The sequence below is a fragment of the Siphateles boraxobius genome, unplaced genomic scaffold (assembly GCF_051911475.1).
Source record: "Siphateles boraxobius isolate OS27281-9 unplaced genomic scaffold, OSU_SipBor_1 13, whole genome shotgun sequence".
Classification (NCBI taxonomy): domain Eukaryota; kingdom Metazoa; phylum Chordata; class Actinopteri; order Cypriniformes; family Leuciscidae; genus Siphateles; species Siphateles boraxobius.
The window spans coordinates 5,449,410-5,590,448 of NW_027508733.1; the positions used below are offsets into that span (position 1 = coordinate 5,449,410).

Consider the following 141,039-nt stretch of genomic DNA (forward strand, 5'->3'; position numbering starts at 1 on the left):
AAGCCTATCGCGTCGAGTCCTTCTAGCGAGCCCACGAAAAGGACCGGAGTGGCGACGGGCAGGGTCAACTCGTCTTTGGGCGGGAGAGGGCCCACCAGCGGCCGCTGGCGGCAGTGGGCCTCATCCCTGCTGATGCCTGGGTTTATTCCCCTGAGGGCGTGCACTGGTAGACCGGCACATGCCTGCCGTCCGTGAGTGCGGCCTCGGTAGATCCTTGTTTGGGTAGAGCGAGTCAATAGGACCCGCACATATCTGGCATGTAGCAGCCATCGGATGCGGGGAGGAAAACATGGTGAGTAACCTCTATTGCAACTTCCACGATGACTTCAGATAAGACTTCTAGCGTGAAGAAAGAGATTCTGACGTAATTGTCGCGCCCATGCTATTTATACTGCCCGCGGACCGGTCAACATTTGCATGTTTTGCGTCAATTGGCCAGCTGTCTCCAGCTGGCGTTAGCCTATAAGATTTCAGTGAAAATGGAGAAGGGAGGAGTTCCCATATAAGTCAGTATGACGTAATGTCGAAGTGACCGCCTTGAAAGGGAACTATGATATTGCTCGGGTCCATCATTCGTTCCAAGTCTGTGGGAATTTTCCATGTGTTTTTAGTAAATGTGATCACTTTGTAGCCTACTTGCAAATTACATATGCTTTTCATTTTTTTAGAGTTAATGTTAATTTGCCCAACTCACAAAGTGATACTTTTCAACTTCTGCTAAGACACGTGTAATATAATGGCACTTAAGTTATTTACAATCATGCGGAAGCCCGTACCTTTTGTTGTTGCAGAGATGCGAGTGACGTCCCGCAAACAAGAATCACCAGGAAGGCATTATTTAAATTTCTTAAAGACACTGGGTTGGTGAACAGAATATGAGAGCACCTTAATATGATATTTACACACTCCTGAGCAGTAGGTGGCGGTATGCACTTTAAGTTGTTTGCAATCCGCCATGAACTAAGAGAAGAAGAAGAAGACGTCACGCAAACATGGCGGCACGCAGGGAGATTTGATTTTACATTACTGTCTATGGATTTTACTGTCTATGATTTGATGTCTATGATGACCACATGATAAACATTCGCATTTAAATAAATTAAATTGATCGAAAATCACACTGCATTATATCAAAACCTCTCAGTAACCGTTTTCGGAATCTGGTGTGTGAAACACTTACGGATCCTCTGAACGGTAGGATACACAGACAACACTAGTATTCGGTTGCTAGTAGGAGAATTTTGTATTTGACAATGAACAACTGCAAAGCTTCTATTTTTAGGCTTTTTTGTGTTGATTTAAAGTTATCCTATGACTTTCTTTGTTTATCAGCTAACAAGAAAGCCACTAAAATGGCTCTGTTGTTTAAAAAAAAAGTTTCAATGTTACCTCCTGATTTCCTGATGATGTCGATTTTTTATTATTTTAATATTATTTAATTTCATGTTATTTCTATTTATTTGTTTTCACGTATTGTATGTTTAATTTCTATCGCTTTAAATGTTTTATGATTTTTTTTATTAGACTATCTCGTACTGTATATACTTGTATGTACACAACTACCTTGCATTACCTTGAGTTTATTATCCTATTTTTTTGTGTGTGATACATGTATCCCCTGTGATTGTTCAATAAAAAATAATTTTTAAAAAACTGCAAAACTGCTACGCTATCCTATAGGCCTACGTCATCGGGAAATGGATCGCCTTATTGGTCGGTAAGGCGGAAGTATCAAAGCTTGAACCCAAACACAGCGGATGTAAACATCCGCAGAAATTAAACTATAACATAACTAGGGAAGAATCATATTCTCACAGAATAAACGACGCATGTAATGTGCTATTTACACAGGGAAGATTAAAGTAGATAAAGACATTAAAGTAGGCTACACCACCTTTTTAAAAGTAAATTAGCATAAACAAACAAATAATGTACCATGATATTCAGTTTTAATATGACCTCTCCTATGTTAGACGGTTCAGAAACTTTGTCTGATAAAACATTACCATACTTGTACAGAGGTAAAAATTACTGTAATAACGGTGTTCGCATTCCCCATTGTAAATTGCACTACAGTCAAACAGCCCTTGTTTGAAATGGCTTGACATGAATATTGAGTTCGAAAAGCTTTAAACGTGAAGAAATGTACGAATAAAGTGAAGAGACACAACTTTGGATGCGCATGCGCGTGCGGTTTGTGTTTGTGTTTGGAGCTCCGTCGAATTGATTCATTAATCCTTGCTTTTCTTCTTTTCAAATAATTTATAAACAAGCACTTTCTATTTTTATATCATGGGAACTTATCCTCGCTACTATTCCTTATAAAAAACAATCGGATTACTTTGATATCGCTACTTAGATCCAACTTTGCGAATCTCGGCTACTAGCCTTTAGTCCGCTAGCATTTCACGCGTGGCCTCGCGCCTACCGACCCTCTTATTTTACACCCGTTTGACTGAAAGGATACGGGTTATATCCAGCATTTCACTCCTAAATTAGTAGTGATATTGATAGTATCACTACTAATTTACTGTTCATCTGTTATAATGGCGAACATATCGGATGTGTGTCTAACGTTACCTCTGAGTGCAGGTGAGGACACATTCGAGCTGATTTCGGTACGATTGGAGCTGGAGTCGGTGGAGAAACAGATCCGTGGTCTGCTGGAGAAACAAGCCGAGCTGCGGGATCGGCGATCAGCGCTTGAAACGTCACGCGCCGATGCTCATAAGTCAGTGGTTAGTAACTTTTTGACTCCGACTTCGTCTACTCCGTGCGTTTCTCTGCCCAGGAGGACGCGATCATCTCTGGCATCATTCACTCCGGCACCGACACAACACCATGGACCCTGGGTGATCCCACAGCGAAAGACACGAGCCAGGACCAGAGCAAGAACCTCACCGCCCCTCCCGGTCTTCGAGATCTCCACCCGGAACCGCTTCTCCCCCCTTCGCGAGTCGGAACGCGACGACGCCGTGATCATCGGCAGTTCCATGGTCCGTCATGTCCGCGCTACCTCAGGTAAGGGTACGGTGCGCACTCACTGCTTTCCTGGTGCTCGTGTTCTTGATGTCGCCGCACAGGTTCCCGAGATCCTGAACGGTGACGAGCGCGTCGGAGCTGTTGTGCTGCATACGGGAGTGAATGACATCAGGCTGCGGCAGACGGAGGTTCTGAAGAAGGACTACAAGAGCCTGATCGAGACGGTACGCAGCACAGCGCCTGAGGCAACGATCATCGTGTCTGGACCGCTTCCCACGTACCGACAAGGACAGGAAAGGTTCAGTAGATTATTTGCACTAAATGAATGGTTAATGTCATGGTGTAATGAACAGAAACTGCTCTTTGTAAATAATTGGAATCTGTTCTGGGAGCGACCTAGGCTCTACCGTGCTGATGGCCTGCACCCCAGCAGAATCGGAGCGGCTGTGCTGTCAGACAACATCTCCAAGACGTTACACACCATATGACTAGAAAATCAAAGTCCAAATCACAGTCTTTGCTGTCCCAACTTAATTGAAATAAGTAGTGTAGAACATTATATAGAAACTGTGTCTATTCCTCGTTTAGTGAGGCCATATAATAAATCTACTGTAGGATCTAGGGAAAATCTTATTGTAATTAAACCTGAAAATCTAAATATCAGTGAACAAAAACAATTTCTAAAACTAGGTCTTCTAAACATTAGATCGCTCACACCTAAGGCGGTTATTGTAAATGAAATGGTCACAGATAATAGCTTCGATGTACTTTACCTTACTGAAACCTGGCTTAAACCAAATGATTATTTCGGTCTAAATGAGTCTACTCCACCAGGATACTGTTATAAGCATGAGCCCCGTCTGATCGGTCGTGGCGGCGGTGTTGCAACAATCTATAGAGATATTCTTAATGTTATTCAGGAAACAGGTCACAGGTTTAATTCATTTGAAGTACTTGTACTAAATATTAAGCTCTTAGATGTAAGAAAGAAATCGCTATTATCTCTAGCCTTGGCTACTGTATATAGACCTCCAGGGCCCTATGCTGATTTCCTAAAAGAGTTTGCAGAGTTTCTCTCAGATCTATTGGTCAATACCGATAAAGCAATAATTGTTGGAGATTTTAACATACACGTAGATAACACAAATGATGCGTTAGGGACTGCGTTTACAGATTTATTAAACTCTTTTGGGGTCAAGCAAAACGTCAGTGGTCCCACTCATCGTCTAAATCATACACTAGATTTATTCATGGAACCAATCCAACTGATATAGATATTATACCGCAAAGTGACGATCTCACTGATCATCACATGGTAACTTGTATAATACGTACTGCTGAAATTTGTCATGTTGCGCCACGTTATCGACCAGGCAGAACAATCGTTCCAACCACTATAGATAGATTCTTAAATAGCTTACCTGATCTATCTCAGCTTCTCAGTGAACCCAAACAAACAGATGAACTAGAGGAAATGACTAGCAGTTTGAGCACCATGTTCTCTAGTACACTAGAGATTGTTGCACCAATTAGATTAAAAAAGGTTAGAGAGAAAACTAAAGCACCTTGGTACAACAGTGCTACGCATGTTATCAAGAGAGAAACTCGTAACTTAGAGCGTAAATGGAAACAAACTAATTTAGAGGTCTTTAGAATCGCGTGGAAAGACAGTATGTCACGTTATAAAAAGGCTCTAAAAGTAGCCAGGGCTGAGCATCTCCACAAACTAATAGAAAATAACCAAAATAATCCAAGGTTTTTATTTAACACCGTGGCTAGACTAACAAATATACAGACATCACCAGAGCAAAATATTCCGTTACAGTATAGTAGTAATGATTTTATGAACTACTTTAATGAGAAAATAGAAAGCATCCGTAACACAATTGTAAATGTACACTCTTTTATGGTGTCTTATGATTCAGCCTCAATTATATCCCCTCTGGAACAACTACACTGCTTTACAACTATAGGACAGGAAGAGCTAAATAAACTTATCATTGCATCTAAACCAACAACATGTTTATTAGATCCAATACCCACTAAACTACTGTAAGAAGTGTAACCTGTAGTGGAAGAGCCTCTTCTCAATATTATTAACTCGTCTTTATTTTTAGGTCATGTTCCAAGAATATTCAAGCTGGCAGTAATAAAACCTCTCATTAAGAAACCGCAATTAGACCCAAATAACTTAGCAAATTACAGACCCATTTCAAATCTTCCATTTATGTCTAAAATACTAGAAAAAATTGTGTCCGCTCAATTGTGCTCTTTCTTGCAAGAAAATGATATCTATGAAAAATTCCAGTCGGGATTCAGACCGCATCATAGCACAGAAACTGCGCTAGTTAAAATTACAAATGATTTACTTTTAGCTTCTGACCAAGGCTGTATCTCAATACTAGTTCTACTCGATCTAAGCGCTGCGTTCGACACTATCGATCATAAAATACTCCTGGATCGACTACAAAACTACACTGGTGTTCAGGGACAGGCATTAGGCTGGTTTAGATCGCACTTATCAGACCGTTATCATTTTGTCTGTTTAAATGGGGAAAAATCAAAGATAACGTCAGTAGACTATGGAGTGCCGCAAGGATCGGTGTTAGGCCCTCTGCTATTCTCAATATATATGCTCCCACTTGGTAATATTATAAGAAAACATGCAATTAATTTCCACTGTTATGCTGATGACACTCAATTATATATTTCATCACGGCCAGATGAAAACACTAACTTATCAAATTTGACAGTGTCTCAAAGATATAAAATGCTGGATGACGCGTAATTTCCTGCTACTAAATTCAGATAAAACGGAGGTATTACTTATTGGTCCAAAAAACTACCCACAAACTCACTTACATACAACTTTAATATAGAAGGATGTCCAGTTACTTTATCCACTACAGTAAAAGACCTGGGTGTTATACTAGACCGCAACTTGTCTTTCGAAAATCATATTTCATATGTTACAAGAACAGCCTTTTTCCACCTTAGAAACATTACAAAGCTACGTAACATGCTATCTGTTTCTGATGCAGAAAAGTTAGTTCATGCATTCATGACCTCGAGACTAGATTATTGTAATGCTATATTAGCTGGCTGTCCTGCATCCTCAATAAACAAGCTACAGTTAGTGCAAAATGCAGCTGCTAGAGTTCTTACTAGGTCAAGAAAATATGATCATATAACACCAATTTTATCATCTCTACACTGGTTACCTATCAAGTTCCGTATCAATTACAAAGTACTATTACTGACCTATAAAGCCCTAAATGGTTTAGCTCCTGTGTATTTAATGGACCTTCTATCGCCCTACAATCCATCACGTTCTTTAAGATCACTAAATTCGAGGCTTCTGGTCATTCCTAGGATATCTAAGTCCACTAAAGGAGGAAGGGCGTTCTCACATTTAGCTCCAAAACTCTGGAATAGCCTTCCTGATATTGTTCGAAGCTCTGACTCGCTGTCCCAGTTTAAAACTAGATTAAAGACGCATCTCTTTAGCCAAGCATTTACATAATGCTTACCTTTTATACCACTGCTGAATCAGATCAAATGCATTTAATATTATAAAACTTGAAGAGTCTGTAGGTTATTTGTATAAGTTGCATAGTATTTACAGTCATTACGTTCCTGTGTATATTGCGTGAATGACGGGTGGTTGGGCAGATATTGTGTTTTGCGGTAGTTGGTATGCCATACGGAACCGTTGCCACTGAACCTGCTTTAACGACGACAGTGGGGCTCGACAGCCTTAGTCAAACGGGTCGGCGCGTATGGTTGGGTTGCGGAGAGATTGTGAGATTGTGGTTGGGTCTCAGCAGCAGGAGGGATGTAGAGGTCAGTAAGCAGGGCTGAGTTGAGTGGGGGACGGAGGGGGGTGACTCTGGGACGCAAGAATCACTGTCTTCATGTTTTTTATCATTTACGCGCCGTGTTATGGAAATCATTATGAACAGCAGCTACGCTAATTATTTTCCCTTTTTGCTTTTCTGCTGTTATCTCGGGACGCGAGTCCCGAGAAAAACGGCGTTCGTCAGCTCCAGCTTGTATCCAGCCTTTCACAGAGACTTCAGATACGCCAATCACAAAGCCTGTGAAGAGACGACTCAACACCGGCGATATGGACCCTCTATGGTGGACGGCACTGATCCTCAACAACTCGTCTCAACACCGGCGTGATTACTTGGACTTCCAAAAGATGGAAATGGATAAATATTCTAAATGTTCCGATCCAATCTGACTTGTAATGCTGCCCGAATCATAAATCATGCACTGTTCCTTCGTTGGCCAGAGGAGAACTGGCCCTCCGACTGAGTCTGGTTTCTCCCAAGGTTTTTTTCTCCATTCTGTCACCTGATGGAGTTTTGGTTCCTTGCCACTGTTGCCTTGGCTTTTGGCTTGCTTAGTTGGGGACATTTAATATCCAATAATATTATTGATCTGCCTTACTTAAGGTGGACGTTGACTCAATTTTCTTTTAGAAACAAACTCTGTTATATTATTTTCATGTTATCACTGTGAAGCTGCTTTGATACAATCTGTATTGTAAAAAGTGCTATATAAATAAAGGTGACTTGACTTGACTTGACACTTTGCCTGACTTATCAGCGTCATCTAGTGTTCTTAACCTGAAATTCACCTTTCCAAGATTAGCTCCACCATTCAATATAAATAGGCCTACATGAAACATAAAGCTTTTAAATGACAGTCGATTAGACACCATCTTCAGGATTGAGTTTAACAGCTGGTCAACGCGAGTAAAGCTCAAATGTTGAACAACATTTTAAAGGTGAAAGTTTACTGCATCAATGTTGATTGTTGAATTAAAGACACCGATTCACAAAAGGTAAAAAAGAAATGAACAGGATTGATGATACAGTTAGGCCTACACAAACTACTATAAACATATAGTAATACTACTATACTTAGTAATACTACTAATACTACTTAAGTAAATACTACTTAGGTTAATACTAGAGACAAACTAAAAATGTAATGTACTGATATTTACATCTTTCTTCTATGATCGTCAGTGGTGTGATATTGATTTAACTGATAAATTACTCCATCTGGTGTTTTTTTTAAACAGCAGCTAAAACAGCATTATAGCAGTGTGAGCTCCACACCTACTAATGTTCCATTAACTGCATCTCAACTCTTGGTAAAATGTGTTGGTCATTATGGAATTTATAAATTAATTTTAGCAGTATTCTTTAATTTTAGCATGACTAGAGCTTTTCACTTCCATCAGCGCTTTAATGAAACTGAGCTCTCATGATAATCTGTCCTGTTTAGTAAATGTGTCTCTAAAAAGCAAGAGTTGAATAGCAGTGCATTGGACATTGATCTGTTTGTCAGAAGTCCACATCCATTACTTCATATTACTGAAGCTCTCGGACGATTCTGCTCGTCTCATTTTTACAGACTGAACAAACCAGACAATAGCAACAAACAAATATAGTTTTGGTTAATTTATTATGTTTTTATTCAGTGAAGTGAAGCAAAGGTTTTGGATTAAGCTTAAAGCAGCAATACAAAAAATCCAAAGGTGAAACTTCATTAATAAAATCATTAAAAAAAAATTAATCGCATTAAAAAAATTAAATTAAATTCACACAACAAAGAAATATCACCCGTTTCAGATTATTTAAATTTGCATTCACAATCAGAGAGTAAGATGGGCAGATTTACTTTAGATAACACAAAACAGAGATGAAATTAAGGGAAATTAAGTGTAAAGAATAAAAATAAGGCACAGTGTATATTATGAGCAAATAGAAATAAATGTGGAGATTATTCCTGCAATAAAAGCGTCACATCAAATTTCGTACACAGAGCAGAACTGTCAGTGTGGTACAAACACATGTTTCTAGAAACTTTTAGAAAGTGTTCAAACTAAAGTGTCACATGTCATTCCTATATAATCCATACATGACATTTCTCATCAGATATTTAGTCTAATAATTGCAGAAACAGTAAGTGCTTTATCCAGTATTCATTATATGCACTGAGTGACAGGTATGAAATGTGAGGTTTAGATCAGATGTATCGGCACACAGAGGATTTCAGAGGCTCACATGAGGAGAAATATGATTTATTTTGAATAATGAAAATGTCACATTGGTTTCGTCCTGAAGCTTTCGGGAGAGTTTTACTTTATCAAAGGCTCTGCTTCCTCTGGTGTATACTGGTTATTGGTGGAATCTGACAAAAGCAAGATATGAAGAGACAGACAAAATAAAAAAAGACATATGACACAAAACGGCAGTGTTTTGGATTGTGTGTCACACAAAAGTGTTTGTTCATAACAGTGACGAATCCACTCAAATGGGAAGATCAGTGGATATATTAGACATCAATACCATATCAATTTAATATTACTTATGTTAAGAACACCTTCTAAATATCTCAAGTTAGTGTATTTTTTAGGAAACAGATTTTGATCTTCATGATCAAATAATTTCATGTAGATTATTTAAAACATTTTTAAATGAGCAGATGATTTAAAATACATCAAATCTCTTCAAATGAAGGCTGTTCATGAAAACTTCACCGATGTGTGATTTCACAGCATCATGAGGATTGAGACTGATATGATAAAAGAGCAAAATTCAAAGGATTTCTGGCATCTTTGTCACACAAGACACTTTCTCATGTTCATAAACAGCTCATTACAGTGAAATGAGTTTTTTTATACAGAACTCAAAATCCTTAATCAAAACAATTCATGCATTGCTAATAATGATAATTGAATGTATTACATTAAAATATTTGAGTTACTTACCAGCGATAGTCAATATCTGTCACAGAAGCTCACACTGTAGACAGAGAAATATGGAACATAAATTATAACAAGAACATTAAAAAAAATAACTGAAATGAACAAAAGAAACACTAATCATATGCTCCATATCAGCCTCCTGCTTTCTGTTCATTAAATCTTCATAATCGGTCATATCACTGTCATCTTTAATATTTGAGTATTAAAGGTTGTATCAGCGATTTCAGGCCCAAACAAAAATTATCACATTCATCTAATCTTTCCTAACGATCCGCTAGCTGCCCGCCCCATAAGCATGCCGTCCAAAAACTGCGTCTCTGTAGGCAGCCTAGGCTCTGAGATCTCCACACAAAAACAAATGGGTACAACCACCACTCAAAATCAAAATAAACAGTGTTCTAACCAATCACCGACAGGGGCGGGTGTTGTTTGTTTTTGCGCTCGTGCACGGCGCCTGCACGCGAAGTCGGAGCTGAAGAATAAGCCAGCGTCTATCAACCTTCGTCAAAGAAACAAATAATAATCGGGAAGGCTTTTGAACGGTGGAGAGAACTCAAAGAATTGAACATTTTTAAATCGGACGCCGAGGTTGCACTGTTTCTTCTGGAGGTGAGTAGTTTCTAGTGCTGACTTTTTCGTATGTGAACTGTGTGTGAAAATATAATTCTTTAAAAAATATGAGTGAAGCTCGACTAAACTTGGATAGCTCTAGCGAATATCAGATTGTAGGAATTTAGTGTGTGAGTTGCGTTTGTTATATGTGTCTACTTTGATGTGTAGCCATAACATTGTACTATTAGCAATAACACTAGCCTACGTTCAGGACTAACGATAGCCGAATAATAATAATAATAAGCTGTTATAATATTATTCCAGATAGCTGTTGTTATCCTGAGTTTTCCCCATAACGTCAGATCTGTAGCTATATGACTGATTCTGGTACGTTTTATCATACTGCTGCTTCCAGTGAAGCACCAGCAAAACTAGCTGTATGATATGACATGGCTCGACTGCAGATTTTATATAAATGCGCGTGCATGATCGTTTTTTTCATAATGCACGAAACGGGAGGGAGGGGCGAGCTAACTTGGTTTGTTTGGGATCTCGCTTCAAACACAAACAGAAGTGACGTCACCCACAATCGCTGATACAACCTTTAATGATATTTATTTATAATGCTGCTGGATAAAGAACAACCTGATCAAAAACACATACAATCACAAACACAAAGGCACAGAAAGGTTTAAACCTGCTACAGATTTACAATCTCCAGCACAGTATTTATCTCACGCTGCATCAGCTGTAATACTTACACATTTGTCCCTTTTTCCAATAGCCATAGGCAATGCCACCAACAGCTGCAGCCGCCGCCGCAATAACAGCAATAACTATCCCTGCTGTCGCACCTGGAGACAGACCTGATTCTGGAACAGCTGAAGAGACACAGACATTAATGTAACACCACAATAACTATCCCTGCTATCCCACCTGGAGACATACCTGATTCTGGAACTGGTTCTGGAACTGGTTTTGGAACTGGTTTTGGATCCACTGAAGAGAGACAGACATTAATGTAACACCACAATAACTATCCCCGCTATCGCTCCTGAAGACAGACCTGAATCAACTAAAGACAGAGTCATTACTGTAAAGCCACAGTGAAGGAGATCACAGAGCTGTTGATTTCTAGCAGACGCTTCTACACTGTAAAAAATGATTTTTCAAATAGTATGTTTTACAAGAAAATACAATTTCAGACACTTCAAACTTTCACACTTAATTCAATGTGTTACTTGCCGTTTCATTGTTAGCAATTTCTAAGTGAAAACAGTTTTTACACCAATTTTTTTCCGTGTGGTTCGGCATCAGTGTGTATCAGGTGATGGATCACATTCTGCGTTCTCATTTGCTATCACCACATCTCTTCGCAGCTCATTTGCATAACATTCAACTCTAAACCGTTGCTGGAAATCACCAGCTTACATTTGCTCAGTTTGAACCCTTAAAATTAATAAATCCAATCTATAACAAACACTATGAACTGTCAGAAAAGACATCTTGATAAATATACTATTGACTTGTCAGTGATCACATGACCTCTGTTTTGTGAGGACATGCATAGTATATATATATATATATATAAAAATAAATAAATAAATAGTAAATTCATGTCCCAGTCAGAAGTTGCAGAGATGCTTTTCGGGATTTGTGTAGTTTTAATTTTGTAATATGGATTATTTTCTCATCCATTTTTATAAGGAGTCACGGCCTCCCCTCGTCGGAGGAAACGCCACTGACTAAAACAATTAAAACTACATCCAGTTAATTTCCTATTACTCAGAATTCTGCTTTACAAATTTCTAGATTCTTTAAGACACATGGACTCCTTGTACATCTGTCATGTTTAATAATTCATTTTCAGAGCAATTAAGTACAGAGAAATTATGTAAATACGCGAATAATAACACTGAAATGAATTAGATACTAGGGCTGGGCGGTATATCGAGTTTGTACAATATATTGATTTTTTTTTAAACGATATGGAATGAGGCAATACCGTTTATATCGATACAGTAGTTTGATACGAGCACATCTGGAAAAACAGCGGAGGACGCAGTGTGAGCTCCTGCAGTGAAAGAACATACTACAACTTGTCTTAAACATGATCAAAATAACTGGTAAGACATAGTTAACAAGTTTAAAGTGTAACTAAACACTAAAACAACTTTTTTTAGTTAATGATCTGTAAGAATGGGGCTTTATTAGTGCTGTTCATTGATTCCAGTAAATTTTTTGACATTTGGGTTTAAAGTGTTTTAATTCTACAATATATGGTGTAAACGTCTGAGTGCTGCCCTCTTCAGCTTGAACGGTGGCTACTGCAGTTGAAATTTCCTATTGGAAGTTGTGCTAAACTCTGACCTCAGAGTACCAGTTAACCACACCCTTGCCTAAAGAAAGACGCGTCTCAGGTGCACGCCCCCCCTCCGCTGGGCTCTGCCCACTTTTACAGCATTTTTCAAATATTGCCAGTGGGTGGAGTCAGGCTCTGACCAGGGGTTTAGTTACCCTTTAAAGCAGCTTGGCCTATCAGATGCTCTGACAGATACTGTTGCTGACTGACAGATAAATACTTGCGCTGTTTAATGCGTTTGAGACGTGGTGCTTTTCTCAGTGCTTAACTTACATTTCACATGTATATTCTCCGTCTGTAAATGTTAGAAAGTCAAACAAATATGTCCATTTCACTGTCAGGAGAGGACGAGCTTCTGCAAGTGAATCTCCGCTAAAATTCAAGCTTCCGTTAATGAGCGCCAGCCACGCACGCGCGCCAAACAGACGGAGCACAATAGAATAGTAGCGCAATAATTCTGACTAAAATATACATATTGCTAAAATATTTGTTGTTTGAGACAATAAATGTGCCATATGTGGAATTTTAGACCTACAAGTATATTTTTTGAAAGTGACCATTATAATGGGGTAATCAAATGCAGGCTAATATAATTAGTTTGTGCTTTTGTTTTAATTTTAATTTTTAGTTTATCCTTCAGTCATTTTAAAAACAAAGGCATTATTTTTGTTTTTACAAATCTACATGTTAGAATGTAATGTGATTTTAACCAACTTTTTGCACATAATATATTGCATAGACTACATTACATTCCCATATTTGTTTCCATATCCTTGAATATCAACATTGTTTGGATATCATTGAGCAGGATGTGAAATAACATTTTTTTTAAATAAATACAGATTTTCTTTGTACTTTTCTACGTTTTTTTTTATTTGGATAGAGATATATATCGTATATCGCCATTTAACCAAAAAATACTGAGATTTTTTGGCCATATCGCCCAGCCCTATTAGATACTCACCACTGGCACTGACACTGACACTGATACTCTTCTTAAAGCTGTTGATGCTGTTGGAAACTTCATAATCTCCAGAGTCTGTGGTTTTCATGTTTGAGATTGTGAGATTTCCAGTCAGACCGTCCAGATTCAGTCTGCCTTTGAATTTCCCATTAAGTTCATCATTATATATTGTGGGGATATTATCTTTTCTTACTCTAGCTATGAGATTTTGTTCAGCTCCAAACGTCCAGTCCATCACCTCATCTTTCTGTATTTCAGTGAGACCAGTGTGTAGCGTGATAGACTCTCCCGCTTTCACTGACCGTGTTTCACTAAACACACCTGGAAAACACAGAGAAACAGTTCCACAGAGAAACAAATTAAATTAAAATCTCATTTGACTTCATTGGATGCATCTGAAAGCTGTAAAATGCTGCAATAGGCCACATTCTTCCTCTGATCACATTTTGAAGCCACGTTCAGAACGTCCCAGAGGGCGCCCCCTCCCTCTCCGCCTGCTTTTCTCTCTCGCCGCGACTGAATTGCAAGTGCACAAGTTAGTTTTGTATCTAATATATCGTGAAAAGAGAAGCAAAAGTCAAGGTGCGAAATTTGAAATTGCAGTGACAGATTTGAGAAGTTACAAGTGCCTGATTGTGGTTGTAATGCATTTGTACCTTGCATTTCAACACTCTCAGAAAAAAAGGTACAAAAGCTGTCACTGTGGCTGTACCCTTTCAAAAGGTACACCTTTGTACCTAAAGAGTGCATATTGGTCCCTCAAAGGTACATATCGGTACAAAAAGTGTACATATTAGTACCTAAATGGCACATATCAGAACTCTTTTAAAGGGTACTGTCCCAGTGACAGCTTTTGTACCTTTTTTTCTGAGAGTGAAGGTACACATTTTACATTCTTATCACTTCTTGTCCGCAGCTTCAAATTCAGGACACAGGTTTGTGACTATTGTCTGCGAGTGTTTTACAGGTTTTCACATCGGAGCTGTGAGTGTAAATTTTAGCGTAAAAGTATGAATATTTGTTGTACAAGTTGTCAAATTCATATCTACATGCTCTCGACTTTTGCTCCTCTTTTACCTTCATATATATCAGTCATTATCTGTGATATTCCACAACCCTGCTGTGACTGCAAATAGGACAACGAGGCAACAAGTCACTGCCTTTGATTTTTGGATGCAGTCATTAAATTTCACTGTTCCGTAAATGTTTAAATTAAATAATAATAATAATAATCTGAACCAGTGTAAAGGTCTGGGATTCTGAATCTAAGCTCATGAATTGTATAAAAAATAATTCATAACTAACCGTTTCAGCTGGACAAAGTAATGTAAATAAGATTATGAAGAAACCGCATAAAACAAATCGGTAACACTTTACAATAAGGTTCCATTAGCTAACATTAGTTAATGCATTATTTAACATGAACTAACCATGAAAAACGCCTCTGTTCAGCATTAGTTATCTTCGTTAACGTTAACTCACATATATACTAATGCATCAATTCACGTTAACAGCACAATTAGTTAATGCATTATTTAACATGAACTAACCATGAAAAACGCCTCTGTTCAGCATTAGTTATCTTCGTTAACGTTAACTCACATATATACTAATGCATCAATTCACGTTAACAGCACAATTAGTTAATGCATTAGTTAACATGAACTAACCATGAAAAACGCCTCTGTTAGTTAATCTTTGTTAATGTTAACTCAGACATATACTAATGCATCAATTCACGTTAACAGCACAATTAGTTAATGCATTAGTTAACATGAACTAACCATGAACAATGCCTGTGAATAGCTTTACTGTTTTGTAAGGTTAACTTACTGTACATATTTACATTAGTTTATGTAGCACTAAGGATGAACATTTCTAACTTACCATCTTACTAGGTAAAAATGCTGTTGTGTATCAACATTATTAAATAACAAGGCATTGATATTGGCTAATTCTTCAGCGGATTTCAAATCTCTCATTTCACACAATTTGCGACAAGAATATTTCCTATGGCACTGTAACAATAGATAAACATGTTGACAAACAATCAACATCTGCATTCCCAAAAATAAAACACTTAATCACCAGTAGAAAAAATTATAATTAATTATTAACAGCATGGCCGAAAATAGCGGGAATAAGAAGTTAAAAAGAAAATTGATCAATTCCCTATTTTACAAAAGTGAAACCAAAAATGTTTAAGAACGAAACATAAACCTTACCTTCCATACACACTAAGGACATAAAGAACAACGAAATATTTTTCATATTGCTGTAGATTTCAGTAAATTAGGGGGTTCCAAAGATGATCAGTGGATATTATTTGTAATGATCTTCAGTTTCTGGGCGTGTCAGAGTCGCACATGATCGACAGAAAGAATAACACACTGAAAAAGACTGCAGAGTAGACTGAGATCAACGAAGAGACTTTAAATCGACTGAGAATGTAGTGATGAAGTTTTTTGATTATATCTGTACTGCTGAAAGAATTTACGGGTCTTTAGCTTCTGTTATTCTGAAAGTAAAAAAGCGCTGAAGATCCCTGACACGGCCGAAGCTTCTTCTGTTGATATGATTGGACTTTGGCATCCAGCAAATGTGTCATATTACCGCCACCTACCGGACTGGAGTGTGGAACAGTTTATTGTAAACAGCAGAAGGGAGAGGAAGGGAGGGCCTTAAATCTCTATTAAGTCTCTATTAACCCAGATTCTTCAGATATGTCGTTAATGTTTGTCAATTCCCCACGAATTACCTTCTAAGAGGCTTCCTTTAGGTTCCTGCCGAGCCATTTAAGAGGCGTTTATAATCGACGCGCTCGCCTTCCAAACCAACAGGAAGTAGCATAGAAGAAGAAGTAGTGTTTGCCGGAACAACGTCAGAGCATAACCTCAAACTTTAATATAACTTTAGTTTTTGTCCAACATTTATTGGAAAGAGAAAGATGGTTTGTGAAGGTTGTTAATGTGACTATAGGCTACATATAGGCTACCAGTTTTTATTTTTGGACTGAATTAAAAAATGTTTTTTTAAAAAGATTTGGTTTTATTCAGCATCCAAAATATTCGTTCATGAACCAAGCCAACCAGCCACGAGGTAAATCACAATCTTAAAAACTATTATTTGAAGCAAAAAAGTATTTGAAAATCAGACTAAAATAAAAAGGTCCTAGACTGAGTATGGCTTTGGTGAGGGAAATATCTATACTATTTGAGAAATATAACACTATTCATTTAAAGTTGTTTATTATAGAAACATTTTAATTCTATTGCTAAATAGGAATATATACACAAATATTTAAGTAATTTGTGAGCCTATGGGAGTCTGACTCTATTATGTCTTTTGCAGTGGAAGTGGGCGGAGATAAAGACCTCTCTTTGCTCGCTGCAACTCTCTGATTGGTGGAATTTTCTGTACCGCATCATGGGTAGTGTAGTTTTCACCAAGAATTCCGCTATTAAATACAATTATTTTAAAAATAAGTTAAATTAACAAGATGGCTTACAAAAAAAAAGCAAATACAATCGATTAACAACCTTGGAGCTCACATCAGCTCTGTCTAAAGGTTTATCAGCTATTGTTAAAAGTCAGTTTCACTGTGGAGAAAATTAGTTTTTACTTCTGGAACCCGACTGCTGCACTCTATACTCTAAATGTTTTCTTAAATATATTCCTTTAGCAATGTATTAAAAATATTTGTGTATGATAAGTTCTTTTTGCATTTTTACAGAATATATTACAGAATACTTGTTGAATGCAGCACACCGTACTGTTTGCTCTAATAAAAGGCATGTACCGGTGCGTGAGTCTAGTGAAGTTAATGGCCCCCTGCCAATCAGAGGCTGCATCCTTCGAAGGCCGATTGCATCACTGCTGCGCGATGAAGGCTGTTCCAGGGCAAATTCCAACTAGAAGTGAGCATCTCTATGCCCTACTCACTGCCGTGTCAATATGTTTTTGAAATTGCCAGATTACACTTTTATATGTAGATAAGTATTGGGTTTCAACTTACTCTAATAATCTAATTTATGTAAAAATAAAAAATATATAAAGCAGTTCAAATGTTGACTTTGACTTTCTCAGTTTGTGTAAATCTGCTTAGGGTTTAGAGTCAGAGTATTTATTTTTTCCCCACATTAATTTCCCACATGTCAAGTACAATTATGTGGGTTTATTTTATTAATAGTGTATACTTTGTTCTTGAAATACCCCGAATGAATGGAAGTGAAATGTGACAACATGCCCCATTAGTGGAGCACATTGAAACATGACCATAATTAGAATGCTATCTGATCGAATCAAAAAAATATAAAAGACAAAACTAAAATATTTTCTAATAAAATACAATTATTAACTTTTTCATATAAAATAATTATATTTTTTAATAATTAAAAATAAAATAAATTTTGAGTTTGACAACGAACACACCGGAAAACGACTCGGTTACTAACGTAACCTCGGTTCCCTGAGAGGAGGGAACGAGTATTGCGTAAGTAGCTTACGCTATGGGAAAACTCCTTTTCTCGAGAATATTGAAGTCTTTATGTAATACGCATTGCAGCTGCACAGCTGACAGCAATGAACGAAGGCAGCTCGGTCATTGGCTGTGCTGCGGCAACTTGCTCGAACCAATGACGGGGCGACTCTGAATGCGCGACCAATGAGCGCGCTTCGCGCCCGCACGCGTCAGAGCCCGCCAAGATGGGCGTGGCCAAGAGCTATATATTGGGCGCCCCGTCATGAGAGTTCTTTAGGTTAAAACGACTGAAGCGAACTAACCAAGCACAAGCACGGCAGCTTACGCAATACTCGTTCCCTCCTCTCAGGGAACCGAGGTTACGTTAGTAACCGAGTCGTTCCCTTTCGAGAGGTCTCTCCTATTGCGTAAGTAGCTTACGCTATGGGAACACCATGCAAAACGCCGTGCGTGCTGAACTTCGCCTTATGATAGCCAGAGGCAGGTGCCTGAGCTAAAAAAGCAAAGTTATCATCCAACTAGCCGGCAGAGGCGAGCTTTATATGTGGGAAAGAATACAGAGCGGCTAGAAGGCGCTCAGTGTGACACAAGCACATACATAATCTAGATACGAACTCGTAGTTCAACTAGCATCATGCTGATAGTACATTGGAATGCAGTGTCGGGACCTGTAGGTTGTAGAACCTGATAAATGTGGACGGTGAGGCCCAGCCTGCCGCCGCACAAATATCCTCGATCGGTATCCCGCTCGACCATGCCCAGGAAGAAGCCACACACCTGGTGGAGTGTGCTTTGACTCCCCAGGGGCATTGAAGTCCCTTAGCTTCATAAGCCAGCGCTATAGCTTCAACTATCCAGTGAGAGATTCTCTGCTTTGAAACGGCGGAACCTTTCGTACGGCCGCCAAAGCATACAAACAGTTGTTCTGTCTGTCTGAATAGGGCAGAACGCTCCAAATACACTCTGAGAGCCCTAACGGGGCAGAGTAGATTAGCGTCGTGTTCGTCTGCTGGGGACGATAGCGCAGTTAGGGAGATAACCTGTGCTCTGAAGGGAGTGGTGAGCACTTTAGGAATATACCCATGTTTCGGTCTAAGGACGACCCTGCAGTCGTTAGGTCCGAATTCTAGGCAGGCAGCGCTTGTCGAAAGCGCGTGCAGGTCGCCCACTCTCTTGACCGAGGCGAGTGCCAGCAAGAGCGCAGTCTTGAGCGAGAGCTGTTTAAGGTGCACGGTTCGGAGTGGTTCGAACGGAGGCCCTTTAAGAGCGTCTAGGACAGTAGCTAGGTCCCAGATCGGCACTGAGGGGGGGCGTGAAGGGTTCATCCTCCTAGCGCCCCTTAGGAAACGAATAATTAGGTCGTTTCTTCCCAATGGACGTTCCATTACAGGGTCGTGTGATGCTGTGATGGCCGCCACATATACTTTGAGCGTGGAGGGGGCGCGGCCCGCCTCCAGAAGCCCTTGTAGAAAAGCGAGTACGTTCGTAATCTCGCATGTTTCAGGGTTCAGGCCCTTGGCATTACACCAGACACTGAACACTTTCCATTTCTGGGCATATAAGCGTCTCGTGGAGGGCGCCCGCGCCTCAGCGATGGTTTTTAGTGCTCCGCTCGTGAGGTTCCTGGGAACCCGTTGAGGGGCCATGCATGAAGGGCCCACAGATCGGGGCGGGGATGAAATATCATCCCGTTGGCCTGACTGAGGAGGTCTGGCCTCAGTGGAATCGGCCGTGGTGCAGATTGCATTTGCATCAGATCTGGAAACCATGTTTGGTTCTTCCAGAGTGGGGCTATCAGCAGCACTGCGTTTTTCTCCTCTCTGACCCGACTGATGACCTGCGGTAGCATCGCGATCGGGGGAAAGGCATATAAGGGACGGCTCGGCCAGCTCTGGGCGAGCGCATCCACGCTTTTCGTGAAGAAAAGAGGGCAGTGCGCGTTCTCCTTGGAGGCGAAGAGGTCGATCTCCGCTTTGCCAAAGGTTTTCCATAACCAGTGAATCGTCAGCGGGTTGAGAGCCCATTCTCCTGGGAGAATTTTGTCTCTGGATAGCATGTCCGCCCCCTGGTTCAGGGCACCTGGCACATGCGCTGCTCTCAGCGAGCGCAAGTTGTGCTGGGACCATAAAATGAGTCTCCTGGCCATTGAATGCATGGAGCTCGACCTGAGTCCACCCTGGCGATTTATGTACGATACTACCGTCATGTTGTCCGTTCGGACCAAGACGTGTTCGTTTCTCAGCTGTGGGAGCAGGGCTCTGAGAGCCAAAGCGACCGCTTTCATTTCCAGACAGTTTATGTGTAGGCGCTTCTCCGGGTTTGACCAAAAGCCGGAGACAGGCCTGCCCTCGTAAAGGGCCCCCCAACCTATTTTGGAGGCATCTGTCGTTATCATCTTTCTCCTTGTGTTCACACCCAGACTCACGCCTGACTGGTACCAGTAGGCGGCTTTCCAGTGCGTCAGGGCTTTTATACAGCCATGGTTCGCTCGGATTAAAAGGTGGCCCGAACGCCACGCGTGAGTAGGGACGCGGCTCTTGAGCCAGCGTTGGAGAGGGCGCATATGCAACAATCCTAGCTGGAGTACGGCCGATGCTGAGGCCATGAGACCGAGCATCCTCTGAAACCGCTTGACGGGGGCGAGCGCGCCCGCCCTGAATGATGTTGCAAGGCGCCGGATGGTGAGCGCGCGCTCTGATGAGAGACGCGCTGTCATTTGCATCGAGTCTAGAACTATTCCCAGGAAAGAAATCCTCTGGCTGGGAGATAGTATGCTTTTTGCAAAATTGATTCTTAGACCCAGGCATTCTAAATGGCTGATAATCCAAGATCTGTGTGTTATTAACTGACTCTCTGATTGTGCTAGAATCAGCCAATCGTCGAGATAATTCAGTATTCGCACTCCCCTTCGCCTTAGGGGGGAAAGTGCTGCATCCATACATTTCGTGAATGTACGGGGAGCCAGGGACAGGCCGAACGGAAGTACTGTGTACTGGTACGACTGTCCCTCGAAAGCGAATCTCAGAAACGGCCTGTGATGAGGCGCTATTGGAATGTGAAAGTAAGCATCTTTCAGATCCACTGAGAGAAACCAATCTCCTGGGCGTACTTGCGCGAGGATATGCTTGGTTGTTAACATTCTGAACGAGCGAATCATTAGTGCTTTGTTCAGGTGTCTGAGATCTAGGATGGGGCGGAGACCGCCATCCTTTTTCGGGACGAGAAAATAGCGGCTGTAAAAACCTGCCTCGCTCAGAGAGGGGGGAACAGTTTCCACAGCGCCCTTTTCTATTAGTTTGCGCACCTCGGTGCGTAGAACATGTGAGCACTCTTTTCTCACTTTCGTCTCGAATATAGTAAAGCAGTATCCGTGCTTTACTATATTCAATACCCATTTCGGCATATCTGGAATATTTTCCCATGCCGCTGCGTGTACAGATATGGGCTGAATACAGGCTAGGGGCGGGCCGCTGTGACGCAGGGACCCGGCCAGCGAATCGCCTGAGCTCATAGCTCTCAGAGGCGCGGGCGCGCGCTGAGCAGCTGAGTGAATGGGCGCGTGTGTGATTACAGCAGCGTGCGCTGTGTCTGTAAAACTCGCAGCCTGGGCTGGGGTTGTGTTTGACACTGTAAGGACAGTGTTTATAAGTGGGGGTGCATAAACAGTGGTAGGCACACGCGTCACTTTTATAATGTTTCCCGCTTTTACTGGGGATGAATTTATAACTGTGTGAACAGTGCTTGTGTGTAGTGGTGCGTACATGACCGTAGGCACGTGATCTACATTCATGGGGTGCGCAGCTTGAGCTGGGAATGAATTTGGCACTGTTTTGACAGTATCTGGGAATGCACACTTTGTGGACATGTGAACCCTTAGTGACACAGGCAGAAAAAGACTCTTTTTGTGTTTTCTGTGCGTCGCCGTAAAAACGGCGTTTGTTTGCAGGTGAGCGAGCTCTGTGACTGGCCCATTGACTGCTGTATGAACATATCCAGCCGCCTGTAAGGGGAATGGGTAATGCTTGAGCTTTTGCAGAGAGAGTGGTCCGGCTTTTGCGAGACACGCACTCTCTCTTTTCATTCTTGTGGCTAGGACGGCTTTCGAGGCTCGGGGTTCAGCACAATCTTGGGCCGAGGACCCCGTCGCTCAGAAGGCGGCTTGCGGTTGTGAGAGCGCGAGCGGCGTCGAGCGTCAGCCTGAGGCGCGGGCTGAGAGGCGGTGGGGGCTGTTCTAGCCCGCTGCGGCTGCGGCGGCCTCTGTCTGCTCTGCGATGAGCTGGAGCGCTTGGGCAGGAAATGCCGCATAGCTTGTGAAGCATTCTGGGCCTCAGTGAAGCGTTCGGCGAAACCCTTAACCGCCGGTCCAAACAGCCCGCTGGTGGAGATAGGCGCGTCGAGAAATGGCGCCTTATCCGCGTCCTTCATCTCAGTCAGAGTCAACCACAGATGGCGCTCGAGAACAGTCAAATTAGCCATGGCACGGCCGATAGACTGGGCGGTGGCCTTCGTGGCTCGCAGGGCTATGTCAGTCGCGCTGCGTAGGTCCTTAAAGGCTTCGGGTTCGGGGCCAGACTCGTCCATAGAGCGGAGAAGCTTGGCTTGGAACACTTGAAGTACCGCCATAGAGTGAAGCGCTGATGCAGCTTGGCCGGCGGCGGCGTAGGCGCGACCGGCGAGAGCTGAAGTAGTGCGGCAGGGCTTCGAGGGGTGGGAAGCTTTGGCTTTCCATCCGGTGGTGGAGGGCGGGCAGAGATGATTGGCCACGGCCTCCTCGAGGGGCGGTGTTCCCTCGTAGCCTCTTTCCTTCGCGCCGTCCACAGAGGAGAGCGAGGAAGAAAAAGAAGGCTTTAGGCGCGCAGAGTGGGGGGCTTTCCACGACTTGGTGAGTTTGTCGTGAACTTCCGGGAAGAAGGGAGAAGGCCTTTGCCGAGGGGCCTGCTGGCGCCCCTGCAGAAACCACTGATCCAGTCGGCTCCGGGTTGGTTCTTCGGGAGAAGACCAATCGAGCCCGAGGTCTTCCACGGCCTTAGAGAGAACGCGGATAATCTCGCTATCCATGGTGGAGCCCCCGCTCGCGCTAGCTAGCGTCGACGGGGCGGGGTCGAGAGTGGAGCCAGGCCAGTCGTCCGATGCAGCGTCGATTGACAAGCTGTCATCCATTCCCCCGTCGTCCTCGGACGCGCCGAAAGTCACAAGGCCCACCGCTCTGCTAGAGGGGTGTGGGTCCGGCTGGGTGAACTGAACCGGCGGTGGGGAAGGCAAGAGCGGCGGTGAAGCACGCGGAGACTGGCTCGGCGTGACGTCACTGAGCTCAGGTTCAGGAAGCCTCTGTGAGCGGCGCTTTTTCTTAGTGCGCGGCTCGAACAGAGGGATGGCGGCGATGGGCTCGTTCACGGCGAAAGCGGCGAGGCGAGCCCGCAGTGCGGAGAGACCCAGGTCGTCACATTCGGGGCATCCGCCCTTGGTCAAAGCAGCTTCTGCGTGGTCCCGGCCCAGGCAGCGAGCGCAGATGATGTGACGATCCCCGTCCGGGAGAAGGTCTCTGCACGACGCGCAGGAAGGCATTTGAAACAACGCCTTGGAAAATTTGCTCTTTTACAAGTGTCGCAGAGCGAACAGATGTAAATACTTGCGTGAGCAGTACGCCGGATGGCTCAGTAGGATCGCGTTAGAAGGCGGCTGAAGGTGCCGACGTCCTCGTAGCAAATCCCGCTGGTATGCTTTTCGACGGCGAAGCTTCAATAATCCGGAGGATCCAGCGAAGAAGGTGTTCGCTGAAGGAGATTAAATCTAAAGAACTCTCATGACGGGGCGCCCAATATATAGCTCTTGGCCACGCCCATCTTGGCGGGCTCTGACGCGCGCGGGCGCGAAGCGCGCTCATTGGTCGCGCATTCAGAGTCGCCCCGTCATTGGTTCGAGCAAGTTGCCGCAGCACAGCCAATGACCGAGCTGCCTTCGTTCATTGCTGTCAGCTGCAATGCGTTTTACATAAAGACTTCAATATTCTCGAGAAAAGGAGTTTGCCCATAGCGTAAGCTACTTACGCAATAGGAGAGACCTCTCGAAAGGGAACACAGATATACAACATAGTTCAAAACATAATAATAATTAATAATTTCTGAACATTGACTCCCACTCTTTATTCACCTTTTTCTCAATAGAATTCATAAAAGTATAGAAAAGAATAGCATAGTTCTAATAGTGGCTCATTGTGACGCAGTGTGACAACATGCCCCTCCTGTACAACTGGGATTGAAACCCGGCTATAGTGTCTTCTGCTAATTAGTGAAACATTAAAGAACCATATCAACTGTTAAATAACATATTGTAGATTAAAATAATATCAGATTTGTCTCATTTAAAATTTAGTTTTACACTATATATATAGCAGTACGCCCCTATATAGGTTATTGTGTAGCCTACATAAATAGACCAATGTGAACATATTTAGACAGTTTGTGAACCCTGTTTTGTTTTCAGACAGTTTAATATGAATTTTTTTTTTTTTTAAAAGTCCAAGACAAAAACGTTACTGCCACTAGCCTGGCATACCAGACCAACATCAAGATGTTAGGTCTGGGAACTCTCCATTGGCATGCCCCAATCCGAGGGGCGGGATAAACGGTTGTCTTTCAAATTCCCTCTGCACGCAATAGAGCATCACAGTCCCGCCCACAGCCGGTGCCGGAAGTAAGAATTCAATACAATTTCTCCATTGACAGTTGGGGTCATAAGCCATAAAAACGTAAACATACATGGTAGACTTAAAACCATCTACGGCTGTACTAAGCGATTGTATATGCTCATATAAACGCCAAAAGTTCATGGGGCACTAACCTTGTTTTGAGATAAATGCCTTTTATTCGCAATGTCTTGGATAAGTACTTCATTACCCACAATCCTGAACAATCCCACAATCCCACAGTGATGCATCTGATTGGTGGGAGTTGTGTAACTGTCTGGTTAAACTCCGCGAAAGTCTGTGAAGACTGAAGATCATTAATCATTTTTTTTTATAAAAAAACCCTGTGTTGCGTTTTTGCACGGTACACTTGTGCATCAGTGCATCATGATCTCCTTGGCTGAAATGATGGCTTTTTTCAAGGAGGAAAACAAAAGTGTTCAAAGGGGTGAAAACCACTTCAAATCGGGTCATGTAGTTGAGTGTAGCGTGTCCAAGGGTCAGCTTGTGGGTTTTGGAAGGGCCAGCATGAGGGACAAGACCTACAAAGTTGTGGTGAGTTTTGCAGGGAGGTTGGTAACGTTAGTTAGCATTATCGTTCACTTTAGCTAGACTACTGTAGCCTTCATATGGTATGAGTCATATCAAGCATTTTATGATGCCACTGTCAAAACAATATTTAGCCTAGGCATACCTCTTCATGCATTTACTGAACATTTGTGTAATAATTCATGGCAAGTTAATAAACTGAATATGATGGTGGTCCAAGAGCAGACCATGCACCGGTCCATGCATCAGTCCGGTGGTGTGGTGCACTTTCTGGTTTGCTGACCATCACTTTTTAATTTTCACTTCTTGTGGATATTAAGAAAATACATCAAATGTTATTAAAATTAAGGATGAACGAACTATAACTTCATGAATAAAATGAGCATGGACCTCAACCTCTCCTGTCAGCAGAGTGTCCTGTGTCATAAAGGGCTTTGAAATAAACACACAAACTACACACTGAATACACACGGAGGAATGGACGCTGGGGAGCAGCGACTCTCTCTCTCTCACACACACACACACACACACACACACACACACACACACACACACACACACACACACACACACACACACACACACACACACACACACACACACACAGGAATGAACGCTGGGGAGCAGCAACTCTCTATTATTTACACGATTACTACTGAAAGAACTGCTATTAAAGGGTTAGTTCACCCAAAAATGTAAATTCTGTCAGTATTTACTCACCCTCATGTTGTTCCAACCCCGTAAGACCTTTGTTCATCTTCGGAACACGAATTAAGATATTTTTGATGAAATCTGAGAGCTGGATCATTCCTCCATACTAGTCCATAGGCTTCTTCAGGGATTGAAACTTGCCGGCCTCGAAAAGTTATTAAAGACATCATTAAAATAGGCCAATTGACTACAGTGGCTCAATCTTAAGTTTATCAAGTGACGAGAATACTTTTTGTGCGCAAAAACAAACAAAAATAACGACTTTATTTCAACTATTAATGTCCTTCTCTTTGGGCCTCTAGTCAGTTAAACTAGTGTAATAGCGTAGAGCTACGTCACACGTAGGCTCACTGTTGGCCGACGCTGGTCATGTGTGTGATGCGTGTGACGTATATCAACAGAAGCTTACGCTGTTACACTAGTGAACTGACTCGAGGCCCACAGAGAAGGAAATGAATAGTTGAAATAAAGTCGTTTTTTTTTTGTTTTTTTTTGCACACAAAAAGTATTCTCGTCAATTGATAAACTTAAGATTGAGCCACTGTAGTCACTTGGACTATTTTAACGATGTCTTTAATAACTTTTCGGGGCTGGCAAGTTTCAATCCCTGAAGAAGCCTATGGACTAGTATGAAGGAGTGATCCAGATCTCAGATTTCATCAAAAATATCTTAATTCGTGTTCTGAAGATGAACGAAGGTCTTACGGGGTTGGAACAACATGAGGGTGAGTAAATACTGACAGAATTTACATTTTTGGGTGAACTATCCCTTTAACTGCACATTCACTATATCAAATTTACTGGAGGAAAAAGTTTGCGTGGCCGTCGTCAGATTTGGAAGTCGCTCAAAAGGCTCTTTTGCGGTTGTAGCTTCAGTCGACTTCAGTGAGGCGCAGTGGGGTGAGTAGTTTCTTCGCTCGGAAATGAAAATATGTACACAGTCTTGTACCTTTTTTTTTGATTTTCTCTTCGTTTTTTCACTCGAAATTATATGTTGTATGCTTTTGAGTTCAGCCGTTGCTGGGTATCCTCAGACATGCTCTTAAACTCTTTAGATACGGATTTTTCCAAAACGTCAATGGGAGAAATGAATGGGAAATTTACTTCCGGCACCTAAGCTCTCTCGGGCTGTGGGCGGGACTGTGATGCTCTTTAGGATAGCGCTACAACCAACCAGAGCAACGAAGAAGGTGACGTAGTCAGAGCGACGGAGTCAGAGTCAGAGCAAAGCCGTTCTTTGAAAAAGCTGAATCGAAAGACCGCTGTTCGCCAGCAGCAGCAGCCATTCTTTGTTTTCAAGTAGCAGTGAACCGTCGCAACTCTGTCGTCATTATGTTAAGCCCGCCCGCCAACGCTATACACGATCTGATTGGCCTGACCAGTTTTTGTTTTTTCCAGCTCGAAAGTCAATGGAGAGTTGCTATACCACATTGGCTGCAAAATAATTTTTGCTGCCGCTAGGGTGCGTCTAGTTCTCTTACGAGAGTATCTCTCGTACTGCGTAATATCTTACGCTATGGGGAAAACCTCTTTTCCACGAGATATTGAAGCCAAAAATTATCCTTTAATTTTGATTAATGTAAAACGCTGTGCGGCAGCGTGCAGACATAGGCAAGACGGCTCGCGCGCCTATTGGCTGCCCTGTGGCCACAGCAGCAAGCCTATCGAGAGAGGCCCTGCGTGACGTGACGTCCAATGGGGGTACTTCGCGCCCATTTCGTCGCGTCCCGCCAGAATAGGCGTGGCCTTGGCCTATAAATACGCTCGACAGGCTGATACAAACTGATTTTCAACTCTTCAGCGAAGCACTACTGCATCGCTGGATCCGGAGTGAGAAGCCGCGCCGTCTGATTGTAAGCCTTCTGCGGGACGAGCCTTCGAGCCTGAAGTCGCTGGCCTGCACCTCGCCGCCTTCAGCCGCCGTACCTGCTACGCTTTCCGGCGTTCATATCCTTTTCACTGCTGAGTGTGTGTTCGCCGCTGCGACTCACACTCTATCTCTGTTTTCTATCTGTTCTAAAAGAGCAAGAGTCTTTTTAAAGATGCAAAGATCCTGCGGCTCGTGCCGAGCCACACTCAGCGACGGGGACCGTCATGTCATCTGCGCTTCCTGCCTGGGTGAGGATCATGCGGCTCTCGCTCTCGTCGAAGGCGGATGCCCTCATTGCGAGCTAATGCCTATGGTGACTCTGAGGACTCGCCTGGCATCCTTCTCAGAGCCTGCACTTCAACCCGCTGTGACGCCGCGCCGTAAAAAGCGCCGCGCTCAGCGCGTTCCCGAGCCCTCTCCTGCCCGCCTAAGCTCGCCGGTTCGCCCGCTAGCTTCGCCGGCATCGCTCGAGTCACTCACCGATGGACAGCGGCCGCCGTCTGCCACCGCTTCCGCCATTGAGATCGACGAAACAGCCGAGGCTTGTTCTATCCTGGCGTCGGACAGCGAAGATTGGGCGAGCTCTGTGGACCTCCCCTCCGCTGTTTGCGAGCCTTCCGGGAAAAGAGCGGGCATTGAGTCTGAGTTGATGCGTCTGCTCTCTCAAGCCGTCGACAACCTCGGCCTCGACTGGGAGGCGCCCGCACAACCCCCGCGCAACCGACTGGATGGATGTTTCCTCAAGAAGGACCACGCCCCATCACAGTCCAGACCCGCGCCTTTTCTTCCTGAGCTTCACGAAGAAGTCGCGAGGTCTTGGAACGCCCCCTTCTCGGCCAGAATGCGTACATCTGTCTCTGCTGCATTCTCCACTGTAGACGGTGCGAAAGACAGAGGGTACCTTTCTCTTCCTCCTGTGGAAGCAGCGGTAGCATCACATCTCTGCCCGCCCTCTGCTGGACGGCGAGCACAGACGGTGTTGCCATCTAAAGCCTGCCGAGTGACGTCAGCCATGCACGGTCGCGCTTACACCGCCGCCGGGCAAGCTGTGTCGGCGTTACACACAATGGCCATCCTGCAGATCTTCCAGGCCGACCTTCTCCGAAAAATGGACGAGGAAGGCGTGGGATCGATCAGCGTTGCGGATTTAAGGAGCGCTACAGACCTGGCTCTTCGCGCCGCTAAATCTGCTGCACAGGCCGTTGGGCGGAACATGGCCTCTCTCACCGTGGCTGAGAGACACCTATGGCTAACGCTGTCTGAAATGACGGATTCGGAGCGCTCTGTGTTTCTCGACGCGCCCATTTCGCCAGTGGGCCTCTTCGGATCTGCCGTCAAAGATTTCGCGGACAGATTCCAGGAGGTTCAGAAGACATCGCAGGCTATGAAGCACTTCCTCCCGAAGCGCTCTAGCTCCGCAGCAGGTCGCTCGAAACAGCCGTCTGCCCGCAGCTCACAGCCACAGCCTGCACCACCCGCCGCCGCTTCTCAGCGCCGCCAGACCCGAGAACAGAGACCGCGCTCTCGCTCTGCTGGACGCCGCCCCCCTCAGCGCGGGCCCCGGCCGAGGATTGAGATCAAGCCCGAGGTCTCAAAGCCTTCCTAGCCATCCTAGGAAAGCGACGGTGTTCAAATCTCGCTGCGGCCGGATTTTCACCGAAACATTTCGCTCGTCCAGTTCCATGCGATGTGACTGTTCCAGTGTATTTAGCAGTCAACAAGTCGGTTCATTTGCCCGCTTGCCTGCACACAACAGCCGTTTTTACGGCTACCCAGATAAATCCAATAAAGAGTGTATTTTCTGGTGTCCCGGCCATAGCCGATGGTGTTATGAGTGTTGTAAGAATGCCCACGTCACAGTGCCCATTCCCACACACAGACACAGCCCGCCACAGTTCAGGGCTAGCACAAATAAAATCGACTCATGTCGATTGTGCAAACGTAGTGAATGTGCCCACGACACAGTGCCCACAAACACTACACAGTGCGTGTCCCACGGTTTCTGTAAAAACGAAACCAACACATATTCAGTCAGCGCAAGCTGACGGTGTTTTCAGTGCAGTAAATGTGCCCGCTGTCCCGCGCCCACATTCACTCACAGACACGCTGAACCCTACGGGGCTTGTCCCGCTCGTTCTCTCTCCACAATGTGTCATAGAGAAAGCGAGTGCGAACAGCCTGCCCGCCGTGATCGGCGCGCCCCCCGCCTCGCGCACTCTAAACGCAGTGTTCATGTCTCAGCACACCGAAGCTCTGCAGCCGCCGCTGTGCCGCGGCCAGAGCCCGGATATCATTCTGCCCCTAGCTATCCACGCGAATGCATGGGCAATGCTTCCCGGGGTATCAGAATGGGTGTTGAACACTATAAAGAGAGGCTATTCGCCTCAGTTCGCTCGACGTCCCCGCCGTTGCACGGCGCGTGTCGAAACCACGGTGGACAACGAAGTATCTCATCTACTTCGAACCGAAATAGCGAAACTACTGAGCAAAGGGGCCATAGAACCTTTATCTCAGGCTCAGAGCGAAGGGGGTGTATACAGCAGATATTTTCTGGTACCGAAAAAAGACGGGGGTCTCAGACCCATTCTAGATCTGCGACAATTGAACAAAGCGCTTCTGAAACGCAAGTTCAAAATGCTGACAACCAGCAAAATCCTCGCGCACGTGCGCCAGGGAGACTGGTTCATGTCAATAGATCTGAAAGACGCCTATTTCCAAATACAGATTGCGTCACGTCACAGGCGATTCTTGAGATTCGCCTTCGAGGGCCAGGCATATCAATACACAGTCCTACCGTTCGGCCTGTCTCCAGCGCCCCGTATATTCACGAAGTGCATGGACGCGGCTCTCGCACCCCTGAGACTTCAGGGCATGCGAGTTTTGAACTACTTGGACGACTGGTTGATTCTAGCTCGATCACGATCAGAGCTCATAGAACACAAGACCGCATTACTCGAGCATCTCGAGAATTTGGGTCTCACAGTCAATTGGGCGAAGAGTTCGCTGTCTCCCAGCCAGGAAATCTCCTTCCTGGGAACAGTGATGGACTCCCTGTCTATGACAGCACGTCTGTCGCCGGAGCGAGGACTGAACATTCAGCGCGCCGTGAAATCCTTCCGCCGCGGCTCTATAGTCCAGCTCAAACGGTTTCAGAAAATGCTGGGCCTTATGGCCTCAGCATCTTCAGTACTTCAGCTGGGCCTGCTTCGCATGCGCCCACTGCAGTTATGGCTGAAAGCACGAGTTCCGCCCGGGGCTTGGGCCGCTGGTCTGTTTCGCCTCAGGGTCGACAGGAAATGCGTCTCGGCTCTGAAACCTTGGAAAAAAGCCGACTGGTACCAGTCAGGCGTGAGTCTGGGGACTCCCTCGAGTGTGATGGTGGTGTCCACGGACGCCTCCACCTCGGGGTGGGGAGCACTGCTCGAGGGCAGACCGTTCTTTGGCCAGTGGTCAGAACGGGAGAAGCTCCTACACATAAACTGTCTAGAAATGCTGGCAGTAGACAACGCGCTAAGGCGTTTTTGTCCCCAGATAAAAGGCCGCCACGTCTTAGTCCGGTCGGACAACATGTCAGTGGTGGCATACATAAATCACCAGGGCGGCACCAGGTCCCGAAGCCTTTACAGGCTGACGAAACGCCTCCTGGGCTGGGCTCAGCACAACCTGCTTTCACTGAAAGCAGCGCATGTGCCTGGTCACCTGAATCTGGGACCAGACAGACTGTCCAGAAACAATGTCCCAGCAGGGGAATGGTCGCTGCACCCGCAGACGATCCAACTGCTGTGGGAGACATTCGGCAGAGCGCAGGTGGACCTGTTCGCGTCCCAGGAAAACGCTCACTGTCCGGACTTTTTCTCCAAGAGCAGGGACGCGCTGGCCCACGTATGGCCCCGACGCCCCCTCTATGCTTTTCCCCCCGTCTCGCTCCTGCCCCAAGTGCTGGAACGAATCAGGGAAAATGGATGCCCAGTGCTGCTCGTGGCTCCGCTATGGACGAACCAAACCTGGTTCCCAGTCCTGATGCAGCTGGCCAGCACTGCCCCGTGGCCGATACCGGTGAGGAGAGACCTCCTCTCTCAGGCAAAGGGCTCGATTTGGCATCCTCGCCCGGAGTTATGGTCCCTACATGTGTGGGCCATCAACGGGTACCCGCTAACCTCCCGGAGGGAGTGTTAAACACGATCACGCAGGCTAGGGCCCCGTCTACTAGACGGCTCTACTCCTCGAAATGGTCAGTGTTCTCTACCTGGTGTCAAGCTCAGGGCTTTACACCCGTAGACTGCGGGGTTACGGAAGTGCTCTCCTTCCTTCAGGAGCTGCTGGATAAGGGTAGAACCCCGTCCACGCTCAAAGTATACGTGGCGGCCATAGCGGCGTTTGCAAAACCGACGTCTGGCCAGTCACTGGGGAAGAACGACCTTGTCGTGCGATTCCTCAGGGGAGCGCGGAGGCTGAATCCTTCCAGACCTCCCTCAGTCCCTATGTGGGACCTTTCTACGGTTCTGGAAGCCCTGAAAGGTGCCCCATTCGAGCCAATCCATTTGTCAGACATGAAGCACCTGTCTTTCAAAACGGTATTTCTTGTGGCTCTTGCTTCAATGAAGCGCGTGGGGGACTTGCAAGCGCTTTCAGTAAGCGCGTCCTGTATTGAGTTTGGGCCTAATGACTCAAAAGTCATACTCAAACCAAGGCACGGGTACGTGCCAAAATCCCTCAACACACCGTTCAGGGCCCAGGTTATTTCCCTGAGCGCCCTCCCGGTGAACAATGAGGAAGCGGATGCTAATCTCCTTTGCCCCGTCAGGGTGCTGAGAGCTTATGTGTCCCGCTCGTCTGTCTTCAGGCAGACCGAGCAGCTCTTTGTTTTGTTTGGCGGATGCTCCAAGGGACTGGCCGCATCAAAACAGAGCCTATCCAGATGGATAGTCGATGCCATAGCGCTGGCTTACACCTCTAAGGGCCTGCAGTGTCCTTTGGGTGTCAGAGCGCACTCCACGAGAGGCGTGGCCTCTTCGTGGGCGTGGTCTAGTGGGATTTCCTTGCATGATATCTGTATGGCGGCAGGCTGGGCCTCGCCGTCTACATTTATAAGGTTCTATAACCTAGAAGTTCCCGCCTTACAGGCCAAGCTGCTGTCGGTCTAGAATTCAGTACTATCTGTCCCGCTGCGCCGGCGCAAAATGCTGAGTTTTGATTGAGTATCACTCACTGATCGATGGAACACCTCCATGGGTGTTGAATGGCCCGTATTTTTGCCCAGTTCAGGCTGAACGCGTTCACCCTGTCTGCGGGATATATTGTTGACATAACTAGCTCCTATGGGATGCTATTACGTGGGGAATGATGCTGGTAGCCTCTCTTCTCCGACTCTCTGTGAGTCTACGGTGATTATGCACTATATGAGCCCCGGGCTACTGCCCTTGGGACTTTGGTGTCGGATCCCAGTACGCACGGCGTCTTACATTGTGTTCCCCATAGCGTAAGATATTACGCAGTACGAGAGATACTCTCGTAAGAGAACGTACTCGGTTACTAACGTAACCTCGGTTCTCTCTAGAGAGGGAACGAGTACTGCGTATCTTGCCGTGCATACAACAGCGCTGGTTCGCTTCAACGTTGAAAACCAGTTTGTATCAGCCTGTCGAGCGTATTTATAGGCCAAGGCCACGCCTATTCTGGCGGGACGCGACGAAATGGGCGCGAAGTACCCCCATTGGACGTCACGTCACGCAGGGCCTCTCTCGATAGGCTTGCTGCTGTGGCCGCAGGGCAGCCAATAGGCGCGCGAGCCGTCTTGCCTATGTCTGCACGCTGCCGCACAGCGTTTTACATTAATCAAAATTAAAGGATAATTTTTGGCTTCAATATCTCGTGGAAAAGAGGTTTTCCCCATAGCGTAAGATATTACGCAGTACTCGTTCCCTCTCTAGAGAGAACCGAGGTTACGTTAGTAACCGAGTACGATTTCTAGGCTATACTGCCACGCATCAACGGGCAACGGCAGCTTTCACAGTTGCTAGGCGACAAGAACAGTCCTACGTACGCTAGACCGTCCCCTTTAAAAACACTCAGTCCAACCGTCACGGCCTACAGCCAATGTGCTCATCAGTGGTGATGTTACGTCTGACACCGACGCTCCGAAGCTTGCTTCAAACTCGAACGGTCCTTGCAATGAACCACTGCTTCGGAGCTTGTATCATTATGTCACTAGTGACGTGAAAATTATTTCTGAAGCAAACACATCGGTTCACTCCTGTAGTGAACCACCTGACTGCTTTGACAGCCCAATCCAGTGTTGACAGGTTTGAAACCTGGCGGCTGTATTTCTTATAAAAGTGAACCCAAACCATGGCAACACCGTGGGTTGTAGTAGTCGGTGTTTGGATTGGCGATATTGTTGAGGGGAGTGGATTGAGTTTATTTCAGTGTTGTGATGGAGCCAGCGAGAAAGAGAAGTCTTTAAACTTATTTCCCCGAATAAGGTTAGTTCTTTGACATTAATGCATACAAATATTTTTACATATGTAGTGAATGATATGGAGCACTACAGTACAATGAATTGCTTTTACGTCATATGTGCTAACATCTGCACACATCTGTTTAACTCTGCATTTACTGAATGAGCACTGTGCTGCTTCACACTGACTGCAATTTTCACCAAAGACTGTGGAGAAAATAATATTTCTGAATAAAAACCATACCATTTAATGAACACTTTGTCTAAGCCTTCTGCATGATGTACCCAAAGCACACCCTCTGCCAAATGTTTTTTTTTTAATTATTATTAATTGAGAACATATGAACATTGTTACATAAAAACATGCATCAAAGACAGACACTTCAAAAACCCTCTGCTACATTATACAAGTACAATCAGTTACACAAGCACATCCTTTTCAATATACAAAAATATCAGTCCCACTATAGTTAACAAGTTATAGAGTTCTGCTTCCCACAGCTAAACAAGATAAAGCTTTCACACATGATACTGCCCTGCTAAAAAAAAACTATAGAAACCATTACAGAAATTATATTGGATTTAATGGTTTTCATGGGAATTTTATTGGTTGTGTTTTATGGTGTGTGCTTTAACCTTACACCTTTAACCTTATTATTTATTATCCTCAGGTTAGGTAGAGTAAGTCAAATCTGACCTAAATCATAAGCATTACTTACAACTTGTTCAGAAGACTTCTCTGTGGTTAGTTCTTGCTCAAGGTTTATTAACAACAATACTGGTAGACAATTGCTTGCAATTAGTATAATAGTTATTTATTAATATTAATATTCCAAAAATAAAAGTCTAACCAAAAACTAATAGCAAAGTTACAATATAAAGCAGGGTCTAAATCAAAGGTACAATCAGCTGGTTTTCTGGCGTCGAGAGATACCGCTAAACCAGTATCTGCCTGTTCAGTCTTCTCATCAGTCTTTTATACTCAAACAGTTCACTGCTGAAGTCAAACTCTCTTCTGTTGTCATCAACTGGAGAGCTGCCAAGTCTTCCATGACCCTTTTAAGGTGTTTCCGACCCAGCCTGCCAGCTCTCTTCTTGGCTCTTTTTCTTCGTCTGTAAAATATACCTTATCTACAGCATTACATTTTTCTTAAAAGCAATTTTTATCTAATACATACATGCTCTCTACTCTAAGTTACTTAATATATTATTTTTTGTATATAATTTTCCAATACATTTTTATTCAGCATTACTACTTGGGTTACATAAAGGTACTACTAAGCAAAACAGACATTACACAAGACAGAGTAATTGCAAATAATCATCTTCATCAACAGTTGTAATGGGAATTATAGTGGTCTCTGTGGGTCTCTATTGTTGGGTTCTATTGGTGGGGGCATTAAATCCTAATGGAATATGTCCCAAACACACCACAAAAAATAATTCTGTTGTGGTTTAAATGGTAAAAGCCAATGGTTCCTATTGGTATTTTTATAGAAACCATTAGAGTTTCTGTGATGGTTTCCAACTTTTTTTAAGCTGGTCTGATCTTCTGTCCTTGTCTAAAGAAATAATTACACACACACATCATGCTTAATGTTTTATTATCAAGGTGAACACATGAAATTCATCAGTATCTGTAAAATTCACCTGCATAAATGAGTTTCACAGCACTAACACTGTTTCAGCTTTGATCGACTCGGTAAACACGTGATAAACGGGGCGTTAACATATAAGCCTACTTGCATTTTATGGTTGTCAGCTTTGTTGCATTACATTTACTTCACCAGGAGATGGTGCTGCAATTTTTATTTGAATGAAGCTTCGAGTAAAGAACCATTTTCGACACTGTAATGAACCATTTTTTGAAGGTGGACCCGTATGAAGGTAGTTTTGTTTCTTTATTATTCAATAAAAAAAAAAAATTCATTTAAAAAAACCTTCACTTCAATGAAAAAAAAACTTTTCAATCAAAGGAAAAAAGTATTTGAATCCAAAAATATATTTGAGACTCAAAAAATACATTTCAACACTGCTTTTCTTTGATTGAAAATGTTTTCTTTGATAGAAGTCCGTTTTTTTTTGTTTAAAGCAACCTTTTTAATTGAAGTAACATTGTTTTTTGATTGGACCATATAATGGGTAGGACATTTGTGTCTTTATCATTCAATCAAAAAAGAAGTTGCTTCAAACAAACAAACAACAGAATCAATAAAAAAGTCACTTCAATGAAAAGATAAACATTTTCAAATATAGAAAATCGTTTTTGAATGGAAATAAAATATTTGAGACTCCAAAAATTGCATTTGAACACTTTTTTTTTTTATTGAAAATGTTCTCTTTGATTGAAGTCTTTTTTGTGTTTGGGCCATACATGGGTAGGACATTTGTGTCTTAATCATTCAATTCCAAAAAAGTTGTTTCAATCAAAAAAAATATTTTCAATCAAAGAAAAAACTGTTCAAATGCCAAAAAAAATGACCCCGTGAATAAAAAAAAATATTGAAGAGAATGTGTTTTTTCGTTGTTGTTTTTTTTATTTGAAGTGAAAAAAAATGTAGAAGTTCAAATTGTTTTGATTGAATCTTTTTTTTTTTTTTTTTTTTTTTTTTGAGGTGCAAAAAGTTTTGAAGTTCAGATTTTTTCGTTTGAATCACTTTTTTTTTTAGGTGAAAAGTTTTGAAGTTCAATTTTTTTTGATTGAATCATTTTGACACAAACGTTCCGCAGTGGGCGAGTGCTTCTCTATTGGTCAGACATGTTTGATTGACAAGTGTCTACACCAACGACATCTTTCTGACAAAGAAGTCATGTTCGCCACTCGCCAGCAAGCTTTTTGTATGGGAAGCCAAACAAACCAAAAAGTGGGACGAGACAGCGGGGGTTTACAGAGCTCGCGCCGCGCTGACATGTCATCTGCGCGGTTCAATGGTCCGAGCCGCGCGGCCGATTCGTCAGCGCAGCGCGGACGTGTTTCGAAAGGACACCCAGTGGGCAGCGCGGCGCGAACAATCCTCACCAGCGCTGCGCTGACCAATTTACGTAAACAGCGCAGCGCAAACCATACATACATGCAAATAAATGTACAATAAAGAAACCCCTCCTTCCTTACAAAATATTGGTTCTCTGCTGAAGTTTAGGAGTTTTCCCCTATACAGAAGACAAAGAAGAAAAAAGACAAGATGAAATGCATACATTTCTTATGTTTATTATCTTTAATAGTGTTAGTAAAGAGTAGTGTGTGTGGGACCAACTGACAGATTCCCCTGTGTCACTGCACAGCAGATTTTGATTTACATGAACCTATAGAAAAAGCCTTGCAAAATTAATAATTGCAAAACTGCTGTGTCAAACTTAAAATTAACATTACCTTGGCCGTCCCCTGGTATGTAAAATTAGTAAAAATGGGGCGTTCACAGGAGGGTTGAAAGTATGGTCCACCAGACATAAGTCTTGTATAGCCTCTTGAAGTTCAATGATTGTGGTGATGTGGTCAAGGTCATTCTAAAACATTGCATTGCAAGAATTGCATTCAAATGAAATTTTTGGAGTCTCAAATATTTTATTTCCATTCAAAAACGATTTTCTTTATTTGAAAATGTTTATCTTTTCATTGAAGTGACTTTTTTATTGATTCTGTTGTTTGTTTGTTTGAAGCAACTTTTTTTTTGATTGAATGATAAAGACACAAATGTCCTACCCATTATATGGTCCAATCAAAAAACAATGTTACTTCAATTAAAAAGGTTGCTTTAAACAAAAAAACTGACTTCTATCAAAGAAAACATTTTCAATCAAAGAAAAGCAGTGTTGAAATGTATTTTTTTGAGTCTCAAATATATTTTTGGATTCAAATACTTTTTTTCTTTGATTGAAAAGTTTTTTTTCATTGAAGTGAAGGTTTTTTTCATTTAAAATATTTTTTTTTTTATTGAACAATAAAGAAACAAAACAACCTTCATAGTCCCGCCCTCCGCGCTTGCAAAACTCGGTGAGTGAGAGAATCGTGCCAAAACTGGAAGCGCAGGAAAAAGAAAGACGCAACTGTACAAATCGGGTTATTTCGGAAACGTTTTGCCTCATGCACACAACAAGTCATGTAGACATTTGCAACAGTTTATTTTTTTACACAAAGTTTGATTTTACGCAATTAATCTGTTTTGCAGTTCTGTTGTTTTCATTAAATTGCTGTTCACAGGCTTGCAGTGCTTTTGGCCTCATTTGTGCGCAAAAACCGTGCCAAAAGTAGCCTATAAACGCGGAAAAATGAAAGTCTGAAGAATACAGATCTTATTTATTTTGCGTTTGCATGAAGCTGCAGCTTCAAAATACATGAATTACACTTACGAATAAGAGTTAAATGCTGCAAATATTTTTTTTCTTTCACTTGAAGGGCGATTTACATCTTTACAAATCTTCTCTTGCACATGCAAATTTAATTTACGCTTGCAATCTTATGTACACTTTCACCAATCTTACCCTGTGCATGTGATTCTTTATGTCATCATTTTACCTTATGTCTTTTAAACGCTAAAGAGGTATTAGACTAATCTAAGAAATAACAGTCAATTGTCAAGCACAATAGATCTATACAAAAAGAAAGATTTTCTGAGCATGATTTTGTAAGTTTGCAGAGCAGTTTTTTCCTGCTCTGGCTGCAGTTACTTCCCCCAAATGTTTCCTGTATTTGCAACACAGTGGACAGGAGGAATGTTGCACCATTTCTCTTTGCAAAACTTCGGTTCAGTTCAGAAATTTTCTTATAATATGGGCAACTTCAGAATGTGTTTTTTTCTTCTGTTAAATGTAAAAGTTATGTCTTTCACTGACTCTTTAGCTGAAGAATCTTCTTAACATTGAGCATTTGCCGCTATTTCATCATAAGAGCTGCAGTGCTGAACTTTTTCTATTTATAGACATTACTGTGTGGACTGATCAACATCAGGGCATCTAGAGAACTTCTCTTTACAATTATTTCCAGCTTTATTCAAATCAACAAACTTCACTGTTGATACTGAGTTGAAACTGAACTCAGCTACTTCTCCCATCATTGTTTGAACTAAATGTGGGCCAAATCCGATTTTCCCCCTCACATGTGATCAGGGAAATCAAGCGTAGTTGTATCTCTTTCAATGAACAACAACAAAAATAAAATACAAAAATTAAAAATAAAAAATAAAAATATTTGCGTACATTCAAATATATCATTTCTCTGAAAAGAAAAGAAAAAAGAAAAAGAAAAGTAAAGCACAATAAGGTCAATAATTTAAACATATCTTTGAATAAGTAGTCACAATGCATAAAAAATTAGCATTTATTGTTTTTTATAAGTAAGTTTTTATTATGAAATAAAAGAGTTAAATTCAGAAAGAAAAAGAGGAAAGCGTAAATGAGACTTGAGCCATTTCTGAACAATCACATGGGAATTCATGCGACTCTTACGTCACTCTACAACAATCGTCACATTTCTACGCTCTTGGGAGTCACTTAAAATACTGTACATAGGCCCTACCTTAAAGGGTTAGTTCACCCAAAAATGAAAATTCTGTCAGTATTTACTCCCCCCAACCCTGTAAGACCTTCGTTCATCTTCGGAACACGATTTAAGACATTTTTGATGAAATCTGAGAGCTGGATCACTCCTCCATAGGCTTCTTGAGGGATTGAACTTGCAGGCCCCGAAAAGTTATTACAGACATCGTTAAAATAGTCCAAGTGACTACAGTGGCTCAATCTTAAGTTTATCAAACAACGAGAATACTTTTTCTGTGCAAAAACAAACAAAAATAATGACTTTATTTCAACTATTCATTTCCTTTTCTGTTGGCCTCTATCAGTTAACTTAGTGTAATAGCTCTACGCATCACATGGGTGATGCGTGTGACGTACAACACAGAAGCTTACGCTGTTACACTAGTGAACTGAGTCGAGGCCCACAGAGAAGGAAATGAATAGTTGAAATAAAGTCGTTATTTTTGTTTGTTTTTGCGCACAAAAAGTATTCTCGTCGTTTGATAAACTTAAGATTGAGCCACTGTATTCACTTGGAATATTTTAACGATGTCTGTAATAACTTTTCGGGGCCGGCAAGTTCAATCCCTGAAGAAGCCTATAGGAGTGATCCAGCTCTCAGATTTCATCAAAAATATCTTAATTCGTGTTCTGAAGATGAATTTTCATTTTTGGGTGAACTATCCCTTTAAGTTATCAAGACAGTTGCGAATGGTAGTCAGTGAAGGAAAGTGATGTGTCAGAACTCATAAGTATTACAGTGACAGCTCTATATACACGCAAAACATCATAAATGTTTAGAAACTCTGCTCTCTTTTTTCTCCTCTTTGTTTTTTTTTATATTGCATGCCTATGCGCATAAAATTCGCTGGCTTCTGCGGCAGATCACACTAAACGAGTAATCATTTAGGCTACTTTATGAGGATGTTGTGGAAATTTTAATATTCATTGATCCCAAACAGGTATCATAAGAGAAAGAACCTATTCAATGTATAAAAGTATATGTGTGTACGTGCTTGTGCGTGACTTTTCAGGAACATATGGGACAGGACCTCTGACCTTAGGGACGGTCAGTTTTGGCCAGTTTATTTCAGTACCAGTTTGTGTCTTTAAGTAGAAACTGAACAGCAGTAAGGACCTTATCTGAGTGGGTGAAAGGTACAGCGGGTGAGGAGGAACCTTGAAAACAGTATAAAGGCTGTCTCATATCTTCCTGTTGTGTGTAACTCTCTTGCACAGCGTAACTTCTGTGTACTAGACTGAACCTATTCTTGCAAGAATAAATACTTTTCTTTTTATTAATTTGACTCTGAGTGTCTCTTACGCAGTGATGATGTTTAACAGAATTTTTGCCACAACAAGGATTAGTTAGTTCGCTTCAGAATTTGTGGTTAAAAAGTATATAAATGTTTATTTTATTTAGAGAATGTCCGATGGTTTGTCTAGATAAGACTCTTATTCCTCGGCTGGGATTGTGTCGAGACTTTTGAGTTTGAAGCTGCACTGAAACTCACATTTGGACCTTCAACCCGTTGGACCCCATTGAAGTCACTATATGGAATGTTTTCCTCAAAAACCTTAATTTTTTTCAGCTGAAGAAAGAAAGACATGAACATATTGGATGACGTGGGGGAGAGTAAATTATCAGGAAAATTTAATTCTGAAGTGAACCAATCCTTTAATGTCCTCCGTGTTTGTTGCTTGACATATTTTTATCGTTCTTTTGCGCACGCGGGTCAGTTCTCATGATCTGTTCAAACTAGAATCTGATATTGGCCACATTTAAAACAACTTTGTGAACATACACACACACAAAAAAAAAATCGGATGTGAGTAATAAATTGGAATTGAGCACTAAGGCTTGCAGTGTGAAAATACTGTTTTTCACAGATTCCTGATCCAGTTAGCATTTAAGACATACTTTTACCACCATGTACTGTAAACATTTACATTTAGTCATTTAGCAGACGCTTTTATCCAAAGCGACTTACAACTGAGGACTAAAGACAAGTCAAGTCATTGTGAAGAGGCAAAAACAACGCAAGAAGTGCTCAAAATACAAAGTTCAGACATTACTCATTAGCATAAGCCAGACAAGGGAGGATTTAAAGGAAAAGTAATTTTTTTTTATGTTACACTGTTCAGTGTCATGAATAAAAATTGTTTGTTTTAATTTAAGCATTTAAGTTTTTGTTACTGCAGATCAGATAAAATTCTGTCACTGGTTTATGCAGAAATTTCGAAGTAAATGAGCTTCCCATTCAAAGTTCTGTTTCTTTGGCTTGAAATTGCCTTGCAATATGTTTTGGTTGGAAACAGACAAAAAGGATGCAGTATTTAAATGAAAAGGAAGGTTCTCTGCGCTTCTGCAATCCACAACAATCCGGTGCAACCAGGGCAGGACAAAACAAGGCAGAAAAAAAGAATCGCCGGTGCAGCACAGATGTCTTCTAAATAATACATTTATTTAAGGTGCATAACAATGACTAACGTTTCGATGTAAAGTTACATCTTCATCAGAGGATACAGTATTTGTTTCTGAAATAGATTACTAATCTTGTCCAAATAATAGTGTGAGTGGTCATAAATCAATATTTAATGCAATGAAACACAGCTCAACAAAAACATGACAGACTGTGGTTTAGGAGAAAAAACTGTAGAATTGAAGCACAACCCACAACACACACATACTGACACAGACTGAAGCAGTTTTTATCTCAGTGATTATAGACTTCTCTAAAGGACTTTTAAACAGTTCCTCTTTTATGAACTGATGAAGAAAATGTTTTGCTCATTTGTTTTTTGCTGTTTGTGCTTTTGGCATCTGGTTGGTAAGTTTGAAACATTTCTTTATAGTTTCAATTGTACCAAAATCATAAATCAAACTAAGATATCACTGTGTTTGGTCTCAGTGCATTCTATTGCCATCCTAAATGATGAAATCTGAAGTCTTAATCTAAATGTCTACTTTGAAACGAGTGTCTTACTATGTTTGCTATAGAAATAAGTGTATCTGCCAATCTGAAAGATCATTCTGTTGAAGAAATAGTTTGTTGTCATTTGAGAGTTTTGAAACGTTGGCCCTTGTGAAAATTCAGAGATCGGGATGTTTGGGTTCAGTTCATTGATTTTGGGTACCAAACACAAACGGTTTAATATATACTATATTAGATCACGAGTCACGACTGATGAAGATATAGTTTTGCAGTTTTTCACGATGCCCGGGTCTAATGGACAAAGGTTTTATTGTCAGTAATTCTACAGTCTAAAAATCATCATCACCAGAGATGCTGATGTCCAGTTAAATGTTCTCAAAACAGATCTGTCATGTGTCATGTTGTTCTTTGTAACGGCTGCCTGTGGCTTTATTTCACTCCTGATGTTTAAGTTCAACGAGTGGCGGTGTTAAAGATCCTTCACACACAGACTGGCCTGAGCTGAACTAAAATCAGTTCAAATACTCACCTTTTCTAAAAAAAGCATCTCACTTCACCACAGTGTTCAGAGTCTCACTTTAATGCCAAAGTCAAAATGAAAGTTTGTGATAATTTCACTACAAACTTATAAGTTAAAGATTGATTAAACCAATGTTAAAATATTTATTTTTACTTTAAGAACTTGAATGTGTGACTGAGAAACTCTCTGTTCTCCAGTGTTTGCTGATACAGATGCAGTGAAGTCAGTGATGGAGGGAGATTCAGTCACTCTAAACTCTAGTATTACTGAAATAAAGGATCGTGATCTGATAACATGGACGTTTGGAGATCCAGGGACTAAAATAGCTGAAATCAATAAAGAGGATGGAAAACTCGTTGAGGATCTTGATGGCAGATTCAGAGACAGACTGAAGCTGGACGAGAAGACTGGATCTCTGAACATCACAAACACCAGAACTGAAGACACTGGAGTTTATCAAGTAATCATCAAACGCACATCAAACCCGACCACATACAACTTCACTGTTACTGTCTATGGTGAGTCAACAATTACAGGTGTGCTTGTTCTGTCACTGTTTATTAGTAAAACTAATCTTAAGACAAGGTTCTTACCAGTAGTGTTACTATGATGATTTGGTCTTTAGTTCAAAAACACTTGACAGGTCTCCATCACTCCCACAACTTACTAGAGAAATGAAAATACAAGAAAATATCACAGTATTTTTGGGTTTACAATCCCAAGCTGGTGGTCTCAAGGCATCTTTTTACAAACTATGAAAAGTTTAGTGTGTTTAATAAAGCTAAATTTGAAATGAATTAATTATACCATTTCATATTTCTAATTTATTTGCATAGCGCTTGTCACAATATCGTTTCAAAGTGGCTTTACAGAAAGTCATAAGAGTGTGTACTATATGATGAATGTTTGCATTGTCTTGAGCAGTCAGATGTACTTTACTTGATTTACTTGGGAACCATGTCATAGCACTGAAACAGTTTTTATATGGTGAGATCTACAGACCTAGAGGTCAGCCTGCACTGCTATTAGTTACAATACTGCAGTCAAACTCCAAAAACATGCCTCATAGAAGGAGAACTGATCGCAGAGACTCAAATTACTGAACAAAATCAAATATTCATTTCCTCTTTATTCCAGCTCGTCTGCCTGTTCCAGTCATCAGTAATTCACACTGTTCTTCATCATCATCATCAAATTGTTCATTGGTGTGTTCATCAGTGTTGAAAGTGTGTGATGCGACTCTTTCTTGGTACAAAGGAATCAGTGTATTGTCCAGCATCAATGCGTCTGATCGCAACATCAGTCTCTCTCTACCTCTGGAGGTGGAATATCAGGATAAAAACACCTACAGCTGTGTGCTGAACAATCCCATCAGCAACCAGACCACACATCTGGACATCAACACACACTGTCACACATGTGCAGGTATGTGAAAGGTAAAATGTGCCACCTTTTGATTGCAAGTAACAAATACGTATACCACAAATAAAATATTACACAATTATTAATTGTGAGATTTATGCACTATAACCACAGCAACAACATTCAAGGTTACTCTGGTTCTGCATTTCATTCACAAAAACAAAACAAACAAAAAAACAAAGCAGCATCAAAACCTCAAAAAAGAGGTTAGCAAGCAGCGGCACAGTAAGTAAATATCTGAGTCACTCAGAGTTTTGGAGCAGGTGCAAGGCTGTTTAGACTTAACTCAGATGTGCTGCTGTTTAACAGTGTTTGTTATAGACAGACACACTCACTCATACTGATAACTGTTTAGCCGTTACAGCACCAGTCCAGACTTCTTTACATCCTACTCCATGCTCTGTAGATTTTCTGACACCACTGATCTCTGCTGCCGCCGCTGGATTTCTGTTGCTCATTGCTGCAGTCGTGATCTTCTGCATCTACAAGAAACACAGAAAAACAAACCAACAGGGCAAGTGTCACAAACTGCTGACACATCTGTAAAAACTTATTAAATAAGGACATACTTTAATTACTTGAAATAATTTAGTTTTGTTGTTTTAATGCTTCTATTATTACTGTTGTTTTTGAAATAGATCAGGCTCGTAATGAAGAGATCACTTACGCTGATCCGACATTCTACAAAAGAAAAGCACAGAAATCGGTAAGATCATTTATAACTGTGCCATTAATGCAAATTTAATATATTAGATGTTTTTGTCCCATAACCATTCACCCTTTCCTTTTTTTCTGTAATAATGATAAAATAATCAATAATAATACTAATTAATTATTATTAAAAAATAATGTATAGACATGTTACATACTATTACAATGTTACATAAAGACTTATTTTAGAATTTCTACAAATAAATCTGTGTGATTCTGAGGAACTTTAGGGGAACTTCACACACACAAAAAAATCTGTACTGTAAACTAGCAAAAAGATGAAGTTAGTTCTGAGAAAATATCGTGCCGCACAGGTGGTTAACATAAAAAGTCTGCTGGACCTCGAAGTGATAAAAAAAAAAAAAATGAGTGCAAGCCAAGATGCCAGTAATTCTTACAGTAAAGACCATGAACACAAAGTAAATGTGCAAGCCTGAGGGACAAGTTAGTCCAGTGCACTCAATTCAACTCCATGCTTGGTCATAATCACTAAAACATAAATTCATACGCACTAATGTAGCAAACAATAAATAGTTTACATTACAACTGTAGACTAGAACTGTAGAACAAAGTCAATTTTGAGTCTGTGTGAAGCTGTTAAGCACCGAAGACCATTTCCATCTACAAAAAAGCTGAGAAACTTAAAATAAAAAAGTTTTTTTTAAGGTTATTTTTACCATTAGGCAGAATTTGTACATATTTATCCGCATAGCAAACTATGGCTTAAAGTTATTGACACGTTCGAGCAACAAAGAAACTTGCATGTGAATAGGAAGGGCTTGACATTAAGAGCTGTTATTAAAGCATAATAATCGACTACTGCACAGTACATCACAACTGTGCGTACTGCCACCCAACATTCACCTTGTGCATGCACTGCTGTACACACACCGTTCCGTGAACCCTCTCGATGATGAAAATTATATTGAACCGTCGCGGATGAAATATACTGAAATATACCAGAGCTGATACTCACCAGTTAAGGCGTTACATTTCCGACACACACTCTAATCACAAAAGCCTGGGTCTGACTGACCAATCAGAGCAGACTGCGCAAGGCGGGTTTAAAAGTAGTCGAAAGTAAAGCAGAGCGTTCAGACAGAGGGGGAAAAAGGTGCTGCAACAATGTAAATTATAAGAAAAATTAAAAAAAATTAAATTAAATGATGGAAACGTTCTAGTAAACCCCATACACAAAATCATGTAAATGCATAGGGGCCCTTTCTGGAAGCCCATTTCTGCCACATGGGTATGTATGTCATAATTATGATTTACCAAAGCATGATTTTTTTCTTATGTGAAAGAGATTGGGTTTTCATATCCCTTTAATGTTAATCAAACAACAAAAGAAAAAGAAAATCACTCACTGCTCTTGACTGAATAATTTTGGTCGCTTTAAAGCGGCATTCGGCAACCCTAGCTATTTCTTCGCTGATTTTCACTTTTGTTGTCGCATGTTTTCTCAACGAGCTCCCCCTACAGCTGTGAGGTGTATATTTCACAACAAAGTCGTAAAAAAACTCACTTGCGGCACCCTTCTCCCCCTTTCTACCGCTGCTCATGTGCATTTGTTATTATTGGAGCCGGCCAACTTTATCGTGTGCAACTATGTCTACCGAGGTGGGTAATACATCATACACATTGAGGGCGGCGTGTGTGTTTATGTCGAGTTGCCATAAAGCAGTTTGTTTCTTGCTCGTTCTCGCTTCCCACGAGACTTCCTAATTCCAACTTACCGGGACGTAAATCCCCATGTTGCAAGGTTGGTTTTCCGCCTAGGAACACTGGGGGGAGCGGGGAAAGTCACCATTCTCACCAGAACAGGTTATTAAACCATCCAAATGATTTCTAAACGGTTTTATTAAGCTATTAGTTGACATGTAAATGCAATATTACTTATAGTCAACAGACTGTCTAAAGTGTAGCATCGAAATAAAGTGTAACAGACCAAAAGATTAACATCATGGTCATGCATTTTTACTAAATAGGCACTCTTAAACTGTCTAACTGGAAACTGAGGTCCTCAGAAAACCAGTGTGAGAAAAAATATGCAAATATTTCTGCTGTTATATGCATGGATGTGAGTGAGAAGGAAAATGTGACAGAAAATGTGACAGAAAAAGTATCTCAGGGAGCCGAGGTTACGTTAGTAACCAGTGTTGTGCAAGTTCCCTTTCGAGAGTTCTCTCGTATTGCGTAAGCTAGCTTATGCTATGGGAAAACTCCTTTTCTTGAGAATACTGAAGCAAAACTTTAAAACGCAGTGAAGCTGCACAGCAGACACAGATGAGCGTGAGTGTGGTCATTGGCTGTGCTGCGGCAAACTGCTCGAACCTATGGCTAAGCTCTGACGCTCGAACAAATCAGGGCATTTCGCGCCCTGACACGACAGAGTCTGCCAAAATGGGCGTGGTCCGAGTCTATAAAGGACCAGGTCTCGCCTAGGGAGTTCAGATTTATCTCTTTCAGCGAATCTCCACTTCGCTGACCTCCGGATACAAGCATTCACCGCCGTTGAAGAGCCTCCAGCGGGACGAGCAGCTGCATCGCAGTTCTGAGGACGTCGGCTTCCTTCGCCGCCTTCAGCCCGTCGTTCTGCTGTGCCATCCGGCGCACTAATATCCTTTAAACGCAAGTGTGTTCGCCACCACGTTCACACTATCTAAAAGAGAATTTTCCAAACGAGGCGTTGTTTCAAATGCCTCGCACCACCTGTGCCTCGTGTAGAGGCCCACTCGTCAGCGGAGATCTGCACATCCTGTGCGCTTCCTGCTTAGGCCACGACCACGCGGAGGCCACACTCACCAAGGGCGGCTGCCCTGAGTGTGACAGGATGGATCTTACCTCTCTTCGGGAGCGATTGGCTATCCTAACCAACGACGATCCTGCCCCTGCTACCTCTTTCCCTTTGCTTGAGCCGCGCAAGAAAAAGTGCCGCTCACAAAGGATGCCAGAGCGGACGGAGACAAGCGAGCCCACGCCGGCCCAGTCCCCACGTGCCTCGCTTTCTCCTCAGGAATTCCCCACGCCGGCCCTGTTCACGCAGGCAAACCGACGCTCCTCTCAGCGAGCAGCGGGTCTCTTCTCATTCGGGGCTTCAGACGACGAGGAGGGGAAGGATGATAGTTTTTCCATTACTACATCCGACTGTTAGGAGTGGATGGGCTTCGGTTGCGGCCCCACGCCATCTACGCAGGCCTGCACAGGCACGAGCATCGATGCTGAGCTTCTCCGCGTTCTCACCAGGGCAGTCGAAGACCTCGGGCTCGAGTGGTCTTCGCCTGAGGAGCCCACGCGCAGCAGGCTGGACGAGTGTTTCTTGCAGGGGCGCCGGCAGGCCCCTCAACAGAGACCCGCTCCATTCTTCCCAGAGGTACATGACGAGCTGACCAAGTCATGGAAGACTGCGCCGTATTCGGCGCGTCTGAAACCCTCCTTCTCCTCAGCGCTCTCCTCTGTCGACGGCGCAGGTGAAAAGGGCTATCAGTCAGCCCCCCCCCCCTCGAAGAGGCGGTGGCCGCTCACCTCTGCCCACCCACAGCCACAGGATGGAAAGCTAAGGCTGTTCATCCGTCGAAACCCTGCCACGCTACTTCAGCCCTGGCCAGTCGCGCTTATACCGCCGCTGGTCAGGCTGCATCAGCGCTACACAATGGCGGTACTTCAGGTATTTCAGGCCAAACTTCTCCGTTCAATGGACGAGTCTGGCCCTGATCCAGAGGCTTTCAGGGATCTACGCAGCGCCACCGACCTGGCCCTGCGAGCCACAAAGTCAACAGCCCAAGCGATCGGCCGTAACATGGCAAGTTTGACGGTACTCGAGCGCCACTTGTGGTTGAACCTGACTGACATGAAAGAGGCGGACAAGGCAGCATTCCTGGACTCCCCTATCTCCACCTCCGGTCTGTTTGGCCGGCTGTTAAAGGGTTTGCAGAGCGCTTCAAAGAGGCTCAGAAGGCGTCTCAAGCGATGCGCCACTTCCTTCCGAAGCGCTGCAGCTCTGCCACGAGCCACCACAAGAAGGCCACCTTGTGGCCACCTCCCCGTCAGGTAAAGCCAGCACCGCTGGTCTCTCAGCCCCGACCAGTGGCTGAAGTCCGTCACCGCTCTCGCTCAGCTAAGCACTGACAGTTCCCTGAGAGGCGTGGTCCCCGACCCAAGATTGTGTTGGACCCCGAGCCTCGCAAGTCTTGACGAAGGAAGAGACAGAGCTTAAGTCCCGCCGAGGGCGGACCAAGCTCCAAAAGGTTTCTAAAACATTTCCAAGTTCCCTCTTCTCAGGCGACTGGAAATGTAATTACTGCAGTAAATGGGTCTGCAACAAAACACGCACACCTGCAAACAAATGCCGTTTTTCGGCGACACAAATAAAGCACAAAAAGAGCTATTTTCTATCTGCGTCATATGTAGGTCACGTGCCCACTATGAAGTGCGCGCGCCCTCACACAAGCACCGGTTCCACAGTATCTGCTCCCCCAGCTCATGCTATAAATGTAGATCACGTGCCAGAATGGGTGTTGAACATAATAAAACAACGCTACTCACTACAGTTCGCTCGCAGACCCCCGCGCTTTTCAGCCGAGGTCATAACGACAGTAGAAGGGGGCGGGGCTCACGTTCTCCGCTCAGAGGTGTCGAAACTGTTAGAAAAGGGAGCTGTAGAGCCAGTTCCCCTTTCAAAAAGTGAGTCAGGCTTTTACAGTTGCTACTTCCTCGTCCCAAAGAAGGATGGCGGTCTCAGGCCCATCCTAGACCTCAGACACATGAACAAAGCGCTAATGACGCGCCCGTTCAGGATAATGAAAACCAAACAAATACTCGCGCATATCCGCCCGGGAGATTGGTTTTTCTCAGTGGATCTGATGGATGCGTACTTTCACATTCAGATCTCGCCCTTCACAGGCCATTTCTCAGATTCGCCTTCGAAGGGCAGGCTTACCAGTACACAGTACTGCCGTTCGGCCTATCTTTAGCACCCCGTACATTTACGAAGTGTATGGATGCGGCACTTACCCCCCTGAGACAGCGGGGAGTACGAGTGTTAAATTACCTCGGCGATTGGCTTATCATAGCTCAGTCGAAAACACAGTTAATAATGCACAGATCCTGGCTCCTCAGCCATCTAGAATGCCTGGGTCTCAGGATCAACATTTCCAAAAGCACACTGTTTCCCAGCCAAAAAATGTCTTTTCTGGGCATGGTGTTAGACTCTGTACAAATGAGAGCGCACCTCTCAGTAGAGCGCGCGCTCGTCATTCAGCGCCTAGCGGCATCTTTCAGAGCGGGTGCCTGCGCGCCCCTCAAAAGATTTCAGAGGATGTTAGGTCTGATGGCTGCAGCATCATCGGTACTCCAGCTAGGACTGCTAAACATGCGTCACCTTCAACGCTTGTTAAACCAACGTGTACCAGCTCACACGTGGCGATCTGGCCAACTATGAATCAGAGCGAACCACGGCTGCATCAAAGCCCTGGCTCCATGGAAGGTGACAGACTGGTATCAGTCTTGCGTGTGTTTGGGTGTGATTTCAAGGAGAAAGCCACAAGGGAAAAACAACCTCATTGTGCACTTCCTTAGAGGGGCAAGAAGGTTGAACCCCCCATGACCCCCTTCTGTGCCCATCTAGGACCTCTCTATGGTCCTGGAGGCAATGAAGGGTTCGCTCAGATCTGCTGACTTGAAGCATCTCTCTTTTCTGCTGGCGCTCGCGTCAGTCAAAAGAGTAAGTGATTTGCAAGCGCTGTCAGTAAACGGTTCCTGCCTTGAGTTTGGCCCAAATGACTCCAGAGTCGTCCTCAAACCAAGACATTGTTATGTTCCAAAAGTACTCTCGACTCCGTTCAGAACACAGATTATTTCGCTGGTTGCTCTTTCCTCGCCGGATGACGAAGGAGACGCGAATTTACTCTGCCCTGTCAGGGCTCTCAGAATTTATATGGAGCGTTCTGCCCCGTTCAGACAGTCAGAACAGCTCTTTGTTTGCTTTGGCGGCCGCACTAAGGGGCTTGCCGTTTCAAAGCAGAGATTATTGCGCTGGATAGTGGACGCTATCGCGCTGGCTTATGAGTCTAAGGGTTTTCATTGCCCCTTAGGCGTCAGAGCTCATTCCACAAGAAGCATGGCTTCGCTTGGGCTTGGTCGAGTGGAATACCTATTCAAGATATCTGTGCGGCGGCCGGCTGGGCCTCGCCGTCCACATTTATAAAATTTTATAATCTAGAAGTGCCAGCTTTGCAAGCAAAGGTTCTTTCAGTATAAATGTACACACATTCCCCAGCCATAAGGCTCGACATATGTCTGGTTGGCCATTGAACTAAGTTCTTACATTTACATTCCCTATATGAAGCTCGTCTTTGACTGGCTTATATTAGGCTCATATATTCACTCTGTTAAGTCTCAGGCAGTTGCCTCGGGCTATATTAGGGCGAAGTTAACACGCACAGCGTTTTGAATGGGGTTCCCATAGCGTAAGCTAGCTTACGCAATACGAGAGACCTCTCGAAAGGGAACTACTTTGGTTACTAACGTAACCTCAGTTCCGTGAGAGGAGGGAACGAAGTATTGCGTAACCCACCGTGCTACTGTACTGTGTTTGTGTACCGCTTCAGTTGATTAAAGCTGAGCTCCCTAAACGAGACCTGGTCCTTGGACTCGGACCACGGACCTCGGACTCTGACGTGTCAGGGCGCGAAATGCCCTGATTGGTTCGAGCGTCAGAGCTGCCTCGCCATAGGTTCGAGCAGTTTGCCGCAGCACAGCCAATGACCGCACTCGCGCTCATCTGTGTCTGCTGTGCAGCTTCACTGCGTTTTAAAGTTTTGCTTCAGTATTCTCGAGAAAAGGAGTTTTCCCACAGCGTAAACTAGCTTATGCAATACTTCGTTCCCTCCTCTCAGGGAACTGAGGTTACGTTAGTAACCAAAGTATTTACTTCCAAACTGTAATACATTATAGATTACTTGTTACTGTTATTTAAAAGTAATTCTTTACCTTACAATATTACTGTCTCAGAATTGTAATGCGTTACATTACTCATGTATTACTTTTGAATTACTTTCACCAAAATTACTACAGAAGTAGAACTTAACATCCTAAAATGACTAAATGTACCACAGAGCATTTTACATCCAGTAGAAGGCGATATGATGTAGCATAATAACTGTGGGCTATCCAGGCTACTAACAATATAGCATATAATTGGCAAAGTGAAGGCTCAATACAATGCAAGAAAGGATGACAGACAGAATCACAAACAATCCAAGTTTGTTAAAAGTATGGTACAGGTAAAGTGATTATTTGGCAAAATCTGGGAATAGCTTGTAGGGATGGGCATTTCAAGCAAAAATAATATTCGAAGATCGCTGAGTATAATTCGATTATTATTCGAAAATCGCACCCCTCCACCACATGCATGTATAGGCTACGTGAGAATGTGTATCTTCTTCTGTTGTCTGAGAGTTGATTGACAGCTTTTAGATGCATTATTGGCATCGCCACACTTTGTTTACATGAACGTGTCACCGCATCAAAACATGTGGCTTTTTTAAAGACAATAATCGCACAACCTATTCGATATTTTATAATGAAATCAACTAATCGAATATTCGAAAATCGTGACTCATCCCTAAGCGTGGGCCTATTCATATTAGACACAACAGAACTTTATGTAAACTCTAATGCCATGACAAGGTGCACATTTGTTATTTTCTTAATGTTGCCATTATTTTATTCTCTTTGAATTCAAGAGGTTCACAACACAAAACTGTCATGCACAAAGTGCACCTGATGAACATATAGCTGCTTTCTTGGGAAGTATAAAGTGCAATTGGAGGACCAACCCTCAGCCTCAGTCATATTGGCTAAACATAGCCTAAGAAAACACAGAACAAATAGAGACCCTTAGGCCAAACTTGAAGTAATGCGCATACGTCCATCTCGCGAATGTACAGTCTTCTTCTGCCATCTTCACCCATTAGCCGCTTTTCCACTGGCCAGCGTGAGCACAGAGGCCGAAATCATGCCTCGCGGCAATCCTGTTAAACCCGCCCTAATCACGCCTTCACTTTCACACAATACTAAGGTACACCAGCAAGAGGGAGATTAATGAAATAAATCTCTATACAAATATATCAGAAGCTGTCATAGTCTTTATTTACAAACTTGGACACCACGCGCGAATATTGACCAGTGGTGGGCCGTGCATTTCACACCTAGGCATTCAGTGGTGTCCTACCTTAATTAATAACTTTTAATAGTGTAGTAGCGCATAGACTCTCTATAATTGTTGTGAAATTGCTGTTTTAATTTGCACCAGCAGTTATTGGGTTAATACGGTGAGTTTGGAAAAGGCCGGGAGAGAGAAACGAGGCGAGTGAGTTTGGCGTGTGCGTTAGTGTAACGTTAGGCTACAGTGGTTCTTGCGTTCAGATTATAAATTCAGAAACTGAGCCTCCCTTGTCTTGTCCTTTAAGGGTTACAATAGTCCCTTTTCAGACGTTAAAATAATATGAATGTTTGAAAAAAAAAAAGGTTTTGATCATAAATTTAAAAGAAAAATTAAATAGAAAATCATATACACCATGGAAAAAACGGGGACAAAAAAGCATTATACTCACCAAAACTACTGATTTTTTTTTTTTACACAAAATCAATCCTTATTTCTCAGTTTGTATCCCTCAAGAAGACTTCAATTACTCTATTGTACAGGTTATCTGTGCGTTTCTGTTCCAACAATAAGTCTTTTCTATCGAGGCTAAAGCTGGAAGTCGAGTCCCGTCATATTTCTGGCATAAGTTTTAATTCGCTTTAGGGCTGAGAGTGTCTGCTCGACAGAAGCAGTGGACACAGGGACAGTCACCGCAACACATGACGATGTGTACAGCTGCCCCATGCTCTCTCATAGAGTTTTCAAGGAAATCAATGAGATCAGCGGGACTTTTGCTTTCAAAAGCATTCGTAGTATACATAGTCAGTTCTGTTTCTACCCGGACAGATCGAATAGAGTTCCGTGACTCTGCGTTAAGCTCAGGCTGAATAAGGGATTTTTTCCGGTAGGTTTAAACCTGCTGGGGGTCGAGGAGGTAAAAAAACATTAATTTGTGGGTTGAAAAACTATTAAATATACAGAAATATATTGTAGTTCACGCAGTTCGCTACAGATTTGCTAGCTTTGACTACCAGTAATAGTACGCGCTCTGAACATCCAATCAAAGGATGTGAAAATGGCGACGTTATTGTACGCCTGCTAGATGGCCCCGGTGCAGTCAAATTAAAATCTGATTGGCTGATTAAATCTGACTGATTATCTGATTGGTTAAAGCAACAGTTACATTGCCATTCATTTTAAGCAACAGGCGCCTGCACTGCCGATTCTGAAGGCCTCAAGGCAGATTTCTTTGACCCTGACAACACGATAGCTGAAATATGATTGGATAAAAGCTCTAACATAAACATACACTACTGGAAGCAGCCCAACCAAGAGAAAAGCTATGAAATTAAGAGAATGGACTATTGGGAATAATTTCATACTCATTCATGGAAAAAATATATTCAAGTGCAAGTCAGTGATTCTGATAGTGTTTAGGGCAGCAGAGAAGGCCTTGTTGGACCTGACGGCCCACCACTGCTCTTGACTGACCACAAGGTAATAACTTACTTGCATTTTTCATTCGTTAATGTTTCACGGTCTTGTGGTTTTGTTTCTTTTTTCCTTTGAACAAAAGGGCTAAAAGTGTGTTGTAACGCAAGCGTTACTGAACATGTACAGAGTAAAATATTACTGAAAATTGATTAGTAATGCCTTACACTACTGTGTTACAAGAAACAAGTATTACGTTACTGTAATGCATTACTTTTGTAATGCGTTACTCCCAACACTGTTAGTAACTTAGTCTTTCCCTTTCGAACGGTCAGTCGTTTTGTGTAGCTATATGGTATGGGGAACCAATCCAATCACGCCGTGCTATGATAAGCGCAACGACATGTTCTGATACCCAAGTTGGGACGCTTGCATTAGGGTCTGAAGCAAGGGCCATTTGAGATGATGTGTTGAACAGGGAAAGAGCCGTAAATATGATGGGCTGGGCTCACAGTGGCCGGCTCCAGACACAGAAAGGATATGTGCCTGCAGTGCAGGGACTTCCAAGCTATAAAACCTGGTGAAGGTAGACGGTGAGGACCAGCCGGCCGCCATACATACATCACTAATAGATACTCCACTGGACCATGCCCAGGAGGAGGCCATGCTCCTAGTGGAGTGAGCTCTGACGCCTTTAGGGGCATTGCAGGCCCAGGGCCAGGTCTGTGGCGCTACAGAGGTCACAAAAAGCTTCTTGACACTGTAAGAGGGGCGTCTGCGTGGGCCTTGCTCATATTCGAATGGGCATGGGCACATTTTCAAGCATGCGTGACTCTCATGGTGTCTTCAGCGTCTGAGGACATGAAAACATGAACTTAATCTCCAGAGCTGCTCTGAGAGTCACTTCACCAGCATTTCACCATTTCATTTCAGAAAAATATCGTCAGATACACACAGAAATGCCAACCTCTCCAAGATAACCCACCAAAATAAAAGTTCTGTTTAACTTGAATAAATAATGACAAATATATTACTATTGTACAGTAGAACGTACTTTTGAAAGTAATAACAATACATTATTTTTTAAAAGGATTTAAAAAAAAATCACACAATTTTTCTTTTTAAGTTTACGAATTTAAATGAAAACCTCTGCATCAAGCACACAAAATTACGTTAGTGCTTGTTTGCGCAAAAAAAACAACAACATAATTTACCACTTTACAAAAAAATATTTCTTTGCAACTGTTCCTAAAACCATGATATCTCACTATTTTACTGTCTGTATTCTGTTTTCTTTCAGGAAGTTAAAGTGGACGAAGAGGTGGTGTACGCAGACGTCGTCACCAAAAAATGATCAAAAAATCCTCATCAATGGTGATGTCTTCACAGTTACGGTTTACATGCATGCTGGGAAGACAAACAGCAACGACTATAGCAACAAAGAAGTGCTCTTGCAGGCTTTCTGCACAAAAAAGCAAAGCAAAAAAAAAAGCTATTTAAACAACATATTACATGAACAGACTTTAAACAGCCATGATGTTATATGTCCTAGCAACATATTCTCTTCACTGCATTCAGATCAAACATTATTTAACAAGATGATGGTCATTATTCTGCAGGTGCAAATTCAGATTAAAGCTACATATAAAACTTTAGCAATACAATCTGAAGAGATAGAGCAGACCTTTAATTTGGAACATATGTTATACAAATATTAGCAGATTTTGGAGTTTTTGACAGTATTTTATTCTATTGAATCAGTGTCATGAATGTGATTCACTGAATGCAAGCACTTGCACTTTGTGAGTGAAACTGAGACCGGCTGTGGTCTGTTCTTTAGATCTGGAAAAGAAATGTGGTTTCATCTGTTGGATGGACAAACTACTTCCGCATGAGAATGTCTATTACTGGACGTCTGTGGTTAGTGTGCGTGTGTGTGAATAGCATATGGTTAAAAAAAAAACCTTTCACAACTTAACTTCCTTTTTCTTATGTAAAATTAAATGCATAATCCATGAATGCTGATGCTAGAAAATAAAATTATCTCAAATAAAAGTGATATTACTGTAAAATATAAAAATAACATACTGTGTACTTGAATATTAAAATACCTACTCATACAGTGATCCTGCAGATAAACTGTGTTGGTTTCAACACTATCAAGAGTTCAAAAGTTCATTCTGGAGTTTCAACTATTCTTGATATCACAGACATCCTTTTTTATTATGAACATATCCTGTTTTTGTCTGTTAAAAACACACGACATCTGTCAACCTGCGTCCAAGTCAAAATGTCATGTGACTGATCCCATTTTTACATATTATAGAGTATAATATTATAGTTATTAATTATGTAACTTCTTCCAGCAGGAAAAAAAAAAACTATTTTAAGAGCCTCCAAAAAACTTCATTTTGACATCTATGTAATAGGCTACAGTTAATTCATGTTTGGATGACAGTGGTGTCTGATACCATATCACCACAGTTTTACCGTCGTAGCTCAGTGTTTTACATCTATGCATTATGATAAACACAGCCGTTATGAGTGAATCAGATCTGTTTAATGGCATTTATTATTACACGCACATTAAAGTATTTTTGGTGCAGCAAACCACTGATGCTTACCAATAATTTCCAAAGGTTACTCGGTCATTTTCAATAGGGTGTACGATGTGGCCATCTGGTGATCAAAATGCTTAATTTCTTCATTTTTCCTCCACTTTATTCTGTAGGCTACTGGTAACTATGGAAGCTTGTTTCCGCCACAGGATGAAAAATAAAAAAGGTAATTGCCAGTTTTTATCTCACAATTCCGACTTTTTTTCTCTCACAATTGCGAGTTTACATCACGCAATTCAGACTTTATTTCTCACAATTGCGAGATATAAAGTCATAATTGATTGATATAAAGTCGCAATTGCGTGTTATAAAGTCATAATTGTTTGATATAAAGACGCAATTGCGTGTTGTAAAGTCAGAATTATGAGATTTAAACTATTCTGAGGGAAAAAAGTCAGTCTATTTTTTCCATAGAATTGGACTTTATAACTCGCAATTGCGAGTTTATATCTCACAATTCTGAGAAAATATGTCAGAATTGCGAGATATAAACTCGACTTAATTAATAAAAGATGCTGAATAATTGAGCAGATAACATTGAATTTGTTCAGTTATTTTGAATCTGTTTTATTTTGTCTACTGTAAGTCTATTAGACTACTATAAGACTATTCTGGAAAGATTTAGAAATCAGTATTAATGATATTCATATTCATGATAGAAATGTGTGCATTTGATGTGCTTTATTTATTGTTTTCTCTTTCTGGCAGCTAATGTAAGTAATGTGATTGTTATCTTGGGGCATTGAATAAAAAAACCCCATCAGATTTCATAAATCTTGCTAGTTTTAATCTATAATAGTGATTTACATGTATGAATTTTAGATGTTTTGCTCCAAAGTGACTGTATTGTCTATGTTGTGTCCATCTGGTGGCCAAAACTAGAATTTATCAATATTTCATTTAATTGCAATTCATATTTCTTTGCCAATTACACAGTTTCTTACGATTCGCAATTCATAATGTAATAACTGCACATAATGTAATAAGTATTACATTAATATTGTAATAAAATGCTCATAATGTAATAATTGTCTTAAAACGTAATAAAATCTTGAGCTCATAATGTAATAACAATTATTACTTTATGAGAAATGTATTACATTATAAACTTAACCAAAAATAGTCATATTGTCATTATTGTAATAGTTTTTTTAAACATAAAAACATTGGTTTTCCCTTACAGTATATTTTTGGACTTATTCTTAAACTGCCTATGAAATGCACCAGATTTAAATATTCATGCAATTATTATTATTATTATTATTATTGCTATTGCTATTGCTATTGTTATTATAATCATTATTATTGATGTTGATAATATTATTATCATGGTACATTACTTCTTATATATATATTTTTTTAATTCAACAACAAAAGTGTACACTAACAACACTGTATACATAGTACTGTATAGCTCATGTTGTAAAACATAACTCACAGCATCAATATATAGTAAAAGAAAAAACAGTTCAAAACTTTAAAAAATAACTCTGGAACAGTTAAAGCAGCCACATCTATGGTTTAAGTACATAGACTACAAACATTTCTGGGAGTCCTGAAGAACAGCAAGAAAATGTTTTCAGAACTACATCTTCAGACAAACACTACAACAGCCCAACCTAATATTAAAAGTAAAAGAATGTTATATGTTGAAATGCAACATTGAATCGTTTGATGTTTATTTCAGGTAGATGTCCTTTATGGTAAACCATCCAAAGAACACATGTCTCATTACAATCCATGCTGACCAATCAGCTTCTTAAGTTTTTGAGCAAGGCCACTTGTGCATCCAGCTGCATCATGCTAATGCAACAGTCCTCGTCCATCTTGTAGGGTCTGGACCAATCAGACACACACTAATTATTCATATTCATTGTATTTAATGAATATAAAGGTCTATGAAACTCTCCCCCAAAACTAACCTCACAAATGAAGTTACTTTGTCAGCCGGGTGTCCGGTTACAGAACACTTTAAGACTGATAACAGACTTTTATGACCTCAAAGGAATGTGGCCACATGCGCCACATACTTAAGAGAGAGAGAGACAATCTTTAATTAAATAAACTTTGCGGTGTTACTCTGATCTATGAAGGAACATCTCTCACAGAAACTGTGATGATTTACTGTCTCGTGTACTATTAGGTATAACAACATGGTATGTTTGATTGGGGTGTATGTGGTTGCACAACCACCCAACGGTCAATATAACCTCACCTGTATCATGATTCCTACCTAATTAATCCTCATTTAATGACACACACTTTGATGTACATCACCTTCTCTTAGAATGCAATGTGAATTTGTTATGTCTATTTGAGCTTGAATGAACAGTCTAAGCACGCTGGGGACAAAGACCATAAATCAACTAAGAGCCGCTTCCCCTCTCGGACATGTCACCTTACTCATTGGCCCTTTTTCCGGTTTCCAATTTAATCCTATCACTATCCTATTTCTGTATTTTTGTATATATGTGTGTTTAGTTTATTTATGTTTATGATTTAGTTAATAAAGCGTATGCACTTTATGTATTTTGGTTCTGATTCGCTTGCAATACGAAGACCCTTTACGGTTTGTTCTTGCTACAGGCTCAAAACGCTGTACATGCTAAGACATAATTATTCTTCTGTGGCCAGGGAAGATACCCTTTTCTAAGAATAAATTAATAATCAAAAGAGTTCGTTGGACGAACTGATTAATTGATTGTAATATTAATTTAGCCATGTCAAGTTAATCCAATTAACTGACCCAAATATTCATAATTAATCATAACAAAATATTATTGATTATTAATATTTCATATAGCTAGGTTCCTTACAATCTCAAGTTGCAAAAGATCTACCAAAGCTTCTCTGATATATATTCTTGGCGAAAATGGCAGAGACTATTTAAAGTGTGAAGCACAGACATGTCCATGGACAGACAAATCTTAATAATCGATGAAAGTATGTTCAGAGGCAAATATGAGAGTCAAGACTAAGATTAGCATTGACACAAAGATAACTGTTAGTGTCATTGCTAGGATTACAACCAGGGTCCAAATCTGAATCAGCAAGGAACCAGGATGAAAAGCCATGGTACATGTTGGATGTTGGAGTCAGGACTAGGTCAGTGTTGGAGACAAGATCAGGGTGAGCATGAGGGTCTTTGTCTGAATCAGAAAAAGCCCCAGGATCAGTGTTTGAGAGTCAAAAAGTGAGTCAAAAAAGCGTCAAAAAGTGAAGCATGGTCAAGCTATGTCACAATGAAGATGCCAAAGGCGCCCCTTGGCGTCACTCTATGACGAATTAGGAACTTTATTGCTTTCAATGGGAAACCTGTGCCGTCAATAACAGACGCTAATTTTATCAGTAGGAAATAGCGCTGAAGAAGTCTCATTCCGAACACATCGCGATATTTGGCATCAGGTCACGTGTGCCAGATGTTGGTAAGTAGTCGTTAATACGCTGTCCAAATAATGTTTGTTATAATGTCTTTTCTGTTTGTCGATATTAATCAGATTAGCTCATGTTCAGTGACAGTCACTGCATTATATCTGTCCTCTCCACTGAGGCTTTGCGTTTCATTGCTTTCTAATTCTAATCCTTACTAAACTAGAGTGAATAAACACTGTCTGTCACGTGACGTGCTATAGAGGGTTTTCACTACACGTCATCAATCCGGAAGTCGGCCATTTTGAAGGCACTGAACGTAAACAATGCCACTGAACTGAACGGACTAGCATATTTGGCTGATTATTGCTGCTGAAAAATAGTCGTGTTTTGGTCTGTACTAATCGTTCGCACCGGGAAAAAACATTTAGAGTTCTACAGACTGCCAAAAGTTAAAGAGAAGAGTGCAAAAAACAGATGAGAGAAGGCGTTTGTGGTTGAGAGAGGCACAGCATTAGCCACATGTGTAAATGAAGCGTTGACTATGGCTAAAATGTTGACGTAGTTAACTATGGCTACATTCCCACTGTCAGTCCAAATCCGATTGTCTTTGTATCCGATTGGAATCTGATCTAAAATGATGTCCACACTGTGTATCGCAACTGTTCAGATCCGAGTTGTGTGTTCATGCAGCTCTTTGGCAATATGGCAATGATGTTGAATTGATGGAGGGGTTTGCATTTGCAGTAAAGATGTTGTCTTATTTAAATTTTACAACATGGGAATGTGTAGCCGGCCTGTGGACTCCTGCTGGATTTGAATAGGATTTCAAACCACATATGGATGTAGCTTGAAACGGATTTCATGTGCTTTTTTTGGACTGACAATCTGAACGTAGCCTATGTCGGGATAAGAAATAGAAGGAAGAATAGTGGTAAGGGCTAGAGAAGCTAGCTTGTTCGGATCTTAACCACATATTAACTTTAGTTCGTCAAAATTCTGCGCTCTTTCCTGCTAACTAAGTCCTTCTCTATATGATTTCGCAGCTTCCATGTGTTTTTTCCATAGTTTAGACATCATAAATTAGTGTAAGGATGTGCAGTGGTGGTAAGTAACGAAGTAAAAATACTTCGTTACTTTACTTAAGTATTTTTTTCGGGGATCTGTAGTTTACTTGAGTATGTTTTATTTGCATCTACTTTTACTCTTACTCCACTACAATATCAAAGACACAGTTTACTTTTTACTCCGTTACAAATATAGGTCGCACACCAGGCGAGAAGCGCAGCACCATGTCTTTAAAATTCGAACACATTATTCTCTATGAGTGTACACACACCGGCGGCGCCATTCGGCATCTGTCCGCGGTGCCCAGCTACGGCTCACGACCTTGTTCAAAACCCTGCCGCGCCACAGAGCGCCATTTACGTTTTATATTAAATTTACATTTATTTCTCTCATATTGTCGTTAATGTATACTGACTTCACCCTGTGCTGCAATATACATTTAGTTTTACATTCATTTACAGAAATCAGCTGCTTGAATGAAAATTGCTGATGTTATCGGATTTTCAGACGAGATTCTCAATTCATTCAGTTAACGGTAGGGTTGGGTATCGGTTGGGTTTTATCCGATACCACCAGTACTTACTCGGTATTTTTTAAACGGTTCCGGTGCTTAAACGATTCTTGAAACGGTACTTAAGAAAACGAAACCGCACACACTTTGTCAAAAAATAATACCATTTTATTTACAGGGCCAAACTGGACACAAATTTAACTTAAATCTTTAAACAATATAAATACAAGTAACATATGGTAATAATAAATAAACCAATATAAAATAAAAATTCACATTTACATAATATCAAATAAAACAATATTGTATCAAACAATGTAATACTACTGTAGATTAATAGAGATTACTACCAGGGTAATCTAATATCGACATGGCTCCAGGTTCCCATGTTTTGTCTGCTTGAACCAGTCATGTAAGTTATCTGGTCATTGTACTAGTTACGGCAGCGCTTAGCTTGGCGAGTTTGGTGTTTCGTTCCCACTGCGTCTTAGCTACGCAGCTTTGAGTAACCTACGAAAGAGAACGTCTCTGGTTACTGTATGTTCTCTGAATAGGGAACGAGACGCTGCGTTCGCTGCCAATCTCCTCGCGCTGCCGACAAGCTTTCTTTCTCCAGAGAAATTTGCAGTGGTGGTAAGTAACGAAGTAGAAATACTTCGTTACTTTACTTAAGTATTTTTTTCGGGGATCTGTAGCCTACTTTACTTGAGTATGTTTCATTTGCATCTACTTTTACTCTTACTCCACTACAATATTAAAGACAAAGTTTACTTTTTACTCCGTTACATTTCCCCATGCCTGCTCCAAGTATTTATTACACTGGCTTTCCAAACCAATGAAAAACTTGGTATTATTTTGAAAAAAAGAATGCGCAAGCTCTTTGCCAGCATAAGCTCACATAGCAGTCAGTTCGCCATTGTGGAAGATGACCGCAGAAACAGGTGAAGGTGCAGCTTTGCCCAGCAATGATCCCGAGATTTCCGCTAACCTTGAGTCTTGCACATCTTCTATTTGATTCAGCTAATGTTATGGAACATGTCTATTGCATGGCTGCCAACTCTCACTCATTCAGTGTGAGACTCACGCAATTGACACTTTCCACACACTCTAACGACACACATCCACTTTCTCACGCAGAGAAAAATCGCGAAGCAAAGAGGACATTGACAAGACAGATTAGGTTACTTTTGATATGAAACAAATTCTCAGCTCTCAGATTCTGTCAATTTAATTACGAAATTTAAACAATAAATACCGTTTTGGAGCTTTTAAATGTGACGTGACAGATAGCTAGCGCCTGCTATATGGGGTGCCGTTAATCTCTTTACTACTAGTTAATTGTAAATAAACACAAATGAACAATAATAGGTAGCCTATGTTGAAAGATACAGTACAACTTACCGAAATGTATATACCTTATACATAATATCAATAAATCAGTGTTTTTCAACCGCGGAAAGAGGTCAATAAAACAGCTGGAGAACAGTATGTCATATAACGTTACATTTACCTCAGGAAAAAAAACCAAAAACATTTAATGACCATAGCATGTTAGTTGGCTGGAAAAATTAGTATTTTATAATATATTTAATATTAGAATAAATTAGTATTTTGTTAAATTTGCACTATATATTTATAATATTTTTAATTATATCATTAAGATATTATAAAGTTGTTATTATAATAAAAATCACATGTATTTTTAACATGTAATAATACCAGCTGACATGGCTCTCTGTAGCCCATGTTTACAGAATTAGGTGAGATTTTCTTAATTTAAAAATTAAGCATAATATGCTGTCACTAAAGTTAATGAAATTGTTTAGAATTGATGCAAGGTGCTTCATTGTCTCTTATGATTGCAAATCTAACAAATTCTTAATTGCAGTATCTAATAATTTGTTCAATTAAAACATTGCATATCACTCCCAAAACAATTGATCTGTTTAATTATTTATATTTACAGTTTGAATATTTACTTTTTACTATCGGTACTTAAGTACGTTTTGAATCGGATACTTTTGTACTTTTACTCAAGTGATGTTTGAATGGAGGACTTTCTACTTTTACTGGAGTCATTTTTTATTTAGGTAGGCCTATATATACTTTTACTCGAGTATAATTTTTGACTACTTTTACCACCCCTGGAAATTTGAGGAGCAGATGATGCGCGTGCCAATATACAGTAATAAGGCGGCGCCCGCGCCATCAGCCAATGGATTGGCGTGATTCATGGCTTCAGACAATCGGCACACCCAGAGGGCGTTCTTACGCGTAATTTTACACGTGAAATGCAGCCAAACCTTGGAGCGTTTTGACTTTGGCATCTTTAATAATCCCCCCGCCATCAGCAGACGTTCCGGGAGTCTCCCGCATATTGATAACGGCCCTGATGCCCGCAAATTAGTTAAAATCTCCCGCAATCTAGATCGAGCGTGCAAGAGCGCGCATGCGAGACAGAACAGACTGTGCTCCAAACCGTAGTGCGCGCACGGCGGAGAAGGAGAGAGAGAGCGAGAGACCTTGCGTTTGTGCGCCTTATGACATAGAGAGTCAGGCACCGAAATCAGGCACCGAAATTTTCGTTCTTATTCGGTCTGGTTACTACCGTTTACGTCGGAACCGGTTCCCTATTGGCACCGCGTTTCGGTACCCAACCCTAGTTAACGGACGCTCTGAGATAAAGTGTGTTCAGACTGCAGACTTAGCAACGATTGTATTTAATTGTACCGTTCAATCATTACATAGAACAGACATTATCTTAATTCCATTATGTCCTTAAACATAACAATATTGCTGGCTATAAAGTAGGCTATACCTCGAGAGTTGTCCTAGACGCGACACGGAGCGGCGCTCCGCTTCTCGTCCGGTCTGCGACCCCCTTTATACTACACTAGAGCGTCATCTAGTGTTCTTAACCTGAAATTCACCTTTCCAAGATTAGCTCCACCATTCAATATAAATAGGCCAACATGAAACATAAAGCTTTTAAATGACAGTCGATTAGACACCATCTTCAGGATTGAGTTTAACAGCTGGTCAACGCGAGTAAAGCTCAAATGTTGAATAACATGTTAAAGGTGAAAGTTTACTGCATCAATGTTGATTGTTTAATTAAAGACACCGATTCACAAAAGGTAAAAAAAAGAAATGAACAGGATTATACAGTTAGGCCTACACAAAATAGTAACACTGTTATACTTAGTAATACTACTTAGGTTAATACTAGAGACTAAAAATTGATTTTGCTGATGTACTGATGCTTACATCTTTCTACTCTGATCGTCAGTGGTGTGATATTGATTTAAATGATAATTGACTCCATCTGGTGGATTTTTTTATTTTTTAAACAGCATTAGCTATAGCATTGTGAGCTCCACACCTATTAACATGTTTCATTAACTGCATCTCAACTCTTGGTAAAATATGTTGGTCATTATGAAAATTAGCAGTATTTTTTAATTTTGGCATTACTGGAACTTTTCACTTCCATCAGCGCTTTAATGAAACTGAGCTCTCATGATAATCTGTCCTGTTTAGTAAATGTGTCTCTAGAGAGCAAGAGTTGAATAGCAGTGCATTGGACATTGATCTGTTTGTCAGAAGTCCACATCCATTACTTCATATTACTGAAGCTCTCGGACGATTCTGCTCGTCTCATTTTTACAGACTGAACAAACCAGACAATAGCAACAAACGAATATAGTTTTGGTTAATTTATTATTATTTTATTCAGTGAAGTGAAAAGGTTTTTCATTAAGCTTAAAACAGCAATACAAAAAAAATCCAAAGCTGAAACTTCTCTAATAAAATCATTAAAAAAAATAAAAAAGGTAACAATCAAAATTTAAAATAAAATCAATAAATTCACACAACAATGATAAATCACCACCCGTAACAGATTATTTAAATTTGCATTCACAATCAGAGAGTAAGATGGGCAGATTTACTTCAGATAACACAAAACAGAGATGAAACTAAGGGAAATTAAGTGTATAGCATAAAAATAAGGCACAGTTTACATTATAATGTAAGAAATAGAAATAAATGTGTCCCTGCAATAAAAGCGTCATCAAATTTCGTACAGAGAGCAGAACTGTCAGTGTGGTACAAACACATGTTTCTAGAAACGTTTAGAAAGTGTTCAAACTAAAGCGTCACATGTCATTCCTATATAGTCCATACATGACATTTCTCATCAGATATTTAGTCTAATAATTGCAGAAACAGTAAGTGCTTTATCCAGTATTCATTATATGCACTGAGTGACAGGAATGAAATGTGAGGTTTAGATCAGATGTATCTGCACACAGAGGATTTCAGAGGCTCACATGAAGAGAAATATGTTTTATTTTGAATAATGAAAATGTCACATTGGTTTCGTCCTGAAGCTTTCGGGAGAGTTTTACTTTATCAAAGGCTCTGCGTCGTTTGGCATATTTCTTCTGTGTTTTGTGGAATCTGACAATAACAAGATATTAAGAGACAGACACAATAAAAAAACGACTAGACACAATCCAAAACACTGCCGTTTTGTGTCATATGTGTCACACAAAAGTGTTTGTTCATAACAGTGACGAATCCACTCAAATGGGAAGATCAGTGGATATATTAGACATCAATACCATATCAATTTAATATTACTTATGTTAAGAACACCTTCTAAATATCTCAAGTTAGTGTCTTTTTTAGGAAAAATATTTTGATTTTCATGATCAAATAATTTCATTTAGATTTAAAACAATTTAAAATACATCAGATCTCTTCAAATGAAGGCTGTTTATGAAAACTTCACCGATGTGTGATTTCACAGCATCATGAGGATTGAGACTGATATGATAAAAGAGCAAAATTCGAAGGATTTCTTTCTGTCACTTTCTCATGTTCATAAACAGCTCATTACAGTGAAACGTATATATTATATAACTCACATTCCTTCGTCAAAACAATTCACACATTGCTAAAATAAGCACATGTTAATAATGATAAGTGAATGTATTTAGAGAAATATTTGAGTTACTTACCAGCAACACAACTCATACTGTAGAAACAGAGAAATATGGAACAAAAATTATAAGAACAATCAAAAATAACAGAAATGAACAAAAGTAACACTAATAATTTGCTCCACATCTTCGTCCTGCTTTCAGTTCATTAAATCTTCATAATCTGCCATATCACTGTCATCTTTAATATGAGTATTAATGATAGTTATTAATAATGCTGCTGGATAAAGAACAACATAAAAACACATACAATCACAAACACAAAGGCACAAACTTAATCTCCAGCACAGTATTTATCTCATGCTATATCAGCTGTAATTACTTACACATTTGTCCCTTTTTCTTGTAGCCAAAGTAAATGCCAACAGCAGCTGCAGCCACCAACACTATAACACCAATAACAATCCCCGCTATCGCTCCTGGAGACAGACCTGAACGAACTAAAGACAGAGTCATTACTGTAAAGCCACAGTGAAGGAGATCACAGAGCTGTTGGTTTCTAGCAGACGCTTCTACACAGAAAAAAAAAAAGATTTTTCAAATAGTATGTTTTACAAGAAAATACAATTTCAGATACTTCAAACTTTCACACTTAAATTTCACACTTGTTTCTTTGTAACCATGTGTGAAATTACTAGCAATTTCTAAGTGAAAACTATTGTTACACCAAATTTTTTCAGTGTGGTCCACCATCAGTGTGTATCAGGTGACGGATCACATTCTGCTTTCTCATTGGCTATCATCACATCTCTTCGCAGCTCATTTGCATAAAGTTCAACTCTAAACCGTTGCTGGAAATCACCAGCTTACATTTGCTCAGTGTGAACCCTTAAAATGAATGAATCCAATCTATAACAAACACTATGAACTGTAGATAAACACACTGTTGACTTGTCAGTGATGATCACATGACTTCTGTTTTGTGAGGTCATGCAGATTTCATTTTTGAGGAATCATCCAGTCACCCATCCACATAGTTGTATTATATTATTACACTAAAACCAGTGGTGTGCGGTGGTGAAGTGAAAAAAAGAGGTAAGTTCCTCACAGTATATATAAATAAATGGTAAATTCATGTCCCAATCACAAGTCAGAAGTTGTAGGGATGCTTTTAGGGATTTGCGTTGTTTTAGTTTTGTAATACGGATTATTTTCTCATAAATTTTAATAAGGAGTCACTGCCTTCCATGCCTCCTCGAAGGAAACGCAACTGACTAAAACAATTAAAACTACATCCAGGTCATTTCCTATAACTGGAAATCTGCCTTACAAATGTCTAGATTCTTTAAGACACATGGACACTTTGTACATCTTATATGTTTAAGAGTTCAATTTGAGAGTAATTAAGTACAGAGAAACAATGTAAATAAGCGAATAATAACATTGAAATGAATTAGACACTCACCACTGACACTGATACTCTTCCTAAAGCTGTTGATGCTGTTGGAAACTTCATAAACTCCAGCGTCTGAGGATCTGGTGTTTAAAATGGTGAGATCTCCAGTCTGACCACTCAGTTCCAGTCTACCGTTGAATTTCCCATTAAGTTCTTCATTATATATTGTGGGGTTATTTTCTTTTCTTACTCTAGCTATGAGATTTTGTTCAGCTCCAAACGTCCAGTCCATCACCTCATCTTTCTGTATTTCAGTGAGACCAGTGTGTAGCGTGATAGACTCTCCCGCTTTCACTGACCGTGTTTCACTAAACACACCTGGAAAACACAGAGAAACAAATTAAATTAAAATCTCATTTGACTTCTTTGGATGCATCTGAAAGCTGTAAAATGCTGCAATAGGCCACATTCTTCCTCTGATCACATTTTGAAGGCACTGTAGTTATATCTATGAAGGTAAAAGAGCAGCAAAACTCAAGAGCATGTAATTTACACTTACAGCTCCAATGTGAAAACCTGTCACATAAAACTCCAGCAGCAGCATTAACATTAAGTGACACGGCATCTGACGCACAGAAGCCAATGGCATATGTCACTTTGCATACTGGCACATCCGGTGGCACATACGGTCTTCATTGGCATGTGCCAGTGGATAGTGGCATGTGTCACTGACATTATCGCGACACACTGACACTGACATGACACCTGACCGACACTGAGTCGCGGAACGTCACTGTATGTTGTGACACCTCCAGTGACTGACAAATACTGACGTAATTATGACACAAAATCCTAAATAAATAGCCTAATTTTGTGATATTTTTAAATATCAATTAAACGCATTAAAGTCGTTTTATTTATCGATATATTTTTTCAAACTTTGTGTCACGTCTTTAGCTATTTGATATTGGTTTGTGCCACTGAATGTTTTGTAATTCCAGTGCTACTTTGTTTATCTTGCAAAGTCACAAACTGCCCATTCTAGGAAAGACATAAAATAAATCTATCATGGGTCACTACGAATAATGTCGCGTCCGGCCAGTAGGTGTCAGTATAAGTGAGTAATGCTGGCCAGCGCAAGATTCTCATCTGTGGCTTTAATATTTAAAAAATAATTATTATCGAATTATGTATAATAATGTTGTACACATTAACTCAGCAATGTAATAAATCATTTGTTTGACAGCATAAAGCAAATTGTTATGTAAGTGGCACATGACGCAATTGGCACTAGGGATGCACCGATATGAACATTTTGGCCGATACCGATAACCGATAATTCTTTACATTTGAAAGCCGATAACTGATATATTGGCCGATAAATCTAAATTAAAAAAATGTATATACTTTGATAGCCTGTATACATAAACAAAAGGCTCACCATTAAAAGCCTCGTCTCAAACACTTTTAACATAAATCAAACATATACAATACAGTACAGCCTAGTTTGAACCAGTGTAAGATTCCTTAACTTTTAAAATAAATTTTACACTCCTATGGGCAACTTTCTTTATTAAAAAAATGGTAACACTTTATAATACGGTTTAATTTTGTTAGCATTAGTTAGCATGAACCAACAATTTTATAAGACATTTTTAAGAAAGTTGTATCTGTTAACATCTGTCAATGCATTGTGAACTAACATGAACACACATATTTTATTAACTACTATAACAAAGGCTATTGCTCTCTGTTAGTTAATGCATTAACAAATGAGACCTTATTGTAAAGTGTTATCAAAAAATCTATTGCCTAACAAAAAATTAAATACCTAAATAATGCAAACAAGTCATTGGATAACATTGGGCTGCATATAAAGAAACAAAATGGATCAATAAAATGGAATCGCCTCTGCACGGACAATAAGGAAATTATTTTTATCAAACCATATCGTTGATGAAAAAATACGAGAACAAAATAATGGTAGTTATTAATTATAACACAATGTTTTTGAAAAAAATTAAACATTTTTAATATTACAGTGATAGTAAAAAACTTTAATAGCTTACTGTTTCAAATGACATTGCTGTGTGAGCTGCGCGCGCTGAAGCTGAAGAGAACGAACGTTAAAACCGAATCGCTTTGCTAGAAGGTTAATCAACTCAACGGTTGCTGAAGAATGCAAACCCAAAGAATTTACAAATTTATTACAATAGTGAATACAATTATAATTATATGACAGTCCCAATCATAGCTTTTAATGTTTTGCATTGTTGTTCAATCTGCGCGTGCTTAAGCTGAAGAGAACGAGCACTGGGAAACTGAAGAACTTTTCTAGCTGGCTGTTTAAATCCACGAAACGCATCATATGTGAGATTAATCAGATATTTATTTTACATCAACTTTATATTATGACTTATTTGCACAAAATGACGTGAATGCACAATCGAACTTGTGCTGGTCACAATGTTGTAGTAATCCCTGTTCTGGACGCGCTATTCCCACAACAACGCGCTGAAACACGGCAACTAAACCCAGAGAATTCACAATGTTTTATTACAATAGTGTTCTCATTATAATGGCATGTATATGACAGTCCCAATTATAGTTAGGAATGTGCATTGCTGTTTGAGCTGCGCGCACGCTAAATAGGCTATAAAGATGATCACCGGTACAATGAAGCGCTACTGCATCGTTCATTAACTCAACCAAACGCATCCTATATTAGATTAATAATATAGGATAATATATATAATTATATATAATATATATAATAATACAGATATATATACACAAAATAAACATATTACAACTTACAATGGCACAGAATGCTGCGAATGCTCAAGAGAACTTGACTATGCTTGTCATGAAGGCTTAACTCCATAGATGCGCTCTTTCCAAAACAACGCGCTCGTCGCGCTGAAACACTGGCGAACAAGAATTCACAACATTCTTTTACAGGCGTTTTTATTATAGTGTTATGAAGCCTATGTGACAGATTTGTGCTGCACATGTTGCACTGAACTGTATCTTCCTTTTCGAAGTGAATCCAATCATTCAGAACCATCATGGCGAACAGCGCGCATCTCTCAACTGAAGTAAATAATCTATTATCTATCGGCTTTGATATATCGGCCAAATTTTCTTATCGGATCGATAACATCAAAAAAGACCATTTATCGGCCGATATCGATATATGGTCGATATATCGTGCATCACTAATTGGCACATCGCATGTTTTAGGGTTAGGTTAGGGTCCTGTGTCACTAAAACTGACATGTCTCTTTATGTTGTGGCACCTGCAGCTGTCTGCCTGAGTATAAAGTAGATTATGTAACATGCACATTGTTAATTTGTACAACAAAAATGGATTTTATTTATTGAATAATTCCATAAAATTATTTTTGAAATATTAAAGGTACCGAGGAAGGTCCTGCGTGACCAAAACGTTTGTTAAATTTTTAAAATGCACTGAGCACTTTTTTGCACTTGTATAAATAAAGAAGATTGCTAGTAGCTCAGTATGAAATCCTTTTCAGATACATAGTCTAACAGATGATTTTTAATAATTGTTTTGTTTACACTTTTTGGAAGGACTTATAAATATATTATCAAACTCGGTAAACACCATACTAATAATGCATACCTATGTACAGAAAAGCAGATGAGTCTAGAATATGAACACAACACGTTTAATTAGCCTACATGTTAAGCGTTTTCCTCCCATAGAAATTGCAAAATATTAGTAAGAAAATGCATTATTAGTATGGTGTTTAATGAGTTTGATAATATATTTCTTTTAATATCACTGTCTAATGCATTAAGCCAAGTTCAGAACGTCTCAGAGGAGGATGCGGGTTTCGCGACATCATCGCGTACAAAAGAAGTCCCATTTCATTGGCCAGGCGCCAACCAATAAAAAAAAAAAACTCCTTTGCGCCCTGCGGCTTCAAATTCAGAATACAGGTTTGTGACTATTGTCTGGAGTGCAAATCTCAACATTCAACCTCGGATTTTTATTTTACAGGTTTTCACATCGGAGCTGTGAGCGTAAATTTTAGCGTACAAGTACGAATATTTGTTGTACAAGTTCTCAAATTCACATCTACATGCTCTCGAGGTTATATAGGTTAATTTATAACGTAATTAAGTACCACCGTGCGCACTCGACAATCGACTACTGTGGACTTCGACCGAAAACAGGAAGTAAATACAGGTATGTGCGCTGGGTGAATTAACATCAATTTTATTCATATCATTCACATCTACTGCAGTCAGATTCACCGTGTTCACTCTGAAGGAATCACTCACAATGTAATGACACATCAAGGATGTTAAGAGGCTAAAATCAGGTTTAAAACTTGCCCCATTTAAGTCAACAGGGTGCAAATATTAAAAAGAGGATAACACAGTGTAGGCAACACCGATTTTTGTCGTTGTTCTCTGACAGCACTCCAAATTTAATTTTTTTTTAAATTGACCGGAGTTCTCCTTTAAGTCGAGTTAAGCCATAATATCCAAAATGCTTGTCATTCACTGCGTGTATGTTTTTCTATTTGTTCTGAGAAACTCTATCTTGTTCAAAAAAAAAAATCAAAATTTTTTTTTATAAGGGTTGTTGAGCACTTGAATGACATGACTGAATATGCTTACAAGACAACTTCTTTTACATCCTGTTAAATTATTTGCAATGTTCAATAGGCTAACATTTTATGTCTATTAATTGCTAATAACTGGTATGTGTAATTTGTCGACTGAAAACCTAGGTATCTCCTTAGTTTTCACTGTTTCACTAAGTTTCACTATGCACATTCTATTTAAGTGAATTGGTGCAGCTCCTTACAGTAAAGTTAAAGTCTAATTTCATCCAAACTTTATTTTTTACATTGTTCTATCCGTTGTTGTTAATACGTCTTTATCTATCACTACTCTCAATGCCAGGTGGTTAAGGAATATTGTTAAACGCAAGGCGTTATTTTTGTTTGTCAAGCAGCACAAATCTGATTTTTGTTTCATTCAAGAGTCACACTCAATTCCAGACGATGGTAGATTATGGAGATCCCAATGGGGAAAGGCTCATGGGTCTGAACATTCTGCTGGTGTTGCGACTCGAAAATATCATTTTCCAGGGACTATTCTTTTATCTGTCAGTGATACATCAGGTCATTTTATTTTTCAAGTTGATGGTTGATGTAGAATTTTATCAGGCTTTTACACTAGATTTAGCTCCCTTTCTACTTGAAGTAATATTAGAAAGTGTTGAAAAAGGTTCTCTACCCCCTAAGACCCTATTATTAATGAAGTCCAATCAGGATTAATGAGAAAAAGACATCTCAAACAATATTCGGCTTGTCTTAGATATAATTGATTATTCATTTTTATGTCCTGATGATAGTTTTATTTTTTTCTTGGACTTCTATAAAGCCTTTGACGCAATAGAACATAACTTTATATTTCAAACTATTGAGAAATTTGGTTTTGGTGATTTTCTTTCTGTAAAGCTGTTAGAACAATTTATTTCAAAGGCAATAGCTCTATCAGACTAAAAAATGGGACATCGCCAAGATTTGAGCTGCAAAGAGGCATCCGACAGGGCTGCACTGCCTCCCCCTACCTATTCATTTTATTTACTCAACTTCTTTCCACCCATATTAAAAATTGTGCTTTAAAAGGAATTTCAATTGCAGAAAGAGAAGTTATCCTCACCCAACTTGCAGATGATACTACATTATTTTAAAAAAATGCCAGCCAGTGCCAATTGCTATCAAAACAATAGAATTATTTTTCGCAGCTTCTGGACTCTGCTTAAATCTGAAGAAGTGTGAACTTTTTCCCCTTAAAGAAAGCGACATCTCCCAGATCTGTAGCATACCGATCAAAGATAAGATCACTTATCTAGGGATTACTATAAAAATGAGGAGGAAAGATGCTCTGTAAACTTTGACTTAATTAGTGATAAGACAAAGAAGAAGTTAAATCGATGGCTGCAGAGGGATTTATCTTTGAAATGACGAGTTTTGTTGACAAAGGCAGAAGGTTTATCCCGTCTTACGTATGCTGCTATCCCCTTGTTTGTCAACAAAAAGCTCTGTAATTCCATTGACAATTCACTTTCAATTTTATTTGGAAAAACAAGATGCATTTTGTGAAAAACTCTGTTACTATGAACACATTTGAACGTGGTGGTCTAAACTTTCTTGATTTTACAACCCTCAATAATACTTTTAAAATAAAGCATTTTCTAAAAAATTCAACACCTACATGGAATTTTATACCTAACTATATTTTCTCCAAGGTTGGTGGTCTAGAATTTTTACTTTTATGTGATCATAAACTAGAAAAAATTCCTTTAATTTTATCTAAATTCCACAAACAAATGCTCTTAGCATGGTCTTTAATCTACAAACATAATTTCTCCCCACATAGGTGCTTCATCTGGAATAATCGGCTTATTAAATTCAAGAATAAATCCTTATTTTATAAAACCTGATTCAATAATAACATAATTCTAGTATCCCAACTATTAAACGATAACGGTTCATTGATGAATTATTCCCTCACACTTTTGGCATTCCAATCACCCCAAGAGAGTTTGCAATTGTTATGGATGCCATCCCATCTGGTATTGTAACTCTATTAAAAGGGACTGGAAAACCTGATTGCCTACCTGTTTTAGACCCTAGGTTGACCTCAATTGGTAAATGTTTCGCAACCTTTATTCATTTATTCATTTAGCTGACGCTTTTATCCAAAGCGACTTACAATTGCTATATTTCAGAGGTTGCACATCTCTGGAGCAACTGGGGGTTAAGTGTCTTGCTCAGGGACACATTGGTGTCTCACAGTGGATTCGAACCCGGGTCTCTCACACCAAAGGCATGTGTCTTATCCACTGCGCCATCACCACCTTCTTACGAATAAAGTAAGAGAAGTCTCTTTCACAATTATAGGTATTATCCTGCTAAGCAATATCTCCTTAGGTTTAAACTTGACATATGTGTTAACTGTTCTTTATGTGGATCATGTCCAGAAACATTGGTACACCTGTTTTAGAAATGTCCCTACACCATCACTTTCTGGAAAGATCTTTCCCAATACATTAATGTTAAACTTATTGCTGATTTTTCTTTGTTATGGAGGGATGTGCTGTTTGGTCTCCATGTTAACAAGGGTAAAAAACTGAAAGAAATATACATAATTAATCTATTTATCATTTTAGGGAAATATATCATATTCACAAAGCCAAATTTAGTAATTTGGTAAGGAGGCGTAACTCCCCCTGGCTCTGTTCTTGTCTGATATTTTGTTTTCTGTATTAATGACTCTTTTTGTATGCTCTTACTATTTGTATAGTTAAGGTTTTAATAAAGATTAAAAAAGACAATTGATCAATTCCGTATTTTACAAAAGAGAAACCAAAAATGTTTAAGAACGAAACATAATCCTTACCTTCCATAAACACTACGGACATAAAGAACAACGAAATGTTTTCCATATTGATGTAGATTTCAGTAAATTAGGGGATTCCAAAGATGATCGGTGGATATTATTTGTAATGATCTTCAGTTTCTGGGCGTGTCAGAGTCGCACACGATCGACAGAAAGAATAACTGACTGAAAAAGACTGCAGACTGAAGATCAGCGAAGAGACTTTATATCGACTGAGAATGTATTGATGAAGTTTTTTTATTATATCTGTACTGCTGAGAGAATTTACGGGTGTTTACCTTCTGTTATTCTGAAAGTAAAAAAAGCGCTGAAGATCCCTGACACGGCCGCTTCTTCTTCTGTTGATATGATTGGCATACAGCAAATGTGTCACATTACCGCCACCTACCGGACTGGAGTGTGGAACAGTAGATTGTAAACAGTAAAGAAAGGGGAAACCTTAAATCGTCTCTATTAACCCAGATTCTTCAGATATTTAGTTAAATGTTTCTAAATTACCCACGAATTACCGTTTAAGAGGGTTCTTTTAGACTCCTGCCCAGCCATTTGAAAGCTGCTTATAATCGACGCGTTCGCCTTCTAAACCAACAGAAAGTAGCACAGAAGAAGTTGTTTGTGTAGTGTAGTGGTGAAGTGATGATGAGTCCCAGCGAAGGACCCAAGCAATCCGATTGGTTCAAAGCATGTTTTGGGTAATCGCTTTAGTGCCTGATTACAAATTTGAACAACGTTTTAACGACTATTAATGTCTTTTAACTTATATGTTTCATATACTAGTAGCCTATATAGCCGAAGCTATAAATTCTGAAACTAAACATTTCTCGTTCTCTCCGGAACAACTTTAATCTAGTTTTAGTTTTTGTCAAACATTTCTTGGAAAGAGATAGATGGTTTGTGATGGTTGTTAATGTGACTATAGGCAACATATACCAGATTTTGTTTTTGGGCTGAATTTAAAAAAAGTTTTTTAAAAAGATTTTGTTTTATTCAGCATCCAAAGTATTCGTTAAAGCGAATAATGATCCAAGCCAACCAGCCACGAGGTGAATCACAACCTTACATTATTATTATTATTAACTATTATTTTAAGCAAAACATTTTTTTTAAACCATAGATTGAGCAGGCCAATGTCTTTGGTGAGGGAAAGATCTACAATCATATATTTGAGAAATATAAAACTATTAATTTAAAGTTGTTTATTATAGAAACAACATTAATTCTATAAATATGCAAAATATGAATATATACCTCTTTTGCTGCTCGCTCGCTGCAACTCTCTGATTGGTGGAATTTTCTGTACCGCATCATGGAGTTTTCACCAAGAATTCAGCTATTAAATACAATTATTTTAAAAAATAAGTTCAATTAACAAGATGGCTTAAAAAAAATCGAATACAATTGATTAACAACCTTGGAGCTCACATCAGCTCTGTCTATAAAGGTTTATCAGCTATTGTTAAAAGTCAATTTCACTGTGGAGAAAATTAGTTTTTACTTCTGGAACCCGAAGGCTGCACTCTATATTCTAAATGTTTTCTTAAATATATTCCTTTAGGAATGTATTAAAAATATTTGTGTATGATAAGTTCTTTTTGCCTTTTTTACAGAATAGGTTGCCTTGAAGTTGTTAATTGTTGAATGCAGCACACCGCACTGTTCGCTCTAGTAAAAAAGGCAGGTGAGTCTAGTGAAGTCAATACCCCGTACCAATCAGAGGCAGATCCTCCGAGGGCTGATTGCATCACAGTTGAAGGGGGAGGATTGGAATCCACTGCTGCTTGTATTGAATGAGTGATTATTTCATTTCATTTATTATACAGGAAAATTCAACAGCAACAGTATAGTTACAGTAAAAAACGGGCCTGGCTCAGTTTAAAAACTGGTTTACAGCAGGTTCCTGTTCTGCAGCAACATAAAAACAATACACAGAAATTCAGAACATGTATACAAGACATTGTAATTGATTAGGTAGATACAAACAAGACATTAAATACAAAAAAAAACAAGCCAAAAAACTGTACATGAGCAGTCAGTGTGTACAAGTTTGACTACTAAGAAGAAACTGTTTATATGACTTTTTGAAATAAGTGAAGGACGATAATATTCGAATATGATAAGGAGTGTCATTCCAGATTTTAGTGTAAGTATAGAAAAACGATTTCTGACCATAGTTATTTTTGTACTGTGGAACTGGAATGAGTGCCTGCGAGACAGACCTAGTAAGGCGTAGAGGTCTCGAAGTTTGTGTCGGGAGAAGACCTATAAGTGCAGGTGAAGAGCTATTTTGAATACGAAAATAAAAAGCAAGAGCATGGTATTTACAAAGTTCTGATAAGTCAAAGCATTTGTGCGTATGAGCGCACTGCAGTGATGTGACCATTTTGGGAGATTACTGTGAATCTTAAGTGCTCTGTAGTACAGTCGTGCTATAGGTTCCGTGATGTCCTTAGTGGTGAGAGACCAGATTGGCAGACAGTATGACAATGTTGAGAATACAATAGCATGTAAATACGTTTCAGAAACTGAGAAAGAGAGATGTGGTCTAATCTTGTTATATACGTAAAGTTTCTGATTCAGCTTTTTTGTTAATTTCGAGATGTGTTCCCGGTATGTAAGATGTGAATCAAGTAATACACCCAGGTAGTTATAGGTCTTAGTGACAGCAAGATCTTGATTTGCCAAAGTAATGGAATCAGTTAAAAAAAGTTTTTTTCTGGTTGAGTGAAAATACATGCATTCCGTTTTCTTTACATTGATGGTCAGATGGTTCTTTTTCAGCCAGTCATATATCAGATGAAGATCAGTTTGTAGTTTGGAATTTATGACAGTAGGATTTGAATCAGAGATAAATATAACCGTGTCATCAGCGTACAGTAAACATTTTGAGTGTTTACACACTCGAGGAAAATCATATAATCATATAATTATAATCAAGGTATTAATCAATATTTTTCCTTCTAAATATCAAATGAGTTGAATTACTTCTCTGGAGATTTTACTTTGTTATAGAAGTTACCAGTGTGATTACTGAAATGCTCTATTCATGTATTCTCTAATGTCTGTATTTGTTATCTGAATGCAGCAACAGTGCTTCCTCATTTAACCTGGCATCCAGAAATGATGAAATAGGGGCTTGTTTTGTGTTTGAGAAAGTTCTTTGATGTGTTAAAACATAATAGGGGTCATTGAAGCCAATAGTTTAAGGGACCATTTCTTTGTTAAAGCCTTACTTTCCAGTTAGACTATAGCTCTCCTTGAGAGAAAGAACGCATTATCTTGATGTTTTGAGAGGACTCTCCTGTTTATAGTGAGAGCCTGGCCAAATCCAACCTTGGAAAAGCTGTGTCGTTGTGTGTGTTAGTCTTCTTGGTTACAGGTTAAGGGACCACTGGCATTATTGGAGATAGACTGAGTTGTTGTTTGGGACAGGCTGGCGCCCAGAAACCCAAATCTGATACCTGGAAGGTCATGACGTGCCTAACTTCAGGGTCTGAGTGTCAGCCGCATAATCGATGGAGATATGCTTCAGTCTTTCTGTATGTGAGGAAAATTACTTAGACTATATGTGTTCTTAGCCAATCAGAAACTGCAACCTGTAAGCAATGACGTAGCCTAGACCTTGGTGAAGGGTATAATTGCTGTGATTTTTGTAACTGTGAGCGGGACGGCCTACAAACTCCTGTGTGAGTCTTGAAGCTGACTTCGGCTGATGAAACTGCAAACTATCTTCAGTAAATCTTTTCTTTAATTTATTATAATTCTGACTCCGGGTCTTCATTCATCATATCTGGTTCTGGTTCTTTAACTGTTTACCCCCAACACTGCTGCACGATGAAGGCTGTTCCAGGGCAAATTCCAATCAGAAGTGAGCATCCCTATTCCCTACTCACTCCTACTCACATTGCGTGCCGGTGAAGGATTACACATTTAAATGTAGCTGAGTATTGGGTTCCAACTTACTCTAATAATCTAATTTATATAAAAAAATATATAAAGCATTTCAAATGTTGATGTTTTTATCTTACTAAGATGCGATTATATAGTTTATTGTGTACATAAATGGACCAAGGTGGACATATTTAGACAGTTTGTGAACCCTGTTTTGTTTTAAGACAGTTTAATATAACTAGTTACAATAATTAGTTTGTTGTGGAAATTTTATATTTTACTTTTTCTTTTTCATTTTCTTAGACAGTAAAGCCCAGGGGGGTGGGAGGCTCACCTTCTTCAGAAAGACTAAGGGGTATTCAGCCTTTCGACCTCACAGATGTGAAGAGAGTAAAGCCCAGGGGGGTCAGAGGGACCACTGTATTATAAAGCCTTTTGACCTCACAGGTGTGGGGACAGTAAAAGCCCAGGAAGGGGGTTAGGAAGGACCATTGTATTTCTAAAACCTGCTAGATCTGGTTTTACTGGGGTAAGCGGAAAATTACAGAAGAAGAGACTTTGTCAAAAGGGGGTAAAAAAGCTGTTTTTTAACAACCCTCCTTTAAAAGAATAAAAATCTTTTAAAGTACAATTTGAATCCTGATGTCTCTTACGCTGTGATGCTGTTTGTTTAATAATTGTTTTTGCCACAACAAGTTACAATCAGCTCATGCTGAAAAAAGGAAGCAAAAAGTAATATACGTCTTTAAAACGCTATTAGACTAATATAATAAATAACAGTCAACGATCAAGCACACAGATACAAAAAGATATATTTTCAGAGCATGGTTTTGTAAATGTTTGTTCCTGCTCTGGCTGCAGTAACTTCCACTAAATATTTCCTGTATCTGAACACAGTGGACAGGAGGAACGTTGCACCATTTCTCTTACATGCGCTTCATGAGCCACACTAGCACACACACGCAAAGTCTTCCGCTCTCTCCCTCTCTGTCATGCGCGCGCTACTCGGTTTGCACACACAGAGCCGATCCGCCCTATACGCTCACTACGCAAGCTGCGTAGGGCCCCGCAAATTACTCAATGCCCCGCCTCCCCCTCGTGTCATAGCGCGTCAATTAATGTTTACAACATCCATGACAAAATTAAGCGAAACTATTCTTCTGGTCACGAAAAGAGGGGGAAAAAAACAAAACATGAAAGTGAATAGCGGGAACAACAATCAGGTAAACTTGTGTTCTCTCCCCTCCAAGTTTGATGTCAGCAAAGTAAAGTTAAGTTTATGTGCATTTCTATTGTGTTTTTTCGGTCTTGCTAACCTAGCTGGGCAGGCAGACAGTGCATCTCTTGCATCACTTTGTGCCTGACAAAAAGTTTTTTTTATTTGTTTTTTATTATTATTCAATAACTGTTTTAGTACCTGACAAAAGTGAGAGTAAGATACAATTATTTATTACTTTTGTTTTTGATAAACGACAAAGTGCAGCGGTGTGTGTTTACTGCAGCTCGGAAAAGATAACCGCGTCGCGCGTGTGTTATCATGCGTTCATATGCGCGTGCACGAAATGAAACGCGCATTTTTCAAGCAGAAATATGTGGAGACCACGACCAGACATACTGTACAATATATGGGCGTGAATGATGGCACTCCTCATCAAAGTACACATTATACATACTTTTAAAAAAAGACACTAATTATCTAGTCTCAGTCAATGTGTAGTTAAAAACTCGAAACAACTGCACTAATTGTGCAAGATGCAGCAATGTATTGACAATTTGACATTGATTGACTATTGATTTATAGGCTATATTGAATTTCAAATGTTGATTAGCTAGCTGTACATACTGGTCAATATGGATGTACATCTCTCAGTAAATAATAACCATAAATCAAGAATTGCTTCAACATGCATAATAAAAAATAAAAAAAACTTTAACGTGCTATGGCAAGCCATTTTAGCCTTTATTCATTCACAGTTTATGCATTTTTGATATCAAGAATTACATTTTTTTTACTACTTGCAATGTGAATTCTTGATTTTTTTTACTAGTAGGGCCCCTAAGTTATATTTGTATCTACCAATGTCTATTTTTGATATCAGGAATTACATGTTCATTGTACAAAAGTTAATTCTTGATATCAATGATGTCATCACTCACAGGGATTACTGATATCTGCATTACTAGTTCACTAGTTAAATAGTACAAGAGCCAAGCCATAGTATAATTCGTATTTTATATTTGAAAATGTATAAAAGGAAATTGGGAGCCAGTTTGAATGGGTCTGATGCAGCTTACAAAATGAGTTCCCTTTCGTCCTGGGAACTCCGACGTGTCGTCGGGGGAGTTCCCTGACGAATTGGGATCACGCTAGGGAGACCAATTGCCTTCGAGTGAATTAAAACGAGCCAATGAAAATTGGCATGCAAGATTTGCATTCCGCGACCCGCCTACCAGCGCGGGTATAAAAGGCGGAAGTAAACATTGCGCAATGCTTTTAGCTTCGGAGCCGACCGATTGTGTCCTCTCTGAGTGAGTGAGCTTTAAGATTGTATTTTTCTTACTGCTACGAGTCTGCTGTTTCGGGAGGGGATCTCTCTGTGTTGGTGAGATGGCGTTTCAGCGACCGCGCGGTTCCTGTCTGCCGGCTGCGTCTATATGCTGTTAATTCAAAAGCTGTTTTCACAGCTGGTAAACGGTTGAGTGCGCACAGCGGGCTTGCAGTTTCCCCGCTGTGTTGCCGCGTTGGGTCCCTGTGTGCTTCAGCACGATAGAGAGAGTACTTTCTTCCTGAAAGAGCAACACGAGTGAAGATCGCGTCCTTTTCAGGATGACGTTTCACTCGTGTGTTTCTGGATGCGATCGTTCCCTGTCCTTATTTGACGGCCACGTTCATTGTTTCACATGCCTAATCCGTGTGTGAGACTACGTTCGTGGGTGGCTCATGTTCTCTCAGGGGTGCATGACCACGTCGGCACGTTGTTCGTCTCCCCTTTCTCGTAAAGGCTTGAGCCGCTCAGCGTGCGTGAGCAGCGCGGGTTGTCACGGCAACCCAGCGCGCGTCATTCGGCGCTCAAGATGCGTGGTCAAGATCAAGACTCGCGTGCCTCTATGAGGTGAGTCCCTTTGCTTATTTCCCGATCTAGTTTCTCTTCTGGTGCACCAGAGGAGGGCTACTTTGGCGAATAACATTGGTGATCTGAGGGTTTCAGTGAGCACGAACCACTCACTCCTCTAGCGCATCGCAAACATGCTGAGACTGTGTTCGTGGGTGGTTTATGCTTTCTTATGAGAGCATGACCACGTCGGCACGTTGTTCGCCTTGCCTGAAGGCTTGAACGCCCAGCGTGCCGTGTGTCATCGAAGCGATGGCCACGTTCACTATCTTGCATGCCTGGTTGACGGCCACGATCACTGTTTCACATGCCTAATCAGTGTGTTGAGACTGCGTTCGTGGGTGGTTCATGTTCTCTCAGGAGTGCATGACCACGTCGGCGTGCTGCTCGTCTCCCCTTTCTCGTAAAGGCTTGAGCCGCTCAGCGTGCCGTGTGCCGTCGAGGCTTTCGGATGGGATTCTGGTCCTTCTCATGAGGGACCAAGCATTTCATTCGGGGCCCCAGGGAGGACAGATGTCGATCGCTACATCGGAGAGAGGGCTGTTATACTCTGAAAATGATGCTGAGTTCCTACTATAATGTCGTGTTCTCATGCTGAAGATTCAGACTTAACAGCCACACTTTCCTGGGCTGTTCTAAAGCGCCTGGATGTGTGTGAAGAATTTTGGCAGTATGGAAGCGTTTTGGTGCCAATATGGCAAGCCAAACATGCCTAAATCTGCAGAAGTTTTTCCTCTCTCACTACCACTGCACGTGCGTAGTTCTAACTCGGGGTTGAGCTGTGCTTAGTGACTGACCGTGATTAGTCACAGCGCTGGCCCTCGGTTAGACGATGTCCACACTGGTGGTCCAGAAGCACCTCAAAACCAGCCCGCTCGGAGTTTGTTTTTCCCAAGGGAAGGGAAGCAACCCTGAGAGGAGCGACCCAGAGTATGTGACGATCTGCTCTTTGGGAGTGCGTGTCATCACCACTCCTTCCCCCGGGGGAGGGCCGGGTGGAGAATTTAGTTTCTGTTCCGCCGCTGGTTATCCAGTAATCAGCGGTACCCAAAGTTTGAGCAGTCCACTTCCTCTGAGTCGTTCACGGGCCCCAGCGCTCAGATGGCAGTGAGGGCTACGGCCTTGTCACTCTCGTCTCTCGCTGGGTGAGGGGAAACCAGGACTCGATGCCCCCGGGCCTCGTCCCTCGTTTCCCCTCACGGTCGAGACTGGCAGTATAATAAGACCAGTTTCCTCCGTCCGAGAGGGTCAGAATGGCAGTGCGTGCCGCCCCCGAGCTGCACCACTCCCGTTCCCCTCTCCCCAGCTTGCAGATAGCAGTGACGCAGCCTCAGCTGCGTCGCTCCGGTCTGCAGCTGGGCCCGGAGGCGCAGAGACCAGCATACGAGGAGTCAGGGCCTCGTTCCTCGTCTCTCCCCCTCCCCTCGCCACCGGGCAGTCCGCAGCAGAACGCCCACGAGCCTTCTCTGCCGTCTGCCCCTCGGTGGAAGCAGGTTGGTGTCAGGCGCACCCAGACCCCCGCTCTCGGTCGCTACAACGCCACCAGAGCCGGGTCCCTGTCTTCCACCTCGCTGCCCCTCCGCGGGTACGCCGGTGGTTCGGGTGGGTTCATTGGGACGGTATCTGGAAGCCTGGCTAGAAGCGCTTCCGGGTCCGTCCCGATGGCTCATCCGCACCATCCGGTTCGGCTATGCAATTCAGTTTGCACGCCGGCCTCCCAAGTTCAGGGGCGTCCACTTTACCCGTGTGCGGTCGGTGGACGCCCCTGTCTTGCGGAAAGAGATCGATGTCCTGCTGGCGAAGGACGCGATCGAGCCGGTCCCTCCTGCCGAGATGAGGTCCGGGTTTTACAGCCCCTACTTCATTGTACCCAAGAAAGGCGGTGGGTTACGGCCAATCCTGGACCTGCGGGTCTTGAATCGGGCCCTGCACAAACTCCCGTTCAAGATGCTCACGCAGAAGCGCATTTTCCAATGCATCCGTCCCCAGGATTGGTTTGCAGCGATCGACCTGAAGGACGCGTACTTTCACGTCTCGATTCTCCTTCGACACAGACCGTTTCTTCGGTTTGCTTTCGAGGGTCGGGCGTATCAGTACAAAGTCCTACCCTTCGGGCTGGCCCTGTCACCCCGCGTCTTCACGAAAGTCGCGGAGGCGGCCTTTGTTCCCATGAGAGAACAAGGCGTTCGCATCCTCAACTACCTCGACGACTGGCTCATTTTAGCTCACTCGCGAGATGTGTTGTGCGATCACAGGGACATGGTGCTTCGGCACCTCAGCCGGTTGGGGCTTCAGGTCAACTGGGACAAGAGCAAACTCTGCCCCGTGCAGAGGATCTCTTATCTCGGTATGGAGCTGGACTCGGTCGCCCGGACTGCGCGCCTCACGGAGGAACGCGTCCAGTCAGTGCTCACCTGCCTCAGGTCTTTTCGAGGCAGGACAGCGGTTCCACTGAAACAATTTCAGAGGCTCCTGGGGCATATGGCAGCCGCAGCCGCAGTAACGCCGCTCGGCCTGTTACATATGTGACCGCTTCAGCGCTGGCTTCACGATCGAGTCCCGAGGTGGGCGTGGCACAGCGGCACGTTCCGGGTCAAAGTGACCCCGCACTGTCGCCAAACCTTCTCCCCGTGGTCGGATCCTGCGTTTCTACGGGCCGGAGTGCCCTTAGTCCAGGTTTCCAGGCATGCTGTGGTTTTCACAGATGCCTCTGCCACCGGATGGGGGGCCACGTACAACGGGCATGCAGTTTCAGGTCTGTGGACGGGGCCTCAACTGCATTGGCATATCAACTGCCTAGAGTTGCAAGCGGTACGCTTAGCCTTGCGTCGCCTCAAAGGGGTTCTCAGACACAAGCACGTACTGGTCCGTACGGACAGCACTGCGACCGTTGCGTACATCAACCATCAAGGTGGTCTACGCTCCTGTCGTATGTCGCGACTCGCCTCCCACCTCCTCCTATGGAGTCAGAAGCATCTGAGGTCGCTTCGTGCCATTCACATTCCAGGGGAGCTCAACCGTGTGGCAGACGAGCTCTCACGGCTGCCTCCCCTGCCAGGAGAATGGCGACTCCATCCCCAGTCGGTCCAGCTGATTTGGAGTGTCTTCGGAGTCGCACAGGTAGACCTGTTTGCCTCTCCGGACACGACCCATTGCCAGTGGTTTTATTCCCTGTCCGAGGGGACCCTCGGCACGGACGCCCTGGCTCACAGCTGGCCCCGGGACCTGCGCAAGTATGCGTTTCCCCCAGTGAGCCTTCTTGCACAGACTCTGTGCAAGGTCAGGGAGGACGAGCAGCAGGTCCTTCTTGTGGCGCCGTATTGGCCCACCAGGACTTGGTTCCCCGAATTCATGCTCCTCGCGACAGCCCCTCCTTGGCCGATTCCTCTGAGGAAGGACCTTCTTTCTCAGAGACGGGGCACTCTATGGCACCCGCGTCCAGACCTCTGGAAACTCCATGTCTGGTCCCTGGACGGGACGCGGAGGTTCTAGGTCTGCCACAGGCAGTGGTAGACACCATCACTTCCGCTAGAGCCCCCTCTACGAGGCGCCTCTATGCGTTGAAGTGGAACCTGTTCGTCGATTGGTGTTTCTCCCGTCAGGAGGACCCCCGAACTTGCCCGATCGGAGTCGTGCTTTCCTTCCTGCAAGATGGGTTGGAGCGAAGGCTGTCTCCCTCCACCCTCAAAGTGTATGTCGCCGCAATAGCCGCGCATCACGATGCACTGGAAGGTAAGTCCTTGGGGAAGCACGACCTGGTCATCAGATTCCTTAAGGGTGCCAGGAGGTTAAATCCACCTCGTGTTTTGCACTCGGTACCCTCTTGGGACCTTGCTCTGGTACTTAGAGCTCTTCAAAGTCCTCCCTTTGAGCCTTTGCTGACGGTAGAGCTTAATATCCTGTCCATTAAGACAGCGCTCCTGTTGGCATTGGCCTTTTTCAAGAGGGTCGGGGATCTGCAGGCTTTTTCGGTCGACGAATCGTGCCTAGAGTTCGGGCCAGGCCTTTCTCACGTTGTGTTGAGACCCCGGCTCGGATATGTGCCCAAGGTTCCTACCACTCCCTTCGTGGACCAGGTAGTGAACCTGCAAGCGCTGCCCCAGGAGGAGGCAGACCCAGCCCTAGCTTTTCTCTGTCCTGTCCGCGCCCTGCGGGTTTATATTGACAGAACGCAAAGCTTCAGAACCTCAGATCAGCTCTTTGTCTGTTACGGAGGCCGGCAGAAGGGGAGGGCCGTCTCCAAGCAGAGGTTAGCCCACTGGTTAGTGGATGCTATCACCCGAGCATATGAGTCTCTGGGTGAGCCTTGTCCTCCCAGGTTGCGCGCTCACTCCTCTAGAGGTGCTGCCGCTTCCTGGGCTTTGGCTCAAGGCGCCTCGCTGACAGACATCTGTAGAGCTGCGGGCTGGGCGACACCGAACACGTTCGCTAGGTTCTATAGCCTTCGTGTGGAACCTGTTTCCTCCCGAGTTCTGGCTACGGCCAGTGGGTCGAGGGAATAAGTTGTGTCGGCTTGCTACGCCACTCCGCCTCGAACAGCGGATACGTGCTTTCTTGCTCCGTATGGCGCCCTACGTTGGTGAGCCTCGTGAGTTCCTCCTTCACCCCTCCGGTGCTGGGCGTGGCGGACCGCCCGGCGCCAGGTCTGCTACCTCTAGTGAGGAGTTGTTAGTAGACTGGGTGCTCCAGTGATCTCTACTGTGAACCATCATGCCACGTGCAGTTTAGCCGTGTCTTCCCCTTGACGGACTCGTTCGTCATCCCTGTTGAGTGCGCTCCCATGTCCCTTGGATTGGGACCACCTCAGGGACTGCCATATGTTTCACTACTCCATTGGGCTAGTACATATGTGTATTCCTGGTCAGTCAGGCTGGGCCTTCCGCAGCTTTCCCCCTCTCTTGGGGAACGCTTTCCCAGTGTTATCCAATGTCCACTGTGTGGGTCTTGCGGAACAGCAGTGTGGTTCCCGTGCTAGCTCCCGCAACTTATTTCAAGAAACTGCTGCAGGGTAGCTTAGCCGGGCGCTGGAAGGGGCCAGCACCATGGCGCTTTATTAGGGATCCCAATTCGTCAGGGAACTCCCCCGACGACACGTCGGAGTTCCCAGGACGAAAGGGAACGTCTCGGTTACGTATGTAACCCTCGTTCCCTGAGTACAGGGAACGGAGACGTGTCGTCCCTTCGCCATGTCGCTGTACCTTCGCGGAGGACTGGACACTGTTCGGCTCCTCAGCGAAAAGCATTGCGCAATGTTTACTTCCGCCTTTTATACCCGCGCTGGTAGGCGGGTCGCGGAATGCAAATCTTGCATGCCAATTTTCATTGGCTCGTTTTAATTCACTCGAAGGCAATTGGTCTCCCTAGCGTGATCCCAATTCGTCAGGGAACTCCCCCGACGACACGTCTCCGTTCCCTGTACTCAGGGAACGAGGGTTACATACGTAACCGAGACGTTATCTATAATTTGCAGGTGGTATGCTTAAGTTTGTCAGTAGAGGAAATGCCGGATCATCAGCCAATATTCTATAGAAATACTCTATTCAATAAATATTGTTTGTTTGAACCTCATTCTGTTCTATATTGTTATACTTATTCTTTGACTGTTTTGTTTAAAGGAGGGAGGATTGTATTGGGAGTACTGAAGTGTCAGGTGTGATTGTGTGGCAATGGCAAATGGTTTACGTAGCTCACGGCTCACGGGTCAGGCAGAGGGCCCCTTAGCAGAATTTTGCTTAGGGCCCCAGGGAGGTCAGGATCGGCACTGTGCACACACATAACATACATATTCACATAGCCTTTCGGAAACTAAACATATAATATATAAAATATATATATATATATATATATATATATATATATTAACGATGAAATACGGGACAAAACATGATTTTTCCAGAATAAGTCGGGACACTAAAATTAGAGTTGAAATACGGGACTGTCCAGGGAAAAACGGGACGTCTGGTCACCCTAAAGACATGTTTGAAGATTCTGTCACCAAATAAATGCCCGTTAAACCCCAGGAACGACTTGAGCCTTTATTAAAACTCGAGGATTGTAACACAAAATAAATAAATAAATAAAAAAATGTTCAGACTGAGGTCGCATTGCAAAACATCTGGGCCCGTATCCCTAAATAATTTTTGTGCAAAAAGTGGCTCCTAGCGGCCAAATTCTAAGAAAATTCTCAGAGTCATGACGTTTTCTTAGAATTTCCCCTAAAAGTGACACGAAAATCCCAGTTAATTTTTACTGCATTCCTAGCGCTTAAAAGGGCTCCTAAGGCGAGATCTGCTAAGAGCAGGGAAGAGGACTTTTAGTGGCTTAGGAGTTCCCCTAAGCAGCTGCACAAAATGGCCAACAGAGGAGGCAGGAGAGATGTCCTGCAAACACTAGATGACAGGGAATTATTGAGACGCTACATACATGGATAAAAGCTGAGCCGTGTTACCCTCGTTAAGACCACACTGAGTTGTAACGTTGCAATTTCTACTTCATTAAGGACAGCCCCTTGAGATAGGCCATCTTGTTTTCAATGGGGTCCATATGGGAGTGAAAGTACAAAATATGCCAGCTAGGATATTAATATGAGCAAATAAGACACGAATCATTATTTAAACAGGGTGTAATGAGCTTAAGTTTTCACATATTTTAGATTCTAATGATAGGCTATAACCCCTACAGCTTACTATTCATTTTCCAGATATTTTCTTGAATGTGAAATATTATTTACAATTACAGTCTGCATAAGATTAGAGTGTATAATTGTGTTTATTGATTTGAGGGTACATCCTTTGCTCATTATCACCAAAAGTTAATTTTCATCAAACTTGTAGGATCAACCAATCACGGCTTTTGAAATGATGACTCATACCTAGCAACGGGGTCAACCACGCCTCCTCACTAAGATAGGATTTTTCATCCATTCCTTGCTCAGAGTTCACTGAAAATGTTCTGGAATCACTTCTAAGCTAAAACTCCTGGTAAGGAATTTTTAGGTTAAGTTAGGAGCTCTCTGAGAGGATTCTCAGAATCTTTAGGGATCCGAGCCCTGACCTGTATCGGATTTAGGATCACATATAGAAGTGGCTCAAATCGGAAATCGAACTGAAACAAAGTTTTGCTAAAGCCTAGTTCACACTACATGATTTTAAGCCCGATTTGCAAATCGCTGAGCTCGCCGACAGGTCAGGGTGTTATCGCGTGCAAATCGCTCGATGAACGCTCGCCAATTTGTTAGTATGAAAGAGCCAACAACGCATCAAAGACGCTCGCAGATATGGCGTTATTTTTTAGTCAAAAGTTATGAGCGTGTAAGACATGCTCACGAGCACATTATGTTATTTCACACGCGCAAAAATGAACCTTCAGCTGGCATGATAAAAGTACTCGCGCACAAATTCAACAACCGAGAGGTGTACAGGTAGCTGCGAGCGAGCGCCTGGCATACTCTCATAGGTTAACTCTGCTTGTACAGTGGAATCCTGCTCGCGCGCAGCGGGCTTCTGCTCGCGGACTGCTGTTTTGCTCGCGCAGTGGATTCCTGCTCGCTCAGCTGATTTCTGCTCCCTCGAGTCTACATGACTTTTGACAATTTGGGGGCGGAACCAAGGAGGGCACTGAACCTCTTATGATTGGTCACTTTCATCGTAATCGCAACCACAGGGACATCTTTGTACCTTGATGGACAGCTCTCATTACAGGAAGTCAGAGTCAAAGGATCTGACGGAGTTTTTTTTACGCAGACGCCTCGCCGAGCCTAGAAAAATATCTAGCATGCTAGATATCCAGAGCTGTCGCACGACTCAATCTCACTGATGTCATGAGCAACAGCCAATCAGAGCAAGTAAATAAATACGCGGTAAATACGCGATTTTTGCCGTCAGCCAAACATAAACATGCAGCTACATCTCCGATATAAACATGCTGTACTCACCTCCAACTCTCTCTGTTGCACAGACCTGCTGTTCGCGTATGCACATCCACTCTTTCGCCCATACTCTCTTATTTTTTCTTTTTTTGCGTTTTTTCACAGAGCAAATCATCGCGCAAACAGTTTGCAGCACTAGTTTCTGTCTGACGTCCATATTCACGTGTTGTGTTCTTCTTCGTTGTGTATTGGCGCGCGTGCTGTTTCGCGTCAAGACAGACATTAGACAGATAGATTTGTAGACAAGATAGAATCGTTGGATGACAGAGTTGTTAACTCGTGTAGTGCGTTACCTCCTGTTGCGGATCAATCACGTTGTGTCGTGTGGTGTGAACAGCTCAACAACTTGAACACTCCTGATTTCTTAGAGAGCAAGTCATGTAGTGTGAACCGCACAGTTCAGCCTGACGTTTTAAAATCATGTAGTGTGAACTAGGCTGAAGTGGGGCGAGTAAATTATAAGTAAATTTTAATTCTGAAGTGAACTTATCCTTTAAAGTAAGTTATTACTCGTTTATGTATGAGATCTGTTTGGCTCGAGTAGTTATTGCTACATATTGCCGTCAGAACTGGTATATAAAACACAGAAACGTAAATTAAAGGGATGGTTTGGAGTAAAATCAAGATGTTCCTGTTTTTTTTTTCTTCAGTCGAAAAGAAATTAAGGTTTTTGAAGAAAACATCCCAGGATTGTTCTCCATATAGTGACTTAAAAATTGCAGGTCCAAATTGCAGTTTCAGTGCAGCTTCAAAGTCTCGACACAATCCCAGCCCAGCATTACATAATGCATGTCGCATCGCTGAGCTATAGTGCAAGATGAGCATTTGTGGTTAAAAAGTATACTTATTATACTTAATAATGAACATTATTTTTTTTTTTTTTTTCTGAAAATGACTGATGGTTTGCCTAAGACTTATTCCTCTTCTGGGATCATGTACACTTTGAAGCTGCACTGAAACTGCAATTTGGACCTTTTAACCGTTGGACCCCGTTGAAGTCCCTATATGGAGAAAAATCCTCCTCAATGTTCTCCTCAAAAACCTTAATTTCTTTTCAACTGAAGAAAGACAGACATGAACATCTTGGATGACGTGGGGGAGAGTAAATTATCAGGAAATTTTAATTCTGAAGTGAACCAATCCTTTAATGTCCTCCGTGTCACCGTTTGTCAGCGTCATTTTGCACATGCGGGTCAGTTCAGGGCCATGATCTGTTCACACTGGAATCTGATACTGGCCACATTTAAAACAACAATGTGAACAGCTATACAAAAATCTGAGCAATAAATCGGAATTGAGCACTAGGCTTGCAGTGTGAACGTATAGCATTGTTAGCAGATTCCTGATCCAGTTAGCTTTTAAGTCATTATACTTTTTCCACCATATACTGTAAACATTTATACAATGTTTTCAGTGTCATGAATATAAATGGTTTTTAATTTAAGCATTTATTTATTTGTCTGCAGATCAGATTAAATTCTATCACTGGTTTATTCTGAAATTTAGAAGTGAATGAGCTTCCCATTCAAAGTTCTGTTTCTTTAGCTTGAAATTGCCTTGCAATATGTTTTGTTTGTAAAAAGACAAATAAGCTACAGTATTTGTTTCTGAACTAGATTACTAATCTTGTCCAAATAATAGTGCGAGTGGTCATAAAGCAATACAGTATATTTAATGCGATGACACACAGCTCAACAAAAACATGACAGACTGTGGTTTAGGAGAAAAAACTGTAGAATTGAAGCACAACCCACAACACACACATACTGACACAGACGGAAGCAGTTTTTATCTCAGTGATTATAGACTTCTCTACAGGACTTTTGAACATTTCCCCTTTTCTGAACTGATGAAGAAAATGTTTTGCTCGTTTGTTTTTTGCTGTTTGTGCTTTTGGCATCTGGTTGGTAAGTTCGAAACATTTTTTTTATAGTTTCAATTGTACCAAAATCATAAATCAAACTAAGATATCACTGTGTTTGGTCTCAGTGCATTAGTTTTTTATTGCCATCCTAAATGATGAAATCTGAAGTCTTAATCTAAACGTACCTCTGCTGTTTCCATCTGAAGGTACAAAGTATCTGCCATATGAATAACGCTTATGTCCCATCAGAATTTGAAACTGGGACGAGCCTAAATCTTATTTAAACATGTAAAACAAAAATGTACTTTTCTACTTTCCAAAAACTGAATGTTCATATGCAGATAATGCCGTACAAGCAGCTTTATTGATTTATATGTTTGGTCAGGTAGTAGTAGTAGTAGTAATAATTTATTGATCCCAATTAGGAAATTAAAGTGCATTAGCAGCAATACATGAAGACAGTAACTCATCATACACACAAAACATAGTATACACATATAATAAATAAACAAATTGCCAAAAGAAAATAAATAATTATTGCACATCTTGTTTAAAGTTTTTAGAAGGACAAAATAAAGTCAAATATAAATAAACCGGTCAAACAATAAAAGCAGTAATGCATATTTTATATCTGATAATTAACTGCATTAATACAGCTATACGATGGGTGTAGTGACCTAATTCTCGATTGAATGGTTAATGATACATCGGCACAGGATAGATGAGTTGTAAAGTCTCACAGAAGGCATAAATGACCTCCTGTAGCATTCTCGGTTGCACCGTGGCTGGATCAGTCTGTTGCTGATTGTACTTCTCATTCCAGCAAGTATGTCATGGAGGGGGTGTGAGTATTGTTTGTAATGGTCAACAGCTTGGTCATTATTCTCCTCGCTGTAACAACCTCAAACATGTCCAGATCCACTCCAATGACAAAGCCCGCCTTCTTAATAAGCTTATTCAGCCTTTTGGTATCTCCAGCTTTAATTCCAGTGCCCCAGCACACTACGGCGTAAAAAAGGGCACTAGCGACGACAGACTGATAGCATCTTGCTACACACATTGAAGGACCTGAGTCTTCTCAAGAAATAGAGTCTACTCCGGCCCTTTTTATAGATCGTTCCACTGAATAGTATATTGTTAATTCAGTACCTCTAGATATGCTTTGAAACGAGTGTCTTACTTTGTTTGCTATTGAAATAAGTGATCATTATAAATGCCAATCTGAAAGATCATTCTGTTGTCATTTGAGAGTTTTGAAACGTTGGCCCTTGTGAAAATTCAGAGATCGGCATGTTTGGGCTCAGTTCACTGATTTTGGGTACCAAACACAAACGGTTTAATATATACTATATTGGATCACGACTAATGATGATATAGTTTTGCAGTTTTTCACGATGCCCGGGTCTAATGGTCAAAAGTTTTATTGTCAGTAATTCTACAGTCTAAAAATCATCACCAGAGATGCTGATGTCCAGTTAAAAGAACTCAAAACAGATCTGTCATGTGTCATGTTGTTCTTTGTAACGGCTGCCTGTGGCTTTATTTCACTCCTGATGTTTAAGTTCAACGAGTGGCGGTGTTAAAGATCCTTCACACACAGACTGGCCTGAGCTGAACTAAAATCCGCTCAAATACTCACAGTGTTCAGAGTCTCACTTTAATGCCAAAGTCAAAATGAAAGTTTGTGATCATTTCACTACAAGCAAGTTAAAGATTGATTAAACCAATGTTAAAATATTTCTTTTTACCTTAAGAACTTGAATGTGTGACTGAGAAACTCTCTGTTCTCCAGCGTTTGCTGATACAGATGCAGTGAAGTCAGTGATGGAGGGAGATTCAGTCACTCTAAACTCTAGTATTACTGAAATAAAGGATCGTGATCTGATAACATGGACGTTTGGAGATCCAGGGACTAAAATAGCTGAAATCAATAAAGAGGATGGAAAACTCGTTGAGGATCTTGATGGCAGATTCAGAGACAGACTGAAGCTGGACGAGAAGACTGGATCTCTGAACATCACAAACACCAGAACTGAAGACACTGGAGTTTATCAAGTAATCATCAAACGCACATCAAACCCGACCACATACAACTTCACTGTTATTGTCTATGGTGAGTCAACAATTGCAGGTGTGCTTGTTCTGTCTACTGGTTATTAGTAAAACTAATCTTTAGATGAGGTTCTTACCAGTAGAGTTACTATGTTGATTTTGCCTTTAGTTCAAAAACACTTGATGGATCTCCATCCCTCTCACAACTTACTAGAGAAATGCAAATACATGAAAATATCATAGTAATTTTGGGTTTACAACCCCAAGCTGGTGGTCTCAAGGCATCTTTTTACAAACAATGAAAAGTTTAGTGTGTTTAATAAAGCTAAAATTGAAATTAATTAGTTACACTCTTTCATATTTCAAATGTTATGCACATATGCGCTTGTCACAATATCGTTTCAAAGTGGCTTTACAGAAAGTCATAAGAGTGTGTACTATATGATGAATGTTTGCAGTGACTTGAGCAGTCAGATGTACTTTACTTGATTTACTTGGGAACCATGTCATAGCACTGTAACAGTTTTTATATGGTGACATCTACAGGCCTAGAGGTCAGCCTGCACTGCTATTAGTTACTGCTGTCAAACTCCAAAAACATATATGCATCATAGAGGGAGAACTGATCACACAGACTCAAATTACTGAACAAAATCAAATATTTATTCCCTCTTTATTCCAGCTCGTCTGCCTGTTCCAGTCATCAGTAATTCACACTGTTCTTCATCATCATCATCAAATTGTTCATTGGTGTGTTCATCAGTGTTGAAAGTGTGTGATGCGACTCTTTCTTGGTACAAAGGAATCAGTGTATTGTCCAGCATCAATGCGTCTGATCGCAACATCAGTCTCTCTCAACCTCTGGAGGTGGAATATCAGGATAAAAACACCTACAGCTGTGTGCTGAACAATCCCATCAGCAACCAGACCACACATCTGGACATCAACACACTCTGTCACACATGTCCAGGTATGTGAAAGGTAAAATGTGCCACCTTTTGATTGCAAGCAACAAATACGTATACCACAAATAAAGTAATACACAATTATTAATTGTGAGATTTATGCACTATAACCACAGCAACAACATTCAAGGTTACTGGTGCTGCATTTCATTCACAAAAACAAAACAAACAAAAAAACAAAGCAGCATCAAAACAACCTTGCCCAAAAAATACTCACAGCAAAATTCTTTTTTTGTTCTTAGCATAGGGTTAAAAAGAGGTTAGCAAGCAGCGGCACTGTGTAAATATCTGAGTCACTCAGAGTTTTGGAGCAGGTGCAAGGCTGTTTAGACTTAACTCAGATGTGCTGCTGTTTAACAGTGTTTGTTATAGACAGACACACTCACTCATACTGATAACTGTTTAGCCGTTACAGCACCAGTCCAGACTTCTTTACATCCTACTCCATGCTCTCTAGATTTTCTGACACCACTGATCTCTGCTGCCGCCGCTGGATTTCTGTTGCTCATTGCTGTAGTCGTGATCTTCTGCATCTACAAGAAACACAGAAAAACAGACAAACAGGGCAAGTGTCACAAACTGCTGACACATCTGTAAAAAATAAAAGTATTAATTAATGACATACTTTAATTATATACCTGAAATAATTTAGTTTTGTTGTTTTAATGCTTCTTGTATTATTGTTGTTGTTGTTGAAACAGATCAGGCTCGTTATGAAGAGATCACTTATGCTGATCCGACATTCTACAAAAGAAAAGCACAGAAATCGGTAAGATCATTTATAACTGTGCCATTAATGCATATTTAATATATTAGATGTTTTTGTCCCATAACCATTCACCCTTTCCTTTTTTTCTATAATAATGATATAATAATAATAATAATACTTATTAATTATTATTTAAAAATAATGTATAAAATGCTACATACTATTACAATGTTACATAAAGACTTATTTTAGAATTTCTACAAATAAATCTGTGTGATTCTGAGGAAATTTAGGGAAACCAAACCACACACAAAAAAATCTGTACTGTAAACTAGCAAAAAGATGAAGTTAGTTCTGAGAAAATATCGTGCCGCACAGGTGGTTAACATAAAAAGTCTGCTGGACCTCGGGGAGTGATAAAAAAAAAGAGTGCTAGCCAAGATGCCAGTAATTCTTACAGTAAAGACCATGAACACAAAGTAAATGTGCAAGCCTGAGGGACAAGTCAGTCCTGTGCACTCAATTCAACTCCATGCTTGGTCATAATCACTAAAACATAAATTCATACGCACAAATGTAGCAAACAATAAATAGTTTACATTACAACTGTAGAACAAAGTCAATTTTGAGTCTGTGTGAAGCTGTTAAGCACCGAAGACCATTTCTATCTACAAAAAAGCTGAGAAACTTAAAATAAAAAAGTTTTTTTTACCATAAGGCAGAATTTGGGGTGGGCGGTATGACAATATATATTTTGGCAAAAACATAGTCAGTTATTGGAGATTTTGCTATATCGCACAAATGTCCATATATATCCGCATAGCACACTATGGCTTAAAGTTATTGTATCTTTAGGGGCAGTCATGGCCTAATGGTAACAGAGTTGGACTGGTGATCCAAAGGTTGCTGGTTCGATTCCAGTACCGGCAGGAATATGACTGAAGTGTCCTTGAGCAAGGCACCTAACCCCCGGGCGCCACTCAAGGCTGCCCGCTGCTCCGGGTGTGTGTATCCACGTTTGCAGTGTGTGTGTGTTCACTACTCACTACTCTGCTCCTAATGTGTGTGCACTTACTTGGATGGGTTAGATGCAGAGGTCAAATTCAAAGTATGGGTTACCATACTTGGCCATCACGTGTCACTTTCACTTTTTTTTCACTTTTCACTTTATTGACACGTTCGAGCAACAAAGAAACTTGCATGTGAATAGGAAGGGCTTGACATTAAAGGGATAGTTCAACCAAAAATGAAAATTCTGTCAGTATTTACTCACCCTCATGTTGTTCCAACCCCTTAAGACCTTCGTTCATCTTCGGAACACGATTTAAGATATTTTTGATGAAATCTGAGAGCAGAATTCTCCTGCTATAGAGAATATAGAATTCTCTATATCAGTGTCAGTGTTTCTGAACTCCTGAAACGCCTCCATTGTAGTCTTGAGTTTCTTCTGGGAAGCTCACAATATTCCTCATTTAATAATTAAGTCAAGTTTGTTGTGGTGTCCGAAACCATATAATACTGTTCATTTGAAGGAGTGAATGAAAACGAGAGAGTGAATTCGTACAACCGTTGAGCGTACATCAGTTGTACACTCGTTATTGCAGTGCATTGTGGGATTGAATGAGTACACTCAAAAACGTCCACTATGGTTTCGGACACCACTAAAAATGGCTGTACCTTCAAATAATGCCTTATTTGAGGGTATAGGGGGCGATTTCGGATTCAGTCATAGTTCATGGCCGGTTCAGACTGTGACATGATATCACTGATATGCCATGCAAATAACCCATAGAAAACCGATTGTGCAAATTACTGTACCAAATTTTTATTAACTAATACACAACCATAAACAAGGTCATTACTGAGTCTGACTCAATATTTAAAAACCCCATCTTTCCATTCTTTTCTGGATTTCACCTCTAGCTTGTTCATTAATCTATTTTTACTAAACCTGCCAATGCTTACTATCAATATTGTTGTCTCTATGAAAACTTCCCTCTTTGTATCTTGTGTTTGTGTTTTCTTTCAGAGTGCTAAACAGGAGGAAGATGTGGTGTATGCAGGTGTCGTCACCAGACGATAATCCACTTCTGTGATAAGTTTCCTCCTTAATGATCTTCTGATCACAGTTACTAGAAAGCTGATTATTGCAACAAAACCGTTTAAAATGTAAAAGAGGTGCTAACATGCACTGTGCTAGCAGTGGTGTATGTGTTCATGCAAATGCAGAAGATGCATTGTTTTTTGTAAAATCCACGTGTGTGAGAGATAACCCAAGTAACAGAACGGTTTGAAGGTTTGGTTAAAACTGCTTACTGATGCCAACCATTCTGTAAATGCATGTCACGAACATGATGCTAACACAGCATTTCACAACTTCAAAAACCCTACAATATACCAATTTCTTGTACATGTAAAGTGCATGTAAACTCTGAACAGCAATTTTACATGTTCATACATTTTTATTTGTGTTGTGTGTTATTTAGGTTGTTTTTTTTTAATGATTTGCTTATGTTGATCCTGCATGTTAATGTGTGTTAAAGGTCAGAAGGTCAAACATAAACAAATGCAGAAAAGGTTTAGCATCATGGGGCATTAAAGTAAATTGATCTCCTGTACATGAATTGATTTCTGGCAAAAAGCGTTTCATAAGCTTTGTTTTCATCCAAAGTTGTGAATTAACTTAAAATTAGAATATTGCATAAAACATTTGTGAAAATGTTTCCATTCCATGCGTTCAGGAGAACAAAATCATCACTTCCGGGTAAATTGGCACAAAGTATCAGTAGTGTAAATTAATGTTGCACAAGTGCACTTAGGGTGTCCGAATCCACTTTTGCTAGTTTAAAGATGGGAAAAAATGGTTTGTGCACCCGGAGCATGTTCTAAAAGAGTTGTCCCTATTCTCTTAATGAGTAATGCATATGTTTTGGGCGTAACGTGCAATAAACCAATCAGAGTCTCATTTCCCATTCCCTTTAAGAGCCAGTTGCGCTCGTGCCATGGCGGATTCACTATTTACATGACGGAGTTTGCAAGCGGAAAAACTGAACACTTCTTTAGCGAGGATACGGATCTGCTCATGCGCGAGGTTAAAGTGCAAGCAGACCACATATGGGACAAGCCAGATTTCACCATATCTGTATGTACACAATATTAATCTTTAACATTGTAATCCTTTTATTTTTAATATTTGGCATGTTTGTGTGATCCCTGTGCGTTTAATTAGCAGAGTGTTGAGGAACCACCTATAGGCGCACATTACTAACGCGCTCTTTAAATAACCAAAAAAATATTGTGCCATTGACTCTAGACCAGGTTTCAGTTGGTCAATGGCACAGTCTAATTCAGTTTCCTCAAAATAGCAACGCGCCTACAATGTGCCTGTAGCCTACACACCTGGTTTTCAGACCAGCAGTCCATGGGCGTCCAAATGGGTCGCAAATGCATTTGCTAATTGGAACAACGTGGCGCAGGACGTGAAAATGAAAACTGCGTAGGACTAAAACTAGCAAAACACACTTGCGTCGCGACGCCTGGCGCTGCATTGCACATGGTATATTATAGGGCCCATGATCTGTTGAGCCAAAGTCACATGACTTTTTTGATGTGCATCAAGAAATTTATTCGGTAAAGGTGTTTCTATGTCTCGGATTAAAAAAAGATCCGGCTCAAGTTGGCGCATACGTTTTTGTATGCGCATTTTTACAATTTATGCACATTTTGGCGTTTCAAACCAGCATTTTTATGTGATATTCCAAAATTTGCATTCAAACAGGTGGATGCAAACATAGCTTCACTATAAAATCTAACAGTTGTTCTAACACTTTTTAGTTAACTTTACTAAAGAATATTTCACTTCAAAATTCAAATTCTGTCATCATTTACTCACCCTCAAATTGTTCTAAACCTGTATGAGTTTCTGTCTTCTGCTGAACAGAAAAGAAGATATTTTGAAGAATGTCTGTAAACAGACAGTTAATGGAATCCATTGACTTCCAGCAGGAAAAAAAATACTATGTAAGTCAATGGGGTCCATCAACTGTTTGATTACCAACATTTTTCAAAATATCTTCTTTTGTGTTCAGCAGAAGAAAGACATTCTTAAAGATTCAAAACAACTTGAGGGTGAGTAAATGATGACAGAATTGAACTAATCCTTTAATGCCTTAACTTAATTGTAAAAATCTATTAAGATTAATTGATTGGTGTGAGTGCCATTTTGTCAAGCAAAAAATAAATAAATAAATAAGAGCTTTTGAGGCGGGGCAGTTCTTAATAGACTTTTCCCTTATTTCCTTCATTCCAGTTATCTTTTAGTTGCATTCACTCATTTCCCAAAGTCATTTGGTTGCACTTGGAACTTAATTTTAATTATTGTAACCCACTTCTTATTGACGCAGCAATGCAACAAGAAATCAGTTGTTTGGTTTCAAAGGAAGGGAATTAATAAATAGGTTGTTTTTAAAAGGTGACTAAAAATCCAACTTAATTATTAAGTCTATTTTTCATGTCAAATAATGAAAATTTTAATTGGGTTGATACAATCCCTCTAAATTTGTGATGATTTCATTCAAATGAACAATGTTGAGTCAACATTCAGCATGGAAAACACAACAATAAGAACAATTAAATTGTATTTATTTTGTATTCTTTTTTTAGTTACTCTTGTATAAGTGAACTGTACTACGCATTTGTCAGTAGAACAAACTATTCCCTTCGATTTTGAATCATTCATTTGAATTTAGATCAAATGTCATTATTTAACAAATGGATGGCCATTCTGAGGGTCAAATTAAAACTTAACATAAAACTTTAGCAATAAAATCAACAAAATGACAGTAGAAATTTCATTTTGATACATATTAGCAGCAAACATATGATATTGGTGTAGTATTGCAAAGGGAATCATACTACAGAAGGCCTCAGTTTCAGATGTGGAAAGAAAAGTGGTTTCATCTGTCGAGAGCATGTGCAAGACGTGTCTGTACTGGGCAATTGTGGTTAGTGTGCATTAGTGTTTGCATGTTTTGAGACGTGAATAGTGTGAGTGTGTGTTCCTGTGAATAGCGTGTGATTTTAATAGGACTTCCACAATGGAACTTCCTCTTGAAGCTTAACTGTTTAACTGCGAAAAAGTACACAATACATGAATGTTGTTTGACAAAAAAATTAACGATTACTGAGAAATCATATCAAATATCATATACTATGCCTATGTAAAATATATTGCCCCTTTCACACAGAACGTTGATCCCATAAAATTGCCTTTTGTGAGAATGCAAACACACTCCGGGGTTGATATGTTGTGCTGATAACGTTACACACGCAACACAGTGCAGAGTCACCTATAGTAGTTTTTTGATTCTGTTGACTTGTGTTTGACAACAAACAACTGCAAATCTGCCACGTTGTTTCCTTTATTGGTCATCTTTATGTCATCGGAGCTGCACATCTTCAACATTTACATATTAGTGAAAGTCCTTTAAAAGGAATCACCAGTCAGTTGGCCCTGAGGTTTTCGAACTGGGGTCCGGGGACCCTCAGGGGCTGCAAAGGAGTGAAAGGGGGTTCTTGGAAAAGTTTTTGAGTGAAACCATGAACAATGTAAATAATTGAATGAATACGGTTAAAATAAATAATTAAATAAGATTCAAATAAATACATGTGGAAAAGCCGAGAGTGAAACTGTCATTTTTTTAAATATAATAATGGTTTGGTTCGATACGAGACAGTGGTGACACAGTTCGGTAAGTTTTCGATACAGCGAAAAGAAAGAAATGCAAGAGAAATTTCCTTGATTTTTAAAAAAAATTATTTCATTAAAACTAACATCATAAATTATATTTTTTTTACTTTGAACAATGATGGAGTTATAATTGACCCATCTTATGGGATGTCTTCTTAGCAGCATATAAAACAAAAACAGCTCCTTATAAAAAAAATGAAATGTAATATTGTAGTAGTCATAAACAAAGGTTTATGTTATTTAAATTTTATTTTAAGTCCAGATTAACATTTTAGGGCAGCAATTCTATTTATAATGTCTAAATAATTCAAAACGATTCAAAAATAAATATTTGGGAGTGGAAATGGCAGCCACCTACTGGTTACAATGGTAATTTAATGTCTTTTTTAGTTTTAAATAAGTGTGAGTTTTCCTACATCTTGAAACTTTTAGTTTTATAAAAGGGGGTGATCTTTGAAGGATGAACAAATAATGTTTTGGTCATCACATTAAAAATAACATTTAAATATGATAATATTAGAGTTTTGAAGTGCTGGAAAAAGATGTGTGATGTACTTGAAAACATTTTACTATTGTTGCCAAATTTCCATGGTTATAGTTAGTGTTACTAGATTAAATTAATCGTGAATATTGCTGATTTTTGGACTTAAAGCCTATAACTAGTTCATTCACGGCACAATGTTTCTCCTGGTTTCCACGTCAGCGCTGTTTGATCTAATAGAAATCTACGGTTAATAACAGAGACATTTGAATGCTTCTCACTAGATCTTTGATCGATGTTATTATTTCTGTGACGAATTCAAATGCTTTCTTTACTGGATATCTTAGCGCTGTTTAGTAACAGTGTCACTTGATCAAGATCGATACACACACAAACAGCAGGCCTACACACATTAAATGATGGATTGATGCACTTTTATAGACTTCAAACAGAAACAGCCATTCACTGCCATTATAAAGCGTGGAAGAGCCAGGACATTTTTTAATATAACTCTGATTGTATTCGTCTGAAAGAAGAATGTCATATACACCTAGGATGACTTGAGGGCGAGTAAATCATGGGCTAATTTTCATTTTTGGATGAACTATCACTTTAATATCAATAAATGTGAACTGCTTCCAGCTGGTTTGGAATCCTCAAATCGTAACATTTCTGTCAGAGAAAGGATCACATATTTGGAGGTTAAAATAATTATTGATAATAAGGACATTTTTTTCCCAAATATTGAAAAGACAAGCAAGAATATATTTTTCTGCTCCGTTAGTTGACAAACACACAATGTAAATTAATTGACAAGGAAAAACAAAGTTCAAAGAAATCAGTAATATTAAACTCATATGATAAAGGGGGAGTAGTTATTAGCCTACACCTTGTGTCAAAATGATTTATGACCCTATGATTGACAGGTGGGCGTGGCTTTCCTTTGATCTTCCCCCGCCCCTTCCGGTTCCTCCCCTTCCTGTCCCGCCCCTTGTCCCGCCCCTTACGGTTCCTCCCCTTCCTGTTACCTTTGACCCAGTTCCGCCCCTTCCTGTTACCTTTGACCTAGTTCCGCCCCTTCCGGTTACACATTCTGTCAAAATGATGGATGGTTAGCTTTGACCTAGTTCCGCCCCTTGCGGTTACACTTTCTGTCAAAATGATGGATGGTTAGCTTTGACCTAGTTCCGCCCCTTCCGGTTACACATTCTGTCAAAATGATGGATGGTTAGCTTTGACCTAGTTCCGCCCCTTGCGGTTACACTTTCTGTCAAAATGATGGATGTGTGACAGTTAGTTTGATTGTTTGATCAAGAAAAGGGAGGTATTGGCCTTTGATGTTAACATAAGCTTTGATGTTACAGTTACAAAGTGATGTGACAGTTAGTTTGAGATGTATTGGCTTTGATGGTGACAGTTAGTTTGATTGCTTGAAGTTGGTGTTTTGGTCACCGCATCCCTGAGCTTTATCAAGGGGAGCTGTGAAAGTGATAAGAAAAAAATGTACAACTATTCACTGGACCAAGCATTATGTTCATTTAAATAAAATGGTGAAAGTTTATCTGTTCTGTAAAAAAGAATATAAAATAAAATCTCACACAAAAAGTTGAAATAAATGTACAACTATTCACTGAACCAAGCATTTCAGTTTAAATAAAATGGAGCCACAAAAATAAAAAATGTACAACTATTCACTGAACCAAGCATTTCAGTTTAAATAAAATGGTGAAAGTTTATCTGTTCTTTAAAAGAATATAAAATAAAACCTCACACAAAAAGTTTAAATAAAATGGAGTCACAAAAATATTCCAAACAGTTAAAAATGTATTAGAGAGTTGAAGAAAAAAACATACAGCTTATGTAAAACCTCACACAAAAAGTTTAAATAAAATGGAGTCACAAAAATATTCCAAACAGTTAAAAATGTATTAGAGAGTTGAAGAAAAAACATACAGCTTATGTAAAACCTCACACAAAAAGTTTAAATAAAATGGAGCCACAAAAGTATTGCAAACAATCCAATGTATGAATGATCTGACTCTGTCTCAAAAACATATGGAGCACGCGCGTCTATGTGTGTGTGTGTGTGTGTGTGTGTGTGTGTCAAAGCAGGAATTTCCCCCCCTCCGCATTGCTGAGGACCTTGAAAGTTTATCTCACACAGAAGTTGAAAAAGCATTATGTTCATTTAAATGAAATGATTATAAAATTTACATTTAGTCATTCACAAATATTTGACACTGACTCAAGTTGAAAAACCATGCTGTTCAATTAAAAGTATATAAATTAAACAAAAGTAAAATCATCTTACTGTTTCACCATGGTTGAAAAAACCCCACAAGTGTTTCCCCTGAAGTCTTTTCTCTCTGTCACACCAGCGTGTGGCTGGCCTGGTATCTGTTTTTGTGACACGTTCCTGAGCCCATTGAAAAGCATTGTGTTCCTTTAGAAGTGTATAAATTAAAATATATCATATATAAAATAAATAGTTTACTAATTGTTGTTCATTTAAAATCTTACTAAATTACTGAAGTTGAAAATCATGCCGTTCATTAAAAAATCTTACTAAATTAATGAAGTTGAAAAGCATTCTGTTCATTTAAAATAAATATTTTACAAATTTACTGTAGCAATTATGTTAGATTTAGATAAAAATAAAATCATCTTACATTTTCACCAGGGTTGAAGTAGCTCCTATCACATAGATGTCCATATTGACCATTTAAAGTTGAAAAGAACTATTTCTCTCTTTCTCTCTCTCTCACACCAGCGTTTGACAGTCAGAGGGGTTGTGTTCAGTGATCAGAATGAGACTGTGAATGTTTGCTAAATTTATTTCATAGTGTATAAGCATTAAAAGTTTGAAATAGTTTCAAACTTATTCAATGAATTCATAAAAAACAATTATGCTATATCGATGGTCTCTGGGGAAAACTTGACTATATTTTTTTATTTATCAGGGTGCATGTAAAGAACTTTGAAATTTGCGGCTCTCACAAGTTATCTCACACATTGTGTGAAATGTTTAATAATTCCTCAAGTAGTATCTGTGAGAAAATCCCCACATAGGCCTATCTGTAGTGAGAGAGCAACAATGAAGACTTTTAGAATCTGTGATGCCTCAGGCCGAGCCCCATTGATAGCCTGCTTATAAGCTCCTTCCGATCACCAGCACATCTTCAGAGAAATACGTTATTTTACAATAATGTTAGCTTCAGAATATAGGGTGACAGAGCAGATGAGCCTCTGTGCATCATGTAATGTTAGTCTGCTAACGCCTTTCCAGAGCCAAAGTTTTGTTCGTACTAAATTTATTTCAAAGCATAATCGTAAAAGTTTAAATATGATCTTTTAAAAATGAAAAGATTGTTTAAATGAAATCTTTACATCTTTACAATCTTTTTTTTTAACGGTGACCCAAAGTATAATTGTTATTAATATAACCATAATGATTTTTGTACTGTAACAGCATATTCTACCCCGTACACCTAAACACGACCATCACAGAAAACTGCATTTTTACATTGTTTTTTACATACTGTTTTGCACTCTCACACACTAAGTTGGTTCCATAAACTCAAATAAAGTATATAACTCAATGTATAATGACAAAATGTATTCAAACAATTTAACCTTAGTTTTAGCTAAATAATATATATAAAAATTATATATATATACAAATATAAAATATAAAAACTCCTTAAATTTTCATAGAACTGAAGAAGTAGTAGAAACTAACAATAAAAAAACAAATAGTTTAAGATGTCATAAACAAAAACCCTCCCAGATCCTTCAGGGATAAACTACAGGGTGAGATGAAGCTTCACACCCTCACAGAGACGAGAGGAGTGACAGGCCAGATGAGCCTCTGGGGTCACAATGCCCCAGCATATGCAAAGTTAGTCTGCTTTCCACTGTTTTATTCATATTAAACTTGTTTAATTAAAAGCATAATCTTAAAATTTTAAATGAGATCTTTTCAAATTAAAAGACCGTTTAAATCAAATCTGTAAAGTTTTATTAAAATCGTATCTTCTATTTATCTTCTACTTCTGTATGATATAAATGAATTTCATAAATTTAACCTAAGGTATTATTTTTTTACTAAACATCGTTTGTTCAAAAAATAAAATACATTTTTTTTTATAAATCAAGAATTGTGCTTTGGCGTCTTAGATCTTATTTCAAACTGTTTTTTTGTCCATGCGACATGAAACATGTTGTCACAATGTTTTTGTTGTTTTAAAAGAAATCCCAGGACTCTACATTGCTCTTATTTAGATTAAATTGTATCATTTAGAAAATCACCACACATGTTCAGAGACGCGATGTGCCTCTGTGGTCCATGAGTAATAAGTAAAGTTTGTCTTGAGCGAATATATAATTTTACTCGTCTTAATTCAAAGCATGATCTTACTTTTTCTACGGTAGCTATGATCTATTGTACGTATAAGATAATTTTTACTTTTCTTGTATCTCCCAAACTATCCTTATTCATTGTGGAAACACACAGGGTGAACCCCTTTACTGAGAGTATACTATCGGTTATCTACTCAAAATATATGTAGAATTTTAAAATGTTAGCCTTTGTTGATGCGACAGGCCACATGAACAGACTTTGGAGAGAGCTGATGATACTATAGCGGGAAGCATGCCCCTTTGACCTCCTCCATTTTTGGAGGCTTTTTGTTAAATACCCTATAGCTTAGTCCTTAATGGTACGCTGTGTAGAAATTTCCCCATCTAGCGGTGATATTGTATTTTGCATTCAAACGCATAGTGCTCTCTAGCGCTTCGCTTTTTCAAATGCGTATTGCAACTACGGTAACCGCTATGTGCCAAGAAGCTACGCCCTGTCATCCAATTGCACTTCATCGAGTTTAACTATACACGTTTTACCGTTATGTTGCCTATATAATGAATTACACAACCACGGAATGAAAAAGCTTGTAATTTAGACCATAACACTGACTTAACTGTCGAGGAGAAAGCAGGACTTCGGTGTCCCTTTCAAAGTCTTTTCTCCTTCATTAGCTCTATCCACCTGGGAAAAGCCACCCCCATATTTACCCTCGTTTTAAATTTGCCGGTCGCGTTTCCTTTTAGATTAAATTTTTAAGCTTTATCATGGCTACGAGGATTGCATTATGAAGTGCCGTGCAATCTTTCAAGCGCCTCTCACTGACCGCTTCAGTGGTTTCAGTCAGCCGGCTCTGAACGAAAAGGTTGGCTAGTTGAGCTAGGCTAGTGCTTTTTATCCCTCTCTGCTATTATAGTTTTTCAAGATGGCGGAACGACATGGAGGCCTCCATGGACTTACCCGTACCATGTAAATAAAGATAAGAAATTCTTTGCTTACGAGGATAAGTCAGTTCGTTGGCAAAGGTAATTTTACACCAACGAGAAAATATTTATGAATAAAGACATTGATTTTAGCTAATACAATACTTTATAAAAAAACTACCATAAGTTTAATTTCAGATGTGTAAATTACGAAAGTCAATTTTTTAACCGAGTGAATCTACGCATGAGAGATCTTCATAAGTCATAACTTCAAACCAAAAGATTAAAAACCAAAGATTAAGCTAAATGACACTAGGTTCCAGCGTACCTAAAAAGTTAAAAAGTTAAAATCATGCATACGTGTTGTGTTCTGACACAAGGCCATTAGCTGATTCTTTTTGTTTTATAAATTTACTTTACTGATTTCTACAAATATCAGCCTGATAATATGTACTTAATACACGATGAAACAAGATAATCATGCTACCAATTACGTCTGACACAATGTTTTTAAGAAAAGTAGAGTTTTAAAATGCAACTAAACCAGATGATTTTTCTTTTGACAAACCTACAGAAATGCATGTCGATTACTAAGTTTCAGGCATAGTGCAAACATGCAATGTTCGAGAAAGTGTAATCTTTGCGAGGTCTCACCCACAAACGCAAAACTTTGTGTTGGGAAAATATTATGGAAGTAATTTTCAAACCGTAATTATATTACATTTATATTTTATTACTATTATGGTTTCATGTTGATTTAAAGTATTTGTTATTAATTAATACCTTTATTTTTATCTAACAATTCAATATCCAGCTCAAAATTTTGTTCAAAAATTGATCTCTGATCCCAAATAATTAGATAATGTAATGCTCACAAGCCACAGATATTCTCCTGCATAGTATGTGTGTAAATAGTAGTGCTTAAATCTTTGGCTGTATTTTGTCACCCTCATGCTGATCCATGCATAGCTTTTTACTAAAGAAAATATTATGGAAGTCATTATCAAACTTGAATTAAACCATATTTTATTTATTAATATTAGGCTTTCGTGCTGATTTAAAGTTTTTTATTTGTTATTAACTAATACCTTTTTTTTTTTTTTTACATCCACCACAAATTTTTTTTCAAAAATTGTTCTCTGACCCCAAATAAACAGATAATGGAATCTTCACAAGCTACAGTTAGATATTATTCTGCTTAGTATGTGTTTTACACATACTGAGTGAATGGCTGAGTGAATGTTCGCAACAAGTTCCGTAAAAAGCGTTTAGAAAGTAAGGCTTTAAGTTAACTTTTACCAAATATTAAGACGTTAAAGTTCAGTTATAGACCTTTAGCGCATTGAGTTGAAATTAAAACGCGATATCAATATCGCATCATTACCGAATTGAGGGTTGTTTAATAGTTATCAAGCACCAGCTGATTAAAGTGTTTCTTCAAACAAAGTGACAAAAGTAATTTTCTGATCAATCATCGTAGCTACACGGATGCACTGTGTTTTGTTGTATGCCCAGATTTTGAGGGTCGCTGGTAGAAAGATGTCTTTGTATTTTTAAAAACATAGATCTACATAGATGTTTTACACGAAAAAAATATTTCAGAGATCCTTGTGCGGTAGGCCTATTCTATATTTGCATAAAGGGTTAAAATATAAAATATACATTTAAGCGCAATTTAAAAATGGTATAATAATATAATGTGGTTTAAACCATCATTTTATTAAATCAAGCCAATTCATGCAAATACTGTCGTATATGAAAAAGAGAAGGCCTAGAGTTCACCAACATTACAGCTAACTGTAGGAAACCGATATCCATGGGGTGAGAGTGTAAAGAAAACATCGTACAAAATACGAAAAGTGTTACGATTGTGTTGTTAAAAATGAAACCGTGGTAAACAATTTAAGAACACTAGCGGTTCAATAACAAACTTCAATATAAACAAGAATCCGACTCTAATGCGACTGAGCGTGTTTCACATATAATTTATATAACAATTGATATTTACAATATGTTTAAACATTTTTGATGATGAGGCCAAAAACTGCTTACTTTTCATAAAAAGAAGAACGATTATTAAGACATAAAACACAATGTCTGTTTTCTGGATCAGGCCTAAAAGACCCCCTGACTAAAACTCTTGTGTCAAAGTATCGGTGTAGACGGAATAAAAAATGAATCATCCCGCCTTTCAACGGTAATTCATTAGCTTAACCGTTGTTTAGCCACGTAGAAAAAATAACCGACTGTGCTGTGAAATGGGCAATAGCTAGACGAGTTTGAAGTATAATAGTTTTATAGGTAACAGAAAAACAGCAATACTCATCTTTCATGTCGATGTTTCGTAGACATAGCTGAAAGATGTTCTAAAATAAATATCTCATGTAGAAATATCTGTTCATGTTTTTCATAAATTCCTATATGTTTGACCACGCTCGGAGACTATAGTTTTTGCAAACTGTACAAAAAGAAACATGATGTCAATTACAAACATAAAAAACTGATCACAAGTGGCTTCTCTGTATGGCTCATGTTGTATTTACTTTTTAGAAAGTTGATCACTAGAATTTACTTTGTGCAATGTTATCTGCAGGTTTAAACCGATTTGTTTAACAGTCTTAATGAATACGCCTCTCTCAGTGCAATAGTCATATGTGATTCTGTTGTAACGTGTAAAACAGCATGCACATACTTTTTGCGTTAATACTTTGTGTGATTCCACATCGTAGATAGAGGGAAAGTTGCAATTTAGTCAAACATTCTCAAACAGAAATACTTCAGAGTACAAACACTTAAATTATCAATGGTCATTTATTCCTATAAACAATGAATGTCGACGGCTCTCAAAGAAAAGTCTTCACCTAAAACAGACACACATTCAAAATGTGAACCAGTGTCGTCTGCTATCTTAATAGTAATAGTAATAAAACCATCATTTGTGAACTTTTGTGTATTTATTATTTTATTATTTCTTAGTGATTTGGTCTTTTGAATTTATGTATAAAGATTATGTTTTAAAGTTAGACCATAGTCTTTACAAGAGTGTGGAACTTTGCATCACTACGGTGTGACAGAATATGTTGGCGTGTAAAAATACATCGAAACATTTAAGCACAACTATTTACACACATACTAAGCAGAATAATATCTAACTGTAGCTTGTGAAGATTCCATTATCTGTTTATTTGGGGTCAGAGAACAATTTTTGAAAAAAAAATTGTGGTGGATGTAAAAAAAAAAAAAAGGTATTAGTTAATAACAAATAAAAAACTTTAAATCAGCACGAAAGCCTAATATTAATAAATAAAATATGGTTTAATTCAAGTTTGATAATGACTTCCATAATATTTTCTTTTAGTAAAAAGCTATGCATGGATCAGCATGAGGGTGACAAAATACAGCCAAAGATTTAAGCACTACTATTTACACACATACTATGCAGGAGAATATCTGTGGCTTGTGAGCATTACATTATCTAATTATTTGGGATCAGAGATCAATTTTTGAACAAAATTTTGAGCTGGATATTGAATTGTTAGATAAAAATAAAGGTATTAATTAATAACAAATACTTTAAATCAACATGAAACCATAATAGTAATAAAATATAAATGTAATATAATTACGGTTTGAAAATTACTTCCATAATATTTTCCCAACACAAAGTTTTGCGTTTGTGGGTGAGACCTCGCAAAGATTACACTTTCTCGAACATTGCATGTTTGCACTATGCCTGAAACTTAGTAATCGACATGCATTTCTGTAGGTTTGTCAAAAGAAAAATCATCTGGTTTAGTTGCATTTTAAAACTCTACTTTTCTTAAAAACATTGTGTCAGACGTAATTGGTAGCATGATTATCTTGTTTCATCGTGTATTAAGTAGAACACATCAGTGTTATCTGGCAACGAATTCAATCAGCTAAAAAGGAGAGGAAGGAGCTCCACGTGACATTCCTGGATTTGGCTAATGCATATGGTTCAGTGCCACATGAGCTTCTTTGGGCATCATTTGATTTTTTCAGGGTACCGATGTCGATAACAAATTTAGTGAAAGCCTATTTTGGAGATTTGCAATTTAGTTTCTCAACTCCAGAATTCAGCACTACATGGCAATGCTTAGAGGTTGGAATAATGGCAGGATGCACCATTTCTCCACTGGCTTTTACCATGGCAATGGAAGTAATCATTAGGGCATCAAAATGGGTAGTAGGAGGAGAGCGCTTGGCTTCTGGGATGCGACTACCACCAATCAGAGCATACATGGATGACATGACAACCATGACTACAACAGTAGCCTGCACTAATCGGTTATTGGGGAAGTTAACAGATAATATTGAATGGGCACGAATGCAATTTAAGCCCTCTAAATCAAGGAGCATCTCCATAATTAAGTGCAAGGTAGTAGATAAAACATTCTTCCTTAATGGTGAGGCAATACCAACAGTTTCTCAGAAGCCAGTGAAGAGTCTAGGGAGATGGTACGATGGGGATCTAAAGGACACAGTTCGAGTGGGAGAAGTTAGACGACAAGCAGTGGAAGGGTTGAAGAGCATAAACAGCTGTGCTCTACCAGGCAAACTGAAACTCTGGTGCTTTCAGTTTGGTCTACTGCCAAGGTTGCTGTGGCCACTGACTGTGTATGAGGTTTCTTTGACAACAGTGGATAAGCTGGAAGCGTTAATAAGTTCATACATCAGGAAATGGTTGGGAGTTCCACGCTGCCTCAGCAGAGTGGGACTTTATAGTAAAGGAGTATTGCAGCTGCCAGTCTCTGCTTTAACCGAGGAGTTTAAGTGTGCCAAGGTCAGACTGGAAATGACTTTAGCAGAGTCACGCGACAAATGTGTAAGGGAGACAGCCCCTGTGGTAAAAACTGGTAGAAAGTGGTCAGCAAAGAAATCTGTAGTAGAGGCAAAGGCTGACCTTCAAATTGGGGATATCGTGGGACAGGTACAGCATGGAAGAGGGGGTTTTGGGCTCAGTTTAGCTCCTCCTAAATGGCACAAGGCAGGCCCAGCCCAAAGGAGGAAGCTGGTAGTCAACGAGGTGCGAAAGCAGGAGGAGAGTATGAGATGTATAAAGGCCATTTCCCAGGCCAAGCAGGGAGAGTGGATGAGATGGGAGAGTGTGGAACAACGCAAAATGGGCTGGCAAGACCTTTGGTCAATGGAAGAGAGTAGGATCAGTTTCCTTATTAGGTCAACATATGATGTTCTCCCATCACCGCAGAACCTAAACCTCTGGGTAGGAGAGGATCCATCTTGTCCTTTGTGTTCATCACCTGCCACATTAAGGCACATTTTGACAGGATGTAAGGTGGCTCTTAGCCAGGGTCGGTTTACTTGGCGCCATGACCAAGTATTGCGATGTTTGGCTTTAGCATTGGAAGGCAAGCGTAGTATGACCAATAAATTGCCGCCTGTTCTAGCAAAACATTACACGCAGAAGACAATATTCCTCCGCCCAGGCGAGCAACCACCAAGAAAAGGTGCTAACACCAATTCTCGCCCAGGACAACTGGAAGCTGCTAGGGACTGGAAGATGCTGGTTGATCTTGATCAACGGCTTATTTTTCCACCTGAGATTGCCACCACTAACCTACGACCAGATATTGTTTTGTGGTCTGGATCAGCACGCATTGTTCAACTGATAGAGTTAACAGTGCCATGGGAGGATGCGGTAGATGAGGCATATGAGAGGAAGAAACTGCGGTATGCTCATCTGGCCACTGAAGCAGAACAGCGAGGATGGAGAGTCCAGGTTTATCCAGTGGAAGTGGGTTGTCGTGGTTTTGTGGCACACTCTACAACCCGGTTCCTCAGAGACGTCGGATTCAGTGGCCAAGAGTTGCGTCGTACAGTAAAGAACTTATCTGAAGCAGCAGAAAGGAGCAGCAACTGGCTGTGGTTGAGACGGAAAGATTCTAGCTGGCTGTGTACAGGCCGCCATGCTACGGTTTCGTAGAATTCTTGAAAACTTGAAAGGTCTGTTGGTTTATTTGTATAGGTTGTATAGTATTTACAGTCATTACGTTCCTGTGTATATTGCGTGAATGACGGGTGGTTGGGCAGATATTGTGTTTTGCGGTAGGTGGTATGCCATACGGAACCGTTGCCACTGAAACTGCATATTAACGCACCAGTGGGGCTCGACAGCCTTAGTCAAACGGGTTGGCGCGTATGGTTGGGTTGCGGAGAGATTGTGAGATTGTGGTTAGGTCTCAGCAGCAACTGTTGGTTTATTTGTATAGGTTGTATAGTATTTACAGTCATTACGTTCCTGTGTATATTGCGTGAATGACGGGTGGTTGGGCAGATATTGTGTTTTGTGGTAGGTGGTATGCCATACGGAACCGTTGCTACTGAAACTGCATATTAACGCACCAGTGGGGCTCGACGGCCTTAGTCAAACGGGTTGGCGCGTATGGTTGGGTTGCGGAGAGATTGTGAGATTGTGGTTAGGTCTCAGCAGCACTGTTGGTTTATTTGTAGAGGTTGTATAGTATTTACAGTCATTACGTTCCTGTGTATATTGCGTGAATGACGGGTGGTTGGGCAGATATTGTGTTTTGTGGTATGCCATACGGAACCGTTGCCACTGAAACTGCATATTAACGCACCGGTGGGGCTCGACAGCCTTAGTCAAACGGGTTGGCGCGTATGGTTGGGTTGCGGAGAGATTGTGAGATTGTGGTTAGGTCTCAGCAGCAAGAGGGAAGTAGAGGTCAGTAAGCTGGGCTGAGTTGAGTGGGGGACGGAGGGGGGTGACTCTGGGACGCCAGAGTCACTGTCGAGCCCTCTTGAGGTGTCGTGGGCTAGTCGACGAAACACTGAGGACGGAAGGTGCCCACTTGAAGACCCTAGAGATGTTCCCTACTCCGCTCAATCCAGAGGGTTGTTATGGGGGGACCGCACTGTGGTTGCAGCCGTTGTGTATGCTGACGCGCAATACACTGTATTAACACCAGACAGAAGATTCACGTCACCAGATGGAAAGAAGCGTAAATGGATGGAGAAGCATAGGTTACTGTAAAGCTACGTCTTAGTTGGTGATTATCTTGGCGAAAGCCGAGTACAAATCAGCATGAAGTTTTAACATCTACTCTCGTGTAATGGAAATCATTATAAGTAATCCAAATGTAAAAAAAAAAAAAAAAAATCTAAATGTTCTAAACATGCTCAAGTGCACCACATGCTGTTTTCTGAAAGTAATTTACAGACCGAATCATAGAGATGTTCCATTTGAAGTTACATAAAAATGTATACACTAGATCAGTGGTTCTCAACCTTTTTTATTCCAAGGCCCCCCTTCTCTCCAAATCAAAACTGCATATGCATTTAAACATACTTTGCAAAAAGGTTTTAATTTGTAAAGAATGTCTGTTCTTTACAACTTAAAAGTACTTACTCTGCTCAGTTAACTTAAACAAATAAGCAGAAGTCAAACTGCAATACCAAACAAGACAGATGCCTAAGGACTGTATATAGCTGCTAAACGGATCCATTCAGAATTATTAAACACACCAAAATACAAATGAAAATTAAAAATATTCTGAATGTGTGGAAACTCAGCGATCTGAAGTCTATCGATGTCTTCAGTGAACAGTTCCTCAACAAGCAGTCGTGACTCGTGTCTATGTTTGGAGCGTCTGATGTTCATGTGTACATATACAACACTGATCCTCACAAACTTCTCTTAAACACGCTTCTTCAGCAAACGTCCGTTATTAAACACTTACAGTATATAATTTTGACAACTGTGCAAATGAATTGAACTGTTCATGCAGAAATAAGATGTTAGCGATCAGTGAGCTGAGAGCACACATACACGTTTTTGTTTTGTTTTATCTAATTGATAAAACAGCAAGAATTTTAAAAAAGCAGAAGAAAAGCATCTGATCAAAACGACGTGGATGATATGTTTACACGAACTGCAGAATTCGGAAAGTTTAGTGATGTCATGTTTATTTATATAGTACTTTATGCAATAGATAGCTTAAAGCTGCAGTCGGCAGGTCTGGCAGAGTGGACTTAGGCAAAATTTTGAATGTTTACAACTCTCATGCCCCTCCCCCACTATCAACGAATACCCTCCCACCGAGTTTGTGCTCGTCAGGGCGTGTGCAACAGATTTTCTGTGAACGTGCCAGTCTCATCAGCATCCATAAACACCATGGAGTATTTGGAGCTAGTCAGATAGCACATACAATAACAGTAATTTTATTACTGTTCTTACTCTCGTAAGAAAGATAGAGTAGCATTGATTCTTCCAAAAAGCCGAACTTTATCCCTTCATCTGGACATGTTTATCCACCTAACGTTACGTTCACACGGATTTCAGTGCAAACAAAGCTAACGAACCTGCCCAACAAGTGCTAACGTTAGCTATCCATACCAACACATTTGGGCAAACATACTTAGATTACTAACACAACACTAATAAATAAAGTAACTGGTTGATCTGCATCCAGCTTGAACCCAATTAAATCACGTAAATCTCTCCACCTTTCAAATGCCGATCCGATGTTGATCCTGGTTTATTTACGGGCACGGTCGCTTTCTTTCTTTACTTCTTTTTTTTCAGCAGGTGTTCTCTTTTCCTGTGCTGTTTTTGACCTCCTAGCTCTTGAGGTTAACCGAGGAATTGGAATCTTTACCACCATCACTCTTTGTTACTGCGCGAACTTCAGGCGTGTGCATGTGATTGTAACGTGCGCGAGGGGTGGCGTGTGCACGACCTGTGATTGACAGTCAGATCTCACACCCCCCTGCGCTGATTGGACCCGATGATCCGGGAGCGGTGGATTTTTGCAAAACAAATAACATGCTCCAGGTGGAGTTAGAAGCTCGGGTTTTTTTTCTAAAACCACTTTATTTATGTTGTTCTTCTGTCGGATTATAGTGTCGATTTCACTGAATATGATAAAAAACAATTTGCCGACGGCAGCTTTACAATCAAGCAGCTTTGCCATATTAAACATGAAAAACAGTGTCAGTGTCTCGTTTTATCAGAATTACAACGTGGTGATGGCGCAGTGGATAAGACACATGCCTTTGGTGTGAGAGACCCGGGTTTGAATCCACTGTGAGACACCAATGTGTCCCTGAGCAAAACACTTAACCCCTAGTTGCTCCAGAGGCGTGCGACTTCTGACATATATAGCAATAGTAAGTCGCTTTGGATAAAAAAGTCAGATAAATGTAAATGTAATGCACTATAAAGCTGTTTTCATTGACATCCGACAGCGATGGACTGAACAGAAGAAATGAACCAGTAAAAATTTCCATCTGAAAGAAGGCTGAGCCGGGTTGCACACCTACCCAAGTAGTGCTCACTGCAGAGTCAAATGACGACCAGCTCCTAATCTTTAGAGCACTAATGGGGTGGAGGGATCGAGTTGTGGGTGGGGTTGGATAGGGTTACGGTGTGGTTGGATATTCTAGCTCCACACATTAGGCCCACATTACATTGGCTTCTCCTTGCTGGAGCTCTAGCGAGGACGAGCTCCACGTAAGATCCACTCATTTGCTCTGCAGTGAGCAGCTTCTCAGGTTCACTTTGGCAAGCTGTTTCAAACTCCCAAAACGTACTCCAACAGTTTGTTCTTCAGTTTTGCTTGAAGTATATCATGGCCTTAATGTACAACTCCTGTAATCATCTTTACCTTCATTACAATCTTCATCCATCAACATTATTAATAGCGTCACTGGTTTTCTTTATCCAACTGAGAGATGTAGTTTGCAAATTTAAAAGTAGTTTGTAAATTTAATGCATTTGTATTTATATTTAATTGGACATCTTTATTACCTCATGGCTGTAGAGCTGGGGAAATGAAGCCCTGATTGTACTGATTCACAAAAAGTTTCACTACAGCGCCATCTACTGTAGGGACTGTGCTGGGGAATCCCGTTCCCTGCGATGTACGGACACTTTACACTGAATTTGATGCCAATACTACCCAACTGCAGAATCGCAGAAGCATGTCAGCAGTCTCAGGCCGGAAGTGGGCAGAGTTAATGACAACCAAGCACTCATGGTGAAGAAGAGACGTGTCTGAAATCCACCCCTTTACTCTCATTCACTATTCTCTACATTACTCGTCCAGCACTTTGCAACAACACAACCTTGTTTCTGCAGTGACTTTTAGCATATCCAATCAGAGCAGTCAGACCGAAATGGTTTTCCAGTAATGTGATTTCAATAGTACTGGAATAGTACCCCAGAGTACTGGAGATACAGACATGTAAAAGGCTGACAATTAGCTGAACACATACTTGTTTAATTAGTGATACTTAAGTCTACATTTTAAAATCTTTATTTGAATATGGCAACATATTTATAATATAATATTTATTTGAATATGTCAACATGATACCTCATTCTACAATATTTCTATGATTAAATCACTGACAGAGACCCCTCCCCATCAGCCAATCGCTGTGGTCATAGTACAAGCGTGATGACATCATCAAGCTCAACCCCAGCTTGTTGCTGCTTTCCACTAAACTGCTGGTATCGGTAAAGTGAGCAAGTTTTAGCACGTGTAGCTTACAAACAGAGTCTATGCAAACTGATGTAAGATGCAAACAATATCTTTCTTTATTGTGCTCCGATGAATAAACATTGCTTCTAGCTAGCTTCATGTGGTGTCATTCTTTCAAGTTCACAGAATACAACTCCATACCTTGTAGATACAGCTTGTCCAGCTCACTCTAACATATAATCCCATAAGCATGGTCATGATGAAGCACGTATTATCACAATCCTGTATGGTCAAAATTTGTGCGCTTCCCTACTCCCAATACACACCTGTTGTCTCATGAACCAAGTGCCCTAATATACCACGCCAGAGCACCACCCAATGGACAATAATATAATTGCATAAAAATGGCTCCTACACAACCCTTTCTCTTAGCTTAAGACTTCTCTCTATTCCTTAGTAAAAGTTGGTCTCAGCATTTTTGTGAATAGTTCTAAGAGGAAACTCTTACCTAAAAATGTTTACTGCCATTTAGGAGAACTCTTAGATAAAATGTTTTGTGCTTACAGCCCCCAGGTCTTCACTACACCTCTGGTTTTATGTAAACATGGCTTTGTACCAACGTTTGAGCTCTAATACATAATTGCATCATACAGGCCTAAGTAGCTTTGGAATAAGTCTCAGCATGTATGACAAAAACGTGACTTATATTCTAGAAAATTTTGATAATTTAGATTTTTTTCTTGGTAGTTTTTGATTGGTGTTATTGTGATCCTGCATTTTAATGCATGTTTCAGTTAAATGAAGATCAAAAGGTCAAACATACACTAATCACATACAGAGAAAGCTGAGCATCATGAATGGGGAATTAACTCGATTTTATTCATGTAACTATAATTTAACAGATTATGGGCATGTATAGTCTATAGTGTCTCTGAGCTCAGCATGTAACAGACATGTGCATACATTTAGCATAAATGTAGAATTTAGCACAAATTCAGTTAAAACACAGTTGCGTATTAAATCTAAACTTATATCATCATTCTACTAAAATTGACTAATGTGAGAGTTTGCATGGGGGAACCTTGCTCAGATGTTTTTTCACAAGTATTCAGTTTTAGCAGGATGTTTCAGTCTCACTCTGTGTGTGTTCAGGAAATCCCAGCTGACTTTAACTGATCTTTTTGGGAAAGAAATCCTACCAATTAGAAAAGATATAAGCGAGTCTGAAGGTCTGAGCTGAGTTTTGTGAAGCATTAAAGTTTTAGATGGAGTCAATTACTCTCATAATAATAAATAATAATAATAATGTTTAAATAAATACTGGCTTTCTCAAGCCAACGTAATAAAGAAGCCTCAGAGAAACATCAACCAATTTAGTATGTCATAAAATTTGATTATTTTTATAAAAAAAAAAATCAAATTTTAAGGCATGCCGTGCTCTTCAACCGAAAGGATTTTACTTATCCCAAACCCTGCTAATTTGTGTCAGCATTAAGGTACTTTCACTGATTCTAGCTTCTATCTCTTCTCTGTCTCTTTCTTTTCATGTGAACTGAACAGGCTACACACGCTTATATTAATAAATTCCAACTTTATTTCTATTAAATTTTCACAATTTATACATGTCCCACACACCCACCTAGTACCTTTTGATCTAAATAAAAGATGACAGTGGTAAATGTTACGGCCATATTATCAATGTACAGTTTAGCCTTGTTACGAATTTGCGTGGAAGCAAAGGCAGTAGGCGGATCTAAATGCAGCAGTAGACTTTAATTACAGATACAGAACAGACAAGATACTCGTGGTACGCACATTAAAACATACATTCAATAACTGACCACAAACAAAAGAGCAGACAGGATTTAAATACACAGACGGGATGAGGGAACAAGACACAGCTGGGGCAAATCAGAACACCGAGCGGGACCATACAACCTAACAAGACAACACACCTGAAACAAGGGACCTAATAATGACATGACTAGGATAACAGACTACAATTAACAAGGCACAAACTGAATAAAAGACCAAAGACAGAGAAACCACAAACCAGAAACATGACAAAATGAATAAACACCGTAACATTATCCCCCCCTTCCATAAGGCGCGACCCCGCGCCGAATGAACATCAAATAGGGACGGGAGGGTGGGCGCCCTGGAGGCTGACGAGGGCGTGGCTTGCCCGGAACAGGAAGCCTCCAGGGCGGAGCAGGACGTGACGGCGGCCAGGGCGGAGCAGGACGAGGCGAAGGCCAGGGCGGAGCAGGATGAGGCGAAGGCCAGGGCGGAGCATGGCGTGGCAAAGGCCAGGGCGGAGCATGGCGTGGCAAAGGCCAGGGCGGAGCATGGCGTGGCAAAGGCCAGGGTGGAGCATGGCGTGGCAAAGGCCAGGGTGGAGCATGGCGTGGCAAAGGCCAGGGTGGAGCATGGCGTGGCAAAGGCCAGGGCGGAGCACGATGAGATGGTGGCCAGGTCGGAGCAGACGAGGATGAGGACCATGTCGACGTCGTCTCCATGGCCCTGGCGGAGTACCTTCTGCCCCCCCCCCCAAAAATACTTGGGGAAATCCTCGGGAGGAACCTCCAGGTGGTAGATGGGTTCCGGGCAGGCCTCCCGGAGCTTGAAGGGCGCAGGCAGGACGAGGCGCAGAGGCGGGGCGGCAGGGCGAGGCGCAGAGGCGGGGCCGGCAGGGCGAGGCGTCTGGGAACGCCCTGTGTAGCCTGGCGAAGCAAACGAGTCCTCCTCCTCCTTCTGCGACGACGCTTCACTGGGCTTGATTCATTACTTGACTCGGCAGACTCGCTTGACTCGGCAGACTCACTTGACCTGGCACTTGACTCACTTGACTCGGAACTTGACTCAGAACTTGATTCACTTGACTCGGAACTTGATTCACTTGACTCGGCGGCGCTTGACTCACTTGACTCGGCGGCGCTTGACTCACTTGACTCGGAGGCACTTGACTCGGCGGCAATTGACTCGCTTGACTCGGGAAGCGCGGTCTCACTTGACTCGGCGGCACTTGACTCACTTGACTCGGCACTTGATTCACTTGACTCGGCACTTGATTCACTTGACTTGGCACTTGATTCACTTGACTCGGCACTTGATTCACTTGACTCGGCACTTGATTCACTTGACTCGGCACTTGATTCACTTGACTCGGCACTTGATTCACTTGACTCGGCACTTGATTCACTTGACTCGGCACTTGATTCACTTGACTCGGCACTTGATTCACTTGACTCTGCACTTGATTCACTTGACTCGGCACTTGATTCACTTGACTCGGCACTTGATTCACTTGACTCGGCACTTGATTCACTTGACTCGGCACTTGATTCACTTGACTTGGCACTTGATTCACTTGACTTGGCACTTGATTCACTTGACTTGGCACTTGATTCACTTGACTTGGCACTTGACTCACTTGACTTGGCACTTGACTCACTTGACTTGGCACTTGATTCACTTGACTTGGCACTTGATTCACTTGACTTGGCACTTGATTCACTTGACTTGGCACTTGATTCACTTGACTTGGCACTTGATTCACTTGACTTGGCACTTGATTCACTTAACTTGGCACTTGATTCACTTGACTCGGGTTCGTCGAGGCTGAAGCGACGTGCGGGTTCGGAAGACAGAAGCTCAGCCTCAGGCATGTCGATCTCGGCAGGAAGAAGCTCAGGCATGTCGTGGAAAGCGGGCTCGACTCGGTTCACGTGAAGCGCAGGCTCGTGGAGCGTGGTCTCGGCTGAGCAGCTGAAGTGAAGCGCGGGCGCGACCGGGCTGACGTTAAGCGCAGGCTCTCGCAGCTTCTCCTCCACGCCCACAGTAAACGGGGAACCGCTCCACAACAGGGCCAGGTCAACGTACCATTCTAAAGATCCGTGAGGACCAGGTTCGGGCATCAGAGACCGGAGTGGTTCCGATAATCCTCCGCGGAAGAAGATCTTCAAGCCGTGGGTGTTCATTTGCGCGAGATATGCCAGCTCGAGGAATTCTGCGACATAATCCTCGATGGCGCGATTCTCCTGGCGAAGACGGAGGATCTGGACATCAGGACTCCAGGTAGGCATGGCTGCTAGATCCTAGGGGGTCAGTTATTCTGTTACGAATTTGCGTGGAAGCAAAGGCAGTAGGCGGATCTAAATGCAGCAGTAGACTTTAATTACAGATACAGAACAGACAAGATACTCGTGGTACGCACATTAAAACATACATTCAATAACTGACCACGAACAAAAGAGCAGACAGGATTTAAATACACAGACGGGATGAGGGAACAAGACACAGCTGGGGCAAATCAGAACACCGAGCGGGACCATACAACCTAACAAGACAACACACCTGAAACAAGGGACCTAATAATGACATGACTAGGATAACAGACTACAATTAACAAGGCACAAACTGAATAAAAGACCAAAGACAGAGAAACCACAAACCAGAAACATGACAAAATGAATAAACACCGTAACAAGCCTATTCTTGATTTTCATTTTCACTTCACTTTTATCCAAAGAGACAGAACTATTCGCACAGTATTGTTCAAGGGATGTACATCATACAAGTAATGGATGCAAATCAGAGTATTACCGTGTAATAACCTGCTTATTACGCGGCTACTAGTCATATAAGTACATAATTAGACACAAAATATTGATCTGAGTTGAAATATTTAATTAGGTCTTTAAACACAAAGCTTCCGCGGAGAGAGCAGTTTCAGGGCTGCAAGTTCAAACTAGACAGATATTTAAGAGATACGGTCGTACCACTTATTACACAGCATTTCAACACATAAATCATTATGGAGATAAGAGATATTGATTCCAGATTAAACAGTTTTAAAATCCTACCTGTTTGTATCTTATAATCCAACAGTGTACAAAACAATATTCACAAATTGGCAGCCGCTGTGTTAGTATGTGAAACTAAACAGAGCGAGTCCACGATACTGGATGACAAAATTAAATAATTGTATAAAATATTGATTTGACTGAGTTTTGATATTTTATTAGCTCACCAAATGCAAAACTTCAATGAAGAAAAAATGTTCCTAGCAATGTATAGCGCAGCTGACTTCAGTGACCCGGATGAGCATGAGTTATATGTTTTCAGCCATTGTTATCTGACTCTTATTCTGCATGACAGAATTAAAAGGCCGAATTGAAGCCGGAGCGGTTTGACCAATCAGATGAAAGAAGCGTGTGCGACGTGTGCGAATAAAATATCGAAGCCCTAAACCGATTTGTAAACCACAAATTAAAAATGAGAAACGAAGCCAAAACCTAATTTTCCGTTTTTTCCCCCAAAACTAAACGGAAAAAAAATGGATAAATGAGCTGTCTTTTCATTTCTCGTTATTCCATTCCAAACAGGGAATGAAATGATCAAAATGTTCACGGACCATGGACCGAACCAAGCCAACCAGGAAGCAAAAAACTGTCTTTAAAGGTTTATCAGCTATTGTTAAAAGTCAATTTCACCATGATTTTTTTTTTACCTCCAGAAGACAATGCTGTAGCTACTCTATATACTACATGTTTTCTAAAATATAGCCTATACTTCTTTATGAATGTATTAATATATTTGCTTATGATGTTATAAGTTCTTTCTGCATGTTTACAGAATGTGTTGTCATGCATTTGTTCTTGTTTGACGACAGGATTTTTTGAGAGAAATTACAGGATGGTTTTGAACCCTTTTTGTTTTTTAAACAAATATAACTTTCTAAAAAGTCCAGTACAAACGCTACTGCCGCAGCTGTCACAATATCAAGGCAACAAGAACAGTCCTCTAGACCGTTTTTGTAAATGTTTGTTCCTGCTCCGGCTGCCGTCACTTCCTCCAAATGTTTCCTGTATTTGCAACACAGTGGTCAGGAGGAACAGTCGCCCTAGTCTGTCTGTGTTGTCTAAGTTTCACCTTCATGGACATTTAGTTTGTTTTCATTTTCACCATGTGTTCAGTTTTCCCACTCTTTTTTAGTTAATTCTGTTCAGGTGCACAGGTGTATTTTCTTCTGTTTAATGTAAAAGTTAATTTACTCTTGTGCTTCATCCATCCTCGGAATATAAATGGCTTCTGCTGTGGTGTCCTTTCATGCTGGTTTTTTTTTTAGAAATAACCAGATTTTCCTTCAGAGATTTAGTCTTTCACTGACACTTTAGCTGAAGATTCTTCTTAACATTGAGCATTTGCCGCTATTTCGTCATAAGAGCTGCAGTGCTGAACTTCTTAGAGGCTTTTAAATAACTTGTTTTTAAATACAATTATTTCCTGCTTTATTAAAATCACCAAACTGTTGTGAATAGAAAACTGAACTCAAGTACTTCTCCAATCATTGTTTGGACTCAAAGTTGGCAGATTGCTGATGCAGATAGCTTTTAAGTTATTATACTTTTACCGCCATGTGCTGTACAAATTTACACAATGTGTTTAGTAAAGTCATTGATGCTTTTAGTTAGAGCAATTATTTATTTGTAGTTGTGACTGAATTGAATTGAATTGAAAGCCTTTATTGTCATTATATTTGCATACAATGAAATTAGAAACACTACTCCTGACTCCCGTTGACAAGACAAACATATAACCACCAACAATAAATAAGACACTTACAATTTTACAAGTATAGAATTCATGTGATGATATTTCACATTGACATACTTTGCCTTTAGTGCATTTTTGAATTTAGAGTCCGGATGGCAACTGGAAAGAAACTGTCCTGTAAGCGTTTGGTTCTTGTTCTTAAGGACCTGTACCGTCTGCCTGATGGCAAAAGATTAAACAGGTGATGTCCTGCATGTAATGTGTCCTTGATCATTTATTTTTCCTTAGCACTCTAAGGAAGTGTATCCGTTGCTGCCCCTTTTTGATTTTTTTCTGTGGTGTTTGCAGACCAAGAGAGGTCGTTGGATATGTTGGCTCCCAGGAACCTAAAGATGTGGACCCTCTCCACACAGTCCCCATTGATATAGAGAGGCACTGGTTTCGCGCTACGCCTCCTGAAGTCAAGAATGAGCCCTTTTGTTTTTGAGGTATTCAAAGACAAGTTGTTAGCAGAGCACCACACCACTAGTTTCTGGACTTCATCTCTGTATTCTGAGTCATCATCTCCTGAAATGAGTTTAATCACCGTAGTATCGTCAGCGAATTTGATTATGTTGTTGGTAGAATGAATGGGAGTGCGGGGAGGTGATGTCCTGTGAAACCAATCTCTCAAAGCACTTCATGATTATTGGTGTTAGTGCAACCAGCCTATTGTTGTTTAAATTTTTGGTGGATGCTTTTTTAGGAACCGGGATTATGTTTGCAGATTTTAAACAGGGTGGGATGATGGCTGATGTCAGTGAGAGCTTGAAGATCTTTGTAAAGTCCCCAATGAGCTGGTTGGCACAGGCTTGGAGTACTTTGCCAAATACACCATCCGGGCCAGCAGCCTTCCTTATATTTACTGTTTTGAGCACTCGCCTCACCTCATATTCCTGTAGGTTGGTGGAAGTGCTGGGAATGTGGTGGGTTGTTTAACCTCAAAACTAAATGGTTCAGTTCCTCAGCCAGTGAAGCATCAGTATAGACGGTGCTGTAGTTATTGTTCTTGTAATTGGGGATGTTTTTAATTGCCTGCCACACTCTTCTTTGGTTTTTGTCTGTGGGATGGTCCTCAATCTTCTTTTTATAAGACTTTTTGGCGCGTTTGATACCTGTCCTCAAGTTGGATCTAACAGTGCTGTACAAAGCCTGATCTGTAAGCGGAGTCGCGTTCTTTAAGTAATGCCTGAATTTCACATGTCATCCACGGTTTAAGGTTGGGAAACATCCGAATCTTTTTGTTGACAGTGGCATTTTCTTTGCAGATTTAATGTAGAACAGAACAGTTTCTGTGTATTTCTCCAGATCCTAGTGTTCAAATATCTCCCAGTCTGATTGTTCAAACAAGTCCTGCAGTTGTGCAAGGGCTCCCTCAGGCCAAGATGTTATGATCTATGTGGTTGGCTTTGTTTTCCTCCTAAGTGCGTATGTTGTGGGAGAAGCAGCAGTGATCAGTGATCTGATGCATTGTCCCAGGTGAAGAAGGGGTACGGCTCTGTAAGCATTTTTTATGTTGGAATACACATGATCCAATGTATTTCCCTTCTGGTAGCACAATTAACATATTGGATGAATTTAGGTAGTTCTGTTTTCAGACACGTCTGATTAAAGTCACCCGCTATGATGTGCACCCCGTCTGGATGATTTTGTTGGTGTTTATTATTTACAATAGTGTAAAGAGAGAGAGCTGTGCTAGTGTTAGTGTCTGGGGGAATGTACACAGCAGTCACTATTACAGCTGTAAGCTCTCTTGGTAAATAAATTGGTCTACATTACAGACAGTGCTTCTAAATCAGGCGAGCAGTACGTTATTGTCCGATACAAAAATCCTGAACAGGACAATTAGTTGCATTTTGCATCTCCAACTCATTCATTTTGTGAGTTATTGATCTGGCGTTGGTGAGAAAGATGTTTGGACACGACGGTTTAAACGGTTTTAGTCGAATAAATATAAACCCCCCCCAAACAAAACACTAAACAGGAGAGCAAAGAGCCACTGCATCCATGCGCGCCCCCGAATATAAAATATCAGATCAGATAACAGACCAAATTGCAGATCAGATAAAATTCTATCACTGGTTTATTCTGAAATTTAAAAGTAAATGAGCTTCCCATTCAAGGTTCTGCTTCTTTGGCTTGAAATTGCCTTGCAATATGTTTTGTTTGGAAACAGACAAATAAGCAACAGTATTTGTTTTTGAACTATAGATTACTTAATTAATTAGTCCAAACAATAGTGTGAGTGGTCATAAATCAATACAGTATTCTTAATGCGATGACACGCAGCTCAACAAAAACATGACAGACCGTGGTTTAGAAAGAAAACTCAGCTGAAGTAGAATTGAAGCACAGCCCCCAACACACACATACTGACACAGACTGAAGCAGTTTTTATCTCAGTAGACTCCATACAGGACTTTTAAACATTTCCCCTTTTATGAACTGATGAAGAAAATGTTTTGCTCGTTTGTTTTTTGCTGTTTGTGCTTTTGGCATCTGGTTGATAAGTTCGAAACATTTTTTTATATATTTTAATTTGTACCAAAATCATGAATCAAACTAAGATATCACTGTGTTTGCTTCGTTTTCTACTGGCATCTTAAATGATGAAATCGGAAGTCTTAGTGTTTTAAACGTCCCTCTGCTGTTTCCATCTGAAAGTACAAAATATCGGCATTATAAATAAAGCTAATTAAATAATTTCAAACTAGAAATGGCATAAATCTTACTAAGACATGTAAAACAAAACATTTTACTTTTTTACTTTCCAAAAGCTGAATGTACATATGTATGCAGATAATGCAGGAATACTTGCTTTATTGATTTATATCAGTTTGGTCAGGTAATACTGCAATGTCATTCAGCACCATTGCTTTGAAATGTGTGTTACTTTATTTGCTATCGGAATAAGTGATCATTATAAATGCCAATGTAAAAGATCATTCTGTTGAAAAAGTTTGTTGTCATTTGAGAGTTTAGAAATGTTGGCCCTTGTGAAAATAGTGCAATAAAAAGATGAAACTCAGAAATCTGCATGTTTGGAATCAGTAAATTGATTTTTGGGCACCAAACACAAACGGTGTTCACACAGACTATAAGATCATGACTGATGATGAGGATATATCTTTGCAATGCCTCACAAAATGTTGTATGTATGTCGTTATCACGATGTCCGGGCCTAATGCCTAATGCCTAAGTCATCCTCATTTATATAGCGCTTTTAACAATGTAGATTGTTTCAAAGCAGCTTTACAGAGATAAAGATATAATTTAAGGTAACAGAGATTGGTTTAGTTTTATAGTGGTTCTTGAAAAATGTTTTTTCCAGCTAAAGTTAGTTTTGATTGATTCACTTCCGTCTAAATGGTCATTTGTTATTAAATTAGGGCCCGCTAAGACGACACCGTTCTCTCTAAACAGACTTTAAACGTGAACCTGTGATAGACGCTGATGGCGTTCACATGCGCATTAAGAATTGATTCTATAGTTATGTGCGTTTGAATATATGTGCACAGGTTTGTAATTCCTTACAAACAAACTACTTGTCTTGTCTATAAATTTTGATGCAGAATTTTATTTTATCTGATCACTTTGGGTAGGTACGCAAACCGAAAAATTCCACAAGGCTTTATCTGTAGAGTGGTATAGGGATCCTCCATAGGGAGAGGCTAGTTGGCACTTCAGCACTGCATTGTCATCGGGTCCAGGCGAAAGTCCTTCGTCAGATCTGGAAACGGCCTGGATCCGGCAGGCTGCGGGAAAACCTCGGGATAAACAAAGACACTAATATTAGCGTAGATGCCATTCTTCTTATGATGTAACAAGTACATCAGGATTTAAGGGAAGTGTTCCCAGTTCCGGCTGACCTAATCTAAGCAGCCTAATATTGAATTATAGAAGTCTATAGAGTGTCGATTTAGATATTCTAGGTATTATCAACTGGCCAGAACTTTGAGATCGCAATAGACGTGAAGGACTATAATGCGTTAAGAGCTCGCTCAAGTACTGGGGAGCTAAACCATTTAGTGCCATAAAAAACCATAAAAGTTTTATTGTCAGTAATTTAGCAGTCTAAAATCATCACCAGAGATGCTGATGTCCAGTTAAAAGTACTCAAAACAGATCTGTCATCGGGGCCGGATATAGGCATGGGCAAGGAGGGGCAATGCCCCCCCAAATGCCGTGACTGCCCCCCCAAACGTGATGGCATGCAAAGATCCCAAATTTAAAAAAGATTTCAAGAAAAATGGTCAGAGTGAGCGCTCTCTGCTCTCTATCCCTCATTCAAAGTAGCTACTGATTGGTAGATGCATAGGGAGGGCGTGGCCGCTTCTCCGGCTTGTGGTGAACCTGCTGAGCTTCACGTCTCAGTCAGTCACTGCAGAGCGGAGCACGCAGACACACTGTGACAGTGACAAACTTTCCAATGAGATTCTTGTTGCAAAAATTATGTTGGAAAAATAATTCAAAAAGACTAATGATGATGAGAACGTAGAGTTTGTAGACCTCTCCACCATTTGCACATATCTACACGGGTATAAGAATGCCTTTCCTCAGCTCCATCGCATGTACGTGACCTCGCTTGTGATTGGAATATCATCTGCATCATGCGAGAGCTCTATCTCCACTTTGTCTCGTGTTCTTACCCCCTTCCGCCGCACTATGCTACATGAGAGAAAAAGAAATTTAGTTATTCTGGCTCACGAGAAGGCCATAACAACAGGTCTAGATATGGATGCATTAGTTAGGACTTTTGCACAGAAAAGCAGACGACTGATGCTATAATGACTATAATTTTTTTTTTTAAATAAAAAACGAAAGGACAGACAAGACAGACAGACAGATAACAATAAAAAAAAGATAAAAAAAAAAAAAGATAAATGCAGCCTCAACAGGGCACAAGCCAGTGTCCTATTTGTGCCGGTCCCAAGCCCGGGTAAATGCAGAGGGTAGTGTCAGGAAGGGCATCCAACATAAAACCTATAAGACAAATAAAATGCTGATAGCTGATAGCTTTGAGCTGATAGATTAGAGCTGGGCGATATAGGATTTTTTCATTTCACAATATATTTTTTCATTTCTGGCCATATCGATATATATCACAATATAAATCAAATCACTATATTTATCAAATTTAAATGTTCCGTTAAATGACTTGCCCCCCCTGATATTCTACCTGCACCCCCTAGTGGGGCTTGCTGAATCCGGCCCTGTCTGTCATGTGTCATGTTTTTCTTTAAAATGGCTGCGTGTGGCTTTATTTCACTCCTGATGTTTAAGTTCAACAAGTGCTGGTGCTAAAGATCCTTTACACACAGTGACCTGAGCTGAACTACACTAAAATCAGCTCAAATACTCACTTTTGTTTTATTTTTATTTTTTATTAAAAAGGGATCTCACTTCACCGCAGTGTTCAGAGTCTTACTTTAATGTCAAAGACAAAAAGAAGGTTTATGATCATTTCAAAACGACAAGCCAAAGTTAAAGCTTAATTAAACCAATGTTAAGATATATACTTGAAATATGTTAAGATGAATTATGTTTTCCTCTTATCTTAGTGACCATGATGAATTACGGAATATTTTAAGATAATACATGCGATTGCGATCACTCCATGTGATCATCAAATCCAGATTTAGTTAACTCAATACAATATTTCAACTTTCCACTTCCACCCCAGCCCGTTTACCTTCAGGAGTCAGAAGTACTGTGACTAGGCTACTGTACTGTCCTCGCTTATGAACTCAGTCAGACGGCGGAAGAGGGATAGAGCGGGATTACTTTATTGCTGTCGATTTTCATTCTCTTTTTAATGATAGGTCTTACGCATCTGTCAATCTTCCTCCCTTGCTATTTGGGGAATGAACTCAGCGCTATGGTTGGTCGAACTCTTCTTCTTTTGCTTTTACTTGATTTGAGCAGGGCCGGCCCGAGGCCACCAGGGGGCACCCCAATCTAGTTTAAATATTCTTTTTTTTGATGTCTTAAACAACATAAATGAATATGAATGAATGAATGAATTAATGAATGAATAATTTAAGACAAGAAAATTCTGATTTCATGATCAATATACCTGCCAACAACTGCTGCTGTGTCTGCCAGCGTTTAAGTCATGCGCATAATCTAGACACCTCGCGATTGCATAGACAATTCGTGCGCAACTGCGCATAGTCACGGTATCGGTTTAAGTTGGAGAAAATAGCCGCAGGGGAACTTAACCTTCTAGGTGTAAGGGTAGCAGTTTGAATAAATAACAAACATAGCAGTTTGAACTCTTCTCCACTTTATTATACCACACATCAGATCACTAACTCCAAAAACCCGCGACACTCCAGTACCAAGTGCGCACGAATCCCATTCCTATCTACGGCAAGCCCCGAGGGTAAAAATAGATTGCATACACACATACAACGAGCGCCAGTACATCATTACCGGTTTTAGTAACAGACTTTGTTGGATTCTGTCATGTACAATCCAACAAAGTATGTTACAATAATAATAATACAAAAGATTTTGAGGACTGTTACACTGTATTGAGACAGTTGAGAAATAATAATATTTTTACAGTTTTCAACAATAATTGTCATTGTTGAACCCTTGCTCTTATTATGTTTCTGATTTCTCAGTTTTGTCATTATTTTAGCAAATAATTTATTTTATATGTTTTGAGACAGTTTGTTTTAAGAAGTTTCAAAGAGTTAGTAAAAGAGTAAAGTAAAAGTTAAAACTTTTTTATTTAAGTAGGCATCTATTTTTTATTAAGTATTTATTTTGTATTAATACATAACCTCACTGTATTCATTTATAATGTATCATTATTGCGTGACATTTGTGCCAATAATCGTCAAGCACAGGTAACTTCGCGTAGTGGGAGGGGGCCCCCAAATCAAATTCTGCTTAGGGCCCCCAAAAGGCTCGGACTGGCTCTGGATTTGAGGACTGCGCGTGAACAGAGGCGCGTCACCAGGTTTTTGCGTAGTTTAGAGTGACAAATCGTACCAGTGTACTTTGAGGTCAAAACGCGTATCCCCTACGCAAAATGCGTACAGGTTGGCAGGTCTGGTTTAACTTCATCTTTATGAGAAACAGTTTTACTGTGAAAAAAGTACAGAATCAGGGAATGCTAATGTCTGACAACACAGTGATATCTGTGAATGTGAAATATTGATATACTGTATATCATTCAGTATATGTGTATGTGAAAAGAAAAGATTGATGTTCAGCTGCATATGCATCTCTCTATTTCCATGATTTGCATATTAATGCTGAGACCTTGCAGATAAGCAAGTTTCAGTAGAAGTTATTTCCAGCTCTAGCGACTGTTAGAAGTTATTTTTAAGAAGTTTCCCCTTTCTTGTTATCATTTAAAATATATATATATATATATATATATATAAAAAAAAAAATATATATATATATATATATACTGTATATATATATCATATGACAAAAACAAGTGAATAATTCCAAGAATTTATGTTGTGCACAAGTGATGGTTTAAGTAATAACATGTTCTTTTAGCACAAGAGTATCAAGCTTTGTTGCAGCCGCTAGCGTGTATCATGACAAACACTAACGCCACCATCATGTCATGTGACTGATGCTCTATATTAAAACTTCCTTCAGCAGACTGTGAAAAACATGATTATCTTACACTATTAAAAGCCTCCAAGAAACTTTACTACTTTTATTATTAGTCATTAATGTAAAGAGATGCTTTATGCCTGCAAAATGGTCTTTTTTAAACCTAACCAGCTAAACCGCTAGCCCCTGTTGATATGGACGGTTTTGAGCTCTGCTCAGGGATTGATACAGTAGTGGTTAAAAGTGATGTCCGGAGGGGATGTTTGCACAATATTTACTTTTAACAACACTTCTGGTTTGATTAAACTATCAAAATATGAGGAGTATGTGATTTATTGTTTTTTCATGTTCTGTCTTAGCAGAAAAAACAATAAAACTATAACTAATCTGGAGAGAATATCTCAAAGAAAGAGCACACAGGACACAAGCTTTCCCAAACTTCTCCTCTTGTTTATCTACTGTAGTTATCTAATAAACCGGGCATTATGAACTGCAACGATTGTTGGCTCTTTGATGAATGTATTTGTTCCTCTTTTGTAATCCGCTTTGGATAAAAACATCTGCTAAAAGCATAAATGTGATGTAAATGTAGTGATGGTGAAACAAGCTTTGTGAACCAATGCTCTCTCTGAACTGGAAAAGGTTTATTAGATTAATCTGGTGTATTGGGCCATATGGCCACAATGATAATAGTTAATTTATGTGATGTTGCTATTCTATTTTGTTTCATAATTGTATGCAACTAAATAGTGGAAATTGAAATATGTGTCATGGAATATATTTATGAAGGGATGAACTGCAATCCCGTAATGCAACATTGCCAAGATTCTTTGAATTTTTTTGTTTTTCTTCAAGAAAATCTATTTTTGCATAGTATTGTAGTAAATGTATCTTTCTCACATGTGTACTATTGTCTGGAGGATAGTGCTAATATTGTACTGCGCATTGAAGCGCACAGGCGAAGCACTGCTAGCTGAGCGGAGAGATAGACTGAGGAAACATACTGGGGGTGCAGGTTTACCTCATGAGAAAAGTATGGACCATGTTTAATATTTTGCTCAAAGTACATAATCTAATCAAAACTCTCATCATGAAGACAAAACAAAGTTAACTAATTTCAAAGATTTTTTTTTTGTCTTCCCTTGTCCTTGTTAAATCATTTTCAAAATTCTAACATGGTTTATTATGAAATGCTCTTTATGCTGATTAATTAAATAAAAAAAAATAAAAAAATTTGAAGATGCCATTTGTTAACTTGTCTCAAACCTGCTTTGGTTAAATATCTCGTTGGACGTAAAAATGTCTTCATTTACTCCTGGAATCAGAGCCGCTGAAGGAGCAGTGGGTTAGTTTTATTTCTGAAGGGAATGAGCCCCCATATACCTAAATTTGTATATGTCTCCGCAAATCATTTTACACGAGACTGCTTTGTGAACAAGGGTCAATACGAAACAGGTTTTGCTAAAAAGTTGTTACTCAAGGATAGATCTGTACCAACTGTTCGTGATGCAGCTTACAGTCTCCAGATCGATACAGGCTAAAACTACAGAAGGCCTCATTTTCAGATATGGAATATGAATGTAGTTTCATCTGTTGATTAGAGAGTGTGTGCATGAGAATGTGTTTCATCACTGGACGTTTGTGGTTAATGTGCTTTTGTGTTTGCATGTCTTGAGGTGTGAATAGCGTGAGTGTGTGTTTCTGTGAATTGTGTGGGGTTGAAGGGACGACAATTTAACTTCCTCATATGAGAAACAGTTTTAATGTGAAATAAAGTAGATATAGAATCAGTGAATGCTAATGTTTGACAAATTAAACTTACTGTATGTGAGTTGTTAATATATGTGTATGTGAAATATAAGATTGATGTTCAGCTGCATATGCATCTCTCTATATTTCCATGATTTGCATATTAATGCTGTAACCTTGCAGATAAGCAAGTTTCAGTAGAAGTTATTTGCAGCTTGTAATGCAAGGTTAAGATGTTGTTTATGGCAAGCCATTTTAGCTTAAATTGTACTCAGCGTTACTCGTCGTAATTGCATTTTCACTAGTAAGAATTCTACAATACAATTCTTACTAGTAAAAATTCAATTACGACGAGTAACGCTGAGTACAATTCGATCATATGAAAATCATATGACTATGAAAAGTTCAATGTTTTTGTTGTTTGTCCTTATATACTACTACCTCTTAAAGGAATTTCCCAAAGTACATAATTGTGTTTACTCATAATGAAATGTTGATTTCTGTTCAGGCTAAATTTAAGTTAATTGTATAGAAACCCCATTTTCTATACTGAGTTTCTAACTAAAAGTAATAACATTTCTGTTAACGTAGTGCCTTTAAAAACAACAACAACAACAACAACAACAAAATTATACTTTTCCAGTAGCAAACTTGGGTTACACTTTATTTTAAGGTGTCATTCTTACAGTGTAATAATATATTTAAGTACTGAGTATTATTAAGCAACTACATGTACTTACTATAGGGTTAGGGTAGGATTAGGGTTTGGTTGAGGGTTAGTTGCACGTAATTATGCATAATTTACTGTTATTACTATGGTAAGTACATGTAACATATGTAAAAAGGACAGTGTAAAATAAAGTGTTACCCATACTTGTTTCATCCCCTAATAGTGTAGCATGGCTGTACCAGTGATGAATAGTGTTGAATGACAGTTGCATGAGCCCCCATTTGTTACGTTCCAGCCCCAAAAAGGGAAGGGAACTTGATAAACCACCGCTCGGGCCCACAAATGCCAGTAAAGGAGGTATGGAGTCGTGGTGCGAGAAAAGGACACAATTTCCAAATACCGTACAAACTAAGCTTTTATTTTTGCCACGGTAATAATGTGAATGATAAACAATTTTCAGGGAGAAAGGGGAGAGCTGGACGGACCAAAGAAAAGAAATAAACAAAAGATAGCCCACCGCTAACCTATTCTAATTATACACATCACCTATCTGGCACACGATCAAGGCGCCCTAACCAAACTTACAGATGGTGGTCCGCCCAGGTCTAGCTGGTGTTTCTAGACAGAGAAGTATGCCTACGGGTGATGTATACCCCGGGGTAGCTCTAAATCTACTCCCCCAACTCCCTATAAACAATAAAGAAAAATAAGTTAACACAAACAATAATACTACACAAACATCAGTGCTCAGTCCTGCTGTTCACAAGTTCCAAAAGTGGAACACAAAGCTAGATTTACTAGCTAACAAAACAGATTAAAACTAGTGATGTGTCCCTCCCGTATCGAGGCTTCGAAGCGTGTGTCGAGTAATCCGGGATGATTTCTGTGAAGCGCGTATCGAGGCTTGTGTCGGTGACGTATGTGGTGACGTTTGAAGCCTTGCGAGCCGCCTGAACCACGTGACTGCTTCAGGAAGTGGTTCGCGGTTTGGCGGTCTATTTGAAATATAAGGGCCAGCAAAATGCAATGGATTCCCCCTCACATTTTGTGGACTTGGGACTTTGCGAGTTTGTTAGCGATCTATTCAAGCTTCTTTTTTTTGCGATGGAACCATGCGATGTCATTATAATCACACTGCACGTTTTACATTTATTGTCCACTTGATGGCACAATAGAGCAAATGAAGCACCATGAAGCTTCGGCACATGAGTGAACCAATTGAAGGGAACGCTTCAATGCTTTAAGAAGCTTCATCTCGCCATCACTAATTAAAACATTGTCAAAGCATTGTCAAATGTTCCAATCATAAGCTCAATAGAGAACAATAAAGTTATCCAAAAGTCAAAAAGATACCCACAGAGGGATACCAACCACACGAACAGAGCAGAGAGTGAACTGATTCAGAACTAGGCTTTTTAAAGAGCCCAGCCAGCTGCAGCCACTGACGAGCGGGAGGAGTTCCAAGATCCAATCAGCTGCCGGAACTGTTACAGAAGCCATCTTACCTGTTAGAAGAAATACAAACACACAAACCACAAGCAATGCCAGAAAAGAATTACTATAATACGTACCCAGTGCTCTGGGGACGTAACAAAATGAAACATTGATGTTTTCTAACATTGCTCATTTCTTCTCACACAATACTGCAAACACTGTTCCCTTTCGAAAAGGGTAGCTATGGAGAATTCCTCCGGGATGACTGGTGTCTGTTGCATGAGTCTAAACATGATAATAAACTTGACATTGACAGGCAGCAGTTTATGACGTAAAAGCTGAGTTTGCACCATCCCTATTCTCAAGGTATGTGGGACGCGCATTTGGGTGGAATGCTGTCTTCACTTTGAAGAATCTGGATGCGCTTGGTATGATGCCCTCACGAGACTGACTACAAGAGACAGTATGAGTGGTGTTTTGGCTTGGGGCGTTGCTAGGCCTCCTCTCGCTTTAGAGAGTTGTCACAATACATATTGTGAAAAGCAGCTTTACAGAAAGTGCATTTCAGAAATGTACATAGAAAAAATACAGTTAGTTAATCATGTAATTTAGGGCATAACATATCGCCGGTGTTGAGTCGTCTCTTCACAGGCGTCGAGTCGTCTCTTCACAGGCGTTTAGTCATCTAATCGCAGGTGTTGGGGCATCTGAAGTCTCCATGAGAGGCTGGATACAAACTGGAGCTGACGAACGCTATTTACCTCGAACGCTATAACAGCAGAAAAGCAGATGGGAAATAATTAGCATAGCTGCTGTTCATAATATTAATGCATTCGATCTGATTCAACAGTAGTATAAAAGGTAAGCATTATGTGAATGCTTGGCTAAAGAGATGCGTCTTTAATCTAGTTTTAAACTGGGACAGCGAGTCTGAGCCTCGAACAATATCAGGAAGGCTATTCCAGAGTTTAGGAGATAAAGGTGAGAACGCCCTCCCTCCTTTAGTGGACTTAGATATCCTAGGAATCACCAGAAGCCTCGAATTTAGTGATCTTAAAGAACGCGATGGATTGTAGGGCAATAGAAGGTCAATTAAATACACAGGAGCTAAACCATTTAGGGCTTTATAGACAAGGGCCTCTTCTTGTTATAGAGAGTTATTTTAGCCTACGCTCTTTTGAGCTTCACCTGCATATGCCACTAGTTGATTAGGCTCCATCAAGCCTCCATGGGAAGCTGTTTTTTTGGATCTCTGAGCCTCTTTAGCTGTTGCTTAGGTCTGGAGCGTTGTTGGGTTTCTTCTCGTTATGAGAATCTTCCTGTGAGGCCTCTGCATTTTAGCAGGCAGTATTGTCAAGGATTCAGGCTTCATTTGAGGGACAAATTAGCGTGAGAGCGTAAATTATCTTCCCATAAATTCGTCTGAAAGTACATATGCAATAAGGTAAGCCGCACAAAAAAAACCTGACAGTAGTTTTTTAATGCCAAAAAAGGATTTGCGCTGACGCAAGCTGATAGTAAATCTGGCCCATAATTTAATAATTGTCACAAGGTGTGTTGGACATCGGCTGCGGCTGGATGTAACATATCGGCGAGATGGCACTCGCCGATCTGGTACTGTGATGGCATACATCAAGTGGCGTCGGCGCTGTATCAAGTCGGACACAATGGAACGGGCGCCACGCCCATTCTCCTTCGGACATCTTCGTTCATGACGCGGTCGCTCATGTTTGGTGGTGGCTGGCAAACACTCAGAACCATACAACGCGACTGGGCGACTTTTGGCATAAAGGGTTCTTTAGAATTAAGTCAAAACCCCTATATAGTTCTATATAGAACCCTACAGAACCTTTTTTTTAAGTGGAGAATGCTGGAAGAAAAACAACAGAACACTAAAGTGTAGGTCTTCAATGACCCTGTCCTGCAGAGTTCAGATCCAACTCTAATCAAACACACTTAAACCAGCTAATCTTCAGGATTACTTGAAAATCACAAGCTGTTGCCTGTTGCACGAAGCTAGCTGAACAAACTTAGTGGGTGCTTCTCAATATCCCTTCTTGTCTCCTCTCTCCTCCGTCCTCCATCCTATGACCCGGAAACCAATCAACCTCAGCCATCTTGAAGTTGAAGGACATCTCAACTCTCTAATTGCACCGGAGGAGCTGAGGATCGAGGAGTGAGGATCGAGGAGTGAGGAGCTTCCAGAGGAGTCATGAGCGAGGATACACAGGTGTATCCCATGCGGAAGAGTTTTATTGACTAAACGTGACGCACCTATAAATTCTTCTCCCCCTTCACATCGTTCACAATCATTTTAATTTATACTTTACCTTTGCAGTTTATATAAACCACACATCTCACATATTTCAATTTCTTATAAACAGACTTCAACAACATAAGGGCGAATCCTTCAAGGGCTGTTGATGACGCTGTGAAGTGACGCTCGAGTGATCAATATATTCCAATGTAGAAAAAAAAGCTTTCATTCGATTCCTCCGTCCTCCTTTTCTTTTCTTGCAGTCTTCACTCACATCCTACCGGTGGTGGAGCTGAGTCGCGAGGAAATGAAGCGAGGAAAGGTAACGAGGATGCAAAAGAAATGAGAAGCACCCTGAGTTTCAAAGTAGGTTTCGAGTTGACAAATCCGTATATATCCAACCTGGTTTAGATTAGGTTCAGTGGTCACACAAAGCTCGGTATAGACTTTTGCCTTGTCCAAATACCCACACTTGCGTTCTTGGCCACTTGAGAGCACGTGCACGCGACAGGAAGTAAGTGCGCAAGACTGTCCCATGTTTTAAGAATGCCAAAGTGCAGTGCCCTGAACGCACATTAAATCCATACTATCCTGAATACCGCTTCAGAGCAGGAACTCATGTGCCCCAAAATTGCGAGATGTCAAGGAAAACATTCTACTGTAATTTAATTGAATGAGATACATATAATTTGGTAGTAAAAATATAAAGTGTTGCACATTTTATTGGTGCAAAGATGAGTATGGTATGTGTAGGCCTATTTTGTACAACATTTGCAACTTTTTTATCACATAATTAGAAGCACTACAATTTTAAATTTGTGTCTTCTGTTAGTTACATAGCGACTACTGAACTGACATTTTAAAATGCAAAGTATTGAAAATATAATAAATAAAAGCTCTGTAAACACTTGCATTTTTTTGCAAGACTATAAGTGTTATACGCACTTGCAGTCTTTACGCCTACTTGAACACTTGGACCAAATAGAGCAAATACGTTATGCAAGTAGACAAGTGGTCAAGTGCAAAGACCGCAAGTGTGGGCATTTGGACAAAGCATTTCTCTGTCAACTCGGGTTTCTTTTTATGGTGTTTAATGGCGGTAGGCAGACCAACTTAAATGGTGCATTACCACCACCTACTGGAGAGGAGTGTGGAGTGCATAATGGTTGAAAAGTTGGTAAACAATAAAATGGAATATTTTTTTTTTCTTATAGAAACACAGCGATTCTTCTGAACATTGAGCTTCTCTTCTTTGTCCTAGCGTGTATCCCATATTTCCATAAGGCCCGCTTAATTGCATGCCTTTCGCCACTTGGCTCGATCCAGGGGATCATAACTGGTGATATTGACTGTGTACATGTCCTCCACAAGGTGATCGAGCCACCGCTTCTTCGGCCAGCCGCAGGGTCGTCGTCCAGGTTGTGATAGATGATAGGCCGTTTTCACCACTGTCTCATCACCACTTCTGATGACGTGGCCATACCAGTGGATTCAAGCTTCACGCATCTTGTCAACTATGGGCGCCACGCCCATTCACCTTCGGACATCTTCGTTCATGACGCGGTCGAATCGCGAAGGACCAGCGGAGCATCTTCATCTCCATAACGTGGAGGGCCTGCTCATGTTTGGTGGTGGCTGGTCAACACTCAGAACCATACAACACGACTGGGCGTACAATGGTTTTATAAATCTTGGTATGTGGTATGGGCATTCGGTGGTTGCAGAGAATGCCCGTGACTTGTCGCCATTTGAGCCATGCCGTGTTGATTCGGGCGCGGGCGTCAGGGAGGGAGTCGC

The 141,039-nt window shown here is 40.5% G+C and overlaps 4 protein-coding genes across 11 annotated transcripts; 2 read left to right on the forward strand and 2 right to left on the reverse strand.

The window, feature by feature from the left end:
• Nucleotides 1–8,444: 8,444 nt before the first annotated feature.
• On the reverse strand, nt 8,445–16,512 carry LOC143735316 (uncharacterized). 4 transcript variants are annotated; one of them, XM_077225465.1, is made up of 6 exons: nt 16,406–16,512; nt 13,648–13,968; nt 11,270–11,320; nt 11,083–11,202; nt 9,773–9,806; nt 8,445–9,192 (listed from the first exon to the last, which is right to left on the reverse strand). In XM_077225465.1, the coding sequence occupies exons 1-5, from the start codon at nt 16,440–16,442 to the stop codon at nt 9,802–9,804; spliced, it is 534 nt and encodes a 177-aa protein (XP_077081580.1). In that variant the 5' UTR covers nt 16,443–16,512; the 3' UTR covers nt 8,445–9,192; nt 9,773–9,801. The 4 variants fall into 4 exon arrangements, with proteins under 4 accessions (XP_077081580.1, XP_077081581.1, XP_077081582.1 ...); XM_077225466.1 differs by having other exon boundaries at nt 8,445–9,576; nt 16,406–16,492; XM_077225467.1 differs by having other exon boundaries at nt 15,873–16,482.
• Nucleotides 16,513–42,607: 26,095 nt separating this feature from the next.
• LOC143735255 (CD48 antigen-like) lies at nt 42,608–58,814 on the forward strand. The gene is made up of 6 exons (XM_077225369.1): nt 42,608–42,741; nt 43,564–43,884; nt 44,504–44,791; nt 45,195–45,302; nt 45,427–45,494; nt 56,377–58,814. The coding sequence occupies exons 1-6, from the start codon at nt 42,684–42,686 to the stop codon at nt 56,428–56,430; spliced, it is 897 nt and encodes a 298-aa protein (XP_077081484.1). The 5' UTR covers nt 42,608–42,683; the 3' UTR covers nt 56,431–58,814.
• Nucleotides 58,815–66,343: 7,529 nt separating this feature from the next.
• LOC143735317 (uncharacterized) lies at nt 66,344–77,084 on the reverse strand. 5 transcript variants are annotated; one of them, XM_077225472.1, is made up of 4 exons: nt 76,943–77,084; nt 69,054–69,362; nt 67,975–68,088; nt 66,344–67,683 (listed from the first exon to the last, which is right to left on the reverse strand). In XM_077225472.1, exons 1-4 carry the CDS (start codon nt 76,977–76,979, stop codon nt 67,679–67,681), a joined length of 465 nt encoding a protein of 154 aa, XP_077081587.1. In that variant the 5' UTR covers nt 76,980–77,084; the 3' UTR covers nt 66,344–67,678. The 5 variants fall into 5 exon arrangements, with proteins under 5 accessions (XP_077081587.1, XP_077081585.1, XP_077081586.1 ...); XM_077225470.1 differs by having other exon boundaries at nt 66,344–67,829; nt 76,943–77,063; XM_077225471.1 differs by having other exon boundaries at nt 76,434–77,055.
• Nucleotides 77,085–93,157: 16,073 nt separating this feature from the next.
• On the forward strand, nt 93,158–102,629 carry LOC143735257 (SLAM family member 5-like). Its single transcript, XM_077225373.1, has 6 exons — nt 93,158–93,268; nt 95,018–95,338; nt 95,960–96,247; nt 96,700–96,807; nt 96,944–97,011; nt 98,981–102,629. Exons 1-6 carry the CDS (start codon nt 93,211–93,213, stop codon nt 99,032–99,034), a joined length of 897 nt encoding a protein of 298 aa, XP_077081488.1. The 5' UTR covers nt 93,158–93,210; the 3' UTR covers nt 99,035–102,629.
• Nucleotides 102,630–141,039: the final 38,410 nt, after the last annotated feature.

Excerpts from the sequence above, each read along its gene's own strand:
- LOC143735255 (XM_077225369.1), top strand. The coding sequence starts at position 42,684 with ATGAAGAAAATGTTTTGCTCATTTGTTTTTTGCTGTTTGTGCTTTTGG. Across the intron at positions 42,742-43,563 it reads GTGCTTTTGGCATCTGGTTG|TGTTTGCTGATACAGATGCA; the intron begins GTAAGTTTGAAA and ends TCTGTTCTCCAG. Across the intron at positions 45,303-45,426 it reads CAGAAAAACAAACCAACAGG|ATCAGGCTCGTAATGAAGAG; the intron begins GCAAGTGTCACA and ends TTTTTGAAATAG.
- LOC143735317 (XM_077225468.1), bottom strand. The coding sequence starts at position 76,790 with ATGCCAATCATATCAACAGAAGAAGAAGCGGCCGTGTCAGGGATCTTC. Across the intron at positions 69,363-76,711 it reads TACTTTCAGAATAACAGAAG|GTGTGTTTAGTGAAACACGG; the intron begins GTAAACACCCGT and ends TGTGTTTTCCAG. Across the intron at positions 68,089-69,053 it reads GAAGAGTATCAGTGTCAGTG|TTCGTTCAGGTCTGTCTCCA; the intron begins GTGAGTGTCTAA and ends CTCTGTCTTTAG.
- LOC143735316 (XM_077225467.1), bottom strand. The coding sequence starts at position 15,918 with ATGAAAAATATTTCGTTGTTCTTTATGTCCTTAGTGTGTATGGAAG. Across the intron at positions 13,969-15,872 it reads GTCCTTAGTGTGTATGGAAG|GTGTGTTTAGTGAAACACGG; the intron begins GTAAGGTTTATG and ends TGTGTTTTCCAG. Across the intron at positions 11,203-11,269 it reads AGAACCAGTTCCAGAATCAG|CTGTTCCAGAATCAGGTCTG; the intron begins GTATGTCTCCAG and ends GTGTCTCTTCAG.
- LOC143735257 (XM_077225373.1), top strand. The coding sequence starts at position 93,211 with ATGAAGAAAATGTTTTGCTCGTTTGTTTTTTGCTGTTTGTGCTTTTGG. Across the intron at positions 96,248-96,699 it reads ACTCTGTCACACATGTCCAG|ATTTTCTGACACCACTGATC; the intron begins GTATGTGAAAGG and ends CATGCTCTCTAG. Across the intron at positions 96,808-96,943 it reads CAGAAAAACAGACAAACAGG|ATCAGGCTCGTTATGAAGAG; the intron begins GCAAGTGTCACA and ends TTGTTGAAACAG.